Source organism: Vitis riparia, chromosome 11 (assembly GCF_004353265.1).
Source record: "Vitis riparia cultivar Riparia Gloire de Montpellier isolate 1030 chromosome 11, EGFV_Vit.rip_1.0, whole genome shotgun sequence".
Lineage (NCBI taxonomy): Eukaryota > Viridiplantae > Streptophyta > Magnoliopsida > Vitales > Vitaceae > Vitis > Vitis riparia.
In genome coordinates this window covers 13627386-13771564 of record NC_048441.1, presented here as the reverse complement: position 1 = coordinate 13771564, position 144179 = coordinate 13627386, and the positions used below count along the sequence as shown (strand labels likewise).

The window sequence follows — 144179 nt, the reverse complement described above, 5'->3', positions numbered from 1 at the left end:
GGCAGAGGTGGCAGACAATCATCACATTATGGTAAGACTAATCATACCTCTGATAAATATTAGGATAAGTTTGGTCATCGTACATGGGCTAATCAAGTTGTCTCCTCTTCTGATGGCGGGTGTTCCTACTCTTGTTCAACCCGTAGGTGATAGGAGGGAGTTTGAGTTTGTTCCTCTTCTTATTGGTACTAATACTTCTCTATCTAAAACTAACAAACCATTACAAGTATATCAGCATAAATGATTGACTAGAGACAATGAAGTAGATCAAACCCAATTCCTACCTCCTCCAGACTCATTAGTGGGTGATCCTATTACACTTAGGAAAGGTAAACACTATTGTACTCACTATTTTCTTACTCATGTATCCTTAGACAACATTTCCACTATTTTTTATTGTTTTGTTCATGCCTTGACTTTTATTTCCATCACTAAGTCTTATCAGGAAGCTCTAAATCATACTGCATGGAAGAAAGCCAAGGAAGAAGAGATGCATGCTCTCCTAAACAGAGGTACATGGGAGCTTGTTGATTTTCCTCGAGGAAAAGATGTTGTACATTGCCTTTAGGTTTTTACTATTAAGTATCGTCCAAATGAAACTACTAAATGATTGAAGGCTGGGTTAATTGCTAAGAGGTATACACAAACTTATGGTGTGGACTATTTTGAGACTTTCTCTCTTGTTGCTCGTCTTAATTCAGAACATATTCCGATTATTTTAACTGTTAATTTTGGGTAGACTCTACATCAGTGAGATGTGAAGAATGAATTCTTGTATGGTGATTTGAGTGACAAAGTCTCTATGGAGCAACCACTTATGTTTGTTACTTGGTAGGGGTCAAGAGCTAGAGTTTGCAAACTAAATAAAACTATTTATAGATTAAAGCAATCTCCTTAAGTATGGCCATTTGAATCCTATTCTTCTATTATTTGGTTTTATAGATGCAATTCTAACCACTCAGTATTTGTTCTCAAGAGGGACAATGGCATAATAGTACTCTATGCAGATGATATTATTGTCTCTAGTAGTGATGCTATAGGTATTGAAGAAGTGAAAGGTTACTTGGAAAAGACCTTCCACACAAGGGATCTTGGGCCATTGCATTACTTCCTAGGCATTGAAGTTTCACATAGTAGAGGTGAGATTGTTTTGTCTTAAAGGAAGTATGTATTGGATATGCTTAATGAACTAGCATGTTAGGAGTAAAGCTAGTTTATGCTCCTAGAGAGCAAAATGTGAATCTTAATGGAGATGTTAGCCTTGTGTTTTTGGATCAAAGAAGATATTGGAGTCTAGTGATCAAGTTCATTTATTTGATAGTCACCAAACCTGACATTAAATTTCTTGTTGGTATAATGAGAGTTTATGGGACCACCCAAGTGGATTCATTGGGAAGCAGTGTGTAGAGTCCTAAGATATTTCAAATGTAATATGGGTATAGGAGTACTCTACAGAAGAAGATCTAACTCAAGCCTATCGGATGCGGACTGGAAGGGTAAGAGATCTATTAGTAAGTATTGTACCTTTGTTGGCGGTAATCTAGTTACTTAGAGGAGTCAAAGCAAAATGTAGTAGTGAGATCTAGTGTTGAAGCAGAATATGGTATGACACATACAGTGTGTGAGTTAAAGTTGATTAAGAACCTTCTATAAAGGTTGGATTATCTCTTGAAAAGCCTGACCATGTATTGTGATAATCGAACTACTATTGAAATTGCCAACAACCCTATCTTTCATGAGAGAACCAAACATATTAAAGCGGACAATCATTTTATCAAAGAAATTGTGATGAGCAAGAAAGTGGTAACTCCTTACATTAAGTCTAAAGATCAGTTGGGTGATGTGTTTACTAAAGCTTTAGGAAGGAATATTTTTTTTGTTATGTATTCCAAGCTGGGTCTTAGTGATATATATGCTTCAGTTTGAGGGGATGTGTTAAAGAGTCATTAGTAGTTATTTACTAAGGGGTAGTTTAGTCTTTATGTTTTTTTGTGAAAGTCAGCTAGGGAGAGAGATGCCATTACACACTCTATTTTCCCAAAAACATATATAATAAAATCCGAAAGGCAATTTATGGATCGGATACCCATAAAAGTTTTAAACCATTGCAAGCCCAACACCTTCCGTTAATGCGCAATCCCCTCTATATGGGTCAGGATGATTACCCAGAGACTCGCAATCACCCTCAACATTTATGTAAATATCAGAGATTTCAAGAATTCATCTACGCCAAAGACCAATTATACCAATTTATGGCTATTCATAAAGGGAAACAATCAAAAGAAAGCATCAGAATCGAGCACATTAAGCCAATTACGCAAACCTCCACAGGGCTAACACTCTTACCTTAACAAGCAGAGTTTTCACAGTAAATATTCCTGGTGCATCCACGCCATTCAAGTAAGCCTTCACTTCCGGAATGCCTGAACCGGCTGCTGCCGGAGCTATAAAAGCCGTGATGATCGAGGCAAACAGAGTGAGAACAAAATTGGAAGAGAAGAAGACAAGAAAAGCCATTCCATACCTGCAATAGATTTCTCAATTCCATTAGCACCTACTCTTGAATTCAAATTCAAAATGAAAATTTCCTTGAAAAGAGTTTCCATCAAAACAAAACAAAAAAGTGGGTATTTTCAGGGGAAGTTTCAGAACAAGTATTCAGTAAGCTGACGTGCAATTTTTCCCAGAAAACATTTTCCACCAAAAGAAAAGAACAGAAGAAAAAGCATGTTAGTACCTCTTTACAAGCATCATATTCGACGTGATGACGAATTTGACGCCGGCGAGGTTCTCGACAGCGAGATTGTTGCAGAACCCAATAAGACTAACGATTAAACCAATCAAAAAACACAGCAACCACTTCACGAATATGTACTGAAAGATCTGAACCTTGCCGCGACTCCTCCAATCCTGTTTGAAGAAATCATTCTCGTAAATCCTGAAAAAAAAAAAAAAAACAAAAAAACCCACCAAACCCAATTACGCGAATCACACAAATGAAACAGGAAAAACACCAAAAATGAAGGAAATGAAACACATACTCATAGTCAAGACTCTCGATTGGGCAGACGTTGGAGCCAACAATAGCGACCTGGGAAGTAACGTTGGAGAGTGATCGATGGAGGGAAGGGTCGAGGAGTGGTTGTGCCTGGGACTCCTCGTCTGCATTGGGTTGAGCAGACATGGCGTCTTGAGCTAATCTCAGAGCATGAGGCTGCGGAGCGGAAATGAAAAGGTGGAGAGACAGATTCGAAATTCTTCAAGACAAAAGTAGTCAAGACTCAAGAGAGTCACAAGGACCCAAACCCAATCACTCCACCTCTGCTCCTCCCAAAATCCAATTTTACTTCCGTCCTTTCAAAAACATTTCCATTTCTAAAATCATTCATTAACAATAGTTACAATATCAATAAAGATAACGTAATATAAAAATTAAATTTAAATTTAAATTTTAAAAATAATCCCTGCATAGATATTATCGAAGATGGGTGGCTGATGGCACATAGGAAGCTTCCCGGGATGCAACAAGACTTTTTCCCCAGTAGAGTAACCGCCACTTTCATGAGATTGTCATTTTTGATTGAAAATCATGAAGAATTAAGCTTGTGACATAAGCTGATTATGAGACGACCAAAAAAACATTATGGATTTCTGATACAAATGTAGGGAAAATCATCATGGATTTAATACAGCACGTGGGGTTAGGCCAAGGGGTCCAGTCGCAATTATATCCGGCCAGACACGAAAGGGAGGGGAAGCGCTCAAAAATCGATGTGAAATTGCCCCCAAGTTGAGAGCTGCAACCACCCTTCTTCGGCCATGGGATGGACTCGACGCTACCATTTACAACCTACCCTTCAAAAAAGTGGCTCTGTACCCTTATTCCACCGCATCTCACTGTACCCTTGGTTCCATTGTTGGGGTTGGTTGGCATGAGTATAACAGTTAAAGGACTGAATGTGTGTGTGTTTTTTTAAAGTAATTTCAATGACTCTTATAAAACATGTTGTGATTCGTTTGTTTACTAGATACGATGGATGGAATAGATGCGGACTACTTTTTAATATCCCCTGAGAGTTCATTTTTATTTCTACAATCAAGGTGGCTTTAAATTTAAAAATACAAATAGTTATTTCTTAGACGACAAAGTTAGGTTTGGTTTTTCTTTTTTTAATGTTTGAAAACTTTTTGTTTACGCTATATTTGATTATTAAAAGGAAAATACAAGAAAAAAAAAATCAATTCTCTTTATAATATTTCATAATAAAGTCGGAAATGAAAAAAAAAGTTATTTTCATATTTATACTTTCCTTAATATTGATCGAGAACCAAATATAACCTTAAAAGGGTACATGGTTCTACTGAATTACCGTTTAACACTTTAATTCGCTCTTGTATACCTGATTCATTGGTTAGAAAGGGTGGGTCGTACTACTTAGAAGACTATCATATCCAGCTCACTGCCCTAATCAAACTTGATGTATTTGTCAAAAAGAAACTCCGAATAAGTGGTTCACAACCTTTGCTTAGGAAGATCTTTTGAAAAAACTTTTGAGACATGTTATTTTTTCCCAAATCATTTTTTTAGGAGTAATAAATTAAAATTTGAGATGATAAAAGGTAAATTCAATAGGAATTATCTCATTCCAACTTTGCCTTATTTATTTATATTTTTTCAAAAAATAAAAATAAAAGTAGAAAGTAGATCAATTTCACAAAATAAGTGTAGGAAAGCGTGCTTTACCCATTTAACATTTTTATTTTTTGTTTCAATTTTAATTTATTTAAATTGAAAATTATAAAAAAAAAAAATTCAATTAAAATATTTTTTTAAAAAATATTATATATATAAACATTAATCCATCCTGAATTTAAATAAAATCGTTAAGGGTTAGAACCATGGTTAAAAATACTTGTTTCATCATTGCTAAAAACACTTTAATAAGAGGTATATATAATTTTTATAAAATTAAAAAATTCACATATTTAAAAAAAAATTATTAATAAAGGGATTTCAAAATCTAGTGTGAGTTTATATTTGTGATAAACGAAATATTGGGTGATAACGGGACGTGAACCACAAAGACGGAGATAGCGACGAAGAAGAAAAAAAGGGAGGAATAGACGAGTTGTACATAAGAAGGAAAGTAGAAATTGAAACGTCACCCTCCTAGTCATTTGTCTTTATATTCATAAGAATTTGATAGCAATTTCATTAGAATCTCATTCTCAGCCCATAATTCAACACTATGACGAGTTTTGCTTACTCCCCTGCCCAATAATTTCTCTTTTCTAATTAAAATAATATTTATTGTACACAATTTGGCTCATAATAGTCAAGCCCTTAATAGGGAGAAAAACGTTGCTTTTAATTTGAAATTTATTATTTCTTTATAATAAAAAAGAATATTTTAGATAATATTTTGTGATTTTTTAAAATTAAAAATATTTGATAATTAATTGGCTTTTCTTTTTTTTTTTTCTGTGGTGGGAATATAATTCATTATCCAACCTTGGAACCTTTCAGTTCCCACGTGGCCCACACAACAAAAGGTTCACCACCTACACGTGTAGTTAGTTCCATTTGACGTGGATTAAGATTGAATGTTTAAATATATCTAGAAATTAAATAAATATTTATCAATTAAAATCTTATTTATGAATAAGATTTATTGTTTTAAAATTCAATTGAAATTATCTTTTTAATAAATATTTTTTAAAATCACGTGATTCGTTTCAAAAACCCTCCGATGTCCGGTGGAAAGGTGGAAGGACTGGTTCAAAAATACTGGCGGAATCGAGAAGGCCTGGAAGGTGAAATAATAGCTTAGTATAGGCAAGTGGTGACGTGTGATAGGAGGATGAGGCCAAAATCAGAGGCGTGTCCCACACTCATCCACATGGACAATGACTCCGCTAGAATCCAACCTGCTCCCACTTTCCTCCTTTGATTTCCTTTTCGTGCCATACGCCACGGCTGACATTATATTATTAAATAATTTCCATCATGTCACATCATCAGTTTAGCTCCACCCACTTCACAAACTCTTCTTTTTCTCTCCTTTTCCTCTTCATGTGAATGGTCCACGTTCCAAGTAGCACTTATAAAATTGACAACATGTTCGAAAAATAATTTTTAAAATCTAAAAAAAATTAAAAACATCTATTTATTTACAAAAAAAAGATGGTTAAATTAATAGTAATTTAAGTGAAATTTGGGTGGTGGGAAAGTGGTAGGTGCAGCCACCCTTGATACCATGAGTAAGATGACTTTAGACTTTTCTTTAGAAATAGTGATTGGAATTATTGGAATTATTGTGAAATGAAGGAAAAGGGTAATAATGGAATAAAAAATTAAATGAGGATGTGGGGCAAATTTTTAGCATGGGAAATTATTTGTGAAGATACCTGAATATTGTGTTGTCTCTTTGTGGTTTTTTTTTGCAATTGGGCAATCATTTAGGCTATGAATAAGAGAATATTTGTTGTTATCCAAAATATATTGAAAATGAAAAAGGAAGGTCACTTCCAATTCTCCTCTGTGTCGATTGGCAAATTTTCTTTATATTTTTATAATAACATCCGAAATGAAAATTTTATTTTCTTTAATATTTTATTTTGTTGGTATTTGTTTTTTATTGAATAAAAAAATTAAAATATTTAAATTTTTATATTTAGTTAAAAATAAAATATTGATATCAGTTAGCATGTTCAAGGGAACTTGTTATTAATAGATTCGGCTTAATTATATTGATCAATATTAATATATTATTTTTAATTAAAAAAATTAAATATTTTCAATTTTTTTATTCAGTTAAAAAAAAATATCAAACCCTCACTAATAAACTTTAAGGCTGTTTAATATTGATTTTATGAAATATTTCTACTATTTTTAATATTTGTAAGATATAAATGCACTTTTAGGTTTCTAAAAGATATTAAGAAAAGAAAAAACAAATATTAAAAAGGGTATTTTCTTAAATAAAGTTAAGAAAAATTGAAAATTCTAAAAAATATATATTTTTTCCCTCAAATTGAAAAATTGTAAAAATTCTCTTTACATTCCAAAAAAAAAAAAAGTAAATCTAAATTATATACATGAATATGAAACAAAAGTGGCTTCCAAGAAGACCCCACAATAAAAAAAATTTTAAATTATGGTTACTTTTTGAACATTAGACTAAAGATTTAAATGGCAACGAGGAAAAAGGAAAAAAAAGACAAATAGAGCTTAAATTGAACATACTTTTTAAAAGCATCATTTGATGAATGAAAAATGGAGAGAATTTTTGAGGACCAATAGAAGAAAATGAAGGGGGTAGGGGAGGAGGATGAAGCACTAAAAAGTGGAGACATGGCCATGTGGTGGTCACACTCATGGCCCCCCATCACAAGCCAAGCCCCCACTCCTAATATTTGTCTATCATCATATAATCCACTATCCTTCTATCACTTATTTAGGAAGGAATCCACCTTTATTACTTTACCCAAAAAGAACTCTAAAAAAGCCAAAATTAAACATGTGTTATAACCTTTTTTTATTCACCCTCATACACTATCATTGCCTTCTTTCTTGGGTCACCTTCCCCCTTCCCTCATATGTAAGGGAAGGGACTTTGAAAAAAAAAAAAAAAAAAAAGAATACTTTTGATTTTTTAAAAATATAATAGTTGAAAAAATATCTCTAAATTTATGGCATTTTTTAGGTATCAAAAAAGTTAAATATGTAAATAAAAAACTATAAATATCAAAATATTTGATTTTACTGAATAGAAAAAGTCAAATTTAGTCAAAAAAAAAAAAAAAAAACCACATTAAAAAGGAAAAACACACCCACACACAGACTAGTAGTAGTAAATTTGAAGAACTTCCTATTTGATCCCTTCAATGCCATAAATTGCCATATTTAACAAAATGATTTTTAAAAAATATCATTTTTTTTTTCAAAATCCCAAAAGAGATATAAACTATGAAAGGAGAACTAAAACATTGGGATGCCATTGGATCTTTTCAAGTCATTTGAGAGTGCAATAAGAAAAGAAGCCCAAATTTGAGGGCGTTTGGTTTGGGCTTGGAAGATCAACATGGCTGTGGTATTGGGCTCAAGCCAATTCACAATTGAAAGTGTTCCATTGGAAAAGGCTTGTATACCTCATTAAAGTTGAAATTGTCTAAAAGCTTCACATTTGCATAATAATAAATGTTAGAAGATATCAATTGGGATATGCAAAATATAACGGACCATAATTGTTAAAATGCAAAATTAATCAAAAAATTTAAATTATTTCTCTCTTTTGATTAATGGGTAAACATATTTAAATATTTGTTATTTTCATTAACACCCTTTAAATACCTGTAGGTTACATCTATTCACTTAATGAATTAATATGACTTAATATCTTAATTTAAGTTATTAAGTTGATTAAATATATGAGATAAAATAATTTAATACATATTTCAGTGAAAAATAATGAATTGTGGTGTGTTGTTATTAAAAAAAGCATTTAACGGTTGTTTTGTGAATATTTTAATTGTAAATACTAAACTATATTTCACCATTTTGTTTTAATAAAAGCTGACTTTTTAAACCAAGGTGAAGGTATAAAAAAATAAAGAACAGTTGAACAAGTATGCAATGCTTGAAGACTTTTGTTGGTTGTGTTAAATGTGGTTTATTTATAATAAAATGTAGTTTATTTTGTCAATTATTTCAAGTGAATTGGATTTTAATTAAAAATTGACAATTTTATTGAATTTTCCTCCGAAAATATAAAAATATATAGAATTTTATAATGAAATAAAATTACAATTTAATTAAATTAGTAATGTATTATTAGAAACAAATTAGGAATTTATTAATTTTATTTAAATAAGGAATAAATTAGTTAAATTATAGATAAATAGTAATAGTTATTTCTCTTCTGTTATATTAGGTGAAGAGTAGATTTTTCCAAAATTATTTTTTTCCCAAGCTTTCGAGGACTTCTTTTGAGGTAACAGAAATTAATGCAGTTGTTTTGTTTTTTTTTTAGAAACAAATTTTTATATATATCATTTGGAAACGTTTTGGGTTATAATTCATTTTATGCATGGATCAAATACGTTTTGCATGAAAAGTATGTTAGAATCTTATATTTTGTTTACAATAGAGAAATGTGGAGATATTATGTTTTGCAAATTTAAATAGTTGAAATAAGTGTTTGACTCTAGTTTGTTTGACTCTTATCAACGGGATATAATAGTTGACTTTTGACTTTTTGACCCTTATTAAGGGGATATAATAGTTGACCTTTACATTTTTTGGTGAGGAATGTAATTGATTTGGACCCCAACCTCTAGGGGTTTGGTTAGAGGTTACTAGCACTAGTAGTGTTTGATTTTGTCCACTTTAAAGGAACAATTTGAGGCTAGCCACCTATTTGAAAAGTCTCACCTAATTGGGCACCATTTGATGTTTGATGACTAGAGTAAATAAATGATTTGAATGTTTTGACTGAATTTGCTATGAAAATGTTTGAATCAGAAATGAAAGTGTGCAATTAAAAGTTTTGACTGTATTAGCAAAACTTACTCAAAGGTTTATGAAAATAATTAATTATGATATCTCCTATTTTGCAAGTGAACTTGAAATATTTGATCTATAGATTGTATTAAGGTTCCTTATTAGACTTTGAACTCATTCCCCTTTGTTGATAATTTTTCAAGTACCATTAGTTCGGGTGAGGAGTGATGGCTAGGTAGGGGAATGTTAGGATGCTATTTATGGGCATTGTTGGTTTATAAGTTTATGTTCATTTGGATTATTTGGTTTTTGGAAACTATTTAGATATTGAACTTTTAAATTTTTATGATAGTTTGAAGTTGAGTTTTGGAGATTATGAAAATTTTTGTTAGCACTTGAATTGTTTGAGTTTGCAATCTATTTGGATAATGGATTTTGGTTGATGGATGCTTAGTTTTAAAGTTAAGTTTTGAAAATTTTAGAATTTTGTTCCGTTACTCTGAACAGGTATATGGTAATTGGTAACTTCTAGTTACAAGATAATTGTTTGGGTCAGATTACACTTTAAGCCTTTGAGTTTGAGGTGTGAAATGACCGTCACGTCTTTGGAGTAGGTCTTGGGGCGTGACAGAGTGGTATCAGAGCGCTAGGTTGTGATCTTGATGGGAACTTGTTTAGTTTATCTTTGGGAATAGATGAGTGACGCATTAGTTTAAGTTTCAACTTCATCTAGTCCGATTCCTTTTATTCCTTACAATTCTGATTTGCTTATTTGGCTTCTTAGTGACTAATTTAGTTATACCTTTTGCTTTATAGGACACCCTGCCACCAAGGAGACCTGCATCTTCCCAAAACAGTTAGGCTAATGATGATATAACTCCTTCACCTGAGGCTTTGCCCTCTATGAGTACTGAAAGGCTTGATAGATATTTAGGGACTTTTGATGGCTTGGTTGAGCGTCATACTAGAGCTATTGGAAGTAATGGTCAAGGACAATCCTCATCTACTAGGGGTAGCTCATTTGACGATTTTAAGAAGTTGGGTCCCCTTTACTTTTCTGGTACTTCAGATCCAACAGAGGCAGAGGCTCGGATTATGAAGATAGAGAAATTCTTTGATGTCATTGATTGTTTTGAGGAGCAAAAAGCCTCTTATGCAACATTTATGTTAGACAAAGAGGCAGACCATTGGTTGCGCATGACTAAGAGGCTTTTGGAGGATCAGAGGCTTTTTGTTTGAAGTTAGTTTAGGGAAGCTTTTTATAAGAAGTACTTTCCTGACAATGTTCGACTACAAAAGGTGGGAGAGTTTGTCCGTTTGGAACATTAGAATTTGACTGTGACCTAGTATGAGGCTAAATTTACCGAACTATCACGTTTTGCCCCACTGTTGATTGCTACATAGAAGGAAAAAACATTAAAGTTTCAGGATGGACTGAACCCTTATCTGAAGAATAAGATATCAATTCTAAAGCTTAGTGTTTATTCAGAGGTGGTAGACAAAACCCTTATTGCAGAGAAGGATAATGAAGAGTTTCACTAGTATAGGAAACAACAAAGGAAGAGGAATAGAATGATGGTGCTCATGGCAACCAAGTACATAAAAAATCTGCTTTAAGTAGAAATCAGAATAAAGAAAAAACAACACAAAATTTAGATGAGATTTGTCCTACTTGTGGCAAGAAGCATGGGGGTAGGCCATGCTATAGAGAGACATGAGCTTGCTTTGGTTGTGGAAAATAGGGACATATGGTTCGGGATTGTCCAGAGAATAAGAAGTTTATATTTGGGAAGCCTAAGGAGGAGAATAAAGAGGATAGACAGAAGCCCAAGGCTCAAGGGCGGGTATTTGCTATGACTTGTAGAGATGCTTAGACTGCTTCTGATGTGGTGATAGATACTCTTTGAATTCACACTTTATTTGCTAGAGCCTTAATTGATTATGGTTCAACGCACTATTTTGTTTTCGTATCTTTTGCTGGTTTGTTGGGTATGCCGATTGATAACATGGACTTTGATTTATTTGTTGCTACTCCTTTGGCAGATTCTATTGTGGTTAATAAAATACTTAGAGATTGTTGTGTGATGATTGGGTATAGAAAGATGACAATTGACTTAGTACTTCTTGACCTCAATGATTTTGATGTGATTTTGGGGATGGATTGGTTAGCTTCATACCATGCTTTTGTTGATTGTTTTAGGAAAAGAGTGACGTTTAGCATTCCTGGTCAACTTGATTTAGTTTTGAGGGGAAGCATGTGGACAAACCACTGCGTATGATCTTAGCCTTGTGAGCTAGTTCTTTGCTCAGAAAAGGTTGTCAAGGCTTTTTGGCTTATGTTGTGAATGAGGAAAATGATTTAAAGTTGGAAGACATACCCATTGTAAGGGACTATCTTGATATTTTTTTAGAGGATTTACTTGGCTTGCCACCAAAGAGGGAAGTGGATTTCACCATTGATTTGGCACTAGGGACAACTCTTATCTCTAAGGCCCCTTACAGGATGACACCTATGGAGCTTAAGGAGTTGAAGATTCAACTTCAGGAGTTGTTAGATAAGGGCTTCATTAGGCCTAGTGTTTCACCTTGGGGAGCTCTTGTTTGATTTGTAAAGAAGAATGATGGATCTATGAGACTCTGCATTGATTATAAAGAGTTGAATAAGGTGACGATGAGAAACAAGTATCCCCTTCCTTGGATTGATGATTTGTTTGATCAACTTCATGGTGCATGTGTGTTCTCTAAGATTGATCTTCGGTCTGGTTATCATCAATTAAGGGTTAGAAGTGAAGATGTACCCAAAACGGTTTTTTGAACTAGATATGGGCATTATGAGTTTTTGGTCATGCCTTTTGGTTTGACTAATGCATCTGCTGCTTTTATAGACTTAATGAATAGGGTAATCAAACCTTATCTAGATCAGTTTGTGGTGGTTTTTATAGGTTATATTTTGGTGTACTCAAAGAGTAGGGAGGGACATGAGCGCCATTTGAGTATTGCATTGTAGACTCTTAAAGATTTGGAAGAAAAGGGAAACTCGGTCCTCGTTTTGTGTGACCATTTGATGTATTAGAAAGAGTAGGCATTTTGGTTTATGAAGTGGCCTTGCCCCCAAGTCTATCTAAGATTCATAATGTATTCCATGTTTCGACTTTGAGGAAATATATTTATGATCCCTCTCATGTTGTGGAGTTGGAGCTTATTCAAAATTTTGAAGGACTTGACCTATGATGAGGTGTCCATTCAAATTGTGGATGTGATGGATAAGGTACTACGACATGCTGTTGTCAAGTTGGTAAAAATCAAGTGGAGCAATCACAGCATCTGAGAGCCCACTTGGGAGTTAGAAGAAGAGATGAGAGAAAAGCATCCTCAATTATTTCAAGACTCAATTGTTAAGGAGGGGAGGATGTAACGCCCAATTTTTTTTTTTTTTTTTGGTGATGTCCCACATCGGATAGGGGAGAAAATTCTTGATGCTATATATGTAGAGACTCTTCTTAACCAAATAGATGCATTTTGAAACCGTGAGGGTCCCATTGGGTCCAAAGCGGACAATATCTACACGGTTGGGAGCGGGTCATTACAAATGGTATCAGAGCTGATCCCCGGTCCCGGTGTGGGAGTTTGTTTGGCCTAGTAAAGAGTGTTTGTTTGTTTGACCCAGCAATCCCATGGGACACAACGAGGACGTTGTGTTTGTATGGGGGGTGTTATTAATGTCCCACATCGAATAGGGGAAAAAGTTCCTAGCGTTATATATGTAGAGGCATGTAGAGACTCTTTTTAACCAAGTAAACGAGTTTTAAAACCGTGAGGGCCCTCTTGGGCCCAAAGCGAACAATATCTACATGGTTGGGTTCGGGTCGTTATACTTTTGTTGGTTGTGTTAAATGTGGTTTATTTATAATAAAATGTAGTTTATTTTATCAATTATTTTAAGTAAATTGGATTTTAATTAAAAATTGACATTTTTTATTGAATTTTCCTCCAAAAAAGTTCATCCAAATAAAATTATCGAAGATAAAATTTCTGAAAAAAAAAAAGTTTGAGTATCACCAACATGAAAACAATCGAACTCACCACTTTTTATCTTAAATTTTAAAATTTTTGAAAATGGTATATTTCTCATTCTTTGTAAAATTTCTATATCATTAAAACAACATACAAAGCGTTTTTCAAAACTCTCCATCCATTGGACCATATTATTTATATTCTTGAAAAAAAATAATTTAATTGGAAAATTATAAATAAAGTTTGATATTATTAATTTTTAGAAAAAAAAAAAATCTTCTTATTGTTACTTGTACAATAGAACTAGAATTTCTAATTTGAGCATATTTCGTCTTATTGTTACTTGTACAATAGAACTAGAATTTCTAATTTGAGCATATTTCGTTGCAAATATTATATTATTATGCATTAATTCACATATCAAATTCCAAAGTTATAGGCTAACCCTTTAATGTTATACTTAAATAATAATAATAATAATAATAATAATAATAATAATAATAATAAGATAGGTGAAATTTCATAATTTTATTGGGAACTTTACTTTTCTTTTCTTTTTTTTTTCCTCAAGATTTTAACAAATTTCTTCCCTAGTTTTGACAAATTTCTTGATATTATTATTTTGAATCCAATAAAAATACTTCAAAATCTAATTTCAAGTAAATCATATTTACATGAAAACAATAAAATCTATAACTTTTTATCTTAAGTTTATAGTTTTTTAAAATGATATATCTCCTATACGTAGTGAATTTTTTGCATAGCTAAGCCTACATACAATGTGTCCGAAAACTCTCCATCTATTGGATCGGGTTATCCATATTCTTGAATAAAAAGAAATTTTAAGTTGGAAACTTATAAAATAAAGATTAATATCATTATTATTTGGGAAAGATAAAATATGCAATAGTAAATAAAGAAATTGTCCATATGTGTTTTTTTAATATTTATTCGTGTTTTTTTTTTAAAAAATATTGTCTTCGATATTTTTTAATTATTTTTTTCTAATTTATATTTTATTTTAAAATTATATTACCCTTTTATTTTATATTATCATTTTATTTAAAATTATTTTTCATATTTATCTCATTAATTATATTTTAAAAAATTACTATCACTTCACTTTTAATTTTTTTATATTCATCCTTTTAATTTTATTTAATTTTGAATGTTTTTATTTAAAAATATTAAAAATAAGTTTGTTAAAAAAAATGCTAAAACATAAAAATTAAATTAAATTGATAAGATGAATTATTAATATAATTTTAATTATTTAAATAAATCAATGTCAAGAGCCAAAAAGTTGTCATCACAAATTTGTAATAAAATTTTAAAAATTAAATCTCAAATAAAATATTTTATATAAATCTATTTAATTTTTTATTTATTTAAAATGCAATGAAACATGTTTTAATAAAAATAGTTTTGAATTTTTAAAATAAATGAATATAAATATTTAAAGGAATTTAAGTTAATTTTTTATAAGAAATTTGATAAATATTAAATTTAATATGTGTATTCTTATTTATTTTATTATTTTTTGAAAATTTTTCAAGCATTTCTATAGAATTTGAATAAATTTCGCTCCACATTTTTATCAAAATATCCACCCATATTTTCAATATATTTGTAAAATTTAAGTACCGATATATTCATCATTGACGTTCAATTCAATAATGACCGTATGAATTGAAAACTTATATAACATACAAATTTCGTAAAATTATATTATCTTATAATTAATGTCATGATTCACACTATAAATCATGTCTAATGTGTAATCACACGTATTAACGCACTTATCATAAAAAACCTATATACAGTACAACTCAAGATGAAAGTTATAATTTGAATTTTCTTTCTAACTTCTAATGCATCGAATTCATAAATATGACGAGTAATCTACGTCAAAATGTTCAAGTAAACAATAATAGAAAAGAAAGATAATAATATATACTTTTGGGAACATTAGATTGATCATTGATGGAGGTACCTCTCATATAAAAAGTAACAATTAGAGACATGACACGTGAAAATATTACAGGCGTGGGTCGGTCTGGGCCCCATCACAAGCCAAACTCGACTGGGAGAGTTGTCTGTTCTGATCTGTTTTCTTTCAATCATTTAATTCTGGATCCATCCTTACCATTTTACCAGATACATGAAAAAAAACAAATATGAAATAAAGTAGTCTCATCATTCATCAAATGCGTCATAACCGGTGCTTTCTTTCCATATTTTGAAGTTCAATTCATCTTTATATGGGCTGAGGAATTGGGCTCAAGTGGACAGAAGTCCAAGAAAAGCCTGACCCGATTACATTGCGGGCTTTCCTAAACCTGGTTACAGCTGTGCAATGATTGTTGGTTGGTTGGTGCCGACACGGTGTCAGTTTTGGTGGTTTTTTGTTTTTGTCCGTATTTGCGATGTGGACAAGCAGAGAAGATTGGGTACATCGACCAACCTCAGATAAATGGATTGAATTGAAGTTCCAGTTGACCCTACAATTACGTCAAATTCAAACCACTTTTGGTAAACAATACGCATTGGAATGACAATTAGATATATTTTTATTGAAAACCTTATAGTCATCCAGAAAACAGGCTTACCAGAACCCAAAATTCAGAAGGCAGGCCAAGAAAATATGCCATCTTTGATGACAGCATCCATGGGAAACAGAGGAGAGTGAGTAAAACAAGTGACTATAGATGAGAGGGAGAAGGTTGGAGGCCTTTGGACGGCTCAATAGAGTCAATACAGAATCATTCTTTTAACTTTGAACGACTCTCAAAGAAAATTTGTAATCGTACAAGTGTCACCTTTTGGAGGACAGCGCATTAAATTTATGAGAGTCGCTTTTGTCCCAATTGCTTCCCTTAACGTGGAAGTCAGAGGTCCTCTGCTGGGATTGGTCGATGGATCGGCAACCCTTCATCAATTTCTAGAAATTCCGTCCCAATTTTAAATTATTGTTAAAAATTAGTATATTTTGTGTTGATTTTTGGTATGTGAATTTATAATATCTCTAAGTTCCAAAAAATCATGTGAGTGATGATTTGTATGGATTGAATTTGAAACTTATTTATCTTAATAAGAAAATTAACAAAAATAATTCAACAGTAATTAAGAAAACATAGAGGGAAAGGGGGGTCCCAGATAAATGTCAACTTTATAATATACATGTCGGCAAACAGGTCATGGCCCATTTTCCGACAACTTAATAGTCCTCGCAAATCTCGATTACAACGACGAACCAAGTCCTCATTATAAACCTGCTAAACCTCCTCCCTCCCTCCCTCCCTCCCTAGAGACTCTTATCTCTCTCATTTCCTCACTCTCTCAGTAATATCTCCATTTGCCTCACAGGAATGTCGTTTTTTCTGGGGCTGGTGATAGGAATAACAGTGGGAATTGGGCTGATCGTGCTGTTAGTGCGATCGGAGAACATCCGGTCGGGGCAGCGGTCCGACCTCGCCACTACCGTTGCTGCTTTGGCTAGAATGACTGTGGAAGATTCTAGAAAGATCCTCCCTTCCCAGTTTTACCCTTCCTGGGTCGTCTTCTCACAGCGCCAAAAGGCAACTTCTCACTTTCTCTCTTTCTCATACTTTTCTCTCTCTCTACATGTGCTTCTACTCTTTAAGTTTCTGATTGGATTTTTGTTTTTCAGTTGACATGGCTTAATCACCATCTCACGAAGATCTGGCCCTATGTGAATGAGGTGTTACTTCTTTGGCTTTACTTTGAAGATAGCGAGAAAATGGGAACAACTGAGTATTACCTTTTCGTTTAATTATTGCTCTAACATACTTGTGTAGGCAGCGTCTGAGCTTATAAGGACTAATGTTGAGCCGATTTTGGAGCAATATAGGCCGATGATATTGTCGTCCCTGAAATTCTCGAGATTCACTCTTGGGACTGTGTCACCGCAATTCACAGGTTGGTCCCATTGGTTATACTTTCAGTGGATTTAATATCCCGAAGATTTTGATTTGTATGAAAATTGGGCTTCACGGAATTCGGGGTTTTTTTTTTGTTGAAATTGTGCTTGGCGTCTTTCGTGGATTCAGTTTTGTTCAGATATTTGTTTTTATGTAATTAATGATGATTTTGTGAATATATTAGGGTATGGGTGAATTATGGGGGTTTTATCAATTCTATATGGGTTATGTAAAGAGTTTTTGTAACTGTTCCTAACTTAGCTATGTTACCCAAATTTCTAATGGTGTTGCTAAAAATGTTTGAGAGGTTATATTTTGGAGTGATAATCTTCTATTCTTTTACATATTGATAAACCGATATAGCAATTCTACTGGGGCTTGTTATTGCTCTTATAAAATAATTTTATTAATAAATATCCTTTTTTTTTCCAATGTATTTGATTATCATGTGGCATAATGCACTTGAATACAGGGAAAAAAAATGTTTTTATCTAAATAGATTATGTGGCATTTTGAAAATTCATGATAACTTGGAGGAGGTGTATGTGAATATGGTAATTACAATACTAATATCTTGTGCTCTTGCACAAATTTGGGTTGATTAAGTCAAAACTAATTGGTCAAGGTTCTTAAACAAATGGAATCTCAATCTCTTTGACATTGGTCTAGGGAAAAAGCAATATCGGCTGAAATATAATTGCACAGGTGTTTACATTTTCATATAAGCTATATAAGAACCTTTTGATTTTGTAGGCAATGACCAAATGAATCCATTGCATTTACGTAGAGACTTGTTACTGTTAGTTGAGATAGCAATGATTTATATGATGGATTCAGCACAGTTAGTGAGAGTGGAGAGTAATTGCTACACACCATGTTTTATCGTCTGAATCAGTTAACTGGTAACAGACTTGGAATGAGACAAGAGCTTAAGAAAAGGTTTGTACAATTGGAATCATTCTTGATTTCTCTCTTAAAATTTTTTTCGTTAATACACAAACTGGCTAAATGACATGAGCTAAATTTTGTTCACAGAGTTTAATTTTATAGGCTTTATCGGGACAGTCGATAATCTTTTTGTCTGAATGAAGTTGTTTTGGTTGAAATAACACTGAAACCCTCAGAGATTAATAATCTTATCCTATGTGGGTTCTGGTTGATACCTAATTATTGAGGGTGCAGATCATTCTTATGTTGTTATGCTTTTTACTCTATAGGATGAATATTGTTCTTGTGGATTCTCTTTTATTTATTCTATTTATCAAACTTATATACAAATATCTAGATGTAGTCTCAATTAAAAGTTGTTCTAAATGAGTGATGCAAGAAATTAAGGAATTTTTTCCTATGATATGTTCTTTGAAGGAACTTAATTACTAATTCTACTCATTCTAAAGGAGGTCATGATGAAGTTCTACACATTTATTTGTTATATTGATCTTGTAGTTTTTACCAATTGATGCCATCTTTTAGGAGTATCTATTATTGAAGATGGAGCTGATGGTATTACCTTGGAGTTGGAGCTTCAGTGGGATGGAAATCCAAGTATAATACTTGACATAAATACTAGATTTGGTGTAGCACTACCTGTGCAGGTATTCTGCAACTCTTTTGTTTTTATTTCAAAAAATAAGTAAAAAGAAAAGAAAAGAAAGAAAAAGCCATAATTAAAAATTGAAGCATGATGCTTCCATTCTTTGATTTTTCGTATTGAACTCCATATTTTTGCTGCTGAAATCTGCTTTGCCTGTCCTACAATGCTACCAAGGATTAGCTCCTTTGAAAATTTTAAAATTTAGAGCTATTATTTTTGTGTTTTTGTGTCTTTAATTTTTTTTTGTTTCTTGTTTATTTTTTATTGGATGGGTTGGAGCTCTGTGTGTGTGGGGTTGGGGTTGGGTGGGTGGTGTTGGAATGGGTTGGCGATGAGGTTAATTAATGAGTGCTATGCAAATAATGGCAAGTGAATGAAGATTTTGAAAACTGAGGCTCAATGGGAAGTGAATATATTTTGTTTTAGTTTGTGTGATTAGTTTATAACTTACTGAAATGTCAATTCTGGTATGTCTTTTTCTGATTAAAGGACTAGGATTTTAAGGAATGACTAAAATTCCACCCAGGAACAGTTCAAGAAAGGAACAGATGGTGGCAAGTTCATCCTATGCACTGCAGTTGTCTTTAACCATTCATAGTGTATGCTGTTGTTGCAGAAGACCTCCTCTGTTTGGGAACATTGAAAGTGGTGGCTGTTCCTTTGGAAATTAATGTTAGTTGGTCAATGGGGGAATTTTGGAGATCATGGAAACATAATGATTTTTGCTCTTTCCAAGTTGCTAGTTGTTCTGATAAAAAAGTTGCTAGGTGTTGGTTGTTCCCATTAAGTTGGAGATTGTTCCTCTTTTGGAAAGGTTTTGAGAAGCATCTTCCTTGGGTTGTCCTTCTATGGGTGGAAGGGGATTCTTATTTGTTATCAATTAGGTTAGAGGGGATGTTAGGGTCCTCTTCATTGTGGTCATCCCATTTAGGAGCATTTGGGTCTTTTCTGTTCTTTAGAGGTGGATTTTTGATAGTGTCCTCATGTAAACCAACAAGATGGCTATGTGTTGGCTAGGAGTACAGGTATCCTTTTCGCTCTCCTTCAAAGGGAAATATCATTTAGGAAGACTTGGGGTCTTTTCTGTTCTTTAGAGGTGGAGTTTTGATGGTCCTGAGGTAATCCAACAAAGAGGCATGTATTGGCTGTGAGTGCGGGTAGCCTGTTTGCTTCAAAGGGTAATATTATTTTGAGGGTGTAGTGGTTTCTGTTTTCCCTTTTCAATTTGTGTTTATTCTTGAAAATATTCTTCATCCTTTTATCTTGTTCCTGCTCTCTTTCTGATAGAATTTCAGTTTTTTATCAAAAAAAGAAAAAAGAAAAAAGAAGCCATCAGGGTGTTGGTGGTGAGAGCAGTGGTGGTGTTGGGGGTGGTACCAGTGAAAGGGTTGTGGGCTTTGTGGTGGTTGTGGTAGTGTTAGGGTAGTGACAATTGTAGTATTGGGTAGCATGAAGGTGGTGGGGTAGTGTTTTGTGGGTGTTATTTATTAATTTCTATTAAAATGTTTATGTGGTAAGATACTGCACAAACTTTGCAAGACAATGCTATCATTAGAAAGAGTTTGCCTTAGTGGCAGTGGTAGCAGTTACTAGTGATATCATGGTGTTGGTTTTAGGGTGGTGATGATAATTGCATTGTTAGGAGGTTATTATTATTTTTTTATTAGAAGCCAAGTGGTCATTGGTATCAACTTTAGATACAAGCAAAGAATGAGAAATCTTCTAATGATTAAAAGAGAAAACCTAACAAGAGCAGAAAGATAATTATACTGAATATGTATGAGACAAGGATGTGTATAAAATATGCAACAATGTAGAACTCAAGGGGGTAAAAAATCTCCTACAAAAGAAAGCATTTGCTTGGCTTTGTGTTTAGCCAAACGATTAGTAATCTTGTTTGCTGAACTAAGGGACTAAGAAACGGAGCAATCCAAGCTGCTAGCCAAATTGAGGATTTGATTGTCTCTCCAACTTAAACACCCATGAGATCATCATAGCAAACTCTTTCTCTACCAAAAAATTAGAAAGATCTAAAGGTTTGGCTTGCAACAATCAAACCTAATGGAGGTAGAGTCCACACTAAGAGCATGTTATAACCTACCCTATTTGATCTGCAACCCATATTCCCATCAAGATGTAGAATATTCGATGAAGTGCCCTTAAAAGTTGAAGGGGAAAAATCTCATAAGGATGAATATTAATGTATCAAATTCTAAATAGATTCTAAGGTCCTCCATTTATCCTTAAAAATTCTTGAGTTCCTCTTCCTCCAAATTATCCATATAAAATGCAAAGCAAGGCACACGTCAAAGCATCCTTCCTCCAGGAGAATCCCCGAATCCTTTGAAAGAGATAAATGACATATCTATCGTACTCTTAAGGGGAGCCCAATCCTAACAATGCCAAATAGCCTATTCCATAGGCCCAAGGTCATTAGGCAATGTGAAAATAGATGATCAATTGATTCCCCACTTCTTAGGCCTATAACACAATGATTTGCACCAAGATCTTTGTAAGGCCTCCTTAACTATAGAAAATAATTGGTATTGACTTTCTTATTGGTGACCAACTATGCAATAATGGATGAAGAAGGATAATCAATAATAGATGAAATAGAGGAGTATTTCACTCTCATAATTCTGAAAAGGTTAAGAAATTGAGTGCAAAGTGGTTGGTCTCCTCATAACAAGTCTTTCCAAAAGTACCATCACCAGTAAAAATGTGGTATGAGTGAAAAAAATTAGAGAAAACTTGTGAAATGACTTTATTGTTGGCATCTTAGATTTATGCACAACAGAAGCAACTCCAAATTTAAAAATTGATTCTTTAGGGTTAAAATACTATCCTTTAGGTTTGGATGTTCTTAAACCTTAAGTTCCAAGTGTTGAAGACGACCTCGAAGACCTATAGATCTTTTGCCTGATGGCTTTTTCCTTGGATCTCAACACTAGAGGGGTGGAATCCTCTATGGGGTTGATGGCTAGAGCGCTTTCTCTCTCTCTCTAAGAGAATAAGAAGACTATCAAAAGATTGAAGTCCTAACCCTAAAGAGGGGTATTTATAGGCTTCTTGTGGGTTTAAGTGACTTGAGCCTACCCCTGAGTTTGGGTCACTTAAAGTAGCCCACATGGGTCCTAATTGATTAATTGATTTAATTGGACTCTAATTAATCAATTACCCTAATCCTAAAAGACTGTTCACTAGCTCTTGTGCAACCTTGCTTATTTACCAAAATGCCTTTATGCACACAAGCGAATTAAGAACTCAATCAACCCTTATAAATTGTACCATCAAGGAATTCGAGCTTGAGTGGGGACCATTGGGGCCCATAGGAAAATACTGACTTCTTTAAAATTCAATTCTAAAGTTGACTCAACATCCCACTACATAAAGTCAACTATACTCCAGTATCTTATGCATATTACAACGAGACATAAGTGTTCAAATTTGTGACCTACTATTCACTGTATGTAGATTCTCTATGAATTGGTGTTCATGATCTAAGAAGGTGTGCGCTGTCAACCTTTCAAGATTACCTTTTCAATCCTTGAGTTACAAATCCTCCTATTATGTGATCAACTGACATACTTTAGTTCATAAAGAGCATATGTCAAATTTCACTAATGAAATTATTGGGCCATAGATTTCATGATTACATGTCCGAACACACTATCTTAATCCCATGAAATATCATGGTCCCTTTATTGAGAATACCTGTTATCACCAACTTTCATCAACATTGACCCAATCCATAAGGAATATGTGACCATCTTAGGGTCTCACCTATAGGTCAAAACCATTGAAGACTTTAACATAAGGTCAGTACCTTCTCAAGGTTGAAAACCCATACAATGTAGTAACTTGGTGATGTTATAACTATTTGATAGCCAATCATATGACTTCAAAGATCCTGTTTAATTATAACCATGCACACTAATGTACTTATCATAGGAATCCTATCTCGATGACCAAGATCGATTATCTCTCTAATTAGGAAGTAGTATACTACAATCTCAAATGGATTGTCGAAGTCCATTAATCAATTGTAAACAAATCATCTACTTGTAAGGAACTCATAATTTGGATTTTCCATGTAACTCTTAATGCACCAAAGTAATGTACAATGCAAGAGATGTTAGACCTGAATGCTCAACATACATAATGCATAGATGGGATAGACAAAAGAGAATTGGAATAACCATTTATTGTTACATCATGTCATGCTTTTAAGGGCTTTATCCCAACATTTACAAGGGTAATGGTGTGACCACTTGACCACATTGCTAGTGTCCCAATCATTGCAGTGTGACCCATAGATGCTTATGATGACTTTATGCAATAAAGCTTGACTTTCCCTCGAGAACGTCTAAAGCTACTTTCCTAAGAGAGCTCTATTTCTTAAAAGAATTTTTTCCTTAAACCTAAACTCCCTTTCCTTTTAGGCTTATTTGCTTGGTCCTAACTAATGAGGTGGTCCTTCTTTCTTTCTCCAATTTTTGACAGAAAAAAAAACCCCTTTGTAATTTCTTAATCTTAGGTGCTACTTTGGAAAGGATCTTAAACATCAACATGAAATAAACAAGCAAGAGAGATAAGCAAGTTATTCTACTACCTCGGGTCAACAAGACTTTCTTCCAACCATTCAATCTATAGAAAATCCTGTCAACAATTGGGTCCCAAAATGAAGCAACTCTAAGGTGGGAACCTAAGGGGAGACCCAATTATGAAAATGGTCAATTTGAGGCTACACACCCTAGCATAGTAGCCAGACGTACAATATGATCTTGACTCATGTTGATACCTTAAAGGATGCTCTATTCTCTAGGTTAATTTTAAGACTCGAAATGTGTTGAAAACCTAACAAAATGAGCTTAAAGCTTTATAGATATTATGTTCTAGGTCTTATAAAAAATAGGGTGAAATCAACAAACTACCAATAGGGAACCCTAGTTCTACTTCTATCTACTCAAAAACCTTCCAAGATGCTATGCGCCTCAACTCTCACCTAGAGTTTACTCAAAACATCTGTTGTAATGATAAATTGGAAGGGTAAAAGTGGATGTCCCAGTCTTAATCCTCTAGAAACTTTAACCCAGTAATTGAAGATGGATAACTCTAATCTAATGTGTCCATCTTGAGCCAAAACCTTTTCTTTCTAAAGCATGGTCCAAAAAACCTCAATCAACAGGATCATAATCTTTCAAAATTAATCTTAAAAATCATGCCTTCTTCACCCAAGCGCCTTTGCTTATCCACTACTCCATTTGCCACTCACACAACATCCAAAATATATCTCCCTTCAACCAATGCTCCTTGAGAGATATGGATTGTTTCATACAACACCCTTTAAATCTAGTGTGACAAAACCTTGTCTATTATCTTATAAAGGCTCGCCAACAAACTAATTGATCTAAAATCATATATTTTAGTGGTTCGACTCCTTGTAGGCATAAGAGTTGTAAAAGTGGCATTAATACTCTTATTGATGACCACATTGTTAGAGAATTGTGAAAAAACTTTCATCAAATCCGTATTGGCCCTAACTTTTTGTTCCTTCTCCCATAAGCTACCCTATGAAAAAACTGAGTTTTGATCCCTTTCCTTAGCCCAATTGACCCTAACTTTTTGTCTTTGATAGACCTCTTCCCTAAACAATAAATTCTCCAACTTTACTTTCCTTGCGACTCTTTAGGACTATTAGCTCATTTGACAAATTGCCCTCAATTTCACATGAATCAATAAAAACTATTTTTAATGATTGCTTCTTTCCTCTCCGTAGTGTCCCCTTACTATCCCTATTCTGGACCTTTAACAATTTGATAAATTGTAGTCTCTACATAAACTTGTGACCTTCTCACTCGTCAAACTAAAACTCTTTCCACCAAGAATTTTTTTTTTTTTTTTTGATAGATAAACAACCAAATATATTAGAAAAGGCTAAGAAGCCGCACGTATACAGGGGGGTATACAGAAAAGCCCAAAAAAAGAGCTGAAAGAAAAAGAGGGGATAAACCTCACCCACCCTCAAGTGGTCGCAAGACACTCCAAAAAGCCTAAAAGAGAGTAGGTTTCCTCACCAATGTACACCCTAGCCCAACTCCACAAGTTACATACAAATTTTTTTTTGAATTTCTGAATATCTAACGACCCTCCCCTGAAAGCTAACCTATTCCTTTCCTTCCAAACCGTCCAAAATATGCACAACGGGATGAAATTCCATATCTTTTTTCTTTTTTTCCCCACAAAAGAACCCCTCTAGCTAAGTAACACCTCTAAAACCGACTCTGGGAACACCCATTGAACTCCGAAAATGGCAAGGGTAATCTCCCAAATAGTCTTAACCACTGTACAATGTAAAAGAATATGATTCGCATTTTCCTCTTCGCAGCTGCACAAAAAGCACCGATTAGGGAGCTGCCACCCCATTTTTTGAAGCTTATCCAAGGTGAGGATCTTCCCCCATGAAGCTTCCCAAGCAAAAAAAGACACTTTTGTTGGAACCTGATCCATCCAAATGCGTCTATTCGGAAAAACACAGGTTGAGGAGCCACTCAACATTTTGTAGGCCCCCTTAGCCCCAAAAACACCATTGCCTTCCCGTTTCCATCTCACTGAATCCTCCTCAGGAGAAATCCTGAAGTCCTTCAGAAGATTCAGCATATCTCCTATCTGATCCAGCTCCCAATCATTGAAATCTCTAGCCAAGCTGAGGTTCCAACCTCCTTGACCCAGGCTAGAGTCCCACACTTCACTAACTTTGGCATACTTATTACCCGCCAAGGTAAACAGCTGAGGAAAAGTTTGAGAGAGCGCTTCATTGCCACACCACTTATCCGTCCAAAACAAAACTCTATTCCCCTTCCCAACCTTAAAATCAATGCTCTCCCAACACCAATCAACCTCCTTAATGATCTCCTTCCACAATCCCACCCCATAAGGCCCACAAACTTCCTTAGTCCTCCACCCACACCCCTCTTGACCATATTTCACCCCTATCGCCGTTTTCCAAAGATTATCCTTCTCATAGGCATATCTCCAAACCCATTTATTAGGCCTTTTTTCCTGCATCTTTTGCCAAGACCTTAAAACCAGTCAGGCCTCATTTCCTGCATCTTACATGAAGACTTGTCTTGCATGTTTAATTGGAAAGTTAGGGCTATGTTTAGTTCTCAAAAAATTGTAAGGAAAGGGAAAAAAATACCAAGGAAAATGTTCTTCTCATATTTGGTTTGCCATGGAAAATATAGAAGAAAATGAAATATAATTAAAAATGATTAGAAATATATGCATTTTCAAATTATTTAATATTTACATAGAAGAAGAAAAATAAGTGAAATGAGTTTGAACATACAAAAATAATTTATTAGCTTCAAATATATTTTTTATTTTCCTTCACTTTTTCTTTCCTTTCATTTTTCCCCTCTTTTTTTTTACCTTGTATTTCTCTCAAAAATTTCCAAGAACCAAACGGGTAAAACTTTCTTAGGAAAAGCAAACATTTCAATTTCTCTAGTCTCTTTTGCTACCAAACATAGATAGCATAGAAAGTATCTATCACACATCTATTTATAGAACACTATTTAAGTTAAGTTGGTATAAGACAATTCTAGGATGGTTGTCTACAATCAAATAGGTTGGTTAAGATTTCAACCTTTTAGGATTTAAGGAGGAAAACAATAATAAAATTATAACAATGAAAGAAAAAACACAAGAGGAAAACCAAAGATAAAGAAGAAATATAAGGAAATCTTAGAGTCTTAGTGAGGCTTTTTAGGAGTCTCACCCTCATGAAAAGTAATGGAGTCTCACTATTGAAAATTGCAAGGTAGGAACTTAATATAATTTATGATCATCATTGATCCCGTTTCATATCAATTAACCTTATTTATATGCTTTAAAATACTATAGAAATAGAATAAAACTATGAAAAAAATAAGCTTAACCTATGTGGTAATTTATGAGGATTCTTATTCCTTTCCTAAAACTATTAAATCTTCTAAAAAAGTTAAAAAGAAAAAACTTTCTTTTTAGAATAAGGAATTTATTTTATACAAACTTCTTGTAATAAGAGTTTCTAATAAAGAAAACTTTTATATTCTAAATAGAAACTATTAAAAAAAGAGATTAATTTAGAAAATAGAAAGTTGAGAAACTTCTTACTTCTTTTAAAAAGAATTCTAAAACTTCCCAATTTCTAAATAAAACTCAAATATCAACTACTAACTAATTATAACATTAGAGAATCTAAAAAACTACAAAATTATCTCAATACCATTGATAGAGTAATTTAGGATTTTTCTATTTCCTTTAATTTTTTTCTTGAGCAGATCTTGGAAATGCATCCTCATCACAAGCACTCTTATGAATATTCAGAAATTGGTTTGAATTGTATGAACAAAAGCAGTGTACAGCATTATTCGGTTTCCATGCTAAGATGTTTGTAATTGATGTTTAATTCTTTATTCTTCCACCTAGGTAAAAAATATTGGATTCACCGGGGTTTTCAGGTTGATGTTTAAGCCACTAGTTGATGAGTTCCCTTGCTTTGGAGCTGTTTGCTTTTCTCTGAGACAAAAGGTGTGGTATCTCTTTCTAAGATCTGGATGCTTTGTGAAAATTTTGAAAGGTGAAAAGTAAATTTGCACAAATATGCTATACTACGGAAAGAGACTTTAAGAAAGATGCAGATATACTCAAATATATTTGCATGCATGCCTATGCATGGGTAATAAATTATATCAGGTAGCCTGCTGATTGGTAATATATGCCTTTAAATCCACTTAAATTTCAATAGAATCTCCTATGCAATATCCATAAATTCTAAATTTATTACCATCCAAAACAGATGGGTTCAATTTGGATGTGTGGTAATTTGTGGTGAATATCCATTAGAATTTTATACTAGGATTTTGAGCCACTGCCCCCACCCCCCCTCCTCTCTCTTTCTCACAGACACTCACACAAGGACTCATGTGAGTGCGGTTTAACTAACAACATTCTACTTTTGGCTTGCAGAAAAAGTTGGATTTGACTTTTAAAGTTGTTGGTGGGGACATATCGGCAATTCCTGGGATTTCTGATGCTATTAAGGTCTGAGAAAGTCTCATGATTGGGTTCTGTTAGTGTCTCTGGCAGAGCCGATTACTGTATCATGTGATATAATAAATTTATTTGAGTATCATGAATTCTATACTTCTAATTTCTTTAAAATCACAGATTTAATATCACAGGGGGTGGTTAATATTTTAAACCTTCAGGGTTTTAGCCTGGTCAATCTAGTTATCAAATGTGGAGCTTTAAAAGTTTTTCTCAAAGCAAGTGAAATGCTTTTGGGATGTTATTTAAATGTGTTATATATTGAATTAATTATGACTTTCTTGGAAGTCTAAACTAGGCACTCCACATGTTCTGACTATCAGAACATCTCTTTGAGGAAATATTAATCTAAACTCTTAAGAGTGAAACTTGGAAGGCTTTCTCCTACAGTGAAACAGAATATCAAGGTTGCAATCATCAATTTTGGGTTATATTTGGAGTAATTCATATAAGTTCAAAAACAAAGGTGTCAAATTTACAAGTTTTATATTTGGTGCATTTTCTAATTTTTGCTTGTGTGAATGGTGTAGATTCATTTCATCTAGGTTTTAATAAAAATGCATATCCACTTATGCAGGACACAATAGATAATGCTATTGAAGATTCCATTATGTGGCCAGTTCGAAAAGTTGTTCCCATTTTGCCTGGGGATTACAGGTATGCCAATAGATGAAGAGATTCAAACTCAAACTTTTGATTAAACATTCATTATGTTTACCAAAAATCTGGAATATCTTGCCAGTTTGAACATTTGTTCCTAATTTGCCTCAGGCTTGCAGGTATATCAATGTTTGGAGAACAATCGAACTTAAACTTTTGATAGAACACTATTATGGTTAACCAAAAGTCTTGCAATGCATACAATGGACATGCATCAGTGGTTTGCATGAGTGCCCTCCTAATGCCTTTGTTTAATTGTCTAGAGAACGAAGATAAATGAGGCTCAAACCTCAGTTCTCTTCTTTTTTGGTTAAATAAAAATCTTATTGCCTTGAAAAAGAGTGCAGATAGATTGAAAGAGAAATTGAATGTTCACATTATGCACAAAATACAGGGAGAATTACGGGTTTCATTTATGACAATCAGTATAAAAAGTTTTTAGAAACCTGCAAGTTTGTTGAACAGAAGAGTTGACAAGGAGCTCCTATTCAATGAGGCTGATGGCAGACCTCAAGTAGTATGGCATGCTCATTATACTCAAATCAGGATCTTTGGATGGTGATTTTCTTGATGTCTAATTTTATTATTTTTTTCCTTTTTGTGTTTAGTGACCTTGAGTTGAAGCCTGTTGGAACATTGGAGGTGAAGCTTGTACAAGCAAAGGAATTAACAAATAAGGACTTCATTGGGAAATCAGATCCTTTTGCTGTATTATATGTACGGCCTCTACCTAACAGAATGAAAACCAGCAAAACAATTGTAATTCACTCTGGACCTTTTCTTTTAAGAACTTTCTGATTAGCTCTTTGCATGTTTTAAAATAACCTTGTATTGTTTCCTTCAGAACAACCAGTTGAATCCAGTCTGGAATGAACACTTTGAATTTATTGTTGAAGATGCATCCACTCAACACTTGGTGGTAAAAATATACGATAATGAGGGGCTTCAGGCATCTGAATTAATTGGATGTGCTCAAGTACAGCTATGTGAGCTTGAGCCCGGTAAAGTGAAGGATGCGTGGTGGAAACTGGTAAAAGATTTGGAGGTCCAGAGAGATACTAAAAACAGGGGACAGGTAAGAACACCGATGCTGCTCTTTCTGATGAATTTCTAAAACTTGATTATGAGAATCTTATCCTACATGGAGTTGAGTGATTGATCTGCCTTAGTGAAATCCAAATATTATTACAAGAGATAGTAATTTGAGCTAGTTTGCTTAGATTTTCATATTGAATGGGCTCTACTACAACTTTAAAGGCCACATCTGCAAGTGCCATAACTAATCATCCATTGCTAATTGTAAACTTGTGTAATATTTATATATATCCCTTTCCTGCATGAAAATATTGGCTGCACACAAATATTTGCTAATTCTTTCTAGGTATAGAACAAAATAGATAATGTGGTTGAGAATGATTCTACTCACTGTCTTTGAAGCACTGTGTGTGTAAGGGCACATTTGAGTAATAAAACAAGGGATCGCCATCCTCAGAACATGTTGATTTTTTTTGGATGAAGTTAACAAGTGCTAGGGAATTTCAAGTTTTGTTTATTTCAAAGAATAACAAGAACAATGGATTGAATGTGGTGTCCTTTGAGGGTAGACATTGAGAAGGCGTATGATCATGTAAATTGGAATTTCTTGTTGTTGGTTTTACAAAAGATGGGGTTTGGGGAGAAGTGGATTGGTTGGATAAAATGGTGCATCTCAACAGCAAAGTTCTCCATTCTTGTCAATGGAATCCCAATTGGTATTTTTCAAAGCACTAGGGGGTTGAGACAAGGGGGCCCCCTCTCTCCCTATTTATTTGTGATTGTTATAGAGATATTTAGTTGTTTCCTGAAGAGGGTGGTGAGTGGCAGTTTTCATTTTAGGTGACGGGTGAGGGGCAAGGGCGAAGATGAAATTCAGATCTCTCACTTATTGTTTATTGATGATACTCTCATTTTTTTGTGAGGCGTCTCAAGATCAAATGACTTATTTGAGCTAGTTGTTTATGTGGTTTGAGGCCATTTCAGGCTTGAGAATCAATTTGGACAAGAGTGAGTTAATTCTTGTGGGGAGTGTGGATAACCTGAATGACTTGGCTTTGGAGTTGGGTTGTAAGTTGGACGTTCTTCCTTCCTCTCACTTGGGTCTTCCTTTGAGTTTTTTTTTAAATCCGTGGCAGCAGCTTGAGATGGGGTGGAAGAGAGGTTTCGTAAAAAGGTTAGCCATGTGGAAAAGACAATATATTGCAAAAGGAGGGAGACTTGTTTTGATTCGAAGCACTCTTTCTAGTATTCCTATCTACTTCATGTCTCTTTTTTCCATGCCAAGGCTGGTTGGCTTGAGGTTAGAGCAGATTTTAGAGGGATTTTCTATGGGGTGTTGGGGCACTTGTGTGGAGCTGGCACTTTGCCAATGAAAAAGGGACGCTTTGGAAGCAAGTTATTAGCCAAAAGTATGGTGAAAATGAAGGGGGTGGTGTTCCCAAGAGGTGAGAGATGGGGCATGGTTTTGGCCTTTGGAAATTCATAAGAAAGGAGTGAGATCTTTTGAGCAGCAAAATATCTTTCTCGATGGATGGGTAATGGTCAGAGAGTGGGATTTTGGAAGGACAAGTAGTGTGTAGACGAATTGCTTTATGTTTCCTTCCCCTCCTTATTTGCCTTGGCCATTTCTAAGGATGCGTGGGTGGCGAACGTTTAGGACTTAATAGTTGAAGGGGGAGGATGGGTTCCTTGCTTCTCTAGGTCATTTAATGATTGAGAGGTGGAAAGTGTGGAGCACTTTTTGTTGAAACTTCAAGCAAAAATGGTGTATAGGGATGAAGAAGACATGGTTATTTAGATGGTTTCGAAGAGCGGAAAATTTTCGGTCAAGTCCCTCTATTATGTTTTGGAGCCCAGTGACCCTTTATTGTTCCCATGGAGCATCATTTGGAGTTCTTGTGTGCCACCCAAGGTGGCTTTTTTTGCTTAGGAGGCAACATGGGGGAAAACTTTAACTTTGGATGAAGTCCAGAAGAGGGGGTTTTATTTGGCAAACAAATGTTTTTTTTACCATTTTGAAGAAAGAACGGTTGATCACGTTCTTCTCCATTGTGCAAAGACAAGGATTCTCTTTCAACTACTTTTTACTCTCTTTGGAGTATCTTGGGTTTTTTCCTCTTCAGTTAAAGAGACACTCCTCGAGTGACGTGGGTCCTTATGGTAAAGTTCGCAAAAAGTCTTGGAAGATTGCCCCATTATGTATTTTTTGGACTATTTAGAAGAAAAGAAATATGCTTGCTTTTGATAATACGAAGTTTTCGGTCTAAAGGATGAAAAACCTTTTTGTTTGTAATTTATGGTCTTGGTCTAGGGTGTTTGTAGATGTAGCCCTACTTTTCTTTTTAGCTTTATTGATTGGCTAGGTTCTAAGTGAGGGCAGATTATGTTTTTTGTTCTCTTCTTCCCTCACTTGGTTGAGCCTTTTGGTGGTTGGTGTATACTTCCTGTATACTTTGGGACACTATTTTGGTGTTTCCTTTTAGTATACTCTTTCTTTTACCTATAAAAAACACAAAAGCAAGAACAATGGGATTTGATTAAAAAGAAAAAAGAACAATGGAAAATAAGATGGAAGAATACAGTCTTATTTGGGTAGAATTTACCAGAAAAATTCTAAAAAGGAAAACCTAATTTTATTGATGAGTAATCCTAAGAATCTATCTCAAACCCCTAAAATAATGGGAAGGTTCCTAAAACCTAAATTATTGGGAAACTAATTGTAATTATGATTGGCTTCGCTAGATTGGCAAGAAAATAAAATAGGAACCTATGAAGATAAGAAACCTAGAAAATAATACACCTAGACATTGAAAACTTTCTAAAACTAAGAAATCTAAGAAATAGAAAATGTCCAAAAGAAACCATCTTCATTAGCTTTTCACTTTCAAGATATCAATTTTGAAAATGCTTAGAAGAGAAAAGATACTTGCATGATTGCTTTGAATTTGATGGAAGTGAAGCTAATGCCACTTGGGTTGATAGATCATGTTCTTTTATTTTTATTTTATTTTATTTTTTGATAGGCAAAAATTATATTATTAATAGCACCAAATCAAAAGAGGGTGCATCAAACTACACAAGGAGTATATAGAGGTTCCATAAAGGCAATTAGATTGAGAGATTAACAAAAAAACCACCTCTCTTTCATCAACAAGAGTCCAACTAATCAACAAAATTTAGAATGAACATTGAGGCACCCTCTAAAGACTTTTTTGCTCCAAGTTAGAGAGAGCACAAGAAAGGGTTTTTGAGAGTTTGAATCAATAGTTCTTCATCAACAAAAGCTTTACAATTCCTCTCATTCTAGATGCTCCAAAATAAGCATAAAGGAGCTACCTTCCACACCTTCATCTGCTTCGTCTCCCTAAAAGTCCTCTGTTAACTTGATAACATTTCTCTAAGCATAGTAGGCATCACCCATTGTACTTTGAACAATAAGAAAAATAACTACCACCATATTATATCCATTTCAGCATGATGAAGAAAAACATTATGAGCAGATTCCTCACCCACAAAGATTGCATCTATTCACTAATGTCCATCCCCTTCTATTTAGCTAATTTAGAGTAAAAATTCTCCCTCAGGCTACTTCCTAAGCAAAGAAGCCTACTTTCTTTGGCGCTTATGGGTTCCATACTACATTTACCATAAAGGTTGTTTCTTTTTGGCTCCAAGGGCTTTGACTGGGTGGATGTTTGACCAGGAGACATCCACTCTTTGATCCCTTCCACACCAATTTGTCTTCCATACCTCTCTTCACTGAATACTTTTGCAGCTTTTCTAGAAAGGCTTCAACACTTTCTAGCTCCTATTCAGTTCACTGTCTTGAGAAACATGGATTTCATTGCCCTCCCTTCCCTATCTCTTCCCAAATATCCCTAACTGATGCATCCTTCAGGGTGACAAGGGCAAAAAAAGGATTGGATATAGATGCTCAGTGCCCCTAAAAAAAAGTTCTGCTTTTAATGTCCCCCCCACTTTCTCCCTATTGCTTTTCATAATCCAGCTTCGTGACCATCCCTTAACCTCACGGTTGTTCCAACCCTTTACTTCCCCATACTTCCTAGCAATTACTCGCTTCTAGAAGGGCTCCCTTTTTGAAGTGTATCTCTAATTCCATTTCCTAAGCAACACCTTGTTTATATTGGCTAAATCTCTTGTGCCTAAACTGTCTTTCCTCTTATTCATATATGCAATTGACCATTTCAACAAATGAGGTTTTTTCTCCCGAGCTCCCCCTTCTCAAATCTCAAGTACATTTTTTTTGGGATGACAAGTAGCAAGATGTACTATATTAGCAAAGTAGACAAAATACTTTTAATCAATGTTATCCTTCCACCCTTCGATAGATATTGTCTCTTCCACATAGTAAGCCTCCTGATGAATCTTTTGGCCACTACCTCCCAAACTGTTCACAACTTAAAAGGAGGACCTTGTTGAAGACCCAAATATGAAGTAGGGAACTTCCTCCTTTTGCACCCCTATAAAGAAGCCAAATCCTCCCCATTAGGAACCTCCTTTATTGGAATGAGCTCACTTTTTGACTAACTCTAAAACTACCTTAAACCACTTAAGGGTCAAACTTAAATACAATATTTGCTCTTCACATGTGTCACAGAAATGAGCATATCACCTGAAAACAAAAGGTGTGCCACCTCTACCCTCCCACCCATGCTCATAGAATTCCCTAAAGAGACCTATTTCTTCATTCTTCACAAAATCCCAACTAAACTTCCAAAAAACCATAGAGAAGCCATTTGGGCCAAGGGCTTTATCCCAATACAATCCTGTCAAAGCCTCTAAGACCTCTGAGAAAGAACTCTCCATTACCTCCTCCCTTTGAATAGACTCAAAACACCTCACATTTATATTAGGCCTCTAATCTCTTTTTTCAAATAGAAGATTCTTAAAAGCATTTGCCACCCCTCCTTCAAGTCTGAATTTTTAGAGAGCGTTACCCCATTCACCTTTACATTGCTTATGAATTTTTTTCTTGTATGCATGTATGTCATTCTGTGGAAAAAATTGGTATTGTTGTCACCTTCCTTTAACCAAAATTCTCTTGACTTTTGTCTCCGAGCAATTTGTCCCAACACTTGTTAAACTCTTCAACAGCATTTTTACAGGCCTCACTTCCTCCATTGACAAGATTGCTTCTTTCTCCTTATGATCCCAATAATCAATCAGAGCTAAAGCTTTTTCTTTTCTAATAGCCACATTCTCAAACTTCTCTTTATTCCACACCTTTAGATCTCTCTTGAGAGATTTTGGCTTAGAGGTTGGAATGAAGTTGAAAGATCCTCTAAATTTGTAACTCATCCATTAACCTTTAAGCTACTCTTTGAACCCCTCAACTTTTAGCCACATATTTTCAAACCTGAAGGGATTTCCCCTTTTCTCACCCCTCCTCGAATAACTTTGCGATAGATTACTGAAATGATTCTCCCAGGCTTTCAATACCAGGAATCTATCAAACCTTGGTGAAAGCTGGTTATTGACGCCTGCCACTCCATGTATATGGGTGCCCCTTACTAGTGGAAGGTCACACAAATTCAGCTCCTCTGACACCTCAGAAAAGTGTCTCCTAGTTGAAGACAATCTAACACAATTCCTTCTTCAGGAATCTACCACGTTAAAATCCCCTCCGATGCACCAAGAGTCTTCCCATAGCCCTCTGATATCGTCTAACTTTGCCCAAAATTCTTCTCAGTCTCTGCCTTGAGTTGGCCTGTAAACCCCAAAGAACACCCAACCTCACAATTTCTGAATCGACAAGATATCAAATAAATGCCTTTTTCCTTACCAATCAGCTTCAAAATCCTGTTAGCCATAAAAACAACACCGCTGGTTACTCCCCTGGCTTCCACAGCATCCCACTCTAAGAATCTGCCTACCCCTAGGCTCTTGACCAAATTCAAGGTCATCTCCTGCACTTTTGTTTCTTGCAAATACGCCAAATCTGCTTTCTGCATTTTGATAAGAGACTTGATTATTTTTTGTTTCTCCTCGTCATTTATCCCTTTGACATTCCAATGTAGGATTTTAAGCTTCATTAACCAACTGCGGTTATCTCCCTCTCATTTTTGCCAGCAATATTCTCTTTATTTGAACCACTATTGTAATTCATTGGGCTTTCCAGCTTTTGAAATTCTCTATCAGTCTTGGACATTCTAACAGAGGTCCTTTTCTTCGTAAGAGCCAGTTGGCGCTCCTCTTCTCACCTCCATCTTCCTAAGCAAGGTTAGGATCTCTTCAAATCAATTTGCTAAGAGTCAAGTAAATGGTGGGAGCTCCTATTGAGCCTCCCATAGTAAAAAATAGTCATCTCACCGTGGTTCACTTCAATATTTTCTTATACCGAGGCAGACTTTCCCCTCTTCCCTACATCCACCAAGCCCACTGGACCTCTTTCAGCATTTTCAGGAAACTCCACTGTCCTCCCATATTGTAAAATCATCTTCAATGACCTCTCTCCTATACAAAGGTCAGCACCAGGACTTTCTTCTCTTCATAACCTCCCCTCATCTACCCTTCCTATCATGGCCAATGAACCAGCCCCCCAGAGAAGAAGAAGAAGAAGCCCTGATTCCCAAAGAGAAAATAGAAGAGGGAGGAGAACCTGGATTCTTATCTGCGTCCAACAAAGAGGGCTGATCTTGAGCAGAAGTAGCTTCTGGAGACGCCTCTGCACTTGTTGCTGCTTCGCCAAGGGATCTGGACTGTTTTTCAGCCTTCTTTGCAGAGTATACCAGAGAGGGGCCTTCATCTACATGGTCTTCTTGGGCCTCAGTAGCTTACAAAGGTCAGGGCCCAATCCAAAGCCTCCTTCCCCTGAAGCACCTGCTTCCCCTTAAGGAGAGATGGACCCAGCCCAGTAGATTTACTCCCAGGGCCACAACAGTTTATTCAATAACCTGTTGGGGTCCTTATTCCCCAATTTTTTAATTCTCTTTATAACTTAAACCCAAGCCCTTTCGATATCCTTCACCGACAGATTGGGCCACCACTTGAGATTGAATACAAGGCCCTTCCATATCCTTCTCTTTATAACTAAAATCTTTCATTTTCTTTTTATAGACTGTATTCTTCTTTTTATTATTATTGTAAATATAAAAAAAAAGCCTCCTAATGTTCAAATCTAGTCATCTTATTGTTGTTCTTATTCTTCCTTTTGTTATTGTCAATATATTGCTATTATAAAGAAAACCCTTTCAATCTTCAAAAGGCTTTCAATTTCTACTTCTTTTCCCTTAAAATATGTTGCTAGATTAAGCTTGTAGTTATTTGCTCCTTTGATCCACCACCTGTTATTGCATCAGACCTGGGCCAGCCAGCTGGTGGAATTGGTACCTGTGACCTGGTGCCCTAGGAAATTCAGATCTTTATTACTCATGCTTTCAACTGTTGTATGTAGTTTGAGTCTGCTGGATACTTGTCTTTTCTGAAGAAATACTAACTTGAAAAACCATAAGAACTCTTAAAAAAATTATAACGGGTTTGAGTTTAACTTAGGTTGGTACTAAGTTCATATTTATTTCAATTGTCTCACTTTTTTTATTCATTTTGGTTTTCGTTTTTAGGTGCACTTGGAGCTTCTGTATGTTCCTTTTGGCATGGAGAATGGGTTTACAAACCCTTTTGCCCCTAAATTTTCAATGACATCCCTGGAGAAGGTTCTTAAAAATGGAGTGGATGGAACTGAAGTTGCTGAAAATGGAAATGCAGTCATGCAGAAAAAAAGGGAGGTTATTGTTAGGGGAGTACTTTCGATAACTGTGATATCTGCAGAAGACTTGCCTGTGGTAGATCTAATGGGAAAAGCCGACCCCTATGTTGTACTTATTTTGAAAAAATCAGAAATCAGGAACAAAACTAGGGTAAGGATTTGACTGCCCAAGCAGAGTTTCCCTTTGTTTTTTCTTTTATCTTGGGAGTATTCTAAAGGTGCTTTGTGCTTTCTACCCTAAAATGCTTTGCTTTTTTATTTCCTTGGACCTGTGGGACATCATAATGCACAAACACTTAAAGAATACAAGTTTGAATTTTGGAGAAGACACCCATAGGTGTTAAATAGGAAGGTCACTTAAATATATGTTCTGTGTCCCGAAATTCTTACATGTGGAAGTAACTTTCTCTAAATATGCAGATTATGGGTTTACTTAATTTTCAGCATTCTTTTTTGTGTTCTCAGGTTGTGAATGATAGCTTGAATCCAGTTTGGAATCAAACTTTTGACTTTGTTGTTGAGGATGGATTGCATGATATGCTGATTCTGGAAGTCTGGGACCATGACACATTTGGGAAGGTAAATAAACCTGTTGTTTTTATCTATGTGTTTTTCATTTACTATTATAAGATCTAATAAACTGGCTTGAACAATTAAGTGTTGCATGAGAAATAGAAAAACCTGGATACACACCTACTTTTTGGAGTATATCAAGGGTGGCAGCTCTTACGATGGAATGTTTTGAATTCTAGTGCAACTTTGAAAATTTGCAATTTTCCTCTTTACTTAACAGATATGGCATTTTTTTAAGAGTAAATTTGCAAAAGAATACCGAAAGGGTGCACTGTAGTACATTGAGAGTATACAAGGATTACCCAAAGTACAAACAAAACCAAAGGCGAAAAAAAGGAAGCATCCTCGATACAGGGCAAAGAATCCCTTAACTCCTTGACCTACCCAAACTATCAATGAGGTTTAAAACCAACTCCTACTCTCCAAGTGCATTTAAATCCACATGCCCAAAATCACAAAATAATTCTTGTAAGCTTGCTGTCAGCTGTTTTTATTTGTTCCAAAAATTTTCTGACACTCTTTTCCAATGCACTACAATAATCTCATAGGGGCCAATCTTTCCTTCCGAGGAATTTACATGTCAATGCCCAAGAACCTCCCCCACAGGAAATGCCTGAGAGACCTCAATGAAGCAAATAACCAGGCTTATATGCCTTGGGCAACCTGAAAGCGAAATAGAAAATGGCTACAGGATTCTTCAGACTTTCAACATATATGACAACAGTTTTCTAATATATGCTTCTGTGCATTTAGTAGTCTACTGTTGCAAATGTCTCCCATACTGTTATTTACTTGAAAATACGACCTTCTGTCCATATGGGGCTTGGGGTGGGTTTCATTTGTTTTCAACTCTGAAATTTCTGCTACTGGGAAACTAACATCCTTCCACCCCATCCAATCCCCCTGCCTTGAGAAAGATCTTGATGTGCACATCTTTGTAGTCCTCCACCTCAAAATAATCCCTTTGTTCAGACTGATCTGTAATCTATCAAGGAGCTCACAAGGCATCCGCCAAATTTTCAACTCCCAATCATGAAAATTCCTAATATTCTATCCATGGAAATGGTTGTGAACGGTGCCATCCTTATTTCACGCTTCCCTATACGAATTGGGAACATCACTGCTCATCATCCTCAAATGCTATCCTTTTGGTTATGCTTATTTCCCACTGTAGAATGTCCATGACGTTTGGAGATTTATTTATGATGTACGGAAATTGGATTTTTCCAAATTTTCATCAATTCTCTCTTTTGCGTGTGTGTGTGTGATTTTGTTTTTTCAACCTTCTGGTTGATAAGGAAGTGATGAGAAGTCCGGTAAATCTCTGCAGTACTGCTCTTCAGCATAATTTGAAAGAATGTTGTCATAGTAGTCTGTTCTGGCGGATGCCTTGCACTATAATGTGAATTACTAGTGGTTCCTTGCTTGTTGAGTTGGTGTGAGACATGGTAATTTATATGGTATGCATTATCCATGTTAAAGCAAAAGGACTGTTGCCTCCACTAGACAAATGTACATACGAGTGCCCCAAGGTGTGCATGTATGTACATATTCAGAGATAAATTGTTGATTTGAGGATATTTTAACTTAATAACTGTTCTGAGTCACTTCCGTGCCCATATGTATGGATTGTCTATATCAGTTTTGAGCAAAACATGGGCTACCATTCTCATAATTACAAATCCTCCACTCCTTAATATTCTACTCTTCCTTTTTCATTTTAAATTAAAAAAAGGGAGGTATGGAATCTCAACTGTGATCATTCTGCCTCATTTTCCTTTTTCTCTTTTTCCTTCCTTTTTTTTTTTTTTTTTTGTGAAAAAATCACCCCATAATGTTAAAGCATGAGTGTTGCTTGTGCAATCTCTGCAGTTGCCTTTACCTTGTGTTCTGAAAGCTTCCTAACCACAGTGATCTTTTGTGCAGGACTATATGGGAAGGTGCATCTTGACTCTGACTAGGGTTATATTGGAGGGGGAATACAAAGAAACCTTCCAGCTGGATGAAGCCAAATCTGGAAGACTCAATTTGCATCTCAAGTGGATGCCACAACCAATTTACAGGGACCGTGAGTGATCCATGTTCCTTGGCAGATGGTCAATCTTGGTTATATCCCTCTTCCACAGAAAATGTGTACAAATGATGCCCACCTGCAAATTCATTGATCAATAAGCCTACAGTAATTGTAATAGCAAACAGGTGTACATAATTGTTTCACTTACTGAGTATACTATAGAGTAGAAAATTTTGAAGAAAATGGAACTGGTCAGATTTACATTGGAAAGAAAAGGGGGAAATGGTTGTATGAGTTTTTCATTTTCTGGAGGTTTTGCGTGCTTAGCAGGATTTCTAATTTCCAGACTGTTATCCTTCTAGCAGTTTTCCATTTTAGTTGTTTTTGCATTATGAATCATTGGATATCTGAGATTTCTGCATTATTTCCTACTCGTATGGACGGTGATAAATCCTACACGCCTGGTTTTATCTGTATATAATTACTGATATATGATTCTATAGTAAATTGAATCCGGAGAATCTGTATAACCCTCCAACCAACCGGGAAGTCTACCATATTCGTACAATATTTTAAGTCCAGGGGGCGCTTGCAGGGTACTTTTCTACTTCTAATCTAGTCTCTCCTTATTTTGTAACTTTAGGCGTACTGATCACATTTAGGCTTCAGTTGGAATAAGGGTCTTCTACTTTGTAACCTTATGCACGCTCGTCACATTTGGTTTAAGCAGGAATAGGGGGCTTATTGAGCTTTGATGCATCACTAGCCTCCTTCAAAATAATTGATTTTGACTCGTGGTTTTCTGCTATCAAGGATTCACCCTTTACTTTAGGCTTTTTGGAGTTTATCAGCAGACTGCAATATTCCCCTAGTTTTATCTCTACAATTTGGTTTTGTCATTGTTAATATTACAAGTAGGATGCAATGCCAATCTACGTGTATACCTCGGAGAACTCAAATATAGGTAACATCTCAAAAGCTGGGTGACTGTTGGAGTACTGTTGTACAAACACAATAGGCTTTTGAGCTGGAAAGTGAACTTGCCCGGGTTCAGTGTTATTGCTGGATACGCCTTCCCCGCTATACAATCGAAGGGTGGTACCCATGCACTACTACATGTTTCTCGAACTGATTTACATTTCACTGCTGAAAATGGCTAGGTATCTGTTGGCAGTTTCAATGTCTACTTGTTTCAACATGGAATATTGAATTTTACCAGTCAACAATGATGAAAATAACTTGAAGGAGCAAAGTTGTAACTGTCACTCTCCAAAGGAAATTGTTAGTTCCAGAAATAGCCTGAAATTAATGGCTAAGGAAGGTTGTAAGTGTGTTTATATACAGGGTTGAAATCCAAACTGTTTTCAGCAAATCAATTTTCCATCACTGCAGGTGGGAAACCATATCGAGCTACAACCCAAGGTGCATGGATCCAGTTAATAAGGAGCAGTCCAACCAATCAGATCCCCAAGTCTATGCTTCTTCAGTTTCCTGCTTCCCAGCTTACTTGCCCTGCATGAACAAAATCATGGTACAGAAATTACTTCATTATGAAAATCCTATGATGAGTATCTGCATCTATCAGTCTATCACAATATGATAAGAAGGCTCCTTTTTGAAAACCCTAGTATCCAGGAGGTATAAATGTCCTTAGCAGGGAAGGTAAGGAAACTTCAAGATAAAGACATTTTTCATAGGACTTAATTAGAAAAACACCATCTTTGGAATCTTTCCACACTTAACTCAACTCCAACAGGCACCCTGCTCCAGAAGTACAAAAGTTCCTCCACCATCTCAAACTCGTAATCAAACAGGCTTCCGCAAAATCTTGTATGCTAACCAGGCTTTGTCCCTTTTCCATTATCCCAATAATACACAACCCAAGCATCTCTATGGATTGTTATAGCAAACAAAGTCAGAATGCAATCCTTTAGCTTTGTCTCCCAACACCACTCATCTATCCAAAATTTTGTTAATTGACCATTAGCAATGGAAATGCTAGTCTTCACTTGAAAATCTCCCCAACCCCTACTTATGGTATTTAAAAGTCGACAATCATAAGCCTCCCCAACCCCCTTCCATGATTCTCGTCCATAGACTACCTTGTTCACAAGAAAATTTCTGTGGAAATTTTCCAAGCAATGCCTTACTCAGCAGTGGAAGACTTCTTAGTGCTAGCCATCCTCCATCTAATTGGAACAGCATACATCCCCCACCTAATCAAATGGATCTTAGCATTAGGAGGATTGCTACACCACAAAAACTATCACAGAATTCTCTCCAATCTCATCTGTGGTTTTCTTAGAATCATGAAGGAGGACATCAAGTAACTTGGAAGGATACAAAGTGTGCTTTTTCAACAAAGTGAACCTAACCTACCACCCTTTGAAAGGTAGTTTTCCTTCCAAGAAGCCAATCTTTTATTAAATTTCTCCTTTATTGCAACCCAAATTTCCCTTCTACCACATCCCAAACCGCATAACTCTTGAAAGAGGCTTTCAAACAAACCCAAATATTAAGAAAGTCAACCCATTCGACATCTAAAAGTCAAGGCCAACTGTGCTCCCTCCTCTAGATTTCATTGGAATAAGCTCACTATTCTCCAAATTTATTTCTAAGCTTGAAACAACTCCAAAACACAGAAGCCCCATCTTAACACCTCAAATATAACAGTTAATAACCGCTAACCTCACAAAAACTAAGAGAATTGTCAGAAAATAGAATATATGAGATCCTAACCCCTCCTCCTTCCCTTCCTCACACCTTGAAGTCATCCATGAAGACATCATCAGAAGCCCCGATCTCTGCTAATACTCTCCACTTTGAAACTATTGTCTATCAAGGTTGAGCAAATAGACACAACATGGAAGATTCGGATATAAGGAACTACTCCACCCACAAATTCCTTGGGTTGTTTACATGCTTAGATCTTTCTCCAGCAATAATTTCTAAGGTCACTCTCTTTATTTTCATTTTTTTAAAATCTTTTTATATGGAATTGAACCAGGAACCTCCCCCTACTTTTGAGATTCACTACTCACATGGAAGACATACTTAATGTCAACCTGAAAAATTCAACCCTAATGTTTTTTCCCCTTTTTGATTCCAAAAAATAGAATAGGTCTTCTCTTCCCAATAGAAAACCTAGAGTTTGAATGAGCCTTCATGCATAGATGTTAATTTTCATGTAGATGATATTTTACACCAAGGTCTTATGGATTAGGTCTACCATCTAATAGAAAGGTTGAAACAAAACAGGATAATCTGTCATATATCTTATCACATTCTGATTTACAAGATATATGTATACAAAAAAGGGTTGACAAGAGATCTCTTAAATTAAGCAATATGATTTTTAACCTATATGGAATTTACCTAGATTTCTTGGTATAGAAAATTTGGGTCAATTTTCACAAGAAAGGAAAAAATATGGCAGGAAATATTTAAGCTAATCTTCTAATACTCCCCCTCAAGCTGGTGCAAAGATATTTTGCATTTGCAGCTTGTCTAAGATTGCATAAAATATGGAACTTGATAGGTCTTTTGTCAATATTTTTTTGATAAGTAAAAACAAAAGTGTGGATATATAAAGAAAGGGGGCCCAAAAGGTGTCCCAAAAGATACAGGAAGTATACAACGAACAGCTAAAGGCAAAACCAAAAGCAAAGAGGGTTAGCAAAAAACAACACCCGCCCTCTCCTAGAGCCCAATCAATCAAAAAAACTGATTATAGATAAATGCCAGTCATCTAAAAATGGCTTTGTCCAAGACCAAAAAATACAAATAAAAGAGTTTTTTAGCCTTTGGATCAAAAGCTCCTCATTCTCAAAAGCAAGTTTGTTTCTTTCCTTCTAAATTGTTCAAAAGATGCATAAAGGAGCTATCTTCCAAGCCTCTTTTCACTTTTTGCCCACAAACAAGCCATGCCAACCAAGCAGAGTCTCTCTAACCGTAGGAGGAAAGACCCAAGACACATCGAAGAGAGCCAAAAGCAATTGCCAAAGAACCCTAGCCTTTACATAATGAACTAGAATGTGGTCAATGGATTCTTCTTCAATATGACAAAGAAAACATTTGTTTGCTAAGGACCAACCCCTCCTCTTAACTTGACCCAAAATTAAGGTCTTCTCCCACATCGCCTCCCAAGCAAAAAACCAACCTTAGGAGGAGGAGCATAGGATCTTGAAATACTACTCATCGGAAAAGGGACTGAACCTCTTAACTCTAAGGCTACATAGAGGGACTTGACAGAAAACTTCCCACTCTTTGACTTTTCCCAAAGCACCCTATCCTCCACATCTCTAGTCACCCTCTTTCCTTGAATTCTCAAAAGGAACTTGACGTAGGACAACCCTAGGATGGTTGCCTACACTCAAGGGTAGGTGGACTAGGGTTTTATTTTTAGGGTGTAAGGAGAGAAACAAAAAATAAATTTTATGATAAAGAAATTTATAAGATAAGAAATAGAAAGAAAAAAGAAACAATGAAGAAAAGATGGAAAACCTTAGGGTCTCACTAAGACCTTCTAGGAGTTTCACTTAGAAGAAAATCAATGGAGTCTCACTATTGAGGGTTGCAACCTTGCAATGAAAGAAAATATAATATTATTAATATCAATCATCCCTTTGATTTACATTGGTTAGCCTATTTATAAATTTCTTTAAGAAATCCAAAGTCTACTAAGATTCTAACAACCTATTATGATTCTAATTCTAATTATAACATCCAAAGTCTACTAGGAATCTAATAACCTATTATGACTCAAATTCTAATTATATTATAACTCAACTAGCTAATCCTAATTAGATTCCAACAACTACCAATCCTAATTCAATTCTAATTAATATTAATCCTACTTAAAGTTTACTTGGGTCTTCCCTTTCCTCCTTGAATAAACTTTAAAAGGCTTTCCCCATCAGAACCACTCCATAATTTCCACCTTCAAATCATTGAAAGACTTAGAAAAATAAGGATTCCAACCGCCCCCTCTGACCATGGTTCAAAATTACAGTATCGTCACTGACTCGAAGGGTTTCGAGGCACATCGATCTCGGTGTCTTGGCTCGGTATTAAGTGATATGCAAAATAAGCAAAAAAAGAACTCACCAGTACTGATTGTGCAATACAAATGAGTCAGTTGAAACTTGTTTCCCATCACTATTCCGGTTCCAGCGGTAGAATGCATGTGTCCTGTTTTTTATTTCCAATGTGGAATGCCCATAACTGGCTTCCCGGAAAGCAGAATAATCAGGTTGTGGGTCTCTAAACCTACAAAACCAATGAAAGAATTGTTAAACATGACACTGCTGTGGAAAAGAATTGTGAATTTCACATAGATATTGGCAGAAGGAACTCATTCCTTTTAGCCCTTCATCAAGAATACCTGTTAGGTAAAGTGATGGATGCCCTTCCTAATTTACTTACTGTTCTAGCATTAGAAAACTAAAATCATGAGTGTGCTTTCAACCATGCAGTTTAGCTCACCTTCCAGCTAGACCTTCCTGATTTCCTCCATCGCCAACAGTTATATAAACAGGGGCAGATTCATCTGGGACAGGGTAGGGGTCACCACTAGAAACACTGTAGTGTATATTTGAGATCCGATACTGAGGAAAAAAAATTCTTCTTACTAAGATCCATTCTTAGCCAAAGATAGAACTGAAGAGGACAATTTGTAGTATTATATGTGCTTGACATCTAGTACATTCAATATCAACTAGTTCAAAACAGCCATGTTTCAAAATTTGAATTTGTTATAGAGAATGGGTTTTTTCCATTAATGAAAATAGCATACATAATTTTTCCCCAAACTCTTTGATGCAAGGTCTCTAAATTTTAAGACCCCAAAATGAGACCCTCAATGATTCATCACTAGATGCCAAATGATCTCACATTTTGGCATCAATTAGAATTAAAAAATGAGTGGTGAAAAAGGAAAAGATTCAATTTTTGGTTGATCTGTCAAATTCATATATTTATTGAATTTTTAAAAGTTTCTACCAAAATGAAAATATTTGAGAATCAGAGAAGCTTTGTTGAGTTTAGATGAGTTTCTTAAACAACAGCAACAACAACAAAAGAAGGGTCAAAAAAATTTCCCAAACTATGATAAGCATGCCTATGTTTAAATGCCAAATTATAGGGCTCTAATTTCAGAATTTCCCGATAAATGCCAGCACTCTCACAGTTTCTAACTTTGTATCTAACCAATGTATCCATTTCATTCTACATTAGAGTATTTTGTGAGTTTAGGAGTCTTTTAACAGAGACTGTCATTGTCTGAAGCTTTAATCACCCCATGGTTGGACCTTCTTTAGGAGTCCTTATATTCCGATACACTAATCATGAAAGGCCTTAAATACCAAAAATTTAATTAAAAACCGCACAACTATAAATAATATGCATGTATATAAGAGGGTGAAACCCAAAGAAACTGATATGATCTGAAGCCCTAAAATCACATCAACCATATTAATTCACAAGATTTCTTTTCTTTTAGTATTTGACAGAAGGTCCAAAATTAGTTGAGAACAAAAAATAGTGGTCAAAAGTGTTGGCAATACATTTTCTAATGGTCCAGAAATTTGAGGACACAAAATTGTGACCAATTGAAGGTACTATTTGGAGCTGTCATGACCAATATAATAATTTAGATGAAGGCACATCACATATGCTAAAATCAAAACAATCCTGAGAGTAAAGAGAAAAAGCATTAATAACAATTAGTAATTTGTAGGACTATACATTTTCGATGTACAATTTTTTTTTATTGCTTTTCTTGAAACCAAAAATATTTTTCTCCCCATTTTTCTCTCTCTTACTGATGGCAACATGACATATTTATTTTGGTTTGTACTTTTCCTTTCCCCATTAGTCTTTTTTACCACATTTTCCACTAGGAAAAAGGGTATTAGAGCAATCCTAAGGTAACTCCTACCACCAAACCAAGCTGTTGCCCCTAATCACTCTATACGCATAGCCTTAAACCTTCCATAAATCACCTGGCCCTCAGTTTTTTCAATTCCATATGCTTTCTTCTCTATCTATAGAATTTTTCTTTGATAGCTATGACATCTGCTGTGCCGGTAGGAGCTGGTGTTTCTATTACAAAAGTTAAACTTAATGAAACCAATATTATTTTAGGGTCAAAAGTTGTTGAGATCTATTTGACAGCACAGGAAAAAGAGAAATATTCAAGTGAGTTATCTCCATCTAAGATTCAAAAGAGTTTACATTCTAGCAAGAAGACAGTGATGACTTGGTGTTGGTTTTGTAATAAGTCTTTTTATTTTTTTTACAGGGAAACAAATAAATATAATAAAGGTTTTAACTGAAGGCGCACCAAAGTACACAAATTGTATAAAATGGGAGCCAAAAAAGCAACAAAAAATAACCGCCCCTTTATATGTTGATTATGTTGAAAGTTGATAAAAAGTGGAAAAAGTAACAATCGCCCAATTCACCACTCCAATCCCAATAGTCCTCCTCACCAACAGCCCAACCCCAACCCCCTCAAGTTTTCAAATTTACTAAGTATAACTTCTTAGCCACATGGATCAAATTATTTTGAACCAACTTCTCTAGTTGCCAAGTTTAATTATGTTCAAATCCTTCACTCTTGGTTGTTTTCTATAATTAGCCTCTTTATTAGCTTGAGAGGTGTGGGAACCAGAAATTGTTTTCTCACTATTTTATCTCAACACATTTATTTTGTTTCGTGATTCTTCTTTTTCCTTTAATTTTTTTTATTTATCATATTTTCCTTTTTGAGGTCATTTTCTATGATTAGCCTCTTTATTAGCTTGAGGGGTGTGGGAACCAGAAATTGGTTTCTTCCTATTTTATCTCAACATATTTATTTTGTTTCATGATTCTTCTTTTTTCCTTTGATTTTTTATTATTTTATTTTATTTTTTTTAATCATATTTTCCTTTTTGAAAATTGTATATATTCAGTAGCTAATACATGATTTATAACAATGGATGAAGAGCAATTATTTATTTCAACACTTTTTTAATATCTTCATTTTATTTTTTGCAAGTTATAATTTTTAAGGATCACACCTAGTACATAGAATGGGGACAGATAAAAGCGCAATGATATTCCTTCAGTATACCTTGGTAATGACATTCATATGGATGATCGAGATTGTTCTTTTACATGTTCTGTTTGGCAAGAGAACAGAACATTTTCCATAGGATGAGACAAGACAGAAAAACTACCAAAGATTTGTATTTCTAGAAGTTCGTTTATGGCAGAAGGGCATAGACTTGGTTTATCTATTTCATGAATATTATTAATTCTTTCCCCACAAAAAAGGAAACAAACAAAAAGGAGGGATGGAGAACCATACCGATCTTTCATAAGCATGGACATGACCAGCAAAGACTATATCAACTTTGTTAAGAATGAACCAACTCTCAAAGGCTGCTCGCATGCTTTCACCCTCCATGAAGTGCGCTTCATTACTATTGTAGATTGGCACATGCATAAGCACAATAAGCCAGGGTGTCTTCTCCCTGTTCACCCTTTTGAATTCTTCAGCAAGCCACAGCCATTGAGGTGTGTATGTCACTGTTGAAAAGGTTCAACAATTCTGATATAAGAATAGCTGAAACAAGAAAAGTAAACCATGCAAATCTGAAGAGAACCAATTCAACAAATTCTGATATAAGAATAGCTGAAACAAGAAAAGTAAACCATGCAAGTCTGAAGAGAACCAATACTTATTGTGGCAAGTTTGATAATTGGTTTTAAGCAAGAAAACAGGGGATGTTGGAGTAGTCACCAACAGCAATCCAGGATTTTTTTTTTTTTTGATAAATAACAGCAATCCAGGATTCTTATTTCTTAATTTTACACTGTAAACATCAGCATGCAGAATTTGTATCTTCAACTGAAACCTAGATGGCAAAAGATGGGGGTGGGAATGGGGAGGAGGTAGCGTTCCATATATCTCAAAAAAGAGAAAGAAGAAAGTAAAAAAAAAAACACAGGATGGGAAGGTTGTAGGTTAGGTCCCATACACAAAAAAAAAAAAAACAAAAAAAAAAACAAAGAACAAAATCACTTGATAAACTCTATTAAAATATTCCACATATATCTTGAAAGAATTAATTTCATATTATTTTAAGTGTTGCATTTAATCAATCATACTTTTTTCTAGAAAAAAAATATATTAATAGGACCAAACAAGTGGCGCACCAAAGTATGCATAATGTATTCAGAGAACACCAAAAATGCAAGCAAAAAGAAGAGAGAAACAAAAAACTTCCTCCCCCTACTTCAAGCTTAGCCAAATCAACAAAGTCTATTATGGACACAGAGTTATCATCAATGTACACTCTAACCCACTCTAAAAAATTACACATAACAGATGTTACAACCCCTTATATGATTACTTGTCAGTTTACATCTTTTCATATGATCACTTGTTGATTTACATCCCTTGATAGGATTATAGTGATCACGGAACAATAATATTTCATTTACTACACCCAGATAATTTACTTTACAGAAAAATTTTCAACCAAAAGAAAAAAGAAAAAGAAAAAAAAGAAACACACAAGTACAAGGTGTCATCATAAAAGCTGGAAATAATTTCCTTGAACTCCTTTGGCATATAGATAGCATAACAGAATATAAGAGAGCTACAGATTAATATAATGTATGAAGGAAACAAGAGACAGGGGAATGAAAAATTACCAAATGGAGAATAGCTGGACAGAACAATGATATGAGCAGATGCACGTCTGATGGCATACCAAAGAGGGCTACTGCTTTTGGAGGCTGCATAAGGTGTTGGGAATCGATAGAGATATGATTTGAAAGGAAGAACTTCCCCCTAATGATAATAAAAAAACACCTATATAATTAGAAGGCTCAAAGAATCAAAAGCAACAGATTGCATACAGTAAAGCCTTAATCCCAAGTTTTCAACTACTTGGAGTTGATTAGGATTAGAATCCTTTTTCACCACTGAGCTATATTTAGGACTATAAAAGAAAGGAAAAAGCATGTGTTGGTACCCTGATTTGAGAAAAAAAGAAAAGAAAATGGAAATCGCTTCTTTAAAATTAAATTTCTCTTCACAAATTTTGAAATATTCAAAAGCATGCACTCTCCAGTTATGCTTCCCGAAATACCCATTTTTGTTGGGTGGGAACAATTTCAAAGAAAACTTCACTCCCCTACTTTCACTCAGCTCCAGTTGACATTTCATATAAAGATGGTACAATTTTATATTTCTTACAAGGTGATGACAAGTTGAATATTCCTAAATTTATGCTTTCGACAATGTGGGGAAAAACATAAGCTGAAAAAATATTTGGGTGATTTGATTTAGTTGCTATAAATGGGATGTTGTGATTTGATTTAGTGGAGTAAGGGGATAGAATTGGCTGAATCAATGATTTTAAATTTACAATTATCACCTAATTTAGTTTTTATTTTTTTTCTGTTTTCAGGATAATGATTATTCATGCAATTGTATCCTTTTATTCTTTTTCCTTTTGCATGGACTTGAGAGTAGTTCTATATATGTTGTAATCCTAAACTTCAAAAATATAGAGGAACAATTTTTTCTCTGAACTTTCAGGGTATCAGAGCTAGGTTCCTACTGAAAGTGATACTTCTATTCCGGTCTCAAGTACTATATATATATATTTTTTTTTCTGGAACCATTAGGCTACTGGTAGGAGGATTTGATGTCTGGAGTCAACAAGGAGGAGAATGTTGGAGATTCTTCATAGCAGGTATCAATACCTACATTTCAAGCCTCACCTCGTGGCACCAATGACAATCCTTCATTGCACATCACCACTCATAAACTAAATAGACTGAATTTTCTTAGTTGGTCTAAGTTCGTTAAATTGTTTATTCATGAGAAAGGGAAACTAGGGTATTTGACTGGTGCAACAAAGACCCCAAAAGAGGATAATCTAGGCTTTCAAACATGGGACTCAGAAAACTCCATGATCTTGCTCTGGTTCGTGAATTCCGTGGAGCAGGAGATAAGTCAAACTCGAATGTTCTTACCAACAACAAAAGAGCTCTGGGAATTGGTTATGGTAACTTACTCTGATCTTGAGAATTCAGCTCAAATCTTCGAGTTGAAATCAAAGATCCATGATATAAAGCAAGGAGATCAAGTTGTGATTAAGTATTACAACATCTTGAAAGGTTTTTGGCAAGAATTAGACCTCTTTTATGCATTTGAATGGGCATGTGCTGCACATAATGTCTGTTTTAAGAAGATGATGGGGAAGGAATGAGTGTTTGAGTTCCTTGTTGGGCTAAATAAAGAATTAAATGAAGTTTGTGGACAAAATCCTTGGTAAAGAGACCTTACCCTCTATCCGAGAAGTGTTTGTTAAGGTTTGAAGGGAAGAAATCTGTAGATCTGTCATGATGGGAGGCTCTTCTTCAACCACCATCATAGAGAACTCAGCACTTGCTTCTACTGCAACTAAAGCTGCCAATGTTGCTGCTTGTCAAGGGAACTCAAAGAAGACAGGGAGCAAAGGGAAGATATCGTGTGATCATTGTAACAAACAATGGCACACTAGAGACACCTGTTGGAAGCTGCATGGGAAGCCACAAAATTGGAAAAACAATGGCAGATTTCATGAGAGCAGCAGACCAAAGCATGCATGCTGCAGCCAAGAGTCCAACAACCATAACTGAAACATCTCCATTCAGTAAAGAGCAGCTGGAACACCTCTATAGGTTATTTGATCAGTCTCCATCTTCTATCAATTGTATTATTTACCTATGATGGGAGAGAGAGAGCGAGCGCGACAGCGTGCGAGCTCGTGAGGCCGGAAAAAGGAGAGATGACGCCGGCGAGGGAGATGAAGATAAGGATGGGTCCCGAAGAAGGCAAAAGGGGAGCAGGTTCGCAGTAGAATCTAAGGTGTTTGAGCTAGAACTGTTAGAGAGAAGAGGAAAATCCCAAATATTTATAGAGGAAAGTAAAGGGGGAGTCTCGTCTTGGGTTAGAATGGGATTGGAGAGTTTAGGGTTCCTTATGGAGGGCTTAAACTTCTGTATAAGGGACGAGAAGGAAGATAAATGGGTGAAGGAATGGAAGGAACAGGGGAGATCCTTCTCTCTGCTGCGAAGTGCAAATAAAGCGGGATGCTTCCTCCGGCTAGGGGTAACTGATTTGGAACGAAAACAATATTGTATCTTCATCCCAAAAGGCAGAGGAGGAAAAAAGGGATGGATTGAAATGGCGGAAAATTTACAGACTTTGTGCAGGTCACTCGATAGGAAGAACAATACGCAAAAAGAAAAGGTAGGGGGAAATATGGATGTGAAGAGAACGTTCGCGGAAGTGGTGAGAAGACCGATTTGCAGAGTTGCAGTGAAGGTGAGAAGGGAGGAAACTATAGGACTGTTACAGAAATTGGGTCATTGTGCTGTGGCGAGTTGGGAGGATAGGTCAAGGGGAAAAGATGACCTTGCGAAGGTGGGGCAAATCTGGGCAAAGTCGTGGAATCTCAAGGGTAATTTAGGGCTGGCTAAGCTGGATAAGGAAAGAGTGTTGCTGGAATTTGAAAAATTGGAGGAGGCCAGACGCGTTGTTTCCTTTGGGAATCACACGATGGAAGGAAGCCAGGTACGGCTGGAATACTGGAGTCCAAAGAGCGGATGTCGGACAGAGGAGGAAGAGAGAAAGGAAGCCTGGGTGAGGATAGTTGGGCTTCCAATCTCGCTTTGGAATCCATAAATATTGAAGAAAGTGGGGGACGAATGTGGAGGGTTCATCACAGTCGATGAACAGACGAAGTTGATGGGTGAACTCCAATGGGCCAAAATCTTGGTGCAACTGAGAGGAGATTTTAGACCGAGCATTCTGGAAATTGAAGCGGAGGAGGAGATTTACGTGGTGTCTTTATGGTGGGAGTGCTGGCCGGTGATAAAGAGAAAGCGCAGAACCGAAGATAGCCGTCGGAGCAGTGAGGTTAGGGGTGAGGAGTTGTCACGCGCGGGGCAGCGAGTGACGAAGGAGTGGGTGAGCGGGAGGCCCGAGGTGCAGAACCCGTCAGGTGATGGGATGGACATGCAGGGGGAGGGGCCGGGTCGGGTTGAGGTCTGCCCAGATCTAAACCCGACATCAAGGACCTGGGCCTCAAATGGCAAGTTTCATTTTTTAAACTCATGTGTGGGCCCAAAGTTGAGCGGGCCCATGGACTTGAAAAAGAAAGGGGTGGCTATAAGTGAGCTTGGCCCAGATACAGGCCCGCCAATTAGAAAGGAAGTTGTGGGCTGCTACACTAAAGGCCCAGCTTTGCCTTTAATCCGTCCGTCAGACGCAGGCCCAAGTGGGACAAAGGGCTGCTCCCAACAGTCCGATCCTGGTGGTAATCAAAGGGAGAGCCCAAACTCGCCAATAGCCCAAGAGGAGATGGGCTCCCTGTTGCAGTGCCTCATCCTCAGACACCTTCCTGCACCAGAGCCATTCGTTGCGATGGAGTCTGAAGATACAAGGAAGATTCAAGGTGGGGTCAGGCTAACAGAGACGGATAGGGCACTCGAAGAGGAAGTAATGAGGTATGGAATGGGGTTTAGCTCTTGGGGGAAAAGGGATTTCGGGGATCCTCATCTCAATTCTTTTAATTTTGATCGGACTCCGGAGGGGGAGTTTTTCGATCATTCTGGGGATTTGGGTGAGGAAGGTCGGGCTGATAATTCAATGTGGCTTACAGTGTATGAGGCAAGTAATGAAAGGATGAGTGGCTGCAAGGAAGTGGGACTATCCAAAAGCAGTAGTGATAAAGGCAGGGGAATGAATGGGGTTGGGGACATATATGATGCTCAAGTTGAAAGAAGGGAATTGGAGGACAAATGGGAAGAGAGTGGCTTGGCGAGGTTCAGCCAGTTCCTGGGATTCCCCACGGAGGGGTTGGAGAAGGAAATACTGAATTTTTTGACCAAAATCAGAAAAAGACGGGAGAAAATTCATAGCAAAGAGCTACTGGAAAAGTCTAAATTTGAAAGGGAGCTAAGAAGGTTGGAATGCTCCGTAAATTATGAAGGGGGGATGAAATAGAAAGGCTCGGTTCAGGGCAAAGGGCGCCAAATTGTGATTGTCCAATGAAGGTGAAAATTCTGAGCTGGAATGTAAGGGGAGCAAATGAGAGTTCCAAAAGAAAAGTGATTAAGACTTTTATAAGAAATCAGAGGGTGGACCTAATTTGTATTCAGGAAACAAAAATGCAAGCTATGACGGATAGCATAGCAAGAAGTCTAGGTTCTGGGAGATTCCTTGATTGGAAAGCTGTGAATGCGGAGGGGGCCTCGGGAGGAATTTTTATATGTTGGGATAAGAGGACTTTGGACATTATAGATTGGGAGGAGGGTCAGTTCACGTTATCTTGCAGATTCCGGAATGTTGAAAATGGGAATGTCTGGGTGTTTACGGGAGTTTATGGCCCGTGTTCTAAAGTGGAAAGGGATGCGTTATGGGAAGAATTTGGGGCAATTAGAGGGCTGTGGGAAGATCCCTGGTGTGTAGGGGGGGATTTTAACATTACTTTGTTTCCAAGGGAAAGGAGTAGCCAAAGGAGAATTAGCTCAGCAATGAGGAAATTTGCTGAAACTGTGAATGATCTTGGGCTGGTGGATCTTCCTCTTCAGGGGGGAGAATGTACTTGGAATGGGGGCCAAAATAATCAGACCTGGGCACGTTTGGACAGATTCCTGGTGACCCCTTGCTGGATAGATCAGTTCAGTGGGATTAATCAAAGTAGACTGCCCCGTCCGGTTTCAGATCACTTTCCAATAATGTTAGTGGGAGGTGGGATAAGACGTGGGCCGACTCCATTCAGATTTGAAAACATGTGGCTTAAGGCTGAAGGCTTTAAAGAGTTGGTGCGCAGCTGGTGGCAAGAAATTGATGTAAGGGGCAGTGCTAGTTACAAGTTGGCTACCAAGATGAAGGAAATAAAAAAGAAGCTGAAAGTCTGGAATAGGGAAGTCTTCGGTAAGCTGGAGAGTAATAAATCTGAAGCCTTGCAGCAGGTGGAATTCTGGGATAGGGAGGAGGAGGAGAGAGTTTTGACTGTGGAGGAAACAGAGCTGAAGAAAGCGGCAAAAGAAAATTACAGAAAATGGGTGATAATGGAGGAAATCCACTGGAGACAACTCTCAAGGGAAATATGGCTAAAGGAGAGGGATAGAAACACGGGGTTCTTTCATCGTATGGCAAGTGCTCACCGTAGAAATAATTCTCTGGAGAGAATTAAGATCAATGGGGAATGGTTACTAGAGGAGCAGGAAATTAGGGAAGGAATTGCTAATGCGTTTAAAAATTTTCTATCAGAAGATTCGGGGTGGAAGGCGGATATTGAGAGAATTCAGCTTGAGCAGATCAGCCTTCAAGAGGCTGAAAACCTGGAGAGGCCCTTTTCAGAGGAAGAAATTCATGCGGCCCTGATGGAGATGAATGGGGACAAAGCCCCTGGCCCGGATGGTTTTACTCTGGCCTTTGGCAAAGCTGTTGGGAGTTTATCAAGGAGGAGATCCTAGAAATGTTCAAGGAATTCTACGAACATGGCTCTTTCCTAAAGAGCCTTAACAATACTTTCTTGGTGTTGATTCCCAAGAAAAGTGGGGCTGAGGAACTAGGAGACTTTAGACCCATTAGTCTCCTGGGGGATTGTACAAGTTATTGGCTAAAGTGCTAGCTAACAGACTGAAGACAGTGGTTGGAAAGGTGGTATCTACTTCTCAGAATGCCTTTGTGAGGGGAAGACAAATCCTTGACACCTCCTTAATTGCAAATGAAGTGATAGACTCGTGGCAGAAACGAAAAGAAAATGGTCTAATATGTAAGTTGGATATAGAAAAAGCCTATGATAGTATCAACTGGAAGTTTCTGTTGAAGGTGTTGCAAAAAATGGGCTTTGGGCCAAAGTGGGTGGGGTGGATGTGGAGCTGCTTATCTTCAGCCAAATTTTCAGTGTTGGTTAATGGCGTGCCTGCAGGTTTCTTTCCCAGCACTAAAGGTCTTAGACAAGGAGACCCCCTGTCTCCTTATCTCTTTGTTATGGGGATGGAAGTGTTAGATGTTCTTATTAGGAGAGCTGTGGAGGGGGGCTTCTTATCAGGGTGTAATATAAGGGGTGGCAGGGAACCCTCTCTGATTATCTCTCATTTGTTCTTTGCTGACGATACAATTATTTTCTGTGAGGCCAGAAAGGAGCATCTAACTCATTTAAGTTGGATTTTATTCTGGTTTGAAGCGGCGTCAGGCCTAAGGATTAATCTAGCCAAGAGTGAAATCATTCCAGTTGGAGAAGTGGTGGAGATGGAGGAGTTGGCTGTTGAGCTAGGATGCATGGTGGGGTCCTTACCTTCTCAGTACTTGGGTCTTCCCTTAGGGGCTCCTAATAAAGCGCCCTATATGTGGGATGGGGTGGAAGAGAGAGTCAGGAGGAGACTAGCTCTTTGGAAACAGCAATATATCTCTAAAGGGGGAAGAGTTACTCTAATAAAGAGTACTTTGGCTAGCATGCCAATCTACCAAATGTCCATCTTTAGAATGCCCAAGATTGTTGCTAGAAGACTTGAGAAAGTGCAAAGGGACTTCTTGTGGGAAGGGGGAAATATGGAGGGGAAAATTCATTTGGTCAATTGGGAGGTGGTTTGCACAGACAAGGACAAAGGTGGGCTAGGCCTTAGGAAGCTAGCCATGTTGAACAAAGCTTTGCTTGGTAAGTGGATATGGAGATTTGCTTGTGACAAAGATAATCTTTGGAAACAAGTGACCAAGGTGAAGTATGGGCAGGAGGAGTTTGGGTGGAGGCCAAAGAAGGCTAATGGGGCAGTGGGGGTAGGGGTTTGGAAAGAGATTTGGAAAGAATCAGATTGGTGCTGGAATAACATGACTTTCAGAGTAGGGAAGGGCAACAAGATCAGATTTTGGACAGATGTGTGGTGTACAGAGTCAGCACTGTCCCATTGTTTCCCTCATCTCTTTGGTATGACGGTGCAAAGGAATGCAACGGTTGAGGAAATGTGGGATCAAAATTCGGGGCAAGGAAATTGGAATCTAAACTTTGTGAGGGATTTCAATGATTGGGAGATGGAGTTGGTTGGGGATTTTCTACATATATTGAGGGGTCACAAGCCCTCTCTGGAGGAAGATTCAGTCCTGTGGAGGAAAGGAAAAAGAGGTCAGTTCAGGGTCAAGGAAGCGTATAGCTTGTTGGCGAGGTCTGCTGATACAGATTTTCCTTCTAGGAGCATTTGGGTGGCACGGGTGCCTACTAAAGCTGCTTTTTTTGCGTGGGAGGCGACTTGGGGGAAGGTGCTCACTTTGGATAGACTTCAAAGAAGAGGGCTTCAACTTCCAAATCGCTGCTTCCTATGTGGTTGTGAGGAAGAAAGTGTAAATCATATCCTTATTCATTGTACAGTGGTTAGAGCTCTATGGGATATTGTTTTTGGTTTAGTTGATGTGAAATGGGTTTTTCCAGAAAGTGTAAAGGAGGTCTTAGCTAGCTGGAGGGGCTCGTTTGTGGGAAAGAAAAGGAAAAAGATTTGGGACGCCATTCCGTTGTGTATTTTTTGGACGGTGTGGAAGGAGAGGAATAGATTAGCTTTTAGGGGAGGTGTGTTGAATGTGCAGAAGTTAAAGAATTTTTTTGTTTGTAATCTTTGGAGTTGGGCCAAATTGTATGTAGGTGAGGAGGCATTCTCCCTTATAGGTTTCCTGGAGTGGATAGCTTCCAGTTAAAGGGAGGTGATTCTTTTGTTCTTGTTGTTGTTTTTGAGGCCTTAGCTGCCTTGTATACTCCCTGTATACCTTGTGGCGTTGTGCCTTTTGAATGAATATCCTTTACTTATCAAAAAAAAAAAAAAAAAAAAAAAAAAAACATCCTGCTCTTTAGCACAAACAGGTAAATCTGTGTTTTAAGAATTCATTCTGGAAATTTTGCTCCATGAATCACAAATTCTGATGCTTTTAATCATATGATGAGCTTGTCAAACTTATTTTCTACATATTCTCCTTGTCCAGGTAACTAGAAAATCAAAATTTCCGATGGATCATTTTCATCCACTGCAAGGAATGGTTCAGTCCCTATTTCAAAAATTCTGACTTTGGAATCCGTCCTTCATGTCCCTAATAATTCATGCAATCTTATTTCTATTAGTAAACTAACAAGGGACATGGCTTGTGTTGTTAAATTTTTCCCATCTTACCATGAAATTTAGGACCTATGCTCAGGGAGGACGATTGGTAGTACTAAAGAGATTGGTGGACTATATTACCTTGTTGAGGATCCCATCAAGAGTAGACAAGCTCAAGTTGCAAGGAATAATGTTTTTTCTTCTTCTACTGAACATCAAATAATGGTATGGAATTGTAGGTTAGGTCATTCCAGCTTTTCATATTTAAAATAGTTGTCTCCATCTCTATTTAAGAAAAAAATCCTTTAATGTTTTAATATGATGTATGTCAATTATTTAAACATCATCACATATGCTTTCCTGCACGGCCTTCTGAAGAATTTAGACCTTTCGCATTGATGCATATTGATATTTGAGGACCTTCACACATGGTGACCCTAACTAAAACTAGGTGGTTTATCACTTTCATAGACAACCACACTAGAGTTTGGTGGATTTATTTGTTTAAGGAAAAATCATTGGCAAAAAGGGTATTTAAAATTTTCCATGCCATGATAAAAACGCAATTTCAAACTCAAATTCAAATACTTCGAATTGATAATGGATCGGAATATTGTAACTCTCTTCTTGGAGATTATCTACTTGAAAATGGGATCATACAACAATCTAGTTGTTTCGATACCCCACAACAAAATGGGATTGCAAAAAGAAAAAATCATTACTTAATGGAGGTTGCTAGAGCTATCATGTTTACATTGAGGGTATATAAAAGTTTTTGGGGAGAAGTTGTACTCACGGCGCCTTATCTAATTAACAGGATGCCGACTAAGATTCTTGGTTTTGAAATCCCTCTTCATCATTTTTCTAAGGTTTAACCTCATATAAAAATATTTTCCTCAATTCCACTAAAAAATTTTAGGTGTACAATGTTTGTTCATATTCATAAAGAACATAGAATTAAGTTTGATCCTTGTACACTAAGTGTGCTTTTGTGGGATATTCAACTACACAAAAAGGATATAAGTGTTACGATCCTATCTCTAGGAAAATTTTTGTTAGCATGGATGTAACCTTCTTTGAGAATCAACCCTACTTTCCAACAACACTCTTCAAGGGGCAAGTGTGATTGAGGAACATTGTTTTCAAGAAATGTCCTTACCCTTGCCAACATTTGATGATAATGTGAGTCCAAGCCTTTCACATTCTTCTAGTTCAAGCCTTGTTTAGGCAAAAAACTTAGGTTCAAGTTCAACTACTCAATCGAGTTTTATTGTGCCAAACAACGAAGAATTGTTGACAGGGAGAGAATCACTACAAACAAAACCTCAAACTAAGCTTCATGTTTACAAAAGGAGAAATCATCAAGGTAACCTAGAAAGTCATATTCTTGTCACTATCGAAGGGTTAGAACCGGTCATAAGGACCCAAGAAGGTGCGATTTTACCTAATCTCTCTTCAAATACAAATTCTAATGTTTCTAATGACCTTGATGTTCCTATTGCCCTGAGGAAAGGAACTAGATCCTGTACCATGCACCTATTTCTAAATACGTGTTGTACCATGATTTGTCTATCTATTTCCTTTAGAGCCTTTACCACTAACATATCTTCTATGGAGATTCCAAAATTTGTACAGGATGCTCTAATTGTTCCTAAGTGATGAGAAGCAGTCATGGAAGAAATGAGGGCTCTTAAAATGAATGGACCTTGGGATTTGGTAAGTTTGCCAAGAGCAAGGACACCAGTGGAATGCAAGTGGGTATTTACTGTCAAGTATAAGACTAATGGTTTGATAGAGAGGTATAAAACTAGGTTAGTAGCCAAGGGCTTTACACAAACTTATGACATTGATTATCAAGAGACATTTAGCTAGTTGCCAAGATGACCATAATCCTAGTCTTATTGTCACTTGCAATCAATCTAAATTAGTCATTACAAGTTACAACAACTAGATGTAAAGAATGCTTTTCTAAATGGAGAATTGAAGAAAGGGTATATGAATTTGCCCTCTAGTTTTGAGCAATTATTTAGAACTAAAAGTGTGTGTAAATTGAAGAGATTTCTCTATGGGCTGAAGCAATCCCTAAGAGCATGATTTGATCACTTCACAAAGTCCATTTGGAATCTTGGGTATATGCAAAGTCAGGCCGATCACACTATGTTCTACAAACATTGGTGACAATAAGATTGTCATCTTAATAGCATATGCAAATGATATCCATCTTAACCTTATGGAATTAGAGAAATTAAAGGGAATACTAGTACTAGCTAAAGAATTTGACATTGAAGATCTTGGTTAGTTGAGATGTTTCCTCGGTATGGAAGTTGCAAAGTCTCAAGGTGGTATATTTGTTTCTCAACAAAAATGTACTATAGACTTGATTAGAGAAACAAGAATGTTGGTTTGTAAACCAACTGATACAACAATTGATCCTAATAGGAAATTAGGGCAACCAGAGCTAAGTTTACATGTGGATAAAGGATGCTATCAACATTTGGTGGGTAAAAAATGTTTTCTTTCTTTTTTGATAGGCAAAAAGAGGACAAGTATTAAAAAGCGTCTAAAAGATGGTGTAACAAGTACACACAAAGTATACAAACAAAGCCCAAAAAAGACTAAGAAGTAAGGAGTCCCAAAAAAAAAAAAAAAAAAAATCTTCTTACCTAACATTCAACCAATCTACAAAATCTAACAAAGACAACGGGTGATCCTCTATATATACCCTAACCCAATTCACAAAAATACACATAAAAGTAGATTTAATAGCTTGGTCGAGTTGCTTAACATCATTGAAAGTCCTTCTATTCCTTTCCTTCTAAATGGTCCACAACAAATACATAAACATGTCCTGATATAAAGTTTGCAGTTAGTATGGTTAGCCAATGCATGCACTCACCTATTGAAGAATGTTTTGAAATCGTGTATCAAGTTCTTGGGTATCTAAAAGAAAGCCTAGGGAAAAGATTACTATTCAAGAAAAAGAGGCACATGCAGATCAGGGTGTATACTGATGCTAATTGAGCAAGAAATAATAATGATGGAAGATCAACTCCAAGTTATTTGTTAGAGGTAACCCGGTAACTTGGAGAAGCAAGAAACAAAATGTTGTTGCTAGAAGTAAAGCAAAAGTTGAGTTTCTGGTCATTGCTCATGGAATTTGTGAAGTCATTTGGTTGAAAAGGCTATTAGAAGAATTGAGGATTCCTTATGAGAAACCTATAAAATTATACTGTGACAATAAAACAATGATTGACATAGCCCACAATCTAATTCAATATGATAGAACTAAGCATGTTGAAGTGGATCGTCATTTCATTAAGGAAAAACTTGAGAGGGTTTAGTTTGTATGCCATATGTTCCTATAGAAAAACAACTAGCAAATATCCTGACTAAAGACCTTCAAAAGCAACTAACTAAAGTTCTAGTAAGCAAGCGGGGAATGTTAAATATCTTCAATCCAACTTGATGGGAAGTGTGGAAAATCATAAGCTGAAAATATTTGGGTGATTTGATTTAGGGCTATGAATAGGATGTTGTGATATGATTTAATGGATTAAATTAGGGGATTGAACAATTGCTTCAATGTTTTTAAATTTAGGATTATCTCATAATTTAGTTTTTATTTTTTTTCTATTTTCAGACTAATGATTATTTGTACAACTATATCATTTTATTCTTTTCCTTTTGCATTTACTCAAGAGTAGTCCTATCATATGTTGTAATCCTAAACTTCAAAAATATAGAGGAGCAATTTTTTCTCTAAACTTTCACAATGTTAAATCAATTTTTTCTAAATTAACTATATTGTATTTAACCCTTTTTGCAAAATTAAACTAAAAATAAAAAATAAAAAATCATTAAGGATTTTATTTCACTTAAATTTTTTTACACTTGTATTTACAATAAATATGATGAAATAAAAAATAAATATCAAAGTGTTGATTTCTTCAAATTTTTCTAAAAATTAAAAAATATAAAAATTAAATGTATGAAATTTTAAAAATATAAAAATTATTTATTAAATAAATTTGAAAGTAAAAAAGGAAAAAAATGCTTATTCTTTCTTTGCATGTTTTAATTCTTTTCTAAAATAAATTTTGAAATTTGTATAGTAATTTGAAAAAGTTTCTTAATAAAGAAGAAAAATAAAAAATTAATTGATTTTTTATTTTAAAAATCATTAGTATGAATTAATTTTCAAGATAAGATTCAAAATTAAAATAAAAAATTAATCTTTATATAATTTATATAAAATAATCTCTATTAATATACTAACATTTATGTTTTTATTTGTTAATTGACTGGTGAATAGTAAAAGAAAATATTAATATTATTACAAAAAAATAAATAATATTTTTTTATATAATAAATTAAGGAATTTTTCACTTACATCATAGTCTTACAAGGAAAATAGAAGATCTTTGATCTTCCAAGAGGATCTCAACCTCTCTTACTCTCCTTTCTCTATCTCATTCTCCCACCTACAATTTTCGTAAAAATTCTAGTTTCTCTTTAGAATCAATGTTGAAAAAGAAACGTTGAAGATAGAGCTTGTTTGGAGAATGAGCTAGAAAGAGGGAAAGTTCACATGGAGTCCACTTATTACTACCCAACTAAAAAGGGTGTTTCAAGAAATATATTGGGATGTAATATCAAAATGCATAAATTCCTAAATATTTTTCAAATTTGTAAATATAAATTTAATTTTAAGTAAGTGAGTTTCTACTTTTCTTTTTTTAAGTGATGGAAGTAAAAGACACTTTTCCCTAAAAGAAATGCAATGAATCAAGTTAATTGAACAAAAGAAAAAAAAATTAAAAATAAATGCATGAAGCGTCAAACAGTGAAATAAAGTACCTATCAAAAAAAGAGCAATAATATGCCAACACTTACCATATAAGGCATGTACTCTATTTCATGATTTCCTGCAGACCAAATCCATGGCTGATATGCTGCACTTTGCTCAACAAATCGACCCCATGTATCCCACCGAACACCAACATCGTTGTATTGATACCTATCAGCATAAGAAAGATCTCCTAAAAATAAGACAGTCTGTCCTTCACTGTGCATGTAATGCTCGAGAGTGGAAAGAGAGTTATATGTTTGTCCCAAATCACCTGAAACATACAAATAACAGTTCATTTACGACAATCATTCAATTGACAATATTAACCGAACAAGTAGATAAGAGTCCAAAAAAAAGTCACCAAGATAGCAATAAACATATTATCAAGTTTTATGCTTTTAGGTAAAGAATATTAGGAGCCTCTCTGCAAAAAATCTTGAACCTTGATGGATCATATTATAACTTATAAAGTGGACAGAAAATAGTTGCTGGTTCTAGTGCAGAATTTTGGGAAGTTGAGGAATACCATTGCTTGAAAAATGTGTTGACATAAGAGGATATAGTGATTGATGAGGAGCAAAAAATGAAAAATAGAATAAGAGATGGATGCACTGTGAGAAACATGAGGTGGAAGACGAGGAGTAGATATCTAGTATGGTTTGGTCATCACAAAGACCACTGAGTGCACAAGTAAGGGCATTGTATTCAAGTTGAGGATGCTGCAACTACAAGGGCAAGAGAGAGGACATAATGGCTTATGACTTAATGGAGGATGTAGTCCTTAATTGAGATGACTGGTGGAAAAGATTCATATGGGGCTGTAGCCATGTGCAATATATGGGCAAATGCAACAGTATTTTCTCCACATGATGGAAAAACCTCTATTCTTTCATGTGTTATCAGGACCTAATTTTTTTTATTTTTTATTTTGATAGACAACAAGAATATGCATTAAAAAATGCCAAAAAGGAGGGGATGCACGCTACGTATATAGGCTGTATACACAGAAAAAAAAAAAACAAAACACACCCCATACAAAGATGATCCACACTAACAAACAAAATAAAGCTAACAAAAAAAAAGAGAGTCAAGGAAATTCAACATAGAGGGGAAATCCAACTCCAAAGAGACCCTAGACCATTGAAAAAGTGTCCGACTGAAGAGATCCTTTAAACTTCGGTTAGAGAGCTCTTCATCTTTGAAGGTTCTTCGATTGCGCTCTTTCCAAATACACCAAAATAAGCAAATGGAGGCCAAACACCAAACTGCTCTATTCTTCTTTGAACCCCTTTAACTTTCCATTGTAAGAGAAGATTTCTCACTGAATCTAGAAATACTCAAGCCACTCCAAAAAGGGCTAACAAAAAGGTCCATAGCTCTTTTGTCTTGGCACAATGAATCAAAATGTGATCAGCTAATTCTTCACTATCTTTACAAAGATTACGTCTATTGATCATTTGTCATCCCCTCGTCATTAAAGTATCTATAGCTAAGATCTTCCCCCAAACAGCTTCCCAAGCAAAAAAACAAGTTCTAAGAGGAGCACGGGATCCCCAAACCCCCTTGCCAAGAAAAACTGCATTATTCTCCATCCTTAGAGAACAATAATAAGACTTGACACTAAAGATTCCCCTCCTAACTTCTTTCCAAAATAAAGTGTCCTCACCTTCTTGCACTTTTAATGGGTATAGAAAACCCAAAAAGTAGGTCACCTCCTCTATCTCCCAATCTTGGAAGGACCTTCCAAAAAGGACTTCCTAGCACCCCCCTCTTGTCTCTTTTCTATAATTCTACAACTATAGCATTTTTATGGGAAGCTATTCTAAAAAGAGTACATCTTTCAACTTGAAGTCCCCCGCCCAAATGTCCCTCCAAAAACTTGTACGTCTCCCATTTCCTATACAGATAGAAGTTTTGACATTAAACTCTTCCCACCCTTTTCTAATGTCCTTCCAAAGGCTCATCCCAAAGGAATCCCTCCACACTCTAGTATTCTAACCCTCTTCTAGCTTCCCGGATTTTCCACAAATGATCTTCCTCCACAAGCTCTCACGCTCAACAAAGAACTTACAAAACCATTTGCCTAACAAAGCTTGATTGAGACTGTTCAATCTTCTTAGACCCAAACCTCCAAAATTTTTAGCCTTACACACATCTGGCCATTTTACCAAGTGGATCTTTCTCTTATCTCCCAAATCTCCCCACAAAAAGTCTCTTTGGATTCTCTCTAACCTAATTCTCACTTTTCTAGGAATTACAAAGAGAGACATAAAATAGATAGGGAGATTTGAAAGAGTGCTCTTTAAGAGGACGAGCCTTCCTTCTTTGGATTTTCTTTTAAACCTCTCCTCAATTGAGTCCCATACACCACAATGCTTATTAAGGGCCTAGATAAGAAATAAGAAGCTTTCCTACTTTGCATCCAAAAAGAAAGGCTGCTCTATTCACATCCACCATCTCTTCTATTGGAATAATTTCACTTTTTGGCAGATTTATTTTCAAGCCTGACACCAATTTGAAACAAATAACAATCCATTTCCAAAATCTCAGCTGCTCTACGTCATCCTCACAAAAAAGAAGGGTATCATCAGCAAACAAAAGGTGTGAAACTTGAGTCTCATCTTCCCCTCTGCCCTTAATCTTGAAGCCCCTAATGAACCCTCCCTGTTCAGCCTTTGCAATTAAGCTGCTGAACAGGACCTAAATTTCAACTCCATACTTCTTCTGCATCTGACAGATTCCCAAAGAAAGTTGTATTATTAAGTACAGAGTCATAAATATGACTCATATATCTAAATTCATGTCATTTTATCATAGAAGATTATAATGGATTGAATTAGCTCAATTCCAGAAACATGTTGGGTTTACATAACTCAGTATGATGAAAGCAGTAAGAGCAGAACGTAGTTTCATTGATAAAACATCTCCAAATTGTATAATTTAGTACAGAGGGCCTACACAAAATGGATACATATAGTGCTTAGAAAGTTGGCTTTGAATAATTTACATGAATGCTCCCGCAATCATGAACATAATTGCAACCAGTATCAGTCCAATTTAGAAAGGATTATTACTAAAATTATGATCTATCCTTGAGCAATTTTCTAACCCACAGTCACTAAAGGGTTCTAATGCATTGGGAACAGTAGCTCTTTTAGAAGAGAGAGATATCTCTCAGCAAATTCCACAAATCTTTTGATGGTTTCAAGAAGATTCTGAGCATAAGCATCAGGTCGTTTGGATATACTTGGAATCTGTCCAGTGTGCACAGTACAAGAGTTTCCTGTAGCATGCAGGATTCTGAGTCACACTCCAGATAATTTTCGAAGATGACCCTAATTTACAACCTGTGTAAGCTAGAAGAACTCACAACATAATTTCAAATTTTCATCTATTACTTCAACAATGTAACTTCAATCAGGTGCCCATTTGATTAGGAACCTATAATAATGAAGACTAGAAGTCAAAGAGGACTTCTTCCACTTTCTCACAATTTTTCCATCTTCTCTTCAGGTTCATCCATTAGTTATATGACTAGAAACTTTAAGAAGTATTTCATAATCTACATTGTCATACTCCATACAGAAGATTTTTACTTATTTATTTTGTAACTGGAATATAACACAAATTTTCACCCAAAATCCTGATTTCCATTATGATGAAGTCACATGTCTATCCAACATCAGAGTAGCCCAATGTTCAAGTATGTAAGGAAAAATGATCTGATTTTTCCTTTTAAAAAATCTGGACATAAAAGGAAACCACTCACCAATAATTCCAAATATGTAAGGAGCATCAGGATCAATCTCAGGAGGTGTTTGAAACCAAAATTCCCGAGAAGAATTGCCACTTCCAATCTTGTAATAGTACTTTGTGTCAAACTAAAAACAAGAAACCATTCAACAGACTGGTCAAACAAATATAAAAGAGAAAGGATAAGGAGCTAAAAAACATGCAACTGAAAAATCCATAACTTGTCAGAAACCAAAACAAAAAATAAAAATAAAAATATACCAATAAATAAATAAATAAAAATCATCAGAGAGCATATGCAGGTAAAGGCTTTGGGTAGTGTGCCTATATGTAATGGAATATCTGTTTTAAACAACCTGCAACCACTAATGCAATTTTAACTTATACAACAATTAATCCCATTCATGATATAAAAAATTTGATAATTCCATAGATACCTCAAGGCCATCAACAAGACAATGATGAATGTAGCCGGACTGATACTTGTAGAAGGTGTAATTTGTTGTTGTTCCCTCTGCAGTATAATCATAAGTTTTCTCTGATGTGCCATATTGTACTTTGCTGGGCCCTGGTTCATCAGTTGTAACCCAAGAGACGATGACAGCCTTTCCATCATAGTCACCTTGGGTGATATGCACCTAGAACAGAATGTTTCAAGTAGTCAAAAGGATATAGGAGTAGGCAGATTACAACACTGAATATGTACTTGAATAAATAGTGACACAATATCAATAATGGAAAAATTGTAAGCAATCTCAATTTCATTATAACAAGAACATGAAGAGCCAGTGGATGACAAGAATATGCTTCATAAGACAAACATTTAGTGAGTTGGTTTGGAAAACAAACTAGAAAGATATCGTATAATGAATACATCAATCCATTGATCATAAATCTCGCATGCCACAAATGAACTACAAAGATATCATATAACCGATACAACACTAAATGATCATAATTTTGCATGTCAAGTAGGAAACAAAGCATCAGGGTTACTAGTGACAGAAATTATGTTCACAAGAAGATTACATTCAACCAAATCAGGAGTCCTTATTCCAAGGAGATCAGGCTATAACCATGGTCATGAATTACTAATATGCATGTGGTTTCACCTCAAAAAACAAGGTTCAAGGGAAATAAGGTTTCTAAGGGCTTATAATGTAGCTAAATAGAAAAAGGATCCTACTTGAAACTTCTCAATGTAAATGTAGCAAAGGGGCAGGGTTAAAGAGATTGATGGTAAGGAGAACACATAAAGGTAATGTTTCTTCGATTTATGCCATTGAGAATGCATCAAAAAGAGAAAGGAATGTATGCCTTTCACATATGTTTGTGTTATGGACCTTTTATTACTTTCAAATAATTGGATGCTTACTTGCTGTGGTGCATTATAACCTTTTGGAACAGCAAATACTTTATTGTCAAGGGGAATGTCCACAGATGGAAATTCAGACCGAACAAAAGCACTTGTGATCCGTGCATTCCCATTCCCCACACAGCACATGAAAACAAAGAATGTAATGGAGAGCTGAAGCAACAACAAGCACATACACATCATGGTAGCCTCTGTCATGGTCATTGCTCAATCAGATGATATTAATATAATTTGCTGCATTCAAAATGAAAACCCAATTCATCAAGAACAAATCAACATAAATAATTATAAAAAAAAATTAAACGCATTTATGTTTCTTTAAGCTTAATCATGGATGACATGAAACAACAACTCCCAACTGTTTAAAAGCTGCATAAGACAAAAATTGAGAAAATCTCTAGTAATTCTAATTGATGCATCTTTTAATTAGAAAAAAAAAAAACATTAACAACATAAAACAAAACTTGACAATAAAAGAGGGACTGATAAAACAGATGAATGATTTTCAGAGAATGGTGAAAAGAGACAAGATTGCCAAACGCTAGTAAATTAAGAAAAACTATTTCCAGAACTATTTATTGCCATTCAAACAGAAAATGACAAGACAGAAAAAGAAAAACATGAGTGGGAAAAGCTTTTTGAATACTCTTGCATCACATCTAAATATATTTGGATGCTGCCTTTTTTGATGCGTCGAGCAGGAGGAATTGTGCACGGACTATACCACTAGTCCTTCGAATGGTAAAGTCACATAGCTTAATAAAAACCAATCCACTGATATAGAGATAAAATCAGTACCAAATCAAACTGAAAGTGATGTCCTGCCACAGAATCTTTTGCCTAAGGGACCAAAAAAAAATTTGGGTTTCTATAACGGAATAACGTTCAAATATTTCCACCACATCTTCTCTAACTGAATCCTTAAAAACCTACAGCCATCTCAATCTCGTACCAACCCCGCAAGATACCTTCAGAAATGGCGCAACCCTTTCCAAATTCCACTTAAAAATTCGAAATGAAACCATCCGAACATAATGAAGAACAAAATATTAATGACAAAACATCATTAACAGATTAGTAAAATTAATTGGGGAAATGAATTCAGAGATTCATATTTCTCTCGATCCTTTAACAAACCCAAACTTACAGATTCAAACCGATGTTAGTGCGACAAAAAAACAGTTGAATTAGCAATAGTACGGGAGACAAACAGGGATAAAAAACTAGGGCGCCATGAATCAGAATAGTGGAAAGAAAATGAAGTTGGAGAAAGAGATCGAACCCAAATGAGTTGCAGAGGAGAGAGAAACCCCACTCTGGACACGTGAAAATGGCGTGGAGGTGGCAAATCGGCAATCATGTGAGAGATGGTTTTATTTTGAGATAACTTTTTGTCGTGTTGCTCATTACACTAACCGAGACTTCTCTCCCATGAACACGTGGCAACTTGGGATTGGCCCAACTTTTAGAGATATTAGTGTGTCCCTTCGTGGTTTTTGAATTTTGGAAAGAAAATCGCAGCCGGTCGTTTCTCTGCCTCCAGATATATTTCAATTTTTTTCCTTTTCCAATTTTCAACAATAATTAAATTATATTCTCCTTTTTAACAAGTCGTCACCCATACTCTCACTATAAAAATATTTTATTTTTAGACGCAAACTTGATTACGAGATTCATGTTGATCCGTAGAACGGAAATGGAAAATCACAAGACACGAGCCATTTCTTGAAAGGTTGGAAAGTATTTTGGAACTCTCATTTCAATACATATTTGAGAGTGTGGTTGTAATATATATTTGAAACTATCGTTGGGTTTACCCGACCAATTTAATAAACGAGAGAAATAAGAAAAAATAATTTTTAAGAGTTTTAAAATTATTTAATTAAAATAAAATTTAAAATTAATTATTTAAAAAATGAGTAATTTGAATGATAATTTAGAAACATGTTTAAAATATATTATTTTATATGATTAAAATGACTAATTTGACCCAAAATTCCATTTTGGGGCTTTGAAAGGTATATGAAGGGCGGGTTGTTTGAGAAAATCAAATTGCTAAAGACAGAAGTAATAAATGATGCGGTTGGGCATTTTCAAAGCTGGATGAAGAAGGCAAATTCTGGGGTGTAAAAAGTTGTCACTTGAGAATGACGGCCCATTCGATTGAACCGCGTGGCCCTTAATTTCATTATCAAACATTCGGAGACAGGCTTGAAAAAAATAGAATGGCCTGAAGGTGAAATTTCCGGGAAGAGAGAGAGGCCCGTAACCCTTCCGCAGTCCTGGTCCACTAGGGTGGCCACCAATAGAAATGGTCCAATGAGATGAAAATTTATGGAAATTTCCATTTATGATTTCTTTTCAATTTCTAACTCGACCACACGCAGGGGACCCAAAATTGAAACATGCATGCCCACAGGGCTTCGTCTTTGCTTTGGAAAATTATGGGAAAAATTTTGGATTTTGACCAAAATACACCATAACTGAAGGTTGAAGCTTCTGGTCATGACGTGAATGATTCTCCAGTCCCTTGTAACACAATCTCTATACGATCCGAGTAAGCTTTCATCTTCAGCTAACCAGTAATCTAGCTATGAAGCAATTACAGTTCAATTCATTCACCCATTTCTTTACAACCCTAATTACAAACATTAATTACAAGAAAAAATAAAATAAAATGAGCTAAATTAATATTAAAAAGGAAAAAAAATTCCCTGTAATCAATATTGAATTGTATAGTTTGAAATTCAAGGAGAAGAGCCCCACAAAACCTCTGCAACAATGGTGGCGGCTTCGGCATCAGAAGCACAGGCCTCTCTCACTAGGCCCAGTATCTCCTGCTTGAAAGCTCTCTTCTCTCGTTGCCTCAACCCCTCTCCCACCTCCAACTGCACTGCAAACCTTGCTACGCAGCTCGCAAATGGATGCGTCTCCAAGAACCTCTTCTCTCTGCTGTCTCTGCTTCTTCTAATCCCTTCGATGTCAACCCCGTCGAAGCTTTTCCTGTTCTCTTCTTCGTTGAACCAACCCATTTCTATCAATATGCCACCCATTTCTGATCTCTGCAATTCCAGGAGCTTCTCAATGACTCCTTCTTTGAGCATCGCCTCGATGGCTTCTTTTCTGCCGTAGTAGCCGATTTCGAATGCGCAGTCGACGGCAGCGATTCTGATGTCCAGGTCCTGGGAGGAGAAGAAGCTGATTATTTTGGGTATTTCGCCGTTGGATTCGATCTCGTCGACGAGAGGAGATTTGATGGATTTGATGAGAGACCAGAGGACTGTAAGAGAGGAGCGCGAACCCATGGCGATCAAGGCTAGCACTGTGCGACCCATCAGGACCTGACCCACGAAGACATCCCTGTTGAACCGAATCAAGGCCGATACAGCGAAACCCGAGTGTTCGCGAATCTTCTTCGAGCAATTGGGGTTGCAGAGGACGGACTCGAGCAGCGAAAACACCTTGGATTTGAGAATCAGATCTTGCAACTCGTGACTGAAGCCCTGCGAGACTCGATTCTCGAACTGGGTCAAGAGCTTGACCAGCTCGTCATCGTCGGCCAACTCGCGCAGCGCACTGGTGAGATCCTCGACCCTCTCGCGGTCGATCCAGGCTCGAATTTCGGACTCAATGGACCCGGCAACTCGGGAGATGGATTGGGTGGAGGCTCGGCGAGTGAGGAAGCTGGTGAGGCTATGGCCCCGGGACTTCTGCAGGGTGTGAACCAGGTCTTTGAGGCTGGATAGATGGCGGGAGAGGGCGGAAAGATGTGGGTCGCTGGAGAGAAGAGAGTTGGACTCGGTCTCGAGCTCAAGCAAAGCTTTAATGGCAGAAGAGTTGGAATTATCAGAATTGAGAGTGGGGTTGGTTTGGAGATGATGAGAAGCTTGTCTGAGGGCTTCAAGGACTGTCAACACTTGTGGGTTTGGGTGGTCTGAAGCTTCTTCCATGGAAGCTTTGCCTCGACCTCTATTCCCTGCAGCACCGTATCCTCTAGAGCCTAGAGTCCAGAGAGAGGGGTATTCGGCTCGTATATATCAAGACGACCAACCGCTAGTCAGGGTATGTTAGCAACCTAACTATTGCCTCTCAATTTCATTCAAGCTTCGTTGAATTTTCCAATTCCCAACCAAATATTTGATTTATGAAATTGAATTTTTGGGCATTTTGTACCGCTTAAAGATGGAAAATAATTTGTGTCATTCAAATTATTTTTAAATATTTAATAATAAAAATTAAAACTTTAAACATATAAGAAAAATTAGATATACCCTAAGTTAAAATTAGAAGAAAAAAAAAAGTAATAATAGCATTGAAGAAAATTAACAAGAGCCCCTAATGCTTTTATCCACGTGGTGTCTAAGTAAAAAAACCATAACGAATCTTGGATGGCCATGTAACACGTTCCATTTAAATGAAGCTTAGAGTACTTAATAATTGGTTCATCTTTTGGAGTCTAGAGGGTCATTAATTTGTTGACTTCAATTTTAAAAAATCTCTAGAGCTGAAAATGTGACAAGAAGAAAAGTGTAATTAGGAATCGAGGTTTAGGAATATGGCCTGCCAGACTGGGATTGATGGAGGCTTCTACTTGTGTTGCAAGCATTTTTAAAATCTTCTAAATTTTCAAGTGCACGGAAAACTTTGGTCAAGGCTTTAGGAAAATTGAAACCGCACAATTTTTGCTAAATTATCATAATCAAATCTCGATATTTTACAAGTTGTGGGAAATTTAATACTTAATAAATTAAAATTACTTTAAATTAAATTATGCTTAAATCATTAAGTTATTTTATAAATTTATTTATAAAATTTTAAATTATAATATTAATTTATTTTATCAAGCATATTTAATAACTTAAATTAAATAATTAAATCAATAATATGATTTATCAAATACCCTCTACTTACTTTTCTTGTTGCATTGAGAACATGAGTGTGGATTAAAGAAGGTTAATTGGTAGAGAATGATGGGTGTGGACCGTATGGTTGACAACTTTATGGCCAATTCTAGAGACCAACCATAAAAAGGCATTGAAATGATGAAGAATAGTCCCATATCCATCCAGACCCTTAAAAATCACTGAGCTTAATCAATTGAGGATGATTGAGTTAAGTTAGATTCCAAAATGGCACACGTAACGTCGCTACTGAGGCAAGTGGGGAGATTAGAAAGGTTGGTGGTCAGCATATTCATATGCTGCATGGAATATCTCACCCAAAATGCAATGGTTTTGAGTATAAAAAATGGCTTTGTTTCTGGACTTCTTTCCTGAAAATCCCCTTTGGCCTTTGAAAGGGTAGGACCCATGTGCCATACAAATTGGAAAATACGTAAAAGGGGTTGGACCCGTGGATGGGCACGACTTTATGACGTGGTTTTTTATTTTTATGGGGTTCGTGGCTCTACGGTCTACCCCACCTAAATACGTGCGCTTAATGTCTTTGCTTTTTGTCTTTATAACTCACACGCTTCAATTATAAATCATTTTTCTCCGGGAAAAATCAGAAAAATAAAACGTGGCAAAGAAAAGAAAAATAAAAGGAGAATGGTGTTTTGGTCCGGGAACCATAGATTGACCAAAGATTCATATATATTATGAACATTTAAACGCAAGACTCAAATAAAATATAAAAATTAAATTAAAAGATATTATCCTTTGTTAATTCTTAAAATACCCTTAACTCCTATATAGATGCATAATGAGTGTAATTTTTTTTTTTCCTTTTTTCTATTCTCAATTAAGTATTACTCATTTCTAACTTTTTGTTTTTTTTCTTTTTTAAAGATATTAAATCTTTTTACTCTTATTACAAGTAAGGATAAAAAATTTTCATATAAAATTTAATGGATAATCTGTTGAGATATTAGAAATGCTTTCCTTATATCATTCTTTCTTTTTATGTCATTCAGTGTTGAGATATTAAGAATGTTTAGATATTAGGAAAGTTGAGATATTAGGAAAATTGATATATTAGGATATTAGTTGTTATTTCCTTATATCATTCTTTCTCATTCTTAGAATGGTGATTACCCTCTATATAAGTACATGAACAAATGAAAAAACTATCATTTATTAATTTGAAGATGGTATCAAAGTCATGGAACTGAAATCCTGGATATTTTGTTGCTATGGTAGTTTGACAGCAATCAACCATCCTAAGACAAGTCCTAATATTGATAAGTCAACCTTCAAATGCACTCACTGCAATAAGACTGATCCCACTAGTCTAGATATCCCACAATTTCAAAGCAACAACTCTTGGTATGACGAGGAAAACAATGAGGAATCGAGGGTTTGAACCATGGATCTTTAGATCATATTTAGGCTATCACCACTTTGTTATTAATGATAATAATCGTGATCAACGAAAGAAGGATTCCAACAAAACCTCGACTGCAACTGTTGCCGAAATAAAAACAAAGGCTAATGTTGCTGAGAAAGCCTCTGCATTGGTAGCCGCTACAGATTATGGTGGTAAGTTTTTAAATACTTCTACACTTATTATTAATAGTGCGTGGATAATTGATTCTAGTGCTACAAATCATATGACTTTTGATTCTAGACAGGGGTCACCCCTTAGACATTCCTCACAAAAAATTATTTTCACAGCCAATGGTAACACAACCCCAATCATTAGGGAAGGATCCTTAACTCTTACTGATACTTTGAATTTGAATTCTGTTTTAGTTGTTCCATCTTTAGATTACAATCTTTTGTCAGTTTCTCAAATAACTGCAGCCTTATCTTGTATTGTCATTTTTTGGCCTGAATTTTATGTTATTAAGGACATCCAAACAAGAAAGACAATTGGTTGTGGTATTAAGCGGGGAAAACTCTATTACTTAGACTTGAAGTCAAAAGGATTCAAATAAGCTGCAACAAGCCTTGATGGCAGATGAATTTGAGGGGGAGAAGAAAAAGTCTGAAATTTGGTTGTGGCATTGACGTCTAGGACATGCTTCCTTTGGTTATTTAAAAAAATTATTTCCTAGTTTGTTTGCAAAGAGTAATATTTCTGGTTTCCGTTGTGATATTTGTGAATTGGCTAAAAGCCATTGTGCTTCGTTTCCGTTAATTTTGAATAAAAGTCCGCTTCCTTTTATGGTTATACATTCTGATGTTTGGGGCCCATCCAAAATCCCAACTTTGAGTGACTCATGTTGGTTTGCTACTTTTATTGATGATTGTACCAGAATGACCTGGTTATGCTTGATGAAGACTAAAGATGAAGTGAACTTGTTGTTTCAAAATTTTCATAAAATGATTGAAATTCAGTACAATGCAAAAGTTCGGGTTCTGCGTAGCGATAATGGTGGAGAATATCAGAGTTCTGATCTTCAAAAGTATTTGGAAGGACATGGCATCGTTCATCTGACTACTTGTTCCAATACACCCCAACAAAATGGAGTCGCTTAACGGAAAAATCGGCACTTGTTAGAGGTTGGTCATGCTTCCTTGATAGCAGCAAAAATACTGATATCTTATTGGGGATAAACAATCACATTTGCCGTATACTTGATCAATCGGGTACCTTCCAGCTCAATTGACTTTCAAACACCTCTCCAAGCTCTTACTAATGTCGTAGTTGCCTCAACCGTCACAAATCTACCTCATCGTGTTTTTGGTTGTGTGGCATTTGTGCATCTACACAAAAACCAACACACCAAGTTAACTTTCCATGCATTGCAATGTGTGTTTGTTGGATATGCATTGCACAAAAAGGGATATCGATATTACCATCCTCCAACTCGACAAATGTTTATTACAATGGATGTGGTGTTTCATGAAGATTCGATGTATTTTTCATCTGAGTTTGAACTTCAGGAGGAGTACCATAAGGAAATTCAGACTCTCGATTATAATTATCATATCTCTAAGGATGATGAATCTGGACAATCTGAACTAGTGAACCAGGAAGCGGGTGAATTGGATATGAGTGTGTAGACCCCCACTGGGGCCTCATTCTTCATGCAGCTTGTCTTGCCACGTGGAGGAGCTTTGAGAGACCACTTGTCTGCTCATGGATGGCTGCTGGGAATCAGAGTAGTGGAATTGAGGAGTGAGTGAGAGTTTGACACGTGGCATGGAGATATTCTAAAATCCTTAGGCCGTTATGGAGGAGCGTCTGGCAGCTGCAGTGAAGGGGGGTTGCTTTTTGGACGTGTTTGTTGAGAGTGTGAGGGGTCTGGAGGGCTGCCGTTAGAAGATTTTTGAGGAGAGGGAGCTCGCTAAAGAGAGAGGAACCAGAGAGAGCTGCAGGGAAGTGGAGGCAGCAAGCAGCGGGGGTGAGGTGTTTTTAGTGCTGCCGTTAGATATATTTTGGTGGAGGATACTTTGCTAGAAGAGAGGAAAAAACAGAGGGGAAGGGGATACAAAGTTTTTGGTGAGGGAAAGCAGAGAAGAAAAAGGAGAGAGAAATGTAGAGACAAGAAACCAGAGAGGAAAGTTTGAGAACCAGAGTATTTGAAATCAGCTGTGAATAGGAGAGGAACGAGGATAAACTCACGGGTTTTCTGATTTATTTTTGCCAGAGAGGAGTTCTCCCAGGTGCGGGCATTGTGGTTTTTTCTGTTCATATTTCTCATTACACAATCTCTCATGCATTTTTTTCCTGATGTTTTAGCTTTCATTCACTGTTGGGACATGTTTGCTATGTTGTTCTCTCATTTTCTTTGATTTCACTTGAGGCCATCATGCGCATGAATTCATATGCATCGTGTTTATGCTCTCTGCCATGCCCCTGTAGGCCTATGGATTAATACCTGAAATGGGGTTCAATATGTTGGTTCTCTGGTATTTCTTATTTGTTCCTTCCTTGAAATTTCCTTTGCTTTTACCCCTGCTCCTTCTTATTCCATACATGTTATTTTAAACTTGTGAGTTCACCGTTGAGTTGTGTGAGGCTGGAGGGGAATTTCTCCTTATTGTATGGCCAGTAACAAACATGAGATCGAAGGTCTGCGACTAATGATTGATATACGGATCCCCTTTGGCACCTGAAAAACCATGCTGGTCAAAGCTATTGCAAAGGAGATGATTTTGGCGTGGGTCCTATGGATGTAAAAGTGCACCTAGCCTCATTTCTATTTCTCCGTCCACCATACATATGTGCAGAGGAGTATAGAGAGAAGAGAGTATTCTGTTTGGAGATTTTCTGGGTTAGTGATTGTTTGAGAGCTTCGAAACGGCAAGGGAAGCGGGAGCAGTAGCCAGGCTGCGAGAGGGGACCGAGTCAAAGGGCCTTGGTCTCCTGAAGAGGACGTCATTCTGAGTCGACTGGTGAGTAAGTTCAGGGCCAGGAACTGGAGTCTGATCGCCTGTGGAATTGCTGGGAGATCCGGCAAGTCCTGTCGGCCGCGCTGGTGTAATCAGCTTGACTCATCTGTTAAGCGCAAGCCTATTACTAACGAGGAAGGTCTGAATAATTTGCTGAAACGCTTGAGGAATTGAGAAGTTGTCCTCGAATGAGCCGCCGGCGGCGAAACGCCTCCGCCATCACCAGAATGCCAAGCAACCATTGAAGCTCTTTCACTTTACCTCTCCTCCGATGACCTCTGCAGCATATGCCTAGATAGAGGAGAACCATGATGCATTCTGAAGCTTCTTGGGTTTTATGAAGAGAGCTCGGAGTATATTCAGGTGGACAGAAGGAAGGTATTCATTTGGATAATAGATTTAATGGGACAAGTGATCTATGGGACGAACACAGCAGCTTTGAGCACAGCTTCGCTTGACAATGGGTTGAGTTGTGGCTCTTGCTATGAGGTTAAGTGCGTGAATGACGGAAAACGGTGCCTGCTTGGCTCCCTTGTGATCACAGCCACCAGTTTACGCCCACCAAACAACTCCACATGACTGCAGCCACTGAAGTGGACAGTGAGCACCCACTACCCATTCCATTAACTCCATGCACATATCCTATACCCAACTTGCCCATGCCTATCCCCACCTTTATCCTTCTATACCCTTCACACCCATCTTTTTACATATTCACCACGTGTCAATATCCCCATCCAACTATCCCATCTCCTTTCCAATCGGGCTCGTTTCTAAAGTCCCTATAAATAATCACCTTCGTCCCCCAGTCATCCCTCTCTCTTCATCTTGACGCTTGTGGTCACCCTCTCTCCATTTTCCAATCCCCTTCATCATTGTGGAGTTGTATTGGGGAAGTTCCTAGAATATGCTGTGGACTCAGGGTTGCTTCCTCTTTAAGGCCAGAAGGTTGCTGAACTGAGCTCTGGCTGTGGTTTGGTTGGTTGCATTACTGCTCTTTTGGGTGCTCAAGTTTTTCTTACCGATCTTCTTGATAGATTGAGGTTGCTGGAAAAGAATGTTGAAACCAATCTAAAACAAGGAGACCTATAGGGTTCTGCAAACAGTACACGAGCTTACATGGGGTGATGATCCTGAGCTAGAATTGATTGAACTTCCATTTGATTATGTACTAGGGTCAGATGTAATCTATAGCGAGGGTGCAGTGGATGATTTTGTCAGAGACACTAATGCAGTCATGTGGGGCTCAAACAACAGTTGTTTTGGCTGGAGAACTTCGAAATATGCGTCTAAATGTGGGTGTTTTATTCGAAGTTAAAGGAAATTGCATCTGAAATTAGCTTGATTTGATTTCTAAGTTTCATGTCCTAGAACAAGCAGAAAAGTATTTTAATGAGACACCAAAGTCTTTGAGATCCTTCCAGGTTTATGGTGCCTTTTTAAACTGTTATTCCCAGAAGAAATCATTGGAGAAAGCGGAGGCCTTTATGCAAAGATGAAAGACATGGTTTGAAGCTAATGGACCTCAATATTCTCCAAGCCAAATTGGTGCCTTTATTCTTACAAAGATGAGAGAAACTGCGGAGTCTTATCTTGGGAAGACAGTCTCAAAAGCAGTGATCACTGTGCCAGATTATTTCAATGATGCTCAGAGACAAGCAACAAGGAACGCTTCTGACCTCGTCTACCAGCCTTGACAGCCACTTCCACCAGCATCTGTGAAATATTCTGAAGCTTTGGACGTTAGCTATACTGTTCTAAACAGTAGTCACTTGTATCTATTTGGGGGAGGCAAGGAATCTGAAGGACTTGGGTTCAAGTAGGGTTTTGTATCGATTAGAGAAAGGGATACCAAAAGGAAAGCTTGCAGGATGAGAGCCAGCAGAAGATATCAATAGTGAAAGCATGAATTGGGCATGTGCAGAATGAGTTGCGGTTTCTTGTTCAGAAATCGAACAGATGAAGAATCTTGGAAATGAGGAGGATAAGTTTAGGTTGATTCCCCTAAGAAGGAAGTGCCCATGTGCCTGAGGACGTCAAGAAGCATTGGAGCCCTCATTCACTGCCAGTTCTGGTAGCAATAATCCCCAGGCAGATCTGAGCAGTTCTGCATTGAAACTGGAAGGGAAGTTACCTCTGAAAGTCATTGTGATTCCTGTAGTTCTAGCATGGACTCACTACTCAACATCATATATGGCATTTTGGATTGTTTCCATCACGGCAGCAGCAAAGGTGTTGCCATACTCTATCACCAGAACCAGGATCATGGTCAAAAAGAGGTTAGGAAAATTGCAGCAATGGTTATGGGAAGTGACTATGACGACCACTAATGGGAGATTCAGAAAATCTGTTAGGTTTGAATGGGCTTTCAAAACAGAAGATAAGGCTTGGGATGGAAGCAGGTGTCTTAAAAAAAAAGAGATAATGAAGAGTGGTTTTTTTTTTAAAACCCATGCACCATGGGTATTATGTGTTATGGCTGATCAAAACCATGCCAATGCCCTGCTGAATGGACATCTAGTCTACTCGTTTGCTTCATGGCTTCAGGTTCTATTTGATGCACCAGTCAGAAAAGCACTTAGAATTCCCAAGTCTGGCTCCACTCTGAACTTGGACTTGTTGGTATGGGACTTCACAGCTATCAAATCTGGTTAGAGAGGACACTTCATCAAATCCTCATTAACAAAGATCTTGCATGGCCACCTTTAGCATTGCCACCCTTATGCCACGTGCCATCCCTCATTTCTTTATCCTGTTTTTAAAACGATTTCTCAAACCACATTTTTGTAAATAATTTCCCCAACTTCTTGGTTTTTAAATGATTTCAAACCTCCAAAATTTTCATCTTTAGCCTTTTTCTTAGGTCCCGAAAAATCCGTTTTCCAATAAAATGCATTGTCATTTTCTTCGGCAATACACTTTTCACAACTTCCATGATTTTGAGATGTTTTAAAATGAGTGTGAATTTATTTTCTGTAATTCCAAATAATGGAATCTACAAAATTAATTCACTCAAAATAAATCGGGCTTTGGTGGGGGCCCCACATATGAGATTTATGATTGATTGATTGATTGGTTGATTTAATTGCCATGCATGATTAATTTTATTCTGCTCTATGACATGCTCGAGGTTATTATTTAATTGTGCACTAACCCCTCTCTCTTGATAGCGCATTAATCGTTTGATACCAAGGTATGCACCCACTTTCACTATGATTATTGTCTATGCATGTTTTAATTCTCATACGTGCATGATTGATTTGAGTATTCATTGACTTTCTCATTGGTCGTCATGTTAGCTTCATTTTATTAGTAGAGACCCGACTTTAGGGACTTAGAGGGGTGCTACGGTCTTTACCGTACCTTCCCGATAAGTAACCTGACCCCCGAACCCGAACTGATTTTTCGTAGACCAATCTTTTCCAAAATAAGGAGTCACACTTAGGGTTTTTCTTTCTTATTTTGTTTACCCTCTAAAAATAAAACAAAAATAAGTGGCGACTCCAAGTCATTTCCTTAATCAATAAAAATCCATTTTTTTCAAATAAAATCGAGCTTGCCATCGAGTGGGAAACGCATGAGCCGAAATGCGGGGTCCACAGAGTGGTACAACTCTAGAACCAAGTAGTAATGACCACCCAAAAGCTGAAGATGGGAGAGACAATACAATTGAACCATCTGAACAATTTGGGTCCGAAGATGTCTTCATTGAAATACCAAACTAATCGTCGTCTGCTGAGGGTATTCTTAATTTGGAACCTGATCCATTCATGAAACGGTTACCACACCGTCATAATAGAGGTATTCCTAAACCCACATATGAACCTGAATTGTCTACCAAAGTCAAATATCCCATGAGCAACTATGTGTCTAACCATCGTTTGTCTGAATCAAATAAGTCATTTGTAAATCAATTATCTACTGTAGCTATTCCTAACAGTGTGCAGGAAGCCTTAGTTGATTCAAGGTGGAAAGTAGCCATGAATGAAGAGATGAAATCATTGTAGAAGAATGAAACATGAGAACTCGTAGAATGTCCACCAGGAAAGAAGCCAGTTAGGTGTCGTTGGATCTATACTGTGAAGTACAAAGCAGATGGTAGTATTGAACGATTTAAAGCAAGACTAGTAGTAAAAGGGTACACTCAAACTTATGGAATTGACTACACAGAGACATTTGCACCTGTAGCTAAGATCAACACAATTCGAGTATTATTGTCTTTAGCTGCAAACCTGGATTGGTCATTACAACAGTTCGATGTGAAAAATGTCTTTCTGCATGGCGAGTTATCTGAAAAAGTATATATGAATCTTCCACCAGGATGCATAGTGTCAGAAAAGCAATGTCAGAAGGTGTGCAAATTGAAAAAATCGTTGTATGGGTTGAAGCAATCCCCGAGAGCATGGTTTGGAAGGTTCACAAAGTCAATGAGAGCTTTTGGATATCATCAAAGTAACTCAGACCACACTTTGTTCCTTAAAAAACAACATGGTAAGATTACAACACTCATCGTATATGTGGATGACATGGTAGTTACAGGAAATGATCCTGAAGAAAGAAAAGCTCTGCAAAATTATCTATCTAGAGAATTCGAAATGAAAGATCTAGGTCATCTGAAGTACTTTCTTAGGATTAAAGTTTCTAGATCAAGTGAAGGAATTTTTCTATCTAAAAGAAAGTATGTCTTAGATCTTTTATAGGAGACTGGAATGTCGGGATGTTAACCTATTAATACACCAATAGAAGAAGGTCTAAAATTGTGTGTTGAGCCTAATCAAGTATCAACCGATAAGGGAAGATACCAGAGACTTATAGGAAGATTAATGTACTTAGCTCATACAAGACCAGATCTTGCTTATGCATTAAGTGTAGTGAGTCAATACATGCATAATCTTGGAGAGCAACATATGTGTGAAACCAATGTTTGGTTAATCTTGATTTTGATGATAACAAAACAAGGTTTAGAACTAATGATTATATTTCAAGTGTGATTAGGCAAGACGATTTCCAAAGTGGCAATCACAAAGACAAATCAAGTCAAGGAGAAATCATGAAGAAGAAGACCACCTCAAAGAGAAGTGTTTTTCAAGACCCAAGCTTCATAAGATCTCTTTGTAAGGTTGTTGGTGCACTAGGACTTTCATGCATTTCATTCTTTATTTATGCACCAAAATCATCCAAGAGTAATATTGTTTTAAATATTTTAAGAATTTGATGATTTCATGTTGTTTTCAACTAAAACCTTGTGTTAAATGATTTTCAAACTTGTGTTAAAAAGGTTTTAAGTTGAAAAAGGTTGGGTGTTGAGCCAAAAAATGGCTCAACCGGTTCAACCGGTCGATCGGTTGAAGGAGGCCAAAAAGTCTCTCTCTCCTAGTGGCCTTCTCTTCCCGGTCAAGGTTGAACCTCAACCGGTCGAACCCCAAACGGCTAGTTTGACTTTTCTCTTCTATAAAAAGGTTTCAATCTTCATTGTTTCATGAGCTTAACCTTCCTAAATCTTTCTTGATTATATTTGAGCCTTGAAAGAGTATTTTTGAGTGCACCATTATTTCAAAACTTGCATATCTTTAGTGCACCATTCAATCCTAATTTTTTTTTGTATCATTTGAGTTTAAAGTTCTTGTACTAGGATTTTTGAGAGATCATTCATTTGTAAATATTTGAGAGAAAGTTTCTCAAGTGTGGGGTATCACTTGAGAGGTTGTTCAAGAGTGGGATATCTCTTGAGAAGTGTAAAGGGTGTTTGGAGCCAAAAGTCCAAGAGGGTGAATTGGAACCATAATCCAATTGTATTGCTTGAAGGCTTGGTTTGGAAGCCGTAGATTAGTGGAACCTCAAGCTCAGGATTGAAGCTAGAGGAGAGTGGATGTAGGTCGGGTTGCGCAGAACCACTATAAACTCTTGTGTTTGCATTCTCTCTTCCCTACTCTTTAATTTATATGCAATTGTCTATATATTGATTATTATATACTTGCATATAATTGTCTCTTGCATTCACTTGTTTAAATTTGCGAAAAGAGACCATTACCCTATTCACCCCCCCCCCTCTCCCTCTAGGGTGATTACCATAGGTTGGACTAGCCTCAAATTCCTAACAATATGAATGCAGTCATGCGTATTTTGAGGTATTTGAAGAATGCTCCTGGGAAGGGAATTTTGTTCGAACAAAATGTTGATCATCATAGTATAGAAGTATATACTGATGCTGATTGGGCCAGTGCAGTGGATGATAGACGATCTATATCTGGTTACTTTACCTTTATAGGTGGTAATCTTGAGACATGGAAAAGTAAGAAGCAGAATGTCATCGCTCGTTCAAGTGCAGAAGCGGAATTTAGAGGTATGGCTCTAGGACTTTGTGAGGCATTATGACTAAGACTCCTCTTACAAGATTTAGGTTACCTATCTAGGCAACCAATCTGATTGTTTTGTGACAATAAAGCCGCATGTGACATTGCTCATAATCCAGTACAATATGATCGTACAAAGCATGTCGAGGTGTATAGATTCTTCGTTAAGGAAAAGTTGGATGATAAGATTGTGGAATTGCCTAAGATTCGATCAAAAGATCAATTGGCCGATATCCTCACCAAAGCTGTCTCAAGTCAAGTGTTCTCAAAATTTTTAGACAAGTTGGGCATGTGTGACATCTATGCACCAACTTGAGGGAGAGTGTTGAGATATTATGAATGCTTTCCTTATATCATTCTTTCCTTATGTCATTCAGTGTTGAGATATTAGGAATGTTTAGATATTATGAAAGTTGAGATATTAGGAATATTGAGATATTAGGAAAATTGAGATATTAGGATATTAGTTGTTATTTCCTTATATCATTCTTTCTCATTCTTAGAATGATGATTACCCTCTATATATACTCTGTACATGAACGAATGAAAAAATGAATGAAAAAACTATCATTTATCAATTTGAAGATAATTAATGAATGAAATTTAATTCTTTTTATTATTTTCATATAAAAAATAGTACTAAACAAGGTTTTCAATTTTTATTTTTAAAAATAGTTTTCATTTTTTAATTAATTTTTTAAAAAATATATATATAAAAAATATATATAAAACATATTACCATTTTTTTAGAAAGTATTTTTTAAAATAGTTTTTGAACGTAATTTTTCTTTATTTATAATTTTAAATAGAAAATAATTTTGATTTTCAATTATTTATAAAAAAAAAAAGTTTTAAAAAACAATGAAAAATCCAAATGGTTAAAATAGAATTATTATGGTTGCATAAATAGTGTTGTAATAAAAACCAAAAAAGCTTATATGAAAGGTCAATGAGTATTTTGGTCTTTTGATATCCAACATCATTTCCATCAATTATATAAGTTATATGGACCAAACCTTAATTTTTGCACCCGGCTAGGCCCAAAACATAATTGTCTATAAAAGTAAATTTTTCTAAACCTACCTATGGTTTCCAAAAATCTTTAAGAAAATAAAAAAAAAATATTATGAAAAATGATTTTATTATAAAAAATAAATAATAAAATCCAATATAATTAAAAGTAATTAAAAATTCATTTATGTTTAAAATTTTAATATTTATATAGAAGAGTTAAAATAAGTAAAATGAATTTGAAATAATATTTAAAAATAATTTATTAATTTTAAACTTATTTTTAATTATTTTAAAATATTAATAAGATATTTTTCTAATATTTAATTTTATCATAAAAAAATATAAAATAAAGAAAAATATAATTAAAATTGAAACTTATTTATTTTAAAATTATTTAATATTTATATAAAGAATTAAAATAAAATAATAATTTTAAAATAATATATATAAATAATTTATTGACTTCAAATCTATTTTTTATTTCAAATTTTCTTCTTTATTTTCTTTTTCTCAATTTTTTGGCTTGAATATTGCCTAGAAATACATTTGAGAGTTGTTTAAAAGTAATTTTATGTTTTTAAGACAAAAAGGAAAAATATGTTTGATAATAAGAAAACATAAGATAATTTTCTATTCCTAAAAATATAAAATAAAATATTTTTTGAACATATTTTAGTTATTTTTACTTATTTTTTAGAATTATTTTAAAATATAATTATATAATTATGAAAAATGATTAAAAACAAAATATATCATAAATAAAAATTACTTTTATAAAATATTTAAAAACATAGAAAGTAGGACATTTCAATTTTAAAAAACTTTTAGAATTGTTTTAAAAAAAGACACTTTTTTAAATATTATCCTCTCACCCTTCTTTTCCTAATGAATGCATCTAAGAATAGGAACGAAAATAGAATGGAAACAAGGGTGAATCATAATACCATATAGAAGGATGAATCAAAGCCTGAATTCATTTGCTGATGAGTGATGCCTCAACTAGCCCCTTTTGTCTCTCATCTCTTTATCAAATGTGGACACAAATATTTTCCTGGGAAAACACAAGCTCAAACTGAGGCAAGATCTCATTCTGGGAGACTCCAGCTTCTTGTAACATTGTGGATTAGGATTGACATTATCAGAAATGGCCTTAGCCACCTCATGCACGCCATCCATTACTATGCCTGGGCAAAGCAATTGAATAGTAGCTCAACAGGTAAACAAGAACATGGATGTCATGAATTTCAAAGGATTGGAATACTTTATTTCCACATAGGGCAACAACATCAAACTCAGTAGCATTTGAATAAAATTGAGAAGGGGGGGAAAATTCTTTGTTACCTCTTCTGTTTGGAGTAATTCCAATAGTTACAGAAACTAAACTCACCTCCCATGACTAACTGTACAATTCTCAGCTCAATTTACTAAGTCGAGACCGCCTCAGCCTGATGCCCTGAGTAATTGCCATATTAGGCCCATCGATCGAATGATAGGTTAGAACCTGAAGATGCCAAGGGCTAGATGTTGACCACAGGCTCCCTTTGCCACACTTCCCGAATGGGCTTCTAGTAATCAGCCTCCCTGAAACTCATTTATAAATTTCCTTTCTTACTGGAAAAGAGCCCCATCTATTAACTCTGGATATGGATATCCCTGTCAAACAAGTTTGCTCTTTAAAATAAAAATATTTAATAGGATAAAAATGCAAAACAGATTATTCCTTTCCAGATGCTTCAATGCTTGGACCATCAGCTGCTCTTCTCCGCAACAGCGCCCTGAAAATTGAGAAGAAGGCAACCAAAGCTATCTCCATATGTTCGGAGCTGCTTGATTTTATACAGATCTGCCCCATTTTCCGGCTGTTTAAGTTGGCATTTATAGACATTCTCGTGCCTCGGCTAGATCGGAAGTCAGACTGAATACTGCCACTCATTACCATCTCTTTGTTAAGAGATAAGAGTGCCATGTTCAGGCTGGCACTATCCTTCCTAGCAGGGTAGTCCCTCCCTCTCAAAGTAGCTCCAAAACTCCCACCATAAGCAACTTGTTCAAGACCTCCCATTTGACCAACATTCATTACAAACTTCAGTCTCTTTCCAATGGAAATGGTATCTTCAAGCTTGGCACCAACACAGTACTTGTTTCTGAATGAAGTCATTGAAAACCCACATTCAGTTAAATTGTGCTTCAAGTTCCTCATCTTTGTATTGCTGTGAACTGTATAGATCAGGTCTTTACCAGCAGATTGAACATCAAGACCCACAAAATAGTTTGGACCCCTGGGATCTGTATAGACTGCAGCACACTCCGATTGAATACTGAAATCCTGTTTGTCCTTGCTCATTTGTCCTGTGACTGAGGCGATGAGGTTCCCTTTCAAGTCCATAGTTGTCTCCAAGTTTATTCCATCAAAGCCCACATCATGATCCCATCCATGTGGATCAAGAACAGGTCTTACCAGCCACTGGTCACTCATAACAAGGCAACGATACCTGTGTGCAGGGCAATCCGAGTCAAAACTCAGAGGGACTGCCATATCTGGTAACATAACCGCTTCTGGATATGCCTCTTTGTTATCAGGATTATCGCTGTCGGCCAAACTTACCTCTCTGGAAAGTTTGCTTTCCCTTCGCCTCTGGGCCTCCTCTTTCACCTGTTTCTTCAAATAAAGGGTCTCCCTATAGTCTAGCTCATCGAGATAGTCCTTCTTCTGAGAGCTAGTCAATCTCTCAAATTGAGATTTTGTCAGAATTCGTATTGGAGGTAACTGATCATACTCACCCACTTCCTCTTCCTCCGAAAATAGAATCTCATCAATTTCATTGTCTGTTTCACTTGGATCCAATGTGGAGCGATGTCGTAGAAAAGATGAGAGAAGATGGGGCAGAGAAGGGAGCCGAGTATTACTCGATGGCCCAAGTTGAATGCTGTGTTGAAATCTCAAGAGAGCATTAGCATCATTTAGAACTTTGGTACATAGGCACAATAACAAAAACTGAGATATCCAAACCTGTCCATTTGGAAGAATTTTCTTCCCCATGACATTAGTTCTACAATAGGGATGATTCTCCACCAAGAGCACAGGGTTTTCCAACCTTGTGTCAGACACAGCCTGCTGTACATAGTGTTGTACCAGATCTGTGCACTGAGTCACATAAGATTCATAGTTGACAGGGAAACCATTTGGACCTTCAGGAAGATCTGAGGAGCAGTGTGTCATGACTAGGATAGTGCTGAACCAAATAGCAGGACCAAACACTTCTGTAATAAGCTTCAAAAGGGGGAAGTCACTATAGCCCATGTTTATGAGGTCAAGGCGTTCAAAATATAAAACAATGTCTGGAGGGGATTTTCTTATGAATCTCTTCACAGATAGCAGAATTTTCCTATTCCTTCTCACATTACTTGTATTGGAGGGCAACAGACCTGGGGTATCAATGAAAGTTATTTTAATTCCATTCACAGTTCCGACAACCTCTCTGATGCGGTCAGTGGCAGGCTGAAATGCATCAGTCACAGCCTTTGCTTGATCAAAAATAGAATTTATGGTTGCACTCTTTCCAACACCTGTTTTCCCCAGGACAAGTATTCTAAATGAGAAATCCAATTCAGGTAAGCCAGCTGCCTCTTGTTCTTCTGCAATTGCTCTAGCTTTACCACTTCTAAGATTAGCTCTTTTCAGATCTGATTCCCCAGCTCCTATCAAAGTTGCTAATTGTAACCGATATAAGACCTTTGCCACCACTAGATTATCTTGTGACTGGCCAATCCGTTGGAGAAGACGCAAGAACTTGACTTGCAGATCCTCAACCTTTGACAATGGATCCATCCTTTTTCCATCAGTACCATGATGAGACAGATAAGAACCTTCACCAGGAAGTGGCTGTGGGGAGGAATGAAGTTGATTTTCCTGATTGCTATTAGAATGGTGAGATGTATTAGCAGGTGCAGGTGGTGCTACCAAATTGGTAGTGTGATCAGACCCTGATAAATAAAATGGCATAAGTCTTGTTGGTGAAAATTTACTAACATGGAACACCTTCAACCCATATATTAAAAATCCAGTTTCAATGTTCAAGCCAGGTTTCAACAATCTTGCAACCAGACAACCAAAAATTACCATTTCTCAGTTTTAAAAAAAATGTGGCCTGAGCATCACATGCTACACCTTGTGTACAGAAAGATATGAGATTTGAGCATCTTAGGTTATACCATATTATTAGAATGAGAACATCATGTAATAAAGCCACCTAAACAGTGTAATTATAGCAAAAATATAAGTTGGATGGGAGCCTAAAAGGAGTTTAATCAACTCCAAATGATGTGGTCATGCTAATGAGTCAAAACCTATGTAACATGGGTTCAGGGTGTGGGTGTTGGGTACGGGTATATCCAGGTGTCTAATCCTTTCCACCTACAAATTTTAGGATATTGGGAGTCGGCTAAAAAGAATCTTAATTAGGGGTGTGAATACTGGATATGACATAGGAAAAGGAAAAAGAAGAAAAATCAATTAAACATCAATAAAAAAGGATATCTTGGATAAGAACCCTTATTCTTTTCTTTTCTTTTCTTTTCTTTTTTATCCTTATTTTTTCTTTCTTATCCCTATTTGTCTTTACAAAAGTTCACTTCCAGTAATCTGTTCTTTCTTAATGTTATCATCTGCTAAGTTAGTCAAAATTAAAAAGTAAATCTATTAAAAATTTAACGTCAAATAGACAGATCCAAAGGAAAGTAGGAGTATTTGACAAGGGTTCTATAACCACCACCTCCAGTCATGTCATGTTGACATGGGTGTGCTAGGTGAAGTTGGAGGATCCAGGTATCATAGGTCAAAAGATGCAAAACCCAACCAACATGGCCAAATCTCATAAATTGGTAGAGTATTGCATGCATGAAAAGCACATTTTATGAATTGTTGAGTACAATTTGATCAATTAAGGAAAGCATCTTTGCTTTTTCACAATTTGGGGTACGCAAATAAATATTTCAGAAATTTCTAGCATTGTATTGTTCAATTCTACAAATAAGAAAGCAATTAGTGGAATGGATCAATAGTGGTGACTCCAAACACTCATATCTGAGTTTCAAACAAAAGATATGTTATAACCAATGATATTCAGACATTTTAATTTCAATCAAAGTAACTATTTCCACATGATACAACAAACATGCGGGTGTGAGATTTGTGTCATTGTATTGGATATGGCTATTTAGTTGCATTATCTCTTTCTTTAATTTCATTTAAAAATCCCGTTTATATTGCTTCAAATACATTTATTCCTCTCTTTATCTCTTTCTTAATTTTAAAAAAAATTATACTAGACAATAATATAAAATAAATTATAATAAAAAATAAATTAATTTCTAACTCTAATAACCAAAGTGTTTTATCTCTTTCTTAATTTTTTTTAAAATCATAATATGTAAAATTTAAAGATAAATATAATAATTAATAGCATAAAAAATCTAAATAGAATATCAAAATTAATATCTTAAAAAATCTAGAGATAAATTATAATAATTAATATAAAAAATTAAAAAAAATTCATATGATAAGAAATTAAATATGAATAGTATCTTATTAATATTTAATCTATTAGAAAACTTTAATTACAAAATCAACATAAATTTTAAACTAATCAATGTTTATTGGCATAATATTATCTTTTTTTTTTTTTAAACATCCTATTAAAATAAAAGACATTATAAACAAGTTTTTAATGTATAAGGAGTAACATCAAAGTAAAATAATACTTAACATCTTATTAAAATGGAAAAGATATAATAAATATATTCTCTAATTACAATTAACCATATAGTATTATAGATGACTTATACTTATCTTTCTATGCTTATATTTAGTGTTAGTTTATTTTTCGCTAATATTGTATCTAAATACTTGTACCCATAGTTGAGATCCTTTTCAGTTAAAGCCCCATGTCCAAAGACTTTAGGATGCAAAGGATCCGACATCTAGACATGTACCCGCACTTGACACCTGTATCCAAACCCATGTAACATAAGTTATAACCAAGAAGGAATAGGGTTCACAAACTACAAAAGAGGATAGAAAACTGGCAAAAGGATCTATTTTATGTTGTTCATAGGAGAAGCTTTGCATTTTACTCCTATGAAAATCATTAAGCTTTTTAAAGTGATTATTGCAAGGATTGAGTGCATTCTAAGAAGCATTAAACCTAATTTGCTTTTTTCATTTCACCCCACACATTGAAAAGTAATTCAATAATGATTAATGGCCATTAAATTTGTAGCAATGTTCTAATTAAGTGGTATGCTTTTTGAAAAACATGGTTAAAAGCTAAGGGAGATATCCAAATTAACACAAGTGATCCAAAATCATGATTATGAGAATAAGAATGGACCTTTCCACACATCATACATAAATTTGTCTTGTTAATCCAAACCCAACCATTGAGAGGCCTTTTTCATGATTTTTGAAGAGAAAAGGCAATTAAGAGAACCCCTTGAGTAACTCTCCTTCAACACAAGGATCCACGGTATTGCTGGGAGACCTAGCACTAAAAGCCAAATGCAAGAATGTAGGCTACCTAAACCCCAAAAGAATAAGAATAAGTTTTTTTGAAAAATAAAAAATAAAACCAATTTAGTTTCATAATGAGACCAATTGAGGAAAAGCTCCTACTAACAAGGACAAAAATATCGGTTTTGATGGATATATTGGTAACTTGATTTATGAAAATATTGATGGATATTTTGACAAAAATTGATCAAAACTTATGGACATATTAGGAAAAACTCTTAGAAATTATATCAATAATATAATAGACATTTTGAAGTTGTTTTGTTGAAGAAATTGATATATGTATTATACAATTTTTGATATTCAACAATAGTATTTAGAATTTGAAAGCATATTATGGATGTGTGTGTGTTTATATAAAAGCATACGTTGATTCGGGTGCTGATGGAGATGCATATTATCAGAATGCACCTTTTCTTTCGGTAAAGCTTTGATTGTTCGAACTATATTCAATGACATAAAAGAAATGATGATGCATATATAAGTATTTTTATTTTAAAATATTAATAATTTTATTCTAATTATTTTACTAATATATATATATATATATAATATAAATATACATAACTATAAGATATTTACATTAATCTATAATGTTTATAAAGTAGATACATATAAAATATGCATCCTTAAATAACAATAACTTAGATAGCTTGGTGGCATGGGCGTCATTTTATATACTACAGTTCATGGGTTCAATTCCCATCCCTGCACTTCGGCCACACACAACATTAAAAAGAAGTATTTAAACATCAAGCAGTCATAGCACAAGCAGCTAAAAACGTGCTGGGATGGGCTGCATAGCACAGTGCGGTGAGTTGATGATGGTGGGCCATGTGTGGCCCAGTAATATTTTGAAACTCAAAGCATCAGATGGCTGATGTGGCATTGACAAATCGGCATTTCACCCAAAATATCAGGAAAATATAGCTATTTTGACTATAAATCGGTGATAAATTGCATATATCGTGGAAATATCAGACTATGAATATTTCTCCTATGTGTTGGAGGCTGCCAATACATGATATATCAGCAAAATGTTGTTGACAAATGGCAACATTTTCATCCATGCCTAAAACACCCCCATACAATGAAAATTTACAAAATATTATATAAAGGTGGATGAAATGGAAAAGGACTAGAGAAACTCCAGCAAGAGGACCACATATGACAATATCATTGGTTCACCTAGGAATTCAAGCAAATTATACTGATAGAAACCATCCAATTTCAAATGTGTAGAAGGAATGGAAGTGCCAAAACATATTTTTAAAGTATTCCAAGAAGGAAAAACATTTTTTTTTTTAAAATTCTTTTTGGGTTGGGGTGTGGATTTTGGACACCCATGGAAGTTGCCAAAGAGCAAATTTCCTCCAATTTAATTTCTCAAACTTGCTTTTTTCATCAACTCTATAGTATGGTAGTTGTTAAGCAACTCAAAAGGAGAGACTGATTTTTGCTGAATAGATAAGCGAGGAAGAGTCGAATGGGTCATTTGCTTCTTCACTGCCCTAAAGCAAGAATGCTATGACTTGATCTACTCCATTTTTAGAGTGGCATGGGTCATGAACTCACCAGTTAAAGGGAATTTGTTGAGTTAGCATGGCTCATTTGTTGGCAAGAAGTGGAAAAAAGCTAGGAGGGTCACCCTCTTGTATTTGTCTTGGACTTTGTGGAAAAAAAGAAACATGAGGGCATTTCATGATGTTGAATAAGAGGGCATTTGTTGGACCAAGCAATCAAATATGATTTTATATCCATATTTTTGGGTTAGGTTAGGATGTACAAAGAGGATATAGATCATTCTTTGGCTATGATTGATTTTGTAGGGTAGTTGAGCTTCAAGTAAGGAGAGAGATTCTTTTTTGTTTTTTCTTTCCTTGAATAGCCTAAGCGGCTATTGTACACAATGTGCACTTTGGTGCACCTCCTTATAGGCATTATTTAAATATATACTTTTTTTTTTTTTTACATATAAAAAAATTATCCCAAAACTTAAGTTTTTAGAATTTTGGTTGACAATGTATATAATGCTCTAACGCCTTCCCTCACATGTCGGGGCTCTACGCTCTTTCTTTTTTGTGGTAAGCGCAAACTTTGGCATAAACAAATCACATTTTTGTGATCTAACATAATTAGGCAAATAACTTGCTCGGGTGAAGACTTAATCCCAAGACTTGCAGTCTATGTTACATATATTTAGTTACAAATGTCAAGTGTGGGCACATGTCAAGGTGTTGGATCAATTGTATCCCAAAATCTTTGGACATAGGGACTAAGCTGAAGAGGACCTCAACTATGGTTTGGCTACTTGGATATAACATTAATAAAAAATAAATTAACACTAGATATAGGCACAACAATTTAAGGATAATATATCTATTATACAACATGCTTAATTGTAGTTAAAAGTATATTTATTATATATTTGCTATTTCAATAAGATGTTAAATGTTATTTTACTTCGATGGTACTGCTAATTGTACATGAAAAACATATTTATTATAGGTCTTTTATTTTAATAAGATGTTGAGAAAAATCTTTACAAAAATATTATACCACATTATTAATAAATTTTGATTAGTTTAAAAATTAAAAAATTCATATTGATTTTATGATAAAAATCTTCTAATTCACTAGATGTTGATAAAATATAGTGCATATTTAATTTCTTATCATGCAAAAAATTTAACTTTTTTATATTAATTATTATAATCTATATCTATATTTTTTAAGAGATTAGTTTTGATATTTATTTTTAGATTTTTATGCTATTAATTATTATATTATGATATTAAATTTTATCTATTATATATAAATATAAAAAGATTAAGAAAGAGATAGAAGTTCATTCGGAAAAAAATTATTTTTCCATTGCAACTTATGTTATATTATCATTTGATATAATTTTGAAAAATTTAAGAAAGAGATATTGAGCAAAATAGTTGTATCTAATGCAACATAAACATAATTAAAAAAATTAAAGAAAGAGATAAAACAGTCACAAGTTAAATAACCATATTAGATGCAATATCAACATGTCAACATGGATCTCACTTTCGCACCCAAGTTTTATTATATCAACATGGGTATTTTAGTTGCAATTAACGTGTCTGTGCATTACAACTTCCAATTAACTAGAGATCTAATACCATATTGGATAACTAGTTATCTTAAAAGTTTAAGCTATTAAGATTTGGATTCACAATATGTATTATGCTCCAACTGTAGTCAACAAGTTTTATTTACTTTGGCAAACAATAGGAAAAGTGGCCAATGCTAAAGAACATTTGAAGTTGTTAAAACACTGCCATAGGTTACAACACAGAATAGAACACATCATCACATGGAAATGCCTAAATGAGAACTCCAAAAGCTTCAAATTCCCCTCTCTAACAAAGGAGAGTTTAATAGATATACTACAAAAACTTAAGTAGCTGTTATTTTATGTCACATTTATTTCAACTATAAAGTTAATCTACTTCACAATGTCAACCTATATAAATTCATCAGTTATGAGATTCATTTGATAGTGAAGAATCTCAAAGATGATATTGTCATTATTTACAAATGATTCGTAACTTCGATTAAAAGCAGAGTGTATTCAAATTGGCAATTTTCTTAGATTCCTCCTACTTCTTTGTCAACCAAAAGACAAAATCTCCATTTCCTTGTACACTTCCATGGTTAACCAAACAACTCTTGGGAAACAACTTTCATTGCCAGGTTTGTTATCCACTTTCCTTCTAAACTTGCCACACAATCTGAGGGGATCTTAACCTTCCTACATTGTCATAAATCAAGAACTACATGTTGTCATGCCTGTATTATTCTTCATTGCCTCTATTTTAACTATCATATTTAAAGTAATATACCTCATCAGTGATGGTTCCTCCTCATCCATACAAACTATCTATTAAAAGATGTAAAGGATTCATGATAAACATCTTCATACAAGAACTAAACTACCATCCAATCAAAGGATTGCTATTTAATCTCACCAACTTGCTAGCATAAAGGAAGTCTGTAACTATCAACTCAAGTTCAAGTTTAGTAATTAGCACAAGGGAAATAGTGAGGAATAACAAAGCTCGTTAAAATTAGGATGGGTTTATTTCCATTCTACCCTTTACTTATCTAATTCATGCTGTGGGATAACATATCCCTTTTGATAAGTAAAAGCATCATAAATACAATGGCATGGAGTAGAGAAGGAAAAGGTAGAAAAGTCATACAACAATCTTAAATTGGGAAATGAAACTAAATTAACATCTTTAGAAGGTCAATGCACCTTAAAAATAATGGATCTTCTAAATAATAATCATACGTGTTACCAAGGGAAGGAACAAGGTGATACCTCTATCACCAAATTCTTCATCAAGAGATTCCTCAGCAAAAAAACCCGTACTTCCAGGCAATGGTCTTGAGGAGACCAATGACTTGGATATTATTTGAGAGAAAACCCAATCCTTGATACTCTTCATCCTTCCTGTAGAAGTCTAGAAAAGGTGGAAATTAAAAAAAGGTTAGTATTGATGTATACCTTGAATTGCTCCTAGAGGAAAGGATAGAGAAAGCATATAAAATAAATAAATAAAAATGAAACAATAGATCTTTTTGAGAATTAATAATAAAAAATACTAATAAAAATCAATAGAAAATTTTCACTTACAAATATTTGGTAACAATAATCAAAACACAACTATATTTATTTACATTGATGAACTTCAACATGAATCTCAAAAAAAAAAAATATATCCAGCCATATTTTTCAATGCAAGCACTAAACAAACTGATAGCAAAACCTCAACAAGGATTTCCTTTCTATATTTGTTTCCCAAGACACTAATTATGTTGCCATTTAGTTAATTTGTAATCAAGAGTTGCATCCTATAGTTTAGACATTCAATTAACAAGAAGACCCTTCTCAATGTTCTAATGATTTTTTGTGATGCAATTACTTCCAATGTTTAGCTCATAACCTAAACTTCTAAGTTTTACTGGTTTATAGGTCTTCTTGGTTATGGTAAGTTTCTAATATACTGTAAAAGAGAGCAACACCAGAAGATTCTAGAATTATCACAATTCAAAGAAATTCTTGATAAAAGGCTATGGAAACATAATGTTTACATCCTTCTCTCCTTGCATACGATCAAAACAAGTTCACCAAAAGGGCCACTTTAGGGTTTCTGCTGCCATTAATCTCATTTTGTCCCAAAAACTCATCTCTTGAATGAAGCTAGAAGAAATTTACTTTCCAACATTCTTCTATCTTGATAACTCATCTCTCTCTTTCTCTGTGTGCATATATATATATATATATCTTAGAATCCCTCTCTTTCTCACACACAGAGAGTTATAAAGCTAAAAGAAACTTGCTTTACAAGACTCTTCTTAACATGCCCCCCATGCCATGGAACATCATGTTTAAACCCCTTTCTCCTTGCTTATGACTGAAACAAGTTGACCAAAACGGCCACTCTTGGGCATCTCCTGCCACTAATCTCATTCTTAACTCTCTCTCTCTCTGTGCAAAGCATCCAAAAGAAACTTTCCAATGCTCTTCTTAATGTTATAATAATTAGAATCCCATTCTCCCCAAATCTTCCTTAATAAATATTTTTATAGGTAATTTTTCTCTCTAATTGATAGCATTGGATTGAAGCCAAAAGCAACTTGCTTTCCAATACTCTGCTTTATGTCTTAATATTTTCTGAATCGCTTTCTCCACAAATTTCACATAATGGCTCATAATTTCCTTTCTTATAGGTAAATTCTTTTGGTACTCTCTCACCCTCTCTTCTCTCACTCATTGATCTCTAATTAATCTCATAAGAATGAAGTCAAAAGAAACTTAATTTCCAATACTCTTCTTATGTCAAACATTTTCTGAATCACTTGCACCCTAAAATTTCACTCAATAGGTTGTAAGTTTTTATAGGTCTGTTTTAAATTCACCAAGTTACTTATTATCAGTTCCAATTCACCTTCCCAAAAGAAAATTTTAATACACTTATTTCACGTATTAGATCTTTTATGAATCACTCTCTTCTCAATCTTTAGAGACATTTAGAATTATACGGAAAAATCAGTCTTGTATAAACATATAAAATAAAATACACCCCAAAAAAGAGAAACCCAACATCATCAGTTGGGAAGAAGAGTTAGTAATCCATAAGAACAACACAGTAACCTATCAGAATTCCTAATATTTATCCAATTCATGAGCCATACAAGGCAGATGGTTACCAGATGAGAGACTCCACAACGGATGCTCCACTTCACCCGCCCCAAGTATCAAGTCAATGAATTTAACTTCGCAAAGTCAGAATCGACCAACGTCTCGAACCACTAGCTATACTCTAGAACCCATATAACAGATGGGTTCAATTCAACTTATCTTCTTCTTCACACCACAATCCCACCACAAATAATCGATACCCACTACACATTTCCATCACCAGACGCCAAATTCCAACTCAAACCTACTATTTGATCGGAAATCAACAGAAAGCCGTCGAAGAAAATCTCTAGAACAAGGAAATATTTGACGAAATCTACAATCCCGAATTGGAATACAATTTGAATACAGACTAACTTTCGAACCCTAAGAAGAGCCGCACCACACCGAACCAACAAAACTGCATGCAACGTCGGACAAAAAAAAAAATAAAAACCCTAGTTTTCTCAAGAACAATGAATACAGCAATAGCTAAGACCTCGGAGAGGAAGGGGCATTTTGGGGAATTTCATGGTTTTAACACAGCTGAAGACAAATACAAACATGAGGTCGAGGAAGCTATGAAGAAGATTAGATAGACAAGACACGGAGCCTTGGCGGTAGTGATTTTCTGCCTGGCTCTTCTATTTTAAAAAAGGAAGGGTTATATGATCATGTACATCCGGGACCACGGAGCTCCTTCTTTGAGATTCTTACACGTAGAGGGGAATCTCAGAATTGATCTCTGGTCTCTGATACGACCATGGAAAAATATGGTGGACTGGGCCAGCGGAGTGATGCTTCCTTGGGTTGGGTTCAGCCCATACAACCCAAGATGGTAACAACACGTTAAAGAAATCAAAGTCTAATGGAAAATAATATTTTATTTTATTTTATGAAAGGAGAATACGAAATAGAATACTTATAAATAGGATTGAAAGATGAGTCATAGTAATCTTCAAAGCTAAACCATCTAACATCAGTAGAAAAATTTGATCATCAATTGATTGATTCTAAATTATAAATATCTTTCACAGAATGATTGATTCTAAATTATAAATACATTTTTTACAATCTATTATTCTTTTTGTTTTATTATAATATGACGACAATCATAAATATATAGATCATAAGACAACTTCAAAAGATCCCCCATTAATAACACAATAGAATTAGAAATATTACTTTTTTTATTATAACAATCAATCTACAACTATTTTTGAATCACTCTCAATCTCTAAGTTTAAGAACACATTGTTCTTAGCAATTAACATGTCATCTATTAAAGTCATACATTTTACAATAATTATTTAAGTATTACATATATGTCTATTAGCATCATTTTAATAGTACCATTAAAGTCTCTAATAGCCCATCCTGAAACATTTTATTCTTTATCTTTGAACCATCAAAATTTAACTTGAATATTCTATTAATCGGAGGAATCCAACGAATCAAATTTTCAACCATTCAAGAGACATTGCGTCTTTCAATTTGAATGTAGAAGTCAATTGTATAATCCTAAAAAATTTGGAAGGTTAAGGTAGCTTTTTCAATGACGAGAAAAGGGTTGGGTTAGGTCTTCTAAAATAAAATTCGATTTCTATGAATCCATACATTTCACAAGATAAGAAATGTTTTCCATAAGATGCTTGCAAATTTTGCAATTAATTTTATAACTTTTATACACTATTCAAGTTAAGATAGGAAGTCACCTTCATAAAAGAGAGGTGTAGGACAATTATACTTAATGTGATCCCAAATTCATTGAACAAAAGGACAATATTTAAAAATATGGTTAATATTCTTAATATTTTATTTGCAAAAATGACACATATTTGTAATTTCCAACCTCATAGTAATTAAAAACTCACAAATAAGGAAGACATCTCTAATAACCGGCCATAGGAAAAACTTTATTTTTGGTAAAAGATTTAACTTCCAAATTCAATCCCTAAAAAACTTTCTCATTACCCAAGTTACTAACTTGATAAACTTACCATTTTGAGAAAAATCCCAAAAAAAATATTATCCTCAATGGGATAGGAAGGGATTGGAATTGATTTAATATATGCTAAAACATTTGAGGGAAAGAATGCTAAAATAAATTGGAGATTCCATTCCTTCATCCATGAAAGACACAAGAGGCAATATATATACCCAATAGTATGTCCAAAAGTAAACTTTTCTATCATATCTCATCTCGTATATATACACCATTTTAAGTCTGCTCCAATATATTTTCTATAATTAATAACTTCTTCCCAAATAATGGTGATATGATTAATTACTTCTTTCCAAATAATGGAATTACCTTCCTTTTTTGAAATTCTAAAAAAAATATTATTTTTAACATTTTTATCTCTCCTGATCCTAACCCAAATGCTATCATTATGGGTGAGGATTTTATTTTTATAAAAATACATTTTTTTTTATTTGTATTCCTATTTTGTTAAATAATTAAGCATATTAATGAATTATTCTCACTTTCTATTCTAACATCCGATTCAAAGAGGAATGGGTTATAAACACATTTTTGTTGAAAGAAAATAAATAAAAAATATCACTTATTTTTTAATTTCCAACGTTGTAATTTGTTTACATGATAATGTAATTCATAATAAAATTCAAATTCATTTCATAACATACTTATATATATCAATAAAATGTTATGTCATAATTAAATTAAAAGGTATAATCTAAAATTACATCATCGGAAACATGATCAAATTTGTGAACACACAAAAGCTTCATGACTCATTGGAGCTAAAGATTTTCAAAGGGTGAGAATTCGTCTTCCAACTTCCTAACATAAGTATGACAACAAAGTTGCAGTTAAAAAAAATGAGGAAAAAAAAAACTTTTTCCATAAAGACAAAAAAATAGCATTTTTTTCCACACAATCATCTTTTAAAAAGTTACAAGTTAAAGTAAACTTCTTTAAAAATGTCTTAAATCTTAAAACAAGTTGTTTTAAGATTTTAACGAGTGTTATAAGAATTTAAGATTTAACTCAAAAAATAATGATGATTTATATTATTTAGGTGCAATGAATTTTTTTTTTTATAAAAAAATAAAAAAAAACCAGGTTTTCATTCTTTATTTAGAGAAGTAGGTAAATTAGATAAAAGAAAATTTATATCTTCAAAGTTTTCCACCAGGGTGAGAGTTTTTTTGTTACTTTGAGACACTCACAAAGGGTTTCTTGTAAAGACCCACTCTCAACTGTGTAGATATTGTCCACTTTGGACCCAAGGGGGCCCTCACGGTTTTAAAATGCGTTTACTTGGTTAAGAGGAACCTTTACATATATAGCATTAGAGACTTTCTCCTCTATCCGATGTGAGACATCATAAACACCCTCCATGCAGACACAACATCCTCGTTGTGTCCTACGAAATTATGGGACCAAACAGACAAACACCCCTTACGGGGTCAAACAAACCCAACACCGAAGTCAGAAATCAGCTCTGATACCATTTGTAATGGTCCACAACTGTATAGATATTGTCCACTTTAGGCCTAAAGAGGCCCTTACGGCTTTAAAACGCATCCACTTGGTTAAAAGGAGCCTCTCCATATATAGAAAAATGGTTTAAAAAAAAAAAAAAAAAAAACGCGTGTGCACTGGAATATAAAAGAATGGTGGGAAAAAAAAAGTTGCATGCGTGTGGGAATGAAAGATAGAGGAATGAGGAAAATAATAATATTTATAATAATAAATATTAAGTTAATAAGTAGCATAAAATTTAATTAGTGAAATAAATTGTAGTTTAATTAAATTATGTTGTGTCCTAAGAAATAAATTGAAAATAAAAAATTAAGTTTTATATGAATTAGAAATTTATTAAATTTCTAAAATAGGAATAAATTAAATTATCTTTCATAATTAAAAACATTAATTTGAACACTTAAAATTTTAGGATTATCAAACTTATAATTTTAGATAAATAAGGTGAAATACAATTTAGTTAAATTTATAGTATTATAATTAGAATAATGATAAATATTAAGTTAATAAGTACCATAAAATTTAATTAGTGAAATAAATTGTAGTTTAATTAAATTATGTTGTGTCCTAAGAAATAAATTGAAAATAAAAAATTAAGTTCTATATGAATTAGAAATTTATTAATTTTCTAAAATAGGAATAAATTAAATTATCTTTCATAATTAAAAACATTAATTTGAACACTTAAAATTTTAGGATTATCAAACTTATAATTTTAATATTTTATCAGGTGAAAAGTAGATTTTCAAGATTATTTTTTTTCAAAGTTTTTAAGGACTTCTTTTAAGGTAAGAGAAATGAATGTAATTGTTTTTTTTAGAAACAAATTTTTATATACATCATTTGGAAACGTTTTGAGTTATTATTCGTTTTATGCATGGATCAAATATGTTTTGCATGAAAAGTATGTTAGAACCTTATATTTTGTTTATAACAGGGAAATGTGGAGATATTATGTTTTGCAAATTTGAATAATTGAAATAAGTGTTTGACTCTGATTTGTTTGACCTTTGTCAATGAGATATAATAGTTGACTTTTAACTTTTTGACCTTTGTCAACGGGATATAATAGTTGACTTTTACATTTCTTGATTGAGAATGTAATTGATTTGGACCCTAACCTCAAGGGTTTTGGTTAGAAGTTACTAGTACAAGTAGTGTTTGGTTCCGTCCACCTTAAAGGAATAATTTGAGGCTAGCCACCTATTTGAAAAGTCACACATAACTGGACACCATTTGATGTTTAATGACCAGAGTAAATAAATGATTTGAATGTTTTGACTGAATTTGATATGAAAATGTTTGAATCAGAAATGAAAGTGTACAATTAAAAGTTTTGAATGTATTGAAAAAACTGACTCAAAAGTTTATGAAAATAATTAGTTATAATATCTTCTATTTTGCAAGTGAACTTGAAATATTTGATATATGGACTACATTAATGTTCCTTATTGGGCTTTGAGCTCATTCCCTTTTGTTGATATTTTTTTCAGGTATCCTTAGTTCGGATGAGGAGTGATGGCTAGGTCGGGGAATGGTTATCATTAGGATTTTGCTTAGAATGTTATTTTTGGACATTGTTAGTTTATAAGTTTATGTTCATTTGGACTATTTGGTTTTTTGGGAGCTATTTAGATATTGGACTTTAAAATTTTTTTTATGATAGATTGAATTGGGTTTTGGAGATTATGGATATTTTTGTTAGCACTTGAATTGTTTGAGTTTGCAATTTATTTGGATAATGAATTTTTGGTTGATGGATGTTTAGTTTAAAGTTAAGTTTTGAAGATTTTAGAATTTTGTTCCACTACTCTGAATAAGTAATTGGTAATTGGTAATTGGTAACTTGTAGTTACAAGATAATTGTTTGGGTCAGGTTACACTTTAAGCCTTCAGGTTTGAGGTGTAAAATGATAGTCACACCCTTGAAGTGTGTCTTGGGGCTTGACATTTATAAAGATAATGCAAAAACTCCTTTTACTTGCTACAAGCTTGTTGAAACTCATCAACATAATATATATGATTAAGTATAACAATGAGACAAGTTTTTTCAGGTATTCGTCCCTAATCAGACGAGTTTGAAATTTAAATAAACGGGTTATGAATAGATATTTTTTTTAAACCCAAGATAGGTTCGGGTATTACCTTGTACCTCTCGATTATATATAAAATTAATTTAATTTAATTTTTATATTTCTTATTTTTAAGATAATAATAATATTCAATAAAATAAGTTATAAAAATTATAATATTTTAATTATTTATAAAATATATTTATTTTAATATATTTTTAAAAAATTAAATTTAAAAAAAATTAAAAAGGACAAGGAGGGGCGAGTATGGATCTTGTTTACTTTTTTTAATGGGATAGAGATGAAGATTATTTTGAATAAACGGGACGGGATTGAGATGGATGCTAACTGTCCCAAACCACCGCATTTCCATCCCTAATCAATAATATTTTTTATTAAAATAATAATTTATTTCATTTAATACTATATAATACTAGATTGTTTAACTAGCTAGGCACGAGGACAGTTAAATAATAAAGTTAAATATCATATAAAATTTTAAATTATTTAATAAAAATTATAAAAAATAATTTAGTAATAAATGAAATAAAATTTTTAAGTATTTGTATTTAAAAAAATTATAATAGCCTCCAAAACTTTATACATACATTTATCCAATAATAAAAAAAAAATCTATATATCAAATTAAAATGGATTAATTATTTTTTTATTATAAAAAAACATATGTTTGATAAGATTTTTTTCTATTAATTCTATTTAATTAGAATTTCTTATGCATAATATTCGGTAAACTTTTACAAATTAAAATAATAATCCAATTTAGATGGGAATTCTTACACTTATCAAATTAAAACTAAAAATAATAATACTTCAATCATAATCTTCAACATAAAAAAATTTTAAAGGTATGTATGAAAGCATGAGTATTATAACAAAAAAAATTGTTATATCCCTAATTTTATATAACACATATTATAATTCGAAAATAACTAAAATTTAAATTTAATAAAATATTTAAATTTTAAATTCAAATAATTATTGGACTTTTGGAATCAATTTATCTTTATTTATAATTCTTTATAAATAAAGAAATTATTAAAAAAGGAGAATTACATATATTTTTTGTTATAAATTGAAATTTGTGTGTATAAATTTTATTATGATTAGTACTTTTTCTATAAAAATAAAAATAACAATTTAGATTAAAAAAAGTTTATATCACAATTTTATATATTTGACAAATGTAGTTAATATTAATTTTTAACATGAAAATGAAAAGGGAATATAAATTATAAATTAATCATATTTATATTATAACTCTAATTCATTATTAAACTAGTACTCTTTGTTAACGAAAAACCCAAAATAAATAATTATTTCTAATATTTCTTAAATTTCTAAAATCTTTGTAATTTGAATTTAGGTCAAATTAGGATTTTCAGCAAAACGACAAGTACCATGATTTATTAAACCTAAATTGTATCCTAAAATCATGAAGCGAAGATACACAATAATTACATATGATATACTTTTAACAAAGTCAACTCATCCATGCTTAGATGTATCTCCCAAAGAGTAAACATCCGAAGGGAGTCTAAGGGTTTGTTTTTTTACTTAATTCTAAATAGAACCTTAATGCTTAATAGTGTTAAATATTATATTGTTTGTTTTTGTAATATTTTATTTCTATTAAGTATTAAAAAGTAAAAAAAAAATCAATATGTTATTTTTTCTATTTAGAAAAAGCTACATATTTTGGCTTTTTCTATTTAGTAAAAAATTTATAATAAGTCATGAAAAAATAGAAAAACAAAAAACCTAAATTCTAAACCTAAATTGCTTTCAGCAAAAAGCCAAAAAAACAAACACCACCTAAGTTAATTTCTTTTACAGTGTTGAAGTAAGTCTAGGTGCCATTTGGGGACCAATTTATCTTTTCATTTTTTTGTCAATATATAGGAAAATTTTGAAAGCCTTCTAAAAATTATATTTAATTTTTCTATTATATATATATATATATATATTTGTTCTTAGAAATATTAATTAATTAAAATAGATGAGATAACCCAATTTGAAAAAGAGAGTTTATAAATATATTCACCTAAATTCTCTTTACATTCACTCTTTTAATGAAAATTTTAAGACCCAAATGTCATTTGGTGAAATTCTTAAAGTGTCATTCAATACAAAAATAAAAAAATAAAAATCGGAATCCGTGGTGTCCAGTCCTGGAAGGTCAAATATAATTGAGATGTTTACGAATGAATTACTCTTATATGTAAGGAAGACCACCATGTGTATGACTCCTGCTGTCTTACCAATGCCCAATTTTCAGAAGGAATTCAAGACTGAATGCAATGTAGGTGTGGGGGAATTGGAGCATGTGGCTTACTTGAGTAAAGGTTTGTCACCCAAACATCTTGGCCTGTTAGAGGAACAAACCAAAAAAGAAGTGAAACAACATTTGAAGTAGGAGATGTGGTTTTCCTTCGTTTACAACCTTACAAACAAACTACCGTGTCATTCAAAGGGAATAAGAAGTTGTCTCCTCGATTCTTTGGGCCTATGATTATTCAACGGGATTGGACAAGTTGCCTACAAATTAGAGTTTCCAGCTAAGTAAAAAGTTCACCTTGTTTTTCACGTTTTTTGCTTGGGAAAGAAAATTAGGAAGACAGTCACTCCTTTCATTGAGTTACCAGCAACACGAGAAGATGAATAGTCGCAACTTGAGTCCATTTTTATCTTAGATAGGAGAGTGGTCAAATGGAACAATCGATCAATGACACAGTGATTGGTTCAATGGTCAAATTAATTCCTTAGCCGAAGATGCAATGTGGGAGGATGCATTTAAAGTACAGCATAAGTTTCCTCTATTTTAACCTTGAGGACAAGACTTTTATGAGGGGTAAGAAATGCAACGACCAATTTTAAATTAGGGTTCTGCAATTTTATTTTGGTTATTTTAGGTATTTTGGAATAAGCCAAGTTTGGCAATTACTTGATTTTATTGCATGAGGTTCTTTTGTTAGTCTATATATGTCTTCTCTTCTTCTTCTTGGTTGTTTCACTTTTGAGATATTCATCACCAAGTAAATTACACCCTTAACAGATTGGAGGAAGTACTGTATACAGATACAGGTATCTGATCAGTATACCAGTGTTTAATTTGGATCATCTTCTCCTCTTGTTTTTGGTTGATTTGGAGTGAGTTTTCAGGAGATGGGTTGGAGGTATAAAGCTGGGATAAGCCTCATAGCCACTGTTATCATCATCTGGGTCACCTATGATGAAGTTACTCAGGTCAGTTTATGTCATATTTGGATTAATATTGAAGCTTACATTGATAATTTATGTGAAAATTCTGTGTTAAAGCGCAGTCTAAGTTTCCTTTCAGTTACCATCAAAGACGATACTTGTGTGTTTATAAAGATTGTCACACATCTGGGATAAAATTTGATGATTGATCGAAACCCTAGGCTTTTTTTAATAAGAAGCATAATGGAACCATCGTCTACCCCTACGCTTAGATCATCTTTGATTCTTCTGAAGGTCGAGGAAAAAGGTTCTCATCAACTGAGAAAGAACAACAGAAGAAAGAAAATCACTGTAGTTGGCCACGTACGTGGGACCGAAACCATTAACTACGGAGCATTACCTTAATTTACAAAAAGATGAGGCAAAGAAATACGAAAAAATTGAAGAAATTTAGAGACATGAGAGATGAAAAGAAGCCGTACAACCAACATCCGGCGTATCTGGTTAGTGTTTGGTAGGAAGTTGATAGTGGAGGAATCATCATGACTTAGAGCGAGCGTCTCTTTTAATTCTGTTCCTGAGTGTGGGTGACTTGGTGCTAAGTGACGCAACATAAACACCGAAGCTTCCCAAAAAAAAAAAAAAAGAAGAAAGAAAAGACCTTAAAATATTTGTTAGTTTGTAATGGAGCAAATCGTGCAATCACCACAAACCATGGAATAGCTGCTGGAGAGAAATCTGCAACTAAAATCTTTTGAAGTGCTTTAACTTTCAAGTTTCAAATATTTTTAAATCTTAAATAATTTAATTATAAAATGACTAGTAATATAGAAAATAAATTAACATTTTAATTTTACACTTGTTTATTATTTTATTTAATGTCTAATTTAATTTTTTTTAATCTTTATAACAAAATATTATTTTAGTTAATTGTTATTATTTTTTAACTATATGATATTTATATTAAAAAGTATTGCTAATTTTTATAATTTTTTAATAAATTTATATGGGTTAGATGTTTCATAAATAAATTGTTTTAACACAATTAAGTAAATAGGTTAAACTTGTTAGATGAGATGAGTAGTAAAATCTAAACACGAGCCGTTATATTAAATTGATTATACAAGTTAATATAATTATAACATGAATATGATTACACCTAACTGCTAAAGTTCATGTTATTGTGTTGTGTCAAAATTATTAACCCCATTACCTTGAACACAATAACTTTCACTAAACATCATATCAAGACATTACCTTGGTGTACCAAGTCTCCCTTCCCTTGTGTTATTGATCATTTGTTTTTTAAATTGCCACATATCATGTTAATCACCTTTCTACGCCACCTTTGTAGCTTCAAACTCCATTTTGAAATTTGATTCATCACCCACCAAACACCAAATTATATGGAACTCTTTACCATTTAATTGCTTATGCTATCCTTTACTCAAGCCTTCCACACCACACAAGCTTGAACCCAAACCCAAGCTTTGCATCCTCTCAAGCTTCTCATTCATCAAAAGTGTTTATGTATGCCTTGATCTTATCCTAAACAAAATTTATATGTCTTTGTTGAAAAGTTAAACTTGGTTTAAAAACTTTCTAAATATTACAATTAGATCTAATTTAAAAAAAAAAATCAAGGAGAATATTTGATTTGAAATGGTTATTTTAGTTTCTATTTTTAAGTAGTTAAGTCTTAGAAGAAGTTTTAATTCTCTCAATTTGTATCTTTTTTTTAATTGCTTGTGTTTCTCTTTCAACCCTATTACTCTAATTTAATTGTTATGTGCCTATGACAAGAAATAAAATGTTTTGTTAAATATTCGAAATAGTGTTAGAAAAAGTCTAAAATCTCGTGTCAATGATCCCTTTTAGATTTGACACTTAAGATTTAGAAATATTAATTTTAGAGGATTAAAGTTGTTGAGTAAGAAAAATATGGTGAAAGATTGTCTTCTATGGGATCAATTATGTAAAGAATGCCTACTTGGTGGAGATCTTTTCAGTGTTCTCTCAGCTTTAACTTATGGACTATTTACTGGTGAGAATATTCTCCGACATATTTAGTTCAGTTATGATGGATCTTGTTCACAGATTCATAAGCAATAATAATAATACTGCAGTGCTGCTTAAAAAATTTGCTGGAGAAGAGGGAGACAGGGTAGATGTGCAGAAGCTGTTTGGTGGCTAGGTAAGAATTAAGAATTAGGACCAAACCCCTCACTTGCTTTCTGATCTGCCTACCATGTTCTTAGCTACATACCATTAAAAGAAATTATTTGCTCTCAAGTTTTTGGTCTGATCAATTTCAGTCTGGCCTTTGACTGCCTCGGGTATCGAACCAAAGTTCAAAATTCCTCGTTCTAATGAAATGAAGGGACTTCTTATTGCCAATTGTTTGTTGGAAGTGTCATCTCTGACTATTTCTGGTATGTTAGGAGAGCAGACTAGAGAGTGTTTCTCAAATTTTACTTGCTTCTGATCCAAATTTTGTTATGATCCGCAGGGCACTGGGTGTTGTTTGGACAACCCCACTCATAGCTGCGCTAGGGACCTCGCTCACCATACCACTTGCCATGGTAGAGGACATGTTCTTCCATGGCCAACACTATTCACCCATCTACATCACTGGCTCCACTCTGGTAGAAGATCTTTGGTTCAAAAAACCCATCTGAAATTTTTAATTACATTGCTAATTTTGCACGCCACTGATCCATCCGTGGGTGTCTCTGCAGGTATTTCTGGGATTTGTAATAGCTAGCGTTTCCGAATGGTTATCACCAAAGTTGAGCTTGTTATGCAAAATCAGAGAGTGATCCAGGCAAAAGGGAGACAATACAATACTTTTCTGACTGGAAAACATGGGTAGTTTCCAAAAGATGACGCTGATAATGAAAGAATTGTCTTATCCCATTTTTTCTTTTTCATTGCATTGCAGTGTATGAAAGCCTGTTATTTTGATTCAAAACATAGTTCTTCCTAACATTTCATCCTTAAACTTACCAATGGCTTGTCCCAATCAGTTACCTTCTTAAAGGGAATTCAAAAGAGAACCTTCAGTAGTATCACACCCTCCTCAATTACTTTGCTTAAGCGCAAATCAATTTCTCCCCTGGGATTGTAATCCCATGATGTATGTTCACTGGAATTGTGCCATTAGCATTGTGGAAGTTCTTCCTCACAATGCTGGTTATTTGTAACAATAATAAGATACCAAAGAAAAGATAAAGGAGATAATGGAAAGAGAAGACGCAACAAGGAAATGTCATTCATGAAATTCCCCCTTTTAATTTTTTTTTTCTATTAATTTCTTTTCCATTAGATAAATAAAGGATAATCTGCTTTGATAATAATAAATATTTTTCGTCTCGAAAAGAATTTACCGTTGAAAAATGTTAGATTTACTCAAAAGGATACTTTGATCAAATAACAATAATAATAATAAAAGATAGGCCATGAAAAAACATGTATACACCTCAAATGTGAGCATTGTTAAGCCTCAAACGGTTGGGTATAAAAGTTACAATTTACAAAATGGCAGCTATAGAACAAGAGGAACTCTCAGATTACAATAGACACCATCACAGCACCCACACCTCATACTAAGAAATTAAACTTTAAAAGCAACTTCAGGTTTAGCTTTTCTAGTCCGCGCAATTCAAATAGAAGGATACTGTAGTATTTAAGAAATGTGTTGGTGATTTAGAAGAGCCTGGCAATGGCACAATGAAACATGGTGTTTGTCATTCATGATAAACCACTACAAATATTCTGCAGCAAGTATTTGTTTATATGACTTTCTGAAAAAATTTTAGTGTGCACAAAGAACTCTAAAATCAGATTTGGACATCCCCATGTGAGAGATTAGTACACCTCTAAACTACACCGCCAAGCATTTGCAACTTCTAAAGAGGGATCATGAGAGAGAATCAACCCACCACCAACAACATTCCAATGAGCAGAAGAAAGGGGAAAAAGAAAGAAAAGAATCAAATCAAAAGCCATTTTAAAGGAATCCATACCTTTAAAAATAAATAAAATTTGCCCAGTGCCGGAGAGTGCCACAAAAATTCAGGCTCAGTTTTTGCTCCAACTGAATTATAAATCTCCCCTCAAAGATGTACCATAACAGCTGCTTGGTCTTTAACCAAAAAGGACAGCAGCAAGTCAATGACATTGGTCTTCATGGTATACAGAACTGGACCTGATGCTTCTTTGATGTTCAATTTTGCACTTTACCATGACTGCCAACAATTAGTTGAAAATTTAGCCTTGTGCCATTGTCATATCAAGAGGGGGTTGGTTTTTCACTTGCTTTATAATAAAGCATCTTCTGTACATAGAACATCATGTATCCTTGCGCAGCCCTCACAATGTTCTCATTAACTTGAGTGATCCAAGCATCATCACACTTATACCACTGATTACTTAATCGCAAATATGTCACATAATGGCCAGCATCTAGTTTACCTGTGTGAGTGACAACAGCAAACAACTCAAACTCCGACGATAACTCATTTGATGCATCTGGCTCATCCCCATCAAAGGAAAATATCCTGTTCCCGAACCGGCTCCTCAATATGGAGGAAGAGAGATAAGGTGCCATGTCCAACGAAAATGGGAACTGGAGATAGCGGTCTACTTTCCTTGACATATTTCGGATGGAAGAATGTTCAAACCTTTTGATGTGGAAGCATGAAACCAAAGGAAGCTTTCTTATGGACATCTGCTTGAGAGATTCCTGTCTGACCTGACACTGTTGGCAGAAAAATTTCTGATCAGAGCCTAATCTCTCAGGTCTAGTGAACCGGTCCAAGCACCCCATCAGGGTTGATGTTCCACAGTTTTGGCTTGAATTCATGGAGTCTGCCTCACCATTGCAAGAATGATGGGATTTTGTTGACCCCATCTTTGCTGAAACCCCCTGATTTGGCTCCAAGTCCAATGAGATGTCTACACATGGGTCATACGTTGTAGATGTGAAACCACATGCCATGCACATGACATCAGATCGCAAGATACCAGAGAATACTCTATGAGCAATACAACATTCTCCATTGCCTGTGATAGCAAATAAATGGGATCATATACATGTTTACTTTATATGATTTTAAAACATCACTGTTCATATCAATTACTTCATGGAACTCTTTTTTCTTTCTTTCTTTTTTTTCCCTTTTGGTTTTTTCATTAGAACTAAAATTACAAATACAACAAGTAGATGATTCCAGATTACAGTTCATGGAAGTAATTCCTGCTATTACACAAGAACAGAGAAATAAAAATACACATTAAGAAAAATTTCTCACTTAAGCAAATTATGATCAGGCAAGCAAGCACAAATGCTATGAAGAATGCCTTTAGAAAAAACAATATGAAATTTGCTTATAAGTATTCACGATGGTATCCTTGCCATTACTGGGAGAAAGCAATAGCATGTGCTGAACTATTCTCACTTCCTCTCTTATAAATGTTACTGCATGCTACCAAAATTTGAAATAAACTATTAGCCAAATAATCAATCACATCCAAGATAATTTGCACAACAACTAATTCTGACTCCAAAATGAGATGACATTACACCACAACCAATACATGCTTCTACTGTCATCATACAAAAAAACTATTATTATTATTATTATTATTATTATTATTATTATTATTAGTTTTTATGACTATCTTCTTGGAAGAATGAATTGAAGTGTGGAACCCTCTCCATGCCCACCCTTCCAACACCTTAACACCTCAACCAAACTTTTGGGGCATCCTAGTTTTAGCTTTGAACCCATTTTCATTTTCCATGCATCATGAATCATCACAATGTGATAGTTGCAAATCACATCAGATCTTAAAGCTTGAAAATGATTTTCCCCTTTTTAGGCAATCACAATGGTATAGGGATAGAACTAGTATCTTGTTAATGAAGGACAACTGCAGCACAGTTTTACAAGAAGTTCCAATGAGACCTTCATGGAAAAAACTGTGCCTCATCCAAAACACTCCATGCATAGGAACTTCATCAACAGAAAGAGCAGGAAGTTCAAAGGCAACATCACCACCAAAGATATCAGCATGACCTGAACAACATGAGAATTAAGGTTCACAAAGATTAGACTAAAGGGTTTGTCTCCGGCTGCCAACCTAAAGCAACCATCCTCCTTTTCCAGGCTTGGGATCTGCTGTGTAGAAACATGACCCTAAACATGTCACAGGCGGAGTTAACAAGAGAATTTATGTGACACAAGAAAATCCTATGATGAAACGAATTAGACCAAGGAAAAGTAGACTTACTGGAGTGAAGCAGATGACACCATCAAGCCTTCAGGTTGAGTATTAGCCCTAAGCCTGAGAGCTTTTGTTAATGCCTAGGCCAACAAACAAAAGACCTAAACCCACACCCTGCAGTTGAATATTGTGGATACTCGTTAACTTTTAAGAGTACTCTGGATCATATTGATCAAATTGAAATATTAAAATAGAGAAGAGATGGACACTGGTTGATAATAAAGAGTATTCAAGCTGATCATCTTGCTGGGATTGAATGATATCAAGCTTCACTTATGCTTCATGCTTTAAATATCTATAGACTTCCTTATTGGTTAATTAAAAGCACTTCCAGAGTGCGTCCTTAGATCAACTGAGTCGTTCCACCACTTGGTTACTAAGTTTTAACCACTTAGCTCCTAAATTTTGACATTACTAATTGGAAGGACCCCTTTGCTTTAAAACATGTACCTATAATAAACAATATGATATGCTCCAGTTTATTTGTTTGGAGCTACAGGTATATCCCAACTTTCAAAGCAAACCAGTTAAGACAGTAGAGGGTCCCAAGACACAAGCAGATCATACAATAAAGTCACTCCCTACAGAAACAAAGATAAAATTCAAATAACCCCTAAAACATCAACATTCATTGAGCTTCAAAAATCATAAGAAAACTGCAACAACATTCAAAGGGGTCTAAAGTAGCCAAGCCCTAACACAGCCAAATACCATGATTATGTGCATTGAAGCAAACATCTAAAAGAAGTGCAGCAAGTGATTGCGATGGCAAAAATCTAACAATCATGGAAAATGAAGTTCCCATCAGAGTTGGGATTTTCAACAAGCAAAGAATGTCATCCATTTTTTTTCCCAGACTTAGAAGACCATAGCAGCATGGTAAAATGTATGGAATACAAGAAGGGGTAAAGTGCACTCAAGAAGACAATTTCCATCTAGAATATTCTATAGACCTAGGAACAAAATAATCCAATTCATATATACCCACTGTGAAAGCAACAAAAAATATTTCAGGGCAGAGCATTGCTAAATGGGACATGTCAACCAGTATGTGCAATGTGTCACATAAGAGCAACATGCTCTCACCCCTTCTTTTCAGCCCTTTACTCCAGTTTCTGACTCCTCATGGAGTAACATAAACCAGCAAACATGAACAATTAACAGGAAGATCTCCCAACTGAAGCAAACAGACATATCTGATGATGCATGAGAAACCAACGGAAAGATTTGCACCAATAAAGAATTTACCTTGGCTTTGGGTCTTGCGTTTATCCTTTCCCATCTTTTCATGGATGCCATCAAGCATGGAAATGAAAAATTCATGTGCATCTTGCTGTTCATAACTTGCTAGGTTTGCTGCATGCTGCCACCAACTGCAAGAAAACCAATCAATTAGAGAAGTTCCTCCACTATTTGATAACATGTCAATATCTTTTAGTTAAGTGAACAAAATTGAAATCCGACTGCATCATAACAGCTCTGCCTATAACTTGCAAATATCAATCTATACAAAGTACATCAAATTTGATAATTCCAAAGTCAAAAATCATTCTTTTCTTAGAAAAAAAAAAATCCCATTTTCTGCAGATAAACAAGAATGTAAAAAGAAAAAAAAAAAATCAATTATGAGGTAAAGGTTAGGCCCCAAAACCAGTACTAAAAACTTACCAACCCCATACCACATCTTTTCAAGACTAACATAATAAAACCAAGTACATAACTTTTTCTTTTATCAGAACAACCAAGCACGTTAACTAAAGTTTCAAAAAACAAAACTTGCTCTAATTAAAAAGAGGACAGCATTATGAATATGGAAACATCATGTAAATAATTTCAATCAGACCTGTAAAGAAATTTTGCGGGGCTATAGGGCGTCCGATCTCCTGAAAACACAGCAGAAAACATGGCATCCATATCGCAAGCCAAACACAACCTCAAATTCTTATTACTGTTACTATCATTGCTAGCAGCATTGCGCTTGGATGCATTACTAGCATTGTTCTTCTGCTGACAATAATACCGATTATGCCGATCACTCAAGAAATAGTTTCTCAGTGGAGGAGTGTGAAGCAATGCCTGCAACACCGAATTCATAAAACAAGTGTTTCCCAAATTGTTCAATCCTCTCAATCCCCAAGGCAAGTTGGACAAGTTCGCACCATCAGCCCCCTCAGTTCTTTGCAATGGACTCGAGTTTCGAGTCATCAAGACTCGTTCCCTCAGATCAGGTGTCCAAGGCCGATAATCGACCCTCCTCCTTTTCCTCAAATTCTCCGGCGGCGGAGAGGATCGGATCGAACCGCCGCCGAGGGTGGACGCAGTCGTCTGCGCAACCACTACCGCGGCGTCGAAGTCCCGGTCGTAGACCTGGTCGCGACACGCACAACAGAATAGCTCGGCGCGATCTACATCCACGGCGATCTCGTGCCCAGGCGGCATCGACACAGCGTGAGCAGCCGCGTGCGACGGTGAAGGCGAGTCTGAGCTGTGGCACGACACCGCCGCGCAAGTCACGCAGGCGTAGAGGCGCGACCTCGCCGCCTCGCCGCACGCGCCACATCGAGGCACCTCGCTGGGGTCGCGGCGGATCGCGGCCCGACCGAGCGGCTTTACACGGAGGCACTCCTGTAGGGCTCGGAACGGCTTGGAGCCGTTTCGGGTTCTGTATTCGGCTAGGTGTGGACAAGGCTGTGGAATCTGACCGTTGATCCGGTGGTGATTGATCTTGGACGACATCGGCGTAAACGGAGCTGCGGAGCAGATTCACAAAGAAAGCCCTAGATTTCAAGAACATAAGCTTCATGGATCGGTTGAATCTGTCAGATCTGATCAGAGAACCAGTAATCCTAACCAATGGCTGACATTCAACACTGCAAATGAAATTCCCTTCAAATGCACAGAGACCCGATAATCAGAGCTGGGCCTTCCATCCTGTTCATCTTTTGATTCAGATCCTCACTTTTGGCTTCTGTTTTACTTCTAAAATCAATTAATAAAAAACCATATTTAAAAAAAAATTAATTCCAAATTTCTTTCTCTATTTTCGTGAGTTTTGATCCACAAAAGAGGGCAGAGGGCAGAGGGCAGAGGGCAGCAGATGGCAGAGGAAGAGAGAAGGAGAAATTTTGTCTCTTAAGTAGGATCAATTTTACAATAATTTATTAAATTGGTCTCTTTTTCCGTTTAGTTGTGTGGACTTTATCTTCCCTTTTTAAATCTCCATTCCCAGTAACCGTTTTATTGCGTCATAAAATTATCGCCTCAAACAATTATACTAACATTCGCTTTCATTATTTTCGATTAAATATCCAAAAAAAAAAAAAAAGGAAGAGCAAATCCATAAGAAAAGATGAAAAGAATGCACTGCTTTGGCGACTATAGTGGAAAGATGAAAAGTAGGGGCTGATATTTTCAGGCACTATGGTTTAAGCCTTTAAGGGGTATGTGGAGATATTTCATTTCTCTGTAAATGGCCCACGACATGATGGTGGAGGGGTGATGTAGGTGCATTTCCCAATCAGAAAGGGGTACGACATGGGGAGTCCGCCCGCCTCTCCCTCCTTACCCCTCACCCCCCCCCCCCCCACCTCCCACCTCCCACCCCCCATTCATTTATGGTATATTTTACAATTTTATCTCATTTTTGTGTGCATATGCCTCTTTCCTTGATGAATTTCTTTTTTTGCCTTATTGTTTGTTGGTGTCTTGGAGAAAATTTTGGTAGTTGTTTGGTTGTAATTATGGAGGTGTTGCAAGTAGGGGGAAATGAAGCCTTCCACTCTACTTCTGCAGCAGCTTCCTAGTTGTCACCTAGTTGTATGGTTTATGTTCCAGGGAAATCTCCTTTTTTGTTGTTGCTAATATGGGAACAAAATTTGAATTTCAATTACTTGTTTCAGAAAAAGCTAAAAATTTACTAAATGAAAGCAACCAGTGAGTGCAAGTAAATGTTGAGAATCAGCCTTTTTCTTTTCTTTATACCAATTTAAGGTGTCCCCATCACCATCTTTCCATAAAAATCATACCTGGTTTTTTAGGCTTTGAGTTCACAAAATAAACATTTTTTGTTGTCTTCCCTTTAGACTATCAAGGAGAGAGAGAGAGGGGAAAGCATGATATCAATACTGCAAAAGCAGTTGTTCAATTGGCAATTTCAGGCAAAATAATCTCACTGAGTGTGAATCGGATCATGAAAAGAAACAACCATTACCTCTTTAATCACTATGGAAGTTCTGAAAACCAATGATAGAAAACAGAAAACAAAGTTGGGTAAAGATTTAGCTTATGCTAAATAAAGCAAGGATGGTGTCAAGAATCTTAAGGTACTCAGAAAGCTCTGTACCATCTTGTTGGACTGACAGTCCTCAGAAAAACCCCACTGCTGTGCAACTAATCAAAGGGCATGGCAAACGTGACAAAGATTCTCACCAAAAATAATAGAGGCGTGATGATTCTTCCTCATTGGTATGCAACTTAGAAAAAATAAGCTTCAAATGACATTATCCCCATGGTGTGCAACAAGCTAAGCTCACAACAAGGCAAGGGCATATCACTTTAAGCTCCCTGGTAACTTTACAGACATCTGCAAAGAACTGCCAAGATTGAACACCAACGAGTACTGTCAGCTATGTACTATGACTCCAATCACCTCCATAGGGTATTATCAAAATGGTAACAAGAAGCAAACCTCAATCAAGCTTCAATTGCAGTTCAATTCAACCACATAGGTATGGTGCTACATATGAACGATGCAGCATGCCAGAGGTTACACTTGGACCACCTTGAAGATGAAAACCACCTCAACATGCTTAAAAAATGTCAAGTTGCCTCAAATTACCAGGGAAAACAGACATGTTTGCTCCATCAGGGTCAGGCGATTGTGTCACTGTTCAAGGGGGAGCATTAAGCTATTATAGCTCAGAAAGCACTGAAGAGGTTAAAGATGATCCAAAAGAAAATAACTTGAAGATAATGCTCCCAGTTACATTTATCAATACAGGCCTCTTAATTGATGAAATAAGACAGTAGTAGAAAGAGAGACAACAGCTGACACAAACAAATAACCCCTCACACATTTTCTTGCACAATCAAATAAGCCCGACACATTTTCTTCTATTTCCTACATAAACAGTTGTGTGCTTTGAATGGCTCATGAGCTTCATCTTATTACCAAACATCCGCAACAAATATTGAAGACAACGGTTCTCTCATTGGGTAATTAATAACATCACAATTACATTCATCAAGTGCCTATATGGTCCTCGCATTTGTACAACCTCTACAAATAAATTGTTTTAAGGAACAATAATGTTCATGAATTTCCGCTTGGCAAATGCCAACCACCATTTATTTGGGGTCCCATTGGGTCTATATGCAACGCTCAGTAGTCTCCCACTTGTCTCCTCCCTTATCTGCTTCAGATAATTCCTGAATAGCTCTGTGTTCAATGATCACAAAAGTCAGAAAATTTTTAAAGTTTTGAAGTGTACTTGAACACTCAAGCACAGCACATCAGGCAGGCTATCATGCAAAGAGCCAAAAACCAAACGTTTTGCATGTCCCACCATATATCAATGTTCCTAAATATCAAATATAAACGTGTAAGTTTAAAGTGCCATTTTAGGTGCAACAGTAAAAGTAAGGAGCTGCCACTTGTGAAAGCGCAGGTTTGATCTGGCTTACAGCACTGTGCAAAAACACTAAAAGTTAGGACCGTATCCTACTCGCACCTACCAGGACTCTGCCTGGTGGAACCTGTACTACATAATGACCATAATACAGAAATATGAATTCTCAAATCAGAATCACAAGAGAACTTGGAATTTCCCCCCAGTGAGATATTTTGCTCAGGACCCATTTGATGGTGGATTAAAATTACCAAACACAACAAGCAGTACTTTGTGGAGAGCTGATATTTTGGTTCTAAGTCTTAAAGCTGCAAACACCATACTCCTAGAACCATTTTAGGAAACATAAGGCACAATAAATCATTTAACTTTGAGATTTCATGATATGATGATGACACAAGCAGCCCAATTCGGAAATTTATCAGAAGGTAGTTGCTGCAGGCTATGCTGTCCAAATTTTTTATGACAGTAAAAATACAGCGAAGTGGGAAAAACAAATAGAAGAGCATAAACAAGGAATACAAGTTTTTTTTATCACTATTAAACCCAGAGAATTTCCACCACTATTGGCCATTATATTCAAAGGCCATTGTAGCAGTTCAATCTTGTTGACAAGATATAAAAATTTATTTGCTATTATCTAAGTACATAACATAATTAACACCAACTGATTTAATATTGGAATCCTTGGTGTACAATCCTGCCTGAAAATGGGAAAAGGAGAATCTGTTGTGAAAGTTGTCAATTTTCAGAACACCCAACTTTATAGAACCACCATTTCAAATTTTCATTCTATGGAATATAAAACAATATAGTGTCTCGGTATCCAGCAATAACCAAATAATGGTAAGGCCTTCCACCTGTCTTGTATATTTAGATGGCACCCACTTTTCTTTTAGGTGCTTCTTAATATAATTACCTATAAGAGGGAGATAAAAAGCAATGATTGTTAGCAACAGGGAAACCACTGAAGCTGTTTACTACCAATAATTGCAATAATGGGAGACTACATAAGTGAGACCTGTTGGCAGGGTTAGTGCAAACTTTAGTGCAGTGCAGTGCAAAATCAGATGCCATCTCAACTTGGTTCACCAAAAGGGAGACTTTCCCCCCAATTTTACCTCCACCACTGTTGACACTCACAGACCAAGGTCTAAGAAAGAAAAACTCAGCTCTAAACAGTGCATCGCCAAGATCGTCAATGCCTTGGAACAGCATCAGCAATCAAGAAAAGAGCATAAAAGCCCTAGCTCTTGCAAAAACCTTTCCCCATAACCCTCACTTTTCAAGTTGTGACAACATCAAGTTACCCAAGGCCCTTTTGGTGACTCTACAACCAAGGACTTAAAGCCCAATGACTCCTCTCCCCTATCTCTCTCTCTCAGCCAAATGCAATTTTGAAGTTCTACATGGCCATTTTTTTTTTTTATTGCAGTTCCAATTGGAAAATTATTTTAGAGTCAATGAAAAAACGGCATCCAAACCTCATCACTAAAGACCAAGATAAGAAACTAGGTGATACATTGAGCCCCTAAAATTGAACGAGTAGCCGACGGTAGCTACTCAGTTGGTTTACACACGGCTGGAAGAGCTCCATCTTGCCAAGAAGTTTTCACAAATCAAGAGTCAACCTGGTTCCTATACAAACAACCATCAATAACACCCACCTTAGTGAGCAAATGCAGCTGGGGTATCCATAATCATGGCCTTTGTTTTGATGCAAATATATTTGTTTTCCACTAAAACTGTTGGAGAAAGCAATAGATTTTTTCTTAAAGGACTAACAGAAGGGGAGAACCTAATATTATTACAGACCGAATGCTTTATATAAGAGCTCCTTCTTCAGCAAGAGCCAACGACTCATTTTTTAACCTAGTGACTTAAAAGAATGAGGTTTCATATCACCCAAACTAGCCTATAGCATTAGAGAAATTGTTTCTCCATCAAGTCATGCATTGCAAGGTTGGAAGTATCTTTTAGGCTTCCCAAAAGCAAATGCATCAGAACAGTTAGCAGCCATTAGATCAGAACCATGATCAGCAAAAAGTCAGGACATAGCCTGAGGGTCTAGATTGATAAGAGAACATCAATGCAGATTTAACTTCACTGAACCAAGAAAATGAGGGTACCTAGGCTTGACACCTACTGTTAATGAAGATATAAATAGAAAAGTGTTACAATCATGGGGAGTGGGAAAAATGGAGCATTTCCAAGAACAGTTCCACGAAACAATTGGGCATGCTTGAGAACATAAAGGAAAAACAAACAAACAAAATGAAACAGAGATATTCAAGTTATAATCCTCACAAATCTACATATTTTACTGTTCATACAACAATCAACTTGATGAACATTGAGTGTATTCAAAGCATCCAAAAAACAACAATTGTTTCTCCCACTAAATTGTTGGTAAATCTAGTGTTTGGAACCAACAATTGTTACCACTTTTCTGATTTTGATGCATTAAGTGATATCTAGGATGATTTTTCTATTAATACATTTGGTTGTTTCTGATTAAAAAAAAAATATTGATATCTAGGTTGAAGCCACAAAATAGATTAAAGAGAATAAAAGACATGGCTCAAACTTTCACATGTTAAAGCTATTACAATGATCATCAAAGAAGCAAGCAACAAGAACTTTAGAATGTGATATTAACATGTTTTACAGAAAGTAAATTTTCAACACTCTTAAAATTTAAATAAGCTTTCTAGCATATGATATAATGCAGTTAATACTAAGGGGGAAAATGATAAGAAGGACATTTACCTGCTTCTGGTTGAGATAAAGGAAGGGCAAAAAGGCCAGGAAAAGGAAAACCTGACTCTCCAGGCACAGGGACCTTTTCCAAACCCAAGTTTATGATTGCCTTGGTTCCTTCAGCCAGAGTTCTACAGCCCTCAAGCCTCTTCAATGCCACATTGATGTAGAATGTCAGATAGATAAGGAGCTTATCAGCCGAGCTCTTGATATCAAAGTTTCTAAAAAAGACATTAGCGCGGAAAAATGTGATTGCCTCATCAACAATATCAGTCCTATCTGCAAAAAAATTATCTTAATGCCCGCATGAAGAAGAAAGTAAAACATGATGAGAAAAGTTGTAAGCCATAAATGACATAAGAGTAACCTTGATCTGAAACTGGGGCAGGACCCTTTATATGACTTTTTAAAGGAAGCAGAGGACACCCACAAGCTTTAGTGATTCCCTCATCATCAACGAAACTGGAGTGATGAACCTGCCATGAAAATATCAGTTATTCATGAGGCAATGTGAAAGTAAGGAAGCAGAAAAACAACTATAAAAACAATGAAATTGACAATGGCATGAGAAACATTATAGCAGTAACCAAAAGGCCTATTTTACCGAATTGGGATTGAACCACATTTTCAAGAATTCTTCAAACCCTTCCCCTTTTTTGACAAAAGGATCAATAAAGGCTGAAGCTAATTTTATTCTTCATCAATGCCCATATTTTGTTCACAAGGATAAATACCAGAAAAATCTATATATCATTCAAAATACAGATTTTGCCCAGGATCCCCAAGCAACTTACATTTAACATATTACAAGTGGGAGCGGTATTCCTACCCATCTAGCTATAGTGCTGATGGCAAATTGTAGATAAAATCATGGGATGAATTTATCATAATACAATAAAATGATAACAGTTCACAAGGCCATTCTAAATGATACAAACCTTAAAATAACAGCTTGAGAAGATATGAATCCTCCATCCACATTGCAAACCTTGCAGTCTGAACTCTAAAGATTAAAAGCCAGCCATGTTAATGGCCATAGTGAACACAAACCCCCTTGGAAGTACATTCATTCTCGATTAATTGTCTAAAATGTTCAGTTCTCATTTTTTATTTATGTCCAAAGGCGATGGAAAACACAATTTAAGTAGGACTCCCTCTATCCAACAAATCTGCCTAATCCTGATGAAGATGAAAATCCATCCTATGTGTAGTATTTCCTCTTATAAACTTTACTAGCTTTTGCTATTCATTCAATAAATTTATATAGATAAACTGAAATGCCATTAAATCAAAACTCCAAGAAAGAGTTGCAAATTCCTGTCAAGTGTTGTGGATTTTTGTGATGGTCGATATTGATTTCATTGAACGACTAAGATTGATCCCTACATTCCATTTGGATTTCAGAAATAGCAAAGAAAGAAAATACTGAAAAGCGTTTAAAAATGGATTCCTTCATCCAAGCTATTTTCAGCATTTTACTTCCCTTTCCTTCAATTGCAGGGTTTCAAAATCTGTAAGAAGGGATAGTAATCATGTTTTAGGGAATGGATTTTTTACTTGGGATATGAGAATGCAACTTTGTGTCCAAGGAAGAACTTGTGATTGGATGAAGCAGCTTTATAAACCCTAACCCTAATATACCAAAATTCATAGTCATCCTTGATAGAATTATCTACTAACCCACGTTCTCAACCACCCCTGTAGCATCTCATCAATGCAAAACAACAAAATCTAATTTTTCAAATCGTAAACCATCCTTACAACACAACCATGCACAACTTCCAAACAATACATAAAGAAGAAGAAGAAAGAAGGAGTGGGCATGAACAAAGAAAATTCATACCATTTTCCAAGAAAATTCTTGAGCTCCAGAATCAGGATTTCCCAAATCAAAAAATGATTATCCCCACAGATGGTTGGCAGGTGTAAAGAGAGTGGGTGGGTTGGTGATGCACGCAACCGCAAACGGTGTTGCTTTCAAACCCCCTATGCAGAATACCCTTTTTGCCCTCCAGTTGCAGCGCCACTTCTTATTCCGGTGGTCTACAGGCGAAAACGCCGCCGTTTCAGTCTTCTCCAGCTCCGATTTCGCCCTTAATCGACAAAGTGGTCGCCTCAATGATCGTCAGAGAATTTTTGGGTTATAATATTCAGGGAGTCAGACGGAGGAATTTCAAACGAAGTCGTTTCACATCAAACGGCGTCGTTTCAATGGCAAAGTACTTTAGTTTTACTGTACAACGGCCGGAGATTAAGCGTTAACTCCCACATTTAATTTTATGTTTTCCTGGTCTGCTAGAGAGTCAACAATTCTCATATTAATTGAAGTTGAATTTTGGTGGTGCTTATTAATGATTTTAAAAAAAATATGTTTATGTTTGGTTGTGGAAAATTTGAGAAAAAATATAAGGAAAGAAAATATAAAGGAAAAATAGAAAAAAATAAAAATAAAAATAAAAAAATAATTAAAAATGGATAAATTATTTTTATTTATTATTTTAAACTCATTTTACTTATTTTAACTCATCCAAGATTAAATAATTTAAAAATGCATCATTTTAAATTAGTTTTAATTATTATTTTTTTTTTTATATTTTTTATAAACAATCATTTTTTTTTTACATTTTTTTCCTTAATATTTTTCATGAATCAAATATAACCTTAAGTTACTCTCATTCTAAGGATATTATAAAAATTTTATTAAACATAAGTCAAAATAGAATTTTCATAAAATGTAATATTTTTTAAATTTTCATGTTTTTTTTTTTAAGTTATAACTTATGACTTTTTAGTAAAATTAGTTGAATGTATATAGAAATTTTTATTGAACTTAAAAAAAATGACTTTTCAAGATGACTAGATAAACCAAAAATGAAATTTTAGGAAATATTTATTTTTTTACTTAAATTTAAATGAAATATAATTTCAAATACAATTTAATAGTATTAAGTATTAAGTTGTTTATTTTTTTCACAACAAAGAGTTGAATGCACATATTTTAGTGTTTTTATTCAATTAAAAATGTTGATAAATAAGTTAAAAGTTAAAAAAAAATATGGCTGAAGTCTAAAGGAACATTTCATTTGGCATTGAGCTACAGAAAACAAACGTACCTTAGTGTTTAGAACCATGCATTACTCGAGACGCATTGGGATTAAGGAAAGAAAGTAATTAATATCCATTAATTATGGAACCACATTAAATATGGTGTAGCCTTCATGCAAGGGTTCCTAAGGCCTCTTTAGATGACAATTGCTAATGGCATGGGCATCTTTTTCAGCCCCCAACAAATATTCCCCGGTGCAATTCCAATGGACATGCAGATGGCAGCCACATTGAGTCTTTATGCCTCGTTTTTTATTGACCCCCTTCCATATCATAACTCAAACAACTGAAAAGGACCTCTGTTTTCTGTTGATGCCAGAAGACATACCGCACGTCGGCACATGCTCGACGTACGACAGTCTGGGATTATACTATGCTATTACGCCTTCATGGAACACAAATAAATGGCAAATACAGCTGGGCCTCTTGGCTTCCATGCATTGGACCTCAGCTCCATCTTGGATCTTGTGAGTTGTGACCCATGTTGAGTTCATCTCGAGGCAAATTCTTCTCCAAATTTTGGGATTTCCTTTTCCTCCCACCTGACTTCACTTTCTTGGCATTTCAAATGGGCCCATCAACCTCAACTGTCCTCATGTTTTGTTTATTTATTTTTTGCTGAACTTTGAAGCAACCTGGAGGAGATCATCTAAGGCAAGAAATATTTACGTCAGCTGACTTTTGAGCTGGAGTTTTTCATCATGGGCAATATAGTATTGGTGAGTTGCAGATTGATTAGGCAGCAAGATGGGATCACTGGGGGAAAAAAGATTGTATAGTACTGTAATATAGAATTACAGTATATCATTTTACACTGAGAATAATAACCTCTCTTCCCAGAAACACTCTGAAAAAAATTCCCAACCCTTCCAAACATCAGAGCTTGATAGCAGAAAATCTATGACTTGAGATTTTTGAGCACCAAGCGTCTGAGGTCAAAGAATAATATTAGCAAGACTAGCTGTACATGGGCACTAATCTAGATGTGCTAGTATGATTAATTAGATGATACTTGTGAAGGATGATGTCAACATATAGGGGATATTGGCTAAGGGCCCCCGTTGACATGCAAGTTCATGAATATCCTTCACAATATCGAACACGGCATTCGGTTGTGCTAGCTTGAGTGCATTCTCTGACATTCTCTTCAGTTCTTCTGTTTTGGTGCTGAACCATTCGGCCACGAGTTTGGCTGTTTCTTTTGAACTTCGGGTGAAGACGCCTGCACCATTGTCTACTACATATGGGACATTGCCCTTTTCCTAAGGATCCAAATGAAAGATAGAAGGATTAGAAATGAAGGTAAAGCTACCATATTGTTGTGTTTGAAGTAAATGCACGACTACAAAATTGTGATTAATAAGGGAACCGAAAGAGATCATTTTTCACTAACTTGTCCTGGAATGTAGTCGTTAAGGATAATTGGGAGGCCCCTGATCAATGCTTCTGCAATTGTGCCAGGTCCAGCCTATGAAAAGCCGAGAACCCATGGAAATCATCAGTCCAAGATGCTTGACAATATGAAATGGAAATAGTATGACAGGGATAATACCAAGACAGGGATCTCTTAACATACTTTTGTAATAATGCAGTCACAAGCTCCCATCCATTTCTCCATCTGGGTCTGAAACCCCTTGACCTATGTTGCAGGGAAAGGAAAAATTAGATGTCCACCAAGGAATACATGTAAAATTTTGTTTCGTCTTTGTATATTATGATTGGTTAAGCAAGCATATGTAATTACTTTGACTGGGATCTTCCAAGCGATGTCTTCTAGCGTAGAGGCTAGGACTTTATTACGACCACATATGACAATCAATTGTCCGATCGGTTTCCCTGATCCTTCATCTAACAATGATTCCCCAAGAGCTAATGCAGTCTTTTTAACAGGACCCATTCCTTCACCACCACCCATCAATAATACTGCAGGCAAGTGTGGGTCCATCTCTAGTTCGACTCTTAAATCATCCTTCAGTCAAGAGAAATGCAAGAACAAACAAAACCAGAGCTCTTTTCAACAAAGGCCAAACAGGAAACACAAAAAGAAACACTTCACTTTCGTTCAATAATCTCATGAATTCACCTTAGAGAGGACTGCACGGCAGAAGGATGGCCTGATGGGCAGGCCAAAAACACGAACTTGAGACTCTTCTAGGCCATCCAATAAAGACCGCTTAGCCACCTCCTCTGAAGGGCAGTAGCATCTACTGACCCCTGGGTGAAACCTGGATAATAGTTTCGATTTTATATGAAGTGAGCTCATATTATAAACATAGATGAAAAACAGCATCTCATAATGGGTTCATTAACTGACCATGTACGGTGGCAGGTATTGAGATCTGTTATAACCGTGACAAATACTACTTTCTTCTGAAGGCCTTGCCATTTGAGCACCCACAATGGAATATGCTGCATTAGAGGATGGACACTGATGATGATGTCTGGTTTATACTCCATTAAACCAGCCTCCACCTCCCTTGAACAAAATTATTTTAGTTAGGCATAAGCGAAATTGGTCAAAGAATCTTGTAACACTACAGAATTTTCAACATTTAATAGTAAGATTATTCTTTTTTATTGTGTATTGCGGATCCAATAAAGTACTATCCACTTTCAGGGAATATAAGTGATCATATACTAAATTATCTGCTGTTATACTAGGGGTGAAAATATATAGTTGGCATAGCAAAGACAAAGATACTTGGCATAGTAGGCGGCAATGGCAGCAAGATAGACAGAGTGTATCCATCGGGGAGAGGTACTATGAAATGCAACCTTCCAGAGCTGCACATGTCTGACCATGAACTTGTACGATCGCTCCATGTCGTTCAATGGCCAGCCTGTGTACTCTTTCCATACATCCTTCACAAAAATCTGAAATAAAGAAGATGTCATATGTGAGGAAAGGAAGGGAATTAATAAGAGAAAATGGAACTTCACATGTCATATAGGTTCACACTGCAAAAACTCCAAAAATTAAGGTATATGATATTGAATTTGGAGACAAATATTGTATTTTATGCTTCAAAAGAAGCTGAACTTCAGTAATGACTTAGAGGAACTTAATTTATAAAGTCTCCTCTTTCCCTCAAGCCACGAAACCAAAAACAAAAGGAAAGGCATGGAAAGATGGCAAAATCACAACCAACCTGAATTTGGAAGTAAGATGCAGAGAAGAGAACCATCAAAACTTAACCAAAACCTTTTCTTGTCAAACCTAAGAATTTGGCAGAACTATTTAGGGAGATGGTTGCAGAAAGATCATAGGACACGGAAGCATATATGGGAATTAATAAGAAAAAACAATAAAAGGCTGCCTGCCATTGATTCTAAAAATGGAAAGGACCTAAAATTGCACAGGAGGAAGACCCATGTCAACATTTGAGAGGTAGCACAGCAAGAAACATCATATTGTGGAAAAAACAAATGAAGAAGAAGCCAATTTGTAAGAAATACAAGGAAGGGGACAAAACAAAAGAAGAGTACAAGAAAAGCTTAATAAAAACAAATTTATGATATTTACATAATTTGGAGAGAGAAAAAAACCATAAAAGAAAATCATCTGAATTAAATCAAATATCATTAAAATCATAGAAAAACAGAGCAGGAGAAAAAACAAAAACAACTAGGCAAAAAGGCAAAACCAGAGGCAACCCATGGAGACCCAGAAGAGAATGGACCCAATTACCCTGTATTCATCTCCAAATTCCGACTGAAACGCGTCGCGAATGGCCTCGGCGGAAGCTCTGTGACCACCACCAGTATCGCTCATGAGGATCAACACATTCTTGGTTCTCTCAGCTCCAATCTGCACCAGCTCCATAGTCCCATCCTCGTCCATGCAACCATCGGAACACCTCCTGTGACCGCTCCCGTTGGAATACCCACCAACTTTCTGGAACACCGTCTCCGCGATAGACTTCCTCGGCGAAAGCAAAGACATCGCCATGTCCCTAAATCCCAATTCAAAGACCCAAGTCAAGCCCCAACGGTCGAATAGTGTGCGACGCCGGAAAATGATTTGTTCTTTTTTTTTTCAACCAAGAGAATAAGAGACAGGTTGGTGGAAGAGAATGGTAGAGAGAGGAGAGAGAAAGAGGAAGAAGTTTGAGGAGGGAGAGAGAAGGAGAGAGCCTGAGCTGGCGGAATGGGGTTTGAGGAATTTATAGCCGTCGGATTCGCATTTTGGTTTGGAATGTTCCAATGGTAAGATTCGAATCTTCACCTTGGTGCCCCTCAAGGCCTTAACTTCTTCGCTCCTTGTAACCTCACTCCAATCAAACTTCTTCATTAAATAAATAAATAAATGTAATCTTATGTAAATTAGTTTCAATAGTCCAATTGCTTTCCAGATATCGCCAAAAGTCCAAATAGCATGTAAATGGAAGCATGGGTGCATTCATATGTAACAAACCGACTAATGTGGATCCCATGATCAACATCGAATACTTTCTATGATCTTCAAGTTGAAGCTACCGACCTCTTAATAATCTAAAATCATGTATTTTAATACATATATAACCGCATTTTAATAAGCAAGAGGTATTATCATTAAACATATTCAGTCAAAACAATACATTCACGGGTCTCAATTAATATGACATTTCTCATTTTGCTTAAGTTATTAGAAAAGACTTTGTCAATCTTAAAAACATCAATTTTCAATATACTTAGAATAAAATTCTCAAAAAACGGGTTTTATTTATATTTATCATTATAATTTGCATATTTTTTTATGTTTTTTGTTCAACATAGGAGAAACAAATTTCCTATTATAATTTTTTTTAAGAAATATTAAAATTATTTTTATATTCTTACTTGTACAGGTAAACAATTAAATGACAAGGCTTAGAAATCATACTTAATAAGTAAGACATATGTAAGCATACTTAGTAAAAGAAATCCATTGATGTGGTCAATCCATACCACATTACCCATTTTGTTTAAGTTGGTGGAAAAAACTTTTTAAACACGCTATATTTCATCTCTTCAACAAGTTTAGTAATGAGCATAACGGCCCTATTGTTCCGATGGAGAGAAGAACCTATGATTAGCTTTTCGGGAAATTTCCAAACGAACAATTTCAACGAAATCTTTCAATTTCTTATTTTACTATGTTCAACTCTATGTATTCCTCTATCCGTAGAGTACATTGAATGTACAGAAATGGCTATGCATCACTTGAAAAATAAATATAAGTTTTAATATATTTGAATAAAATTTGTAATCTACTATGTTTCATAATAATTTATACAAGTACTATGAAAGAGGAAAAACCCTTTTCTTTCAAGGAACAGATTTCTAATTCCCTTTTAGTTTAAAAAAGGAGGATAAATGGACAAGGAGGCCACTTATAATTTAAATAGAGCAAATAATGGAAGGAAAAGAGAGGAGGAGAAGAATCATTTTCAGCTGTCATGACTCATATGTGGGGTTCCACTCTCTGTCTATGTGAACGAATGATAGAGAATTGGAGCCAGTGGAGCTGGCGACTGCGCCAAGTCAACCGGTCGCCCGTCCTTTGTGTGGAAGCTAGCTGAATTAGATTGTTGCAGCCGTACAAGATCCACCTTTTTAGGAGTCTTCTTCATTACTTTTCTATGGATAGTTTTGAGTTGGATGATGCTATAACTAATTCACTATAGGCCAGATGTTGCTTCTCACTTCTCCCCGGTTGCCCTCATGAATCTTTGGCTTTGAAATCAAGTCACTTCTCTTTGATATATCCTATGGGATAGGATAGGAGAAAAAACATTGCGTATAAGTATGAAATTCTTTTAATTTTATAAACATATTTTAAAATCACGAGAATCTTTTGACTAAACAATATTTATATGGTTATCACAAGTCGTTAAAAATAGTATCGAAATCGATTTTTATGATTTGTTTAATCCCGTGAAGAATGTCTTTCTTTTTAAAAAAAAAAAAAAAATTTCTAATATTATATAAATATGAACTCTTTTCACCCTTACAAATATGTTTTATTTTTTGCTTTGGGCTTACATGATTGGGAGTAGGGATGGCAACGGGGCGGGTTTTTTCGGGTACCCGCCCCGCCCCGCCCCTAATGGGACGGGGTTAAAATTTATTAAACGGGTTTGGGATTTTTTTTTAAAACCCGGGGCGGGTTCGGGGCGGGTTCGGGTATTGCCCCCACCCCGCCCCGCCCCGTTTACATATAAAATTAATTTTAAAAATTAATTTAATTTAATTTTAAAATTAATTTAATTTAAAATTTAATTTTAATATTTTTAATATATAGATAATAATAAATTTTTTAATAAAATAAGTTATAAAAAATATAATAATTTTATTATTTATAAAATATATTTATTTTAATGTAATTAAAAAATTTTAAAGTAATAAAAAAAAAAAAAAAAAAAAAGCTAAACGGGGCGGGGCGGGGCGGGTATGGGATTCCCATACCCGCCCCGCCCCGCCCCGTTTATTTTTTTAAATGGGACGGGGATGGGAATTGGTTTGCTAAACGGGGCGGGGTTGGGATAGGGGCGACCCGTCCCGAACCCGCCCCGTTGCCATTCCTAATTGGAGTGTTACAATATTGCTAATTTTCTTTTTTAATTTCAAATTCAAGTATGATATTTAAGTTGTGCACGTATCTCAATTTATTTGAATACTCCAAAAATTATGAATTTGGATCTTTTACCTAAAGTATTAACACATTTTTAGGGCTAAACAAAATAATAGGGGCTAAAAAATGTGATTGAATTACGTAAATGTTATATATTTTTAAATCTTAATATTTCAATAAAAATAAACTCATGTAATTTTTTTCCACGTGTGCTTAAAAATCAAATAGAATTTTAATATTAAATTTTTTTATATATATAATAACACTTTTTCAAAAAATGTTAAGATATAAAAGTTATACTTACCAAACTTAAAATTATAACTTTAAATACATATAATGAAATCCACCATTGAATAATGATACAAATAAATAAAATCAAAGCATAAGATACAATAAATATAAATGAATAAAAGTTTGAAATAAACTTGATTGTTGTGACTTTTGTACTAAAAATGTATCTTTAATAAGTTGTCTTTATTCTAAAAATAGAAAATGATAAAAAATTCTTTTGTACTTATATGATAATGGTTATTAATAAAAATGGATGTTACACTAATTTTAAAAATAATATCTAAAGGTATTGGATAAATTTATAATTTTTATATGAAATTTATTACATATTTATATAAAAATTATTATTATTTTATATTTTAAAAGTAAAAAAATAGTACATGTATGAATTGCTTATTTAGTTGAATTATATAATTATCATGTCCTAAGAAAGACACATAAATTGTCATAATCTATGGTTTTAAGATAGTAAGGACATGTTTGATAAATATTTTTTTAAATAATTTTTAAAAATTATTCTAATAACATTTAGTAAAACAAATATCTATTTGGGAATAAGAAATATTTTTAATAAATTTTTTATGTTTTAAAATATGATAAAATAAATTTTATGTACAGTATTTTATTTTTAATTTATATAATTATTTTTTTAAATAATCCATTTTTTAATTATCAAATGTGTTTTTGGGATCTGACACAATATTGAAGAAGATATATCAATGAACTGGTAGTTGAAACTGAGCCCTCCTAGGAAAGAGGAAAAAATCCAACCCTTTACTACTGGGCCAACATGCCTCTACTGAATAATTAGACCTATATTTTATTTCAGACCTAAATTTTATATATGTTTTGAAAAATAAAATATTAAATAAAATTTTAATAAATACATTATTTTCATTTATTTATTTATTTTTAAATTTAATTTAATTTATTATTTAAACACAAAAATCATGAATTAAATACAAATATAATAATTATACATTTATTATAAAGTAGATAAATTATCATTTTAAAATTAAATATTTTTTCAAAATCAATAAATTATCATAATATTAAATGTATTTTTAAAATCTTTTATCATTATTATAAATTATATTATTCATATATCAATTTCTTTATATCTTAATTATAATATATCTATTATTATTTTTTTATAAATTTTTTACTATTTTTATGAATTTTAATTAATTTTTGTTTCTCTAATATATTATGATATATCCATAAAATCGATATTTTTATACTTAGTCAGTAATTGCTAATTTGATTATATAAAAAAATAAATAAAAACGTAATGACGTGGAAATACAACATCATCAGTTTCTGTGCCACGTGGCGAGCAGGGAACTAGGTTTGGACAAAAAACAAAACCTGCCACCTCTAGTCCAAGTTAGCATCCACCTCGTCTGAGTCCGAATTCTCCACAAATTCCCAAACAGGCCCCTTTCTAATATTTTTTAATATTCCAACATACCCCAATCTCAATACTTATTTTTCCGACACGCCCTTCTCCTCGTTTTCCCCTTTTTGCCCTAATTCCGAAAGGCCCCAAACTCTAGGGTTTCCGTCCACATGCACCACCGGCTTCTGGTAAGACCTCCATCTCTGTCCTAACAACTACGGTTTCAAGGCTATTCCTTTTCTCGTAAATTCATTGGGTGTATTCTCCGCATACTTTCATTTCTCATATTCAAGCGGGGTTGAATGATGTAGTTTTGATTTTTCGAACGTTGCTCGATGGTAGAGTGATAATGTGGGGTTCTGTTGTCATGTATTGAACACTAAATTCCATGCGTTGTTGGAAAATATGTTTACTGATTAGATGATCATACAGAAATTTATGGACTTGCTTATTGAACTGTTTTCAGTTGATAGTGTTCATCCATGGATCGTTTTGGCTTCTTTCTCTCTTTCTTTTTATCTTATTTTGTTTAATATGTGGGGAGTTTTGGTTGTAATCATTGCAAATAACTGAATTCAGTGGTGATTTTGATATGAAGTGAAAGGACTGCCTTTTTTATAGTGACATACTATGTTAGTGTAGCTTGGAAGCCATGCTTGGAGGAATAAAGGGGTAGTCAATTGTTTGTACTCGTCTTTTCTTTTTGTTTCGGAAAGTAAATTTAATTTAATTCATTATTGCAATGAGGAACAGATCATGTGAGCATAAGTGAGATTGAATTGGCCTATTTAGCCCAATAATCACATCAGAGAATCAAGTTATGAAAATCTGACATGGAGCAGGATACACCAACGGCCAGTTTGCCACTAAAGAAATGATATTAGGACATTCATGCTAGGGCTAAGTTTTTGTGAAACAGGCAAATATTTAATGGAGATGTGTGGGGATTTACAAGAGGAATAGAAAATTTTTTGAATTTGCTCAGCAGTTATAGTCAGAAATGTTATATTATTATATTTTGTTTTTTGAATTCATTTCTTTTTGCAGGTTCATTGAAGTTGATGGAGTTTCGATTACTGTTTTTTGGTGTAGAAGTGATCTCTAATCTTGTTTGCTGTATATATGATTACTTATAGCTAATGTACATACTTCTCTACGAACCGATGGTTTAGCTTGATCAATTGGTGCCAACTCGTTAATCATATAATATATTGTTTTCCTTTTCATTTTTTCATATTGCCTACTTTATTGTGTAGTATATCAACTTATTTTCTTGCATATTTGGTAAAAGTAGAAAATACATATAGTTATATGAAATGCTTACACATTGCAAGAATTTAAGCTTATCAATATGTAGCCTTTTGAGTGAAATATATTAGGGGAAAACCAAGGAAATGTATAGAAAGCAAATGTATGGCTTATTTCTATAAAATATGCATGTAAATGTTGAAGAATAGAGAAATTTAATGAAATAGGACAGCAAACATGAGAAATAGATAACATATTTCTATAATCCATAAGTAAATATTGAATAATGCATAGATTCATTATAAAATCCACAAGCTAGGTGTACGCTTGGATACACTTTATGTTCTTTGTTTTTAAAATCAGAAACTTTCTATATAAAAGCAGAGCATCTTGTACCTATTATGTTTTTTAAAAATCACTTTTAGAAATTTTAGAATTTGAGGTAGTAAAAAAATTTTTATACCACAAATTTTTTTAAACAGTTTTTGAAACCATTATTTTTTCAATATAAGTTTGTAAGAGTTCTCGTATTTTATATAAGAGTTACTACCATTTTCTGATTTTAAAAATATAAAATAGGAAGTGTATCCAAACAAAGACTAAATTTTCTAATACACAGTTTTATTCTGAAAGTTCCTAGTTTCAAAGAGTACCCAACCAACATGCAAACAAGAAACAATGTTTTAACATTCCAAGTTCATCATTTTCCCCTCAATTCAAAAGGGGGAAAAAGTTCACTCTTGGTTCTTTAAAACTATTCAGATAGTAAAAGATGCATGTGTCATTTGTTTCCTGTAATATACCATATGTATCCTGCTGTATGTCATAAGTTTTGAAAACTATGCTTTCCCTATGAAAAACTTGCTATTATGAATTATCTTAAATTGGGAGAAAAATCAAAGCAGAGATGTCTACAATGTGATGTTCTCTGCTTGTCACCAGAGTTCTATGAAGTATTTTACTTGTACCAATCTTTCCAAATATGACCTAGTTCATTTAGGATCTTGCTTCCTATTCATGTGATGAGTCAATTTCTTTGATCAAATTTCATTTTTGCCATGTATTTTGGTGATCAGCTATTAGCTTTTGCTAACCAGTTTTGTCTTGATTCAATTTGCATCATATATTTTGGTTACCATTACCATCATCTGATTGGTTTCACTTATACCTTAATTTTTCAATTGAAAACCTGTCATTGCCATCATGAGATAAAGCTAGTTAGTTGAGAAGATTCACATGTTCTTGAATGAGATCCTGATGCCATAAAACTTGATTGTTGGGTTAAGGCTTCATTGCAAGGATAAAGTACTATTTGAGGTGCTTTTTATCTATTGCAAGAATGTGGACAGGGGTCAAAAAGTGCACATCCCTTGTTTGCATTCAGTGGCAGTTTCATTCATCTGGTGTTTAAAGAAATTTTAATAAAGAAGTGCCTTTTATTGGGCATTGGGATCATGGAAATTGAATAATTCATCCTATTGAAATCCATTTTGTTTTTTAAAATATATAATTAGTTGTTAAGAACATCTATATGTATTTATTTGGTTGTTTCTTTACTATTGGTTCGAGATGAATTAAATTACATTAGACAAATTCATTTTTTTTTTCTTGTGGTGGAGGTAATGTCATGTCTCCAATTTTCCTATTTCCCCTTTTTTTGTTAATAAATAATTTAGAATTTCCTTTAGTGCATCCCATATTTTATTGCCTCTAACAAATTGCGTTATAGTACAGAGTGAATGATTCAATTTTGATGGGACACACCCAATTCACCCCTTGATCAATATCTTCTTTGATAGAGCTAAACTATAATGTAATATTGTGTAATTGGCATTTAAATACATGCTCATTGTTAGCAACAGAATAGAACAAGCAGTTGATTTAGAGTTCAGCTATCAAGATATGCTGAATTATTTGGCCATTTAAGAGCTTGACTAATAACATGGTGTTTTTTGGTTTCCTATTCAATCCCCAGAGTTATTTATGATGGGAAGGGGAAGCTTATATTAATTTGTCAGTCCGGTGGTGAGTTTGTAACAAATGACGATGGGTCCTTGTCATATACTGGAGGAGAGGCACATGCAATAAATATCAATCATGAAACATTTTTCGATGATCTCAAGTTGAAATTAGCTGAAATGTGGAATTTGGAATACCAATCCTTGTCGATCAAGTACTTTCTTCCTGGAAACAGGAAAACTCTGATCACTTTATCCACTGACAAAGACCTGAAGAGGATGATAGGTTTCCATGGGGATTCAGTAACAGCAGATGTTTTTGTTATGGGAAGAGAGGGTTTTGATAGTCATGCTCTGAACATCCATGCTTGCAGGTATCTCTCTCTCTGTTGCCAGGAACCCAGATAATACCGTCATATTTGTTTTGTACCAGAATTACTGAGTTTTGGATTTGTTGAAAATCACTACCCAACACGTCATGGTAAAAAGGGAGCTGTTGCAATGCCCTGCTGTACTGTGATCTAGTGCATAGTGATTGGTGATAGGCTGGTAATTGCATTTATTTTGTGATGGGTACTCGAATTCAATCACATTGTTTAATACTTGCAGGGAAAGTGGGATAAAACTGGCTGAGACGGTAAACCATATTGCTGTCTCCATGATGCCGGCTGTAGCACCTCAACCTTTTGCAATTGCTCCTGTTTCTCTTGGTGTAATGCCTTCTGGTGCCTTTCCTATTGATCCTGTTACAGTTGTTACAGATGTAGCATCCCCAGACACTACTACAACAGTTGCTCATGCCGCTGTGACCGTCAGCCCAGTTGCTCCTGCAACTTTTCCTGTATCAACAGTTGCTGACTCTCTAACTGCTGTTGATGCAACTGCCCAAAGTCTCAATGGAATTAGTACTACTGCAAACCCTTTTGCTGCCTTTACCATCACTGGTGATCCAAGTGCTGCTGCCCCAACCCCAACTGCCCCTGTTGTTATTCCTGCCACAGATGCAACTGCTCACGGCTCGGCCATCTTAGATATAACCTCAACCCCAGCAGACACTGTTAAGAAGCGAAGACGGACTGCATCCTGGAAATTTGGTGCCAATGGTCCTACTATTGTTTCTGTCACTGATGATGTTGGGGGGAAAAAAAGAACTGCATCTCGGAAAAAAAATTCCCGAAGTCAGAATACTGTTCCAGTAGCTGATAATGTGGAGCAGCAACAAGAGAATGGACCCTGGAAAGATGACTTCAATGGTTCCTCTAGTCTTGTCGCATCTGATGATGTTCCACTGGAAAAATTAGTTGCATCATGGAAAGATGGCATTACCGGTGTTGGCCAGGAATTCAAAAGTGTCTATGAATTTCGTGAGGCGCTGCAGAAATATGCAATTGCACATCGCTTTGTTTACAGATTAAAAAAGAATGACACTAATCGAGCAAGTGGCAGATGTGTTGCTGAAGGCTGTTCTTGGAGGATCCATGCATCTTGGGTACCAGCTGCACAATCGTTTAGGATAAAAAAGATGACCAAGTCACACACATGTGGAGGACAATCCTGGAAGTCTGCTCATCCTACGAAGAATTGGTTAGTGAGTATCATAAAGGATAGGTTACGAGATACTCCACATCACAAACCCAAGGATATTGCAAAATGCATTTTCCAGGACTTTGGAATTGAATTGAACTATACACAAGTATGGCGTGGAATTGAGGATGCCAGGGAGCAACTTCAAGGTTCGTACAAAGAGGCATATAATCTGTTGCCCTGGTTTTGTGAGAAGTTGGTGGAGACAAATCCTGGTAGTGTTGCTAAGCTTTTAATCAATGATGACAAAAGATTTGAACGCCTTTTTGTGTCCTTTCATGCCTCATTACATGGTTTCCGGAATGGATGTCGCCCCCTTCTTTTCCTTGATGCTACCTCTCTAAAATCAAAATACCAAGAGATTTTATTGATAGCTACTGCAGTGGATGGTAATGAAGGATTTTTCCCAGTAGCATTTGCTATTGTAGATGTGGAGACTGATGATAATTGGCTATGGTTCTTAGAGCAGTTGAAATCTGCAATATCAACATTACAACCGATGACCTTTGTCTCCGATAGAGAGAAGGGCTTAAAGAAATCTGTGCTTGAGGTATTTGAGAATGCCCATCATGGTTACTCCATATACTACCTTATGGAAAACTTCAAGAAAAACTTGAAGGGTCCATTCCATGGAGATGGAAGGGGTTCTTTGCCTATCAATTTCTTGGCTGCTACCCATGCTATCCGACTTGATGGTTTTAAGAAGTTCACTGAGCAAATTAAACGGGTTTCTTCAAAAGCATACAACTGGGTCATGCAAATTGAGCCAGAGTGCTGGACAACTGTATCATTTGAGGGTGAGCACTACAACCAGATTACAGTAGATGTTATTCATGCATATATTAACTTGATAGAGGAGGTGCGAGAGTTACCTATAATACAGAAGATAGAGGCGCTAATATGTATGATAATGGAGTCGATCAATACCTGTCAAACAGATTCGAGTACGTGGTCTTCACAGCTTACTCCATCTAAGGAGGAAAAACTACAAGATGAAATTATAAAAGCTCACAGCCTTAAAGTGTTATTCTCTACTGATACCCTATTTGAGGTCCATGATGACTCCATTAATATGGTGAATATTGATAGCTGGGACTGTAGTTGCCTGCAGTGGAAAGCAACAGGGCTACCTTGCTGCCATGCGATTGCCGTCTTCAATTGCACAGGAAGGAGTGTATATGATTACTGTTCCAGATACTTCACTCTCAATAGCTTCCGGTTGACATATTCGGAATCAATAAACCCTTTGCCTAGCATCATCAAGTCTTTGGATAATGAAGAAGCTGCTGCATTGCACACTCTGAATGTGCTTCCTCCTTGTATATTGCGGCCATTGAGCCAGCAGAAGAGGAAAAGGGTCAAAACAGAAGAGGTTATGAGAAGGGCAGTTTCCTGCACCAGATGCAAGTTAGCTGGGCACAACAAAGCTACGTGCAAGGCAACCTTATAGGTCTGATCTGTTTCTTTTTTGTATGTTTTATACTGTACAGGCTTCATAACTATTTAGATAGTGATGTACCATAACAACTTGGATGTGTTGTCCATTGCCCTTCATGCCCCTTCATTATAGTCTGATGTTCAAATCTCAAGTTCCACCCATGTGTATCTAAATTCATTTGTAAACTTTTGACCACCCATATTCCTGAAATATGTTTCAAGGATATTGTTAATAAGAAGCAAATTTATGTGTTCAGAATTTCTTGTGAACTTCATGGTTGATTGTTGTTGTCAAAGGACTTAGAACTTGGAGAATGCAGGCCATTTGGTGTCAACTACGTATAGCTCTGGAAAAGTCACATCCCAGTGGGCCTTGTAAACATCAATCACAAAGAACTTCACAGGAAATCCCAGACTCTGTAAGAGAATGTACCTGCATCTGAAATCTAGTGTAACAGCAGTTAGGTCTCAAATACAAAATCACTGCAGTTTATGTGGTCTCAAGGAGTGTACGGACCGTTGCCAACAGTGAGGCAGTGGGTTTGAGATTGCAAATATATGGCATTGCATCCTTGCTCAACACCCCAAGGACACCAGCAATGGATGGATGATTTGATCTGAGGCTGTGGTCGAGTAAATTCGTTGGATAGCGTAGAGGATAAATGGAATTCCATTGTGGGTAGTAGATGTCTTTTGAAATTACTTCAAAACTAAATTTTGGTTTATCACAATACAATATACTTAGCAAGGTATCATTTTCCACTTACGTACACAACCATGCATGTTTCCAAACATTATACAAAGCCTCCTTGATGCACGGTGACAAAAAGTAGAAGAAAAATTAAGGGCGTTTGGTTACTGTTTTTGAAAATTATTATGGAAAATAGTTTTTAAGAACAATTTTTAGTATTTTTATAAATAAAATTATGTTTGAAAACTGAATTCTGAAAAAACAATTTTTTTTTTTTATAAAAAAAACACATATTTGATTGAGTTAAGAAAAAAAGGTTTTTTTCTTAGAATAAATAAAATAAAAAATATGTTCGGGAGTTGTTTTTTTTTTTTAATTGAATGTTTTTTTGGTAACTCCTCTCAATTTATGAAAAAAAAATATAAATAAAAAAAATTCAACAATAAAGGGTTATGGATTTGAATGGGAAATCAAATTATTTTTTATTTGATTTTGTTTTTATTTTATTTTAATTATAATAAATAAGAAGATTAAATATTTTAATAATAAACTATTAAATATTAAATATGATGCTAAACGATGAATGACAATAAGGCGGTCCCTTCAATAAATGGATAGATTTTTTAATAAAAAGAAAAAAAAAGATAAAATATTATAATTCAAATTAAATTTTTTTTTAGCACTTTAAATTATTTGTAGAAATATTGCATGCCAACATATTGACAATTATATAAAATCAGACATATTTTATTATTTTAAATATTGATAAGAAATATTATTAATTTAAGGATTTGTGATTTATAAGGATATAGTTATTTGAAATTTTCTTAACTATCTATCTATCTTTTTTTTTTTTTTCCTATTTTCTACCAAACCTCATCTCTCCAAAATCCTTTCCAATTATTTTAATTTTTAAAATAATATTAATAGATGTGATACAAACATAAAAATAATTTGAAAATTAAATTAATCTATAAATGTAAAGCCTTTTTCACATGTCTATTTTTTTGTAAAATAATATATTTATTTATTTATTTATTTTATCAACTTAATATTTAAGATATAAATAATTTTAGATAAAAAAATCATATCCATTTTTAAATTAATTTAATAATTTTAAATTTTAAAAAAATTGTATCCACTTTTAATATAGAGTGTTTTTTAAATCATTTTTAGTTTTTAAAACGTTTTGCATACCAACCCTTACCTTCAAATTATTTTTTCGTCTCCACCTTCTTCCTCTGATATCTCTTTCATGATCTCTCCCTTTCTTTTGTCATGGCTACTGTTTCTATAGAATCCTAGCTCCTCTTTTCCTCTTTCATCTCATCACCTCCATTTCTCTACTTCTCTTATCTCTCACTCTCAAACACACGCATATATTACCCACTTCAATTGTTCCATATGAAGTTCAAATTACAGTAGCCACCATCGCCAACATTGTTGCCATCATTTGGAGAAGGAAATTGGAAAAAAAATAAAAATGAGAACACAAATTTGAGAGTTTGTTCTTTGTGTATGGATTTAGGATTTAATTCAATTTATTGTATGATGCATTTTTAGAGGGTTTGTGATTTGTTCTCTACTTGTGTTTTTTTTGTTCAATTCACGATGTAAAAAATAGGGAAAACAACTTGAGGTTGTTATCGTAAAACATCAAATTGAGAACAAGGAGAACAAATTTGAAAACACGGGAAACAATTGCCAAACATGTTTTTAAGTATTTTCTATTTTCAAGAACAGAAAACGGTTTTTGAAAACAACAACCAAATAAGCCATAAGAATTTGTTTGATAGTGATTTTAAAAAATATTTGTAATCTTTTTAACACTTGAAAATAAATTTTTTTATAAAAGTTTTCAAGTGTTACAAAAGTCACAAATGCTTCTTAGAATCACTGACAAACGGATTCTAAATCAATAATCACAAGGGAATGCAATTTACATTATTAATGGCATCCAAATAGAATTACTTCAATTTACATGTATCATTTGCAGGAACACGACATAGGTGCTTTTCTGATCTGCCTAGCAGAACATTTGAAAACTAAATCAAATAGATAGCAATTTGCACTAAAAGCAGGGTAAAACTCCTACCTCACGGAACATTCAGTCTGAGATATATAAAACACCTATATTTCCCTCTGAATATGTTATGTTTCTTGTATTAAGTCAGTATATGTACGGTTATTCCTGTCCTCCTGAGTCATCAACCTTGGAGAGCAAGCCCACACATAATGGGCAGGGCGGGTCCTGTCTATCTTCATGACATGTTCTCTGCTCCAAACAGTCTGCATGATAAACATGACCACAAACTAAAACTGCCACAACAGAGAGCTCACTTGAAGAGAGTACATTTTCTAGACAGTAAGGTTTCCGCCTTAATGGCCTCTGACATATTCCACAAACCATCCTCACCATATCAAGAGATACTGCATCCACCACTGATGAACTTGACCTAATTCTTTCTGGCCGGAAAAAGGCTTTTTCCCTACTCCCTGAAAAAATAAAAATTGCAGAGATTAAATTTACAAGAGAAGAGAACATGTAAAAGGATAATATTATACATCAAAGGCTGTACTAAGATTTGATACTATCAACAAAAAGATCCAGGAAATGCTTCCAAAAAGAACTCTGATTAATCTTCTGTATGGACTTCAAAAAGTGACTGCTTTGAAAACAAAGTCTATAGCTTACATTGCCCCCACAACCAAAATTCCCTCAAATTTTCCTTTTCGAATTTGTATTCTAGAAAATAAGCTGACTATGGGTGTCTCATTTGTCATATATGCAAGTAGAATAATAATAACACCACACCCATTATTATAAATAATGACTAAATGCCTCATTTCTCTTCTCCCAGATTTATTTTCCACCAAAAACCATTGAAACACACACAAAAGAAAAGACTAAAAAGATCACCAGTGTGTTGTCCAAAGTCTGACTTGGAATGGTTAGCCAACTTGAAGGACAGTTTCTCATCACATGAAGGAGTGATCTTGCCATGAGAAGTTGAAGCATCAGCATGGTTGGCTGAATTCCTTCGAGAGTATTGATGACCATAGTGATGCCGTGAACGTCTTAAAAGTAACGTACGACTGAGATTGTAATGATGATGTGAAAGTGGATGATGGGGATTTGATAGCTTCAAAGAACTATCTGTCATATCCATGACCGATGTGAGAGGCTTGAGAGCACCGGCTTCAGTTAAATGTGAAGATTTCTGCTAGAGACAGGAAAAATAAATGACATGATTATGTTTCATTTTGTTGCTGGAAATTGGAAAAACAGAAAATATAGAATTTTTTGCAACATTCCAACCTAAAGCAGTGCAAATTTCAAATTTCATTAGTTTTCCTGCACCACAAGTTAGCCAAATGATGCATTTGATGACAACCATTAAGCAAACAGTTATTCTAGAGAATTGATATCCATGACACACATAAACACACAGAAGAAAGAAAAAATAACTAACAACTAACCTCTGTTAACAAATCCATTCTAGAGGAACAAGGCATGGTGTCTGCAATATTCAAAAAAAAAAAATAATGATCAAACACATTTACTCTAGGATCAAGAAGCAAGATATTTCTTATCATTGCATTATTCAAAAAATAACACTGATCCTCAACTACATTGTAATCCAGAAAATGGACCAGAATACATGACATGCTCAACAACCCCAAGCATCCATAAAAAAAATTGACCAGGAGAAGGGAAAAAAAAGTAAAAAATAACGGTGTCTAAAGTGACACTAAGGAAATATTAAAGGTTTCAGAAGGAGAATTAAAGTGCCGCAGAGGAATGACAAGGGTCCCTGGATATGTTTAATGATTCATCTTGTCTAGGAGATGGGCTACCTGCAGAATTTTTATGTTGAAATTTGAGGTGGATGGAGGAAAACAAGGTTTTGATGTTTGGATAAATCTGAATATGGGTAGCCCACAAAGCAAGAGGCAATTAGAAGAATATTGTGCATTGAAACATGTCAGAACTAGAACAGAGCACTGGAAGCAAGTCTCACCAAATGATCACCATGGAAGGAAAAAGGTATGGTTTCAAGACCGTTAACCACAACAAAGGCCATAAATGCAAGGTATGGTTTCAAGACCGTTAACCACAACAAAGGCCATAAATGCAAGGATGGCCCAGAAAAGTTAAGACATAAAGGGATTTAAAGGATGTAATGCACATATAAGCACAACAGATAATGATTAACCTAATTGTGATCATGAATCATATGCAGGAATATGTAAGCTGAGAAATTAGCAGAAACACCAGAAGCTATAGTCTCAGAAATCCAGGGGTATGATGGCCAAGTAGGCCAAGATGTTATTCTACATCCAAGCTACCAGCTCTATGTGACATATATTACCCCTCAATTCTAGCAATACCATTAATAGTCCAGGAGGAAATGAGGAATAGATCAACCAAATCTTGGGGCAAGAGTAAGAATAAAAGGGAACAGCAACCAGAAGGATAAAAATTTATGGTAATGACTTAGAGAAGAACTGAATGGCACAAAGTGGGTTTAGGCTGAAATTTGTGTAGTTTTGTATCTGATGAATGAAGAAAACTGAATATCAAAGGCCTTATTATCATGAAATTCATGTATACTTTTGTGAATTGGGATAGGGTATATATAAAGGACCCCACTCTATCTATGATTGATTTTATAGATTGGTTGCTT

The 144179-nt window shown here is 35.1% G+C and overlaps 10 protein-coding genes across 16 annotated transcripts in view; 3 read left to right on the top strand and 7 right to left on the bottom strand.

Moving 5' to 3' along the window:
- LOC117925517 (putative chloride channel-like protein CLC-g) overlaps positions 1-3903 on the bottom strand; it is a 9410-nt gene extending 5507 nt beyond the window's left edge. Inside the window, exons 1-3 of the mRNA XM_034844539.1 lie at positions 3042-3903; positions 2738-2938; positions 2347-2524 (exon numbers count right to left, since the gene is read on the bottom strand). Of these exons, the coding sequence (XP_034700430.1) occupies positions 2347-2524; positions 2738-2938; positions 3042-3184 (522 nt within the window). The 5' untranslated portion in view covers positions 3185-3903. The remainder of the gene's footprint in view (positions 1-2346; positions 2525-2737; positions 2939-3041) is intronic.
- A 12900-nt stretch (positions 3904-16803) lies between these two features.
- On the top strand, positions 16804-40586 carry LOC117925039 (synaptotagmin-5). The gene is made up of 12 exons (XM_034843848.1): positions 16804-17094; positions 17187-17237; positions 17335-17455; positions 18931-19052; positions 27527-27628; positions 28067-28141; positions 28725-28804; positions 29416-29566; positions 29652-29882; positions 37423-37719; positions 38034-38147; positions 40068-40586. Exons 1-12 carry the CDS (start codon positions 16885-16887, stop codon positions 40215-40217), a joined length of 1704 nt encoding a protein of 567 aa, XP_034699739.1. The 5' UTR covers positions 16804-16884; the 3' UTR covers positions 40218-40586.
- A 713-nt stretch (positions 40587-41299) lies between these two features.
- LOC117925040 (bifunctional purple acid phosphatase 26-like) lies at positions 41300-69641 on the bottom strand. 2 transcript variants are annotated; one of them, XM_034843849.1, is made up of 10 exons: positions 69556-69641; positions 68274-68507; positions 67336-67536; positions 66915-67026; positions 63190-63416; positions 49861-49999; positions 48509-48729; positions 45640-45761; positions 45262-45423; positions 41300-41667 (listed from the first exon to the last, which is right to left on the bottom strand). In XM_034843849.1, the coding sequence occupies exons 2-10, from the start codon at positions 68475-68477 to the stop codon at positions 41592-41594; spliced, it is 1464 nt and encodes a 487-aa protein (XP_034699740.1). In that variant the 5' UTR covers positions 68478-68507; positions 69556-69641; the 3' UTR covers positions 41300-41591. The 2 variants fall into 2 exon arrangements, with proteins under 2 accessions (XP_034699740.1, XP_034699741.1); XM_034843850.1 differs by lacking the exon at positions 69556-69641 and adding an exon at positions 69421-69533.
- Positions 69642-76391: 6750 nt separating this feature from the next.
- LOC117924777 (transcription factor MYB14-like) lies at positions 76392-78133 on the top strand. The gene is made up of 3 exons (XM_034843491.1): positions 76392-76476; positions 77454-77693; positions 77898-78133. The coding sequence occupies exons 1-3, from the start codon at positions 76392-76394 to the stop codon at positions 78131-78133; spliced, it is 561 nt and encodes a 186-aa protein (XP_034699382.1).
- Positions 78134-86156: 8023 nt separating this feature from the next.
- Positions 86157-98324, bottom strand: LOC117925134 (translocase of chloroplast 90, chloroplastic). The gene is made up of 3 exons (XM_034844018.1): positions 97739-98324; positions 95847-95988; positions 86157-88905 (listed from the first exon to the last, which is right to left on the bottom strand). Exons 2-3 carry the CDS (start codon positions 95971-95973, stop codon positions 86636-86638), a joined length of 2397 nt encoding a protein of 798 aa, XP_034699909.1. The 5' UTR covers positions 95974-95988; positions 97739-98324; the 3' UTR covers positions 86157-86635.
- Positions 98325-109953: 11629 nt separating this feature from the next.
- Positions 109954-116122, bottom strand: LOC117925062 (ubiquitin C-terminal hydrolase 22-like). Of its 2 annotated transcripts, XR_004652934.1 has the most exons (4): positions 114643-116122; positions 114048-114172; positions 110537-111575; positions 109954-110226 (listed from the first exon to the last, which is right to left on the bottom strand). XR_004652934.1 is itself a non-coding variant. In XM_034843880.1 (3 exons), the coding sequence occupies exons 1-3, from the start codon at positions 115533-115535 to the stop codon at positions 110803-110805; spliced, it is 1791 nt and encodes a 596-aa protein (XP_034699771.1). In that variant the 5' UTR covers positions 115536-116122; the 3' UTR covers positions 109966-110802. The 2 variants fall into 2 exon arrangements, 1 of the variants encoding a protein (XP_034699771.1); XM_034843880.1 differs by having other exon boundaries at positions 109966-111575.
- A 1724-nt stretch (positions 116123-117846) lies between these two features.
- Positions 117847-123307, bottom strand: LOC117925633 (actin-related protein 2/3 complex subunit 3). The gene is made up of 4 exons (XM_034844698.1): positions 123030-123307; positions 121554-121662; positions 121196-121465; positions 117847-118236 (listed from the first exon to the last, which is right to left on the bottom strand). Exons 1-4 carry the CDS (start codon positions 123030-123032, stop codon positions 118094-118096), a joined length of 525 nt encoding a protein of 174 aa, XP_034700589.1. The 5' UTR covers positions 123033-123307; the 3' UTR covers positions 117847-118093.
- Positions 123308-125005: 1698 nt separating this feature from the next.
- Positions 125006-128382, bottom strand: LOC117924660 (monogalactosyldiacylglycerol synthase 2, chloroplastic-like). Its single transcript, XM_034843359.1, has 8 exons — positions 127980-128382; positions 126993-127165; positions 126606-126767; positions 126375-126516; positions 126036-126260; positions 125868-125930; positions 125685-125759; positions 125006-125553 (listed from the first exon to the last, which is right to left on the bottom strand). The coding sequence occupies exons 1-8, from the start codon at positions 128238-128240 to the stop codon at positions 125293-125295; spliced, it is 1362 nt and encodes a 453-aa protein (XP_034699250.1). The 5' UTR covers positions 128241-128382; the 3' UTR covers positions 125006-125292.
- A 4291-nt stretch (positions 128383-132673) lies between these two features.
- On the top strand, positions 132674-139059 carry LOC117925636. 2 transcript variants are annotated; one of them, XM_034844700.1, is made up of 4 exons: positions 132690-132761; positions 133621-133714; positions 135797-136153; positions 136389-139059. In XM_034844700.1, the coding sequence occupies exons 3-4, from the start codon at positions 135960-135962 to the stop codon at positions 138811-138813; spliced, it is 2619 nt and encodes an 872-aa protein (XP_034700591.1). In that variant the 5' UTR covers positions 132690-132761; positions 133621-133714; positions 135797-135959; the 3' UTR covers positions 138814-139059. The 2 variants fall into 2 exon arrangements, with proteins under 2 accessions (XP_034700592.1, XP_034700591.1); XM_034844701.1 differs by lacking the exon at positions 133621-133714 and having other exon boundaries at positions 132674-132761.
- Positions 139060-141402: 2343 nt separating this feature from the next.
- Positions 141403-144179, bottom strand: part of LOC117924561 — a 4386-nt gene continuing 1609 nt past the window's right edge. For 2 of the 4 annotated variants that reach the window (XM_034843216.1, XM_034843218.1), the window contains exons 2-4: positions 142972-143012; positions 142412-142715; positions 141403-141987 (exon numbers count right to left, since the gene is read on the bottom strand). In XM_034843216.1, the coding sequence (XP_034699107.1) occupies positions 141677-141987; positions 142412-142715; positions 142972-143012 (656 nt within the window). In that variant the 3' untranslated portion in view covers positions 141403-141676. The remainder of the gene's footprint in view (positions 141988-142411; positions 142716-142971; positions 143013-144179) is intronic. The other 2 variants (XM_034843217.1, XM_034843219.1) reach the window with 1 other exon arrangement.

Coding starts and splice junctions, on each gene's coding strand:
- LOC117925039 (XM_034843848.1), top strand. CDS start 16,885: ATGTCGTTTTTTCTGGGGCTGGTGATAGGAATAACAGTGGGAATTGGG. Junction 28,805..29,415: donor ATTTTGCCTGGGGATTACAG/GTATGCCAATAG, acceptor TTTTGTGTTTAG/TGACCTTGAGTTGAAGCCTG. Junction 37,720..38,033: donor AAATCAGGAACAAAACTAGG/GTAAGGATTTGA, acceptor TTGTGTTCTCAG/GTTGTGAATGATAGCTTGAA.
- LOC117925040 (XM_034843849.1), bottom strand. CDS start 68,477: ATGACCATGACAGAGGCTACCATGATGTGTATGTGCTTGTTGTTGCTT. Junction 67,537..68,273: donor GTTATAATGCACCACAGCAA/GTAAGCATCCAA, acceptor ATTCTGTTCTAG/GTGCATATCACCCAAGGTGA. Junction 48,730..49,860: donor GTCCAGCTATTCTCCATTTG/GTAATTTTTCAT, acceptor CCTTTTCAACAG/TGACATACACACCTCAATGG.
- LOC117924777 (XM_034843491.1), top strand. CDS start 76,392: ATGGAGGAGCGTCTGGCAGCTGCAGTGAAGGGGGGTTGCTTTTTGGAC. Junction 76,477..77,453: donor GAGGGGTCTGGAGGGCTGCC/GTTAGAAGATTT, acceptor TGATTGTTTGAG/AGCTTCGAAACGGCAAGGGA. Junction 77,694..77,897: donor GCCTATTACTAACGAGGAAG/GTCTGAATAATT, acceptor GGTTTTATGAAG/AGAGCTCGGAGTATATTCAG.
- LOC117925134 (XM_034844018.1), bottom strand. CDS start 95,973: ATGAAGAGTATCAAGGATTGGGTTTTCTCTCAAATAATATCCAAGTCA. Junction 88,906..95,846: donor TGAAGAATTTGGTGATAGAG/GTATCACCTTGT, acceptor TTTATTTATCAG/GGTCTGATCACACTACCAAT.
- LOC117925062 (XM_034843880.1), bottom strand. CDS start 115,535: ATGTCGTCCAAGATCAATCACCACCGGATCAACGGTCAGATTCCACAG. Junction 114,173..114,642: donor CCCGCAAAATTTCTTTACAG/GTCTGATTGAAA, acceptor GTTTTCTTGCAG/TTGGTGGCAGCATGCAGCAA. Junction 111,576..114,047: donor ACGCAAGACCCAAAGCCAAG/GTAAATTCTTTA, acceptor TTGCTATCACAG/GCAATGGAGAATGTTGTATT.
- LOC117925633 (XM_034844698.1), bottom strand. Junction 121,466..121,553: donor TGCCCCAGTTTCAGATCAAG/GTTACTCTTATG, acceptor ATTTTTTTGCAG/ATAGGACTGATATTGTTGAT. Junction 118,237..121,195: donor TTTATCTCAACCAGAAGCAG/GTAAATGTCCTT, acceptor CATTGAACACAG/AGCTATTCAGGAATTATCTG.
- LOC117924660 (XM_034843359.1), bottom strand. CDS start 128,240: ATGGCGATGTCTTTGCTTTCGCCGAGGAAGTCTATCGCGGAGACGGTG. Junction 125,931..126,035: donor CTTGGAAGATCCCAGTCAAA/GTAATTACATAT, acceptor CCTGCAACATAG/GTCAAGGGGTTTCAGACCCA. Junction 125,554..125,684: donor ACGACTACATTCCAGGACAA/GTTAGTGAAAAA, acceptor TTGGATCCTTAG/GAAAAGGGCAATGTCCCATA.
- LOC117925636 (XM_034844701.1), top strand. CDS start 135,960: ATGTGGAATTTGGAATACCAATCCTTGTCGATCAAGTACTTTCTTCCT. Junction 136,154..136,388: donor CTGAACATCCATGCTTGCAG/GTATCTCTCTCT, acceptor TAATACTTGCAG/GGAAAGTGGGATAAAACTGG.